This window comes from Phocoena sinus, chromosome 15 (genome assembly GCF_008692025.1).
Source record: "Phocoena sinus isolate mPhoSin1 chromosome 15, mPhoSin1.pri, whole genome shotgun sequence".
Classification (NCBI taxonomy): domain Eukaryota; kingdom Metazoa; phylum Chordata; class Mammalia; order Artiodactyla; family Phocoenidae; genus Phocoena; species Phocoena sinus.
Window position 1 is genome coordinate 68596823 of NC_045777.1, and position 136419 is coordinate 68733241.

At 40.2% G+C, this 136419-nt stretch overlaps 1 protein-coding gene across 6 annotated transcripts; it reads left to right on the forward strand.

The window, feature by feature from the left end:
* Window positions 1-21555: 21555 nt before the first annotated feature.
* On the forward strand, window positions 21556-120038 carry TNRC6A (trinucleotide repeat containing adaptor 6A). Of its 6 annotated transcripts, none has more exons than XR_004345593.1 (24): window positions 21556-21744; window positions 22122-22169; window positions 43633-43720; window positions 51648-51669; window positions 68866-69249; window positions 79237-81810; window positions 83153-83329; window positions 84217-84392; window positions 85522-85554; window positions 87139-87219; window positions 87593-87644; window positions 92492-92634; window positions 93338-93475; window positions 93942-94070; window positions 94520-94597; window positions 94859-95069; window positions 98552-98683; window positions 109652-109810; window positions 110455-110595; window positions 112011-112118; window positions 113345-113566; window positions 115710-115780; window positions 116239-116704; window positions 117221-120038. XR_004345593.1 is itself a non-coding variant. In XM_032603742.1 (24 exons), exons 1-24 carry the CDS (start codon window positions 21740-21742, stop codon window positions 117594-117596), a joined length of 5688 nt encoding a protein of 1895 aa, XP_032459633.1. In that variant the 5' UTR covers window positions 21557-21739; the 3' UTR covers window positions 117597-120038. The 6 variants fall into 6 exon arrangements, 4 of the variants coding, with proteins under 4 accessions (XP_032459633.1, XP_032459635.1, XP_032459636.1 ...); XR_004345594.1 differs by lacking the exon at window positions 117221-120038 and having other exon boundaries at window positions 116239-116366; window positions 116565-116704; XM_032603742.1 differs by having other exon boundaries at window positions 21557-21744; window positions 116565-116704.
* Window positions 120039-136419: the final 16381 nt, after the last annotated feature.

A 136419-nucleotide genomic window follows, 5' to 3' on the forward strand; every position in this document is an offset into this window, starting at 1 on the left:
GAAAATAGACCCAAATCCATGCCACATCACCCTGGGATAAATTAGTGTATATTTCCTACGAGCTAAGAAACTCTCTTGCATAACCTTAATACAATGATTGAAATCCAGAAATTAACATTGATATCATCTAATCCTCAAACCCTTTTCAGGTCCATAATTATCTGAATGATGTCTTTGTAGGGAAGGGATCCAGTTCAGAATCAAGCATTGTTTTTGTTTGCCATATCTCTTTAAACTCCTTCAGCCAGTCTTTCCCTGATTTCATAACCTTAACACTTAAAAAAATTACAAGCCAGTTATTTTGAAGAATGCCCCACAATTTAGTTGGTCTGAGGTTTCCTCATGATCAGGTTCAAGTAGTGAATCTTTGACAGGAACGGCACAAAATGATGCTGTGTTCTTCTCATTGCATCCTACCAGGTGGTGCTAGATTTAGAAGTGTCCGTCTCTTGATGATGTTCACTTTGATCATTCGACTAAGGGGGTGTCTGTCAGGCTTCTCCAATGTAAAGTTACTCGTTTTCCTTTTACATTTTTGAGTATTTTGTGGGAGGTGTTTGAGATTATGTAAATATCCTGTCCCTTGCCAAACTTTTTTGGGGGGGGGGAACAGCTTTATTGACTCACATATTTAAAGTGTATAATTTGATAAGTTTTGACATATGTATACAGCTGTGAAACCATCACCACAATCAAAATAGTAAACATATCCATCACCCCCAAAAGTTTTCTCTTGCCTTTTTTGTAATCTTTCCCTCTCGTCTTTCCCTGAATCTTCCCCATCCCCTGGCAAGCACTGATCTACTTTCTATGACTATAAAATAAGTTGCACTTTCTAGAATTTTATATAAACTGAACCATACGATTTGCACTAATTTTGGTCTGAGTTCATCCATGTTGTATATATCAATAGCTCATTCCTTGTAAGTGCTGAAGAATATTCCACCATATAGATTTATACCAGTTTGTTTATCCATTCTTCTGTTGATGGACAATTGGGTTGTTTCTAGTTTTGAAGTGTTACAAATGAAGCTTCTACGAACATTCATGCACAAGTCTTTGTATGGACAAATGCACTCATATCACTTGGGTAAGAATCTGGAATGTAATCACAAGGTTAAAAGGTAGGTGTGTGCTTATCTTTTTCAAAAAAAACTATCAAAATGGTTTTCCAAAATAATCGAGTAATTTTACATTCCCACCAGCAGTGTATGAGAACTACAGTTGCTTCACATCCTTACCAACAATAGTATAATGAGTCTTTTTAATTTTGGACATTTTTTATAGGTGAGTAGTGGTATCTTATTGTGGTTTTAATTTGCATTTCTCTAATTACTAAAGCTTTCGAGCATGTATGTATCTTATTTACTGAAGGTCTGTTCAAATCTTTGGCCCATTTAAAAAAAAATAGGTTGCTTTCTTATTATTGAGTTTTGTGACTCCTTTTTGTATTCTGGATATAAATTCTTTATGTGATTTGCAAATATTTTTCTCCCAGTCTGTGGCTTTTCATTCTCTGAACAGCATCTTTTAAAGGGTGGAAATGTTTAATTCTGATACCTTATGGACTGTGTTTTTGGTGACTATGAAATCATTGCCTAACCCAAGGTCACAAAGATTTCTCCTATATTTACTTCCAAAAGTAGTTGAGTTTTTTTTTCAAAGTTTTTTAGTTTTTGTTTTCATATTTAGGTATATTATCTATTTTGAGTTAATTTTTGTACATGATGTGAGGTAAGGGTTGAAGTACTATTTTTGCACATAAATATCCAGCAAAATTTATTGAAAAGATTATCTTCACTCCACTGAATTGTCTTTGCACCCTTTGCTGAAAATAGATTGACCATATGTGTATAGGTTTATTTCTGGACTCTCTGTTCTGTTACATTGATCCATTTGTCTGTCTTGATAACTGCTGCTTTCTAGTAAGTCTTGAAGTTGGGTTGTCTACCTCCACCAGTTGTTTGGTCTTTTTCAAGGTTATTTTTGCTATTATATGTCCTCTACAGTTCTAGATGAGATTTAGAATCAACTTGTCAATTTTTACCAAACCACCCCCCCCCAAAAAAAACCTGATGGGATTTTGATTATCATTACATTAAATCTATACATCAAATTGGAAGAACTGACATCCTAATAATACTGAGTCTTCCGATTCATAAACACCATATACCTCTGTTTATTTAGGTACACTTTAATTTCTCTCAGTGATATTTTGTAGTTACCAGGGTATAGGTTTTGCACATGTTCTGTCAGATTTATCCCTAAGCATTTCATATTTTTGATGCCATTGAAAATGGTTGTGATCTTTAATTCCAAATTCCTACTGATCATTGCTATTGTATAGAAATATAAGTGATTTTTGTATGTTGCTTTTGTATCCTACAGCCTTACTAAACCTACTTATTAATTCTAGTAGCATTTTTGTAGATTCCATTGAACACTTCTGCGTAGAAAGTGAATAAAGACAGTTGTACTTCTTCATTTCCGCTTTTTGCGTTGACTGGAACTTCCAGAACAATGTTGAATACAAGACGTTCGAGCAGGCATCTTTGTCTTATTCCTGATATTAGAGGAAAAATATTCAGTATTCCATCATTAAGTACAATGTTAGTTGTAGAATTTTTTATAGATACCCTTTATCATGTTGAGGAAATTCCCTTCTATTCCTAGTTTGCTATGAGGTTTTTTTTGTTTAAATAAGGAATAAATATTGTATTTTGTCCAAAGTTTTCTCTGCATCTATTGAGATGACTATGTGGTTTTTCTTTATAGTTTTATAATATGATGAATTACATTGATTTCATTTCTGGGATAAACACCACTTGGTTGTGGAATACTTATATGTCTTTTTATATATGGTTTGGGTTTGTTTTGCAAAAAAATTTTAAATTCATGCATTTGTGTTCATTAGAGATGTTGGTCTGTAGTTTCTTTCTTGTAATATCTTAGCCTTTGTTACTGGAGTAATTTTTGACTTCCTAGAAGGAACTGGGAAATAGTTCCTCCTCTTTTATTTTATGAAAGAGTTTGGTAGATTTTTACATTATTTATTTCTTAAATATTTGCTAGAATAAATGAAGAACCTTAACCTGGAGTTTTCTTCATGGGACAGTTTTTAAATATAAGTTAAATTTTTAAATAGATAAAGGACCATGCAGGTCATCTCTTTCTTCTTGAGTGAGTTTTTTAGTTTGTCTTTCAAGGAATTTGACCATTTTATGTAAGTTGCTGAATTTTTGGCATAAGCTGGTTCACAATATTCCCTTATTATCATTTTAATGTCTATTGAATTTGTAGTGTTATCACCTCACTCATTTCTGGTATTACTGCTTTGTGTTTTCTATCTTTTTTCATGGCTAAACATTTATGAATTTTATTGATAAAACTAGTTTATCAAAGAACTAGTTTTTTGCTTCATTGATATTTCTCTCTCTCTCTCTCTCTGTCTCTCTCTGTCTCTCTTTTTTTTTTCTCTTTCACTTATTACCATCCTGATCTTTATTATTTCCTTTCTTATTATTTTGGGTTTCATTTGCTTTTCTTTTTCTAATGTCTTAAGGTAGAAACTGAGGTCATTGAGTTGAGACCTTAGTTTCTAATATAGATATTTAGTGTGCTATAAATGTCCCTCTAAGTACTGCATTAGGTACATTCTACCAATTTTGGTATATTTTCATTTTTCATACTTTTATAACTTCCTTTTTGATCTCTCCTTTGACCCTTGGGTTATTTAGAAGTGTGTTATTTTGTTTCAAAATATTTGGGGATTTCTCAGATCTTTTTCTGTTATCAATTTCTAATTTTATTCTGTTGAGTATGATAATATGCCGTGTATGATTGGAATTCTCTTTAATTTATTGAGACTTTTTATGGCTAGGGATATTGTTTATCTTCATAAGCATTCTGCATGCAATTGAAGAAGGATGTGTATTCTGCTGTTATTGTGTGGAGTAATCTGTATATGTGAATTAAGTCAAGTGGTTGATAATATCGTTCATGTGTTCTATGTTCTTACTGATTTTCTGTCTACTTGTTCTATCAATTATTGAGCGAGAGGTGTTGAAATCTTGGCTACAATTGTGGATTTGTCTTTTTCTCCTTTCAGTTATGTCAATTTTTGCTGTTTTGAAGCCCTCCTAGCAGCTGCAATACACTTAGGATTGTCGTGCCCTCCTGATGAAGTGACCCATTATCATTACAAAAGAATCATCTTTTTCCCTGGTAATAGTCATTGCTTTAAAATCTACTTTGTCTGGTATTAATATAACCACTTCAGCTTTCTTTGGATTGGTGTTAGCCTAGTTATTTTTTCCATCCTTTTGCATTTAACTTGTTTGTGTCTTAGTATTTAAAGGGGTTTCTTGTATGCAGCATACAGTTGGATCCTTCATTTTTATCCGTTCTATTTCTGCCTTTAATTGAAGATGCTTAGACAACTTATATCTGATGTGACCTGGTAGATTTAAATTTTACATTTTGGCTATTTGTTTTCTGTTTGTCCTGTTCGTTCTTTCTTTCCATTTTCCTTTTTTTTTTTTTTCCTGTATACTTTTAGTTCTGTAATTTTATGACTTCATTTTACTACTTTGTAGGATGCCAAGAACTTTTAATGGTTGGAGGACAGTCTTTTAACAAATGACACACCTGATGGGAAAACTGGATATCCACCTGCAAAAGAATAAAGTTGAACCCTTACTTTACACCTTTTTACTCCTCTGTTGGCTTATTAGCCATAACTATTTATTGTATTATTTTAGCAGTTGCTGCAGGGTTTACATTTACAGTCTTAACTTATCATAGTCTACCTTTAAGCAATAGTATACACCTTAGTAAACAGACATTACAACAATACATCCATTTCTCCCCTCCCAGATTTTGTGTTACTTTGTCTTACATTTTATTTCAGCATATGTTGTCAACCCCACAATATGTTTTTCTCATTTTTGTTTTAAACAATTATCTTTTAATGATATTTAAATAATAAGAAAAATATTTTTCATAGTTATCTATGATTTACCTATGTAGGTACCATTTGCAGTGCGCTTTATTCATTTATATAATCTGGATTTCTATCTCGCTCATTTTCCTTCTGTCTGAGGACTTCATTTTACCACTTTTTTTTTTTTTTTTTTGTAGTACAGATCTGCTGGTGACAGTTATTTCAGATTTTCTAAGCTTGAAAAGTCTGTCTTTATTTCATCTTTAATTTTAAAAGTATTTTTGAAGGTAATAGGATTCTAGATTGACCAATATTTTTTTCTTTTAATGATTGAAATATGTTGTTCCATGTCTTCTTGCTTGCATTGTTTCTAACAAGAAGCCTGTTGTTATCTGACTCTATTCCTCTAATCCTTCCAATATTTCCTAATCTTGAATTATTTTCATGACATGAAGGCACTATTCAGTTCTCAGCTAAAGAACCCAAACATGACCCTCTGCAGATCTCCAGAGCCCTCCATGTGTGTGGTTCTCTGCTTTCTGGGCCTCTGACCTGTTAATCTAAGCCACCTTGACTGCTCCAGACTCTCAGCTACATTGTCTCAATTCAACCTAACCTCTGCTTAGGTTCCCCCTCCCTGTACCACTGTACCATTGCCTGGAAACTATCCTCAAACAGTAATCTAGGGCAATCATAGGGCTCGCCTCATTTGTTTCCCCTCTCTCAGGGATCATTCTCTTTCACTCCTTGATGTTCAATATCTTAAAAACCGTTGTTTCATAAATTTTGTTTGTATTTTTAGCTTTTTCAGAAGGGAGGGTAAATAGAGTTTTGGTTGCTCCACCTTGGTTGGAAGTGGATGAGGAAGCGCCTATTCCTCACCTAATGTTTAATGAATGAATGAATGATATACATTTGTGTCTATGCAGATGTATAGTTTCCTATTTTATTCAGAGGGTTATAATCCCTTACTATATTTATTTTAGTGTTAAAATTACCCTAAATTTGGTCAGTGGGTATAAAAAAATTTAATATAAAAATGCTCAATACAGCCTTTCTTCATCAAAATTAACGGACTGAGAGTAAAGGAGATTTGCCCTCAAGGCAAAGCAGGTGCCATTATCCTTGTTCAATTCAGAGAAAAAGGGAAACAATAACTGATTACTTTAGCAGTAAATGTTGAGGGACATAGTAAGAGGTAGATGTACCTACTTTATCCTCAACAAAACAATGAAGGTGCCTGGTGGATCTGGTGGGAAAACAAAAGCATTATGAAAGAATGTTGCTTGCATCTGTAAGATAAAGCAAAACCCAGCAGATCCAAGAAAGTAAGCAGATGTCTAAGAGAATCAATTTCTTGCTGGTAGTCAAGATGGTCACAAGCAGGTACCTGGGAGAACAATGATGCTCCTTGACACACCTGGTGGGACTGCTTGGAAGAAAGACAACATTCATTCTTCATCATTCAACAAATATTAATTCAATGTTTGATACTCCTGGGCACCACTCTAGGTACTAGAAATACAACTCTGAACATCACAGACAAGTCCCCACTCTTATGGACCTTACATGGCAGCAGTGACTGGATAAATGAATTATCTCATGAGAACATGTAAGATTCCAGCCCTAAATGCTCAAGGGGTCCTTTCTAGGGGGGCTGAGTTTCCACCTGAATAGGAGGGGAAAACAATCAGTGAAGTCTAGGTTAGTTTTGTTACATGAATCCCATCTATATTAGTATGAGGTCCAGAGAGCCTCAGCGAAGGTTTATTAAAGTAGGAAGCATTTGAGCTGGGCTTTGAAGTAGTTTATGTTAAGTAGACATAATAGGAGAGATGTTCCACCCAGAAGAAATAACATGTTTAAGTCAGAGAGGCTTTGGAAAACATGAGAAAGTAGCAATAACTCAGTGTCACTGGAACACAAAATAGGAATTCTAAGAAATAGGGTAGGTTATGTAGTAAGAGCTCTTGAAGAAGGGTTCTTTTATGCTAAGCAAGGGGTTTCAGTTAATATTCTATAGAGTAAAGAGATCTCTTTAAGAATTTTTAGGTCCTTCAGCTCCAGTACACTACCCCTCTGCTCTGTTGGAACCTGTGCTCAAGATCCTTAATTACAGCCACTGGGCTCTGGGAGAAATTGTGGAAAACTAGACAAGTAAAGTCAAAGTGAGTTTCAGATACATTAGAAGGGTGGTTCAGCCGTGTGGCTGACAGGGTCTTGGTGAATTAGCCAGGTGTCAGGCCTGAGCCTCTGAGGTGGGAGAGCCAAGTTCAGGACATTGGTCCACCAGAGATCTCCCAGTCCCACATAATATCAAACAGCAAAAGCTCTCCCAGAGATCTCCATCTCAATGCTAAGACCCAGCTCCACTCAATGAACAGGAAACTACAGTGCTGGACACCCTATGCCAAACAACGAGCAAGACAGGAACACAACCCCATGCATTAGCAGAGAGGCTGCCTAAAATCATAATAAGTCCACAGACACCCCAAAACACACCACTGGATGTGGTCCTGCCCACCAGAAAGACAAGATCCAGCCTCATCCACCAGAACACAGGCACCAGTCCCCTCCACCAGGAAGCCTACACAATCCACTGAACCAACCTTACCCACTGGGAGCAGACACCATAAACAACAGGAACTACAAACCTGCAGCCTGCAAAAAGCAGACCCCAAACACAGTAAGTTAAGCAAAATGAGAAGACAGAGAAATACACAGCAGATGAAGGAGCAAGGTAAAAACCCACCAGACCAAACAAATGAAGAGGAAATAGGCAGTCTACCTGAAAAAGAATACAGAGTAATGATAGTAAAGTTGACCCAAAATCTTGGAAATAGAGAAAATACAAGAAAACATTTAATGAGGACCTAGAAGAGCTAAAGAGCAAACAGGGCTTCCCTGGTGGCACAGTGGTTAAGAATCTGCCTGCCAATGCAGGGGACATGAGTTCGAGCCCTGGTCCAGGAAGATCCCACATGCCACGGAGCAACTAAGCCCATGCACCACAGCTACTGAGCCTGTGCTCTAGAGCCCACGAGCCACAACTCCTGAGCCCATGTGCTGCAACTATTGAAGCCCATGCTCCTAGAGCCCGTGCTCCACAACAAGGGAAGCCACCTCAATGAGAAGCCCATGCACCACAAGAAAGGGTAGTCCCCGCTCGCCGCAACTAGAGAAAGCCCACATGCAGCAGTGAAGACCCAACACAGCCAAAATAAATGAATAAATAAAATTAATAAAGAGAAAAAAAAATAAAGAGCAAACAAACTGATGAACAACACAATAAATGAAATTAAAAATTCTCTAGAAGGAATCAATAGCAGAATAACTGAGGCAGAAGAATGCATAAGGGACCTGGAAGATAAAATAGTGGAAATAACTACTGCAGAGCAGAATAAAGAAAAAAAGAATGAAAAGAATTGAGGACAGTCTCAGAGAACTCTGGGACAACATTAAACGCACCAACATTCGAATTATAGGGATCCCAGAAGAAGAAGAGAAAAAGGGACTGAGAAAATATTTGAAGCGATTATAGTTGAAAACTTCCCTAATATGGGAAAGGAAATAGTCAGTCAAGTCCAGAAAGTGCAGAGAGTCCCATACAGGATAAACCCAAGGAGAAACACACCAAGACACGTATTAATCAAACTATCAAAAATTAAATACAAAGAAAAAATATTAAAAGCAGCAAGGGAAGAACAACAAATAACATACAAGGGAATCCCCATAAGGTTAACAGCTGCTCTTTCAGCAGAAACTCTGCAAGCCAGAAGGGAGTGACAGGACATATTTAAAGTGATGAAAGGGAAAAACCTACAACCAAGATTACTCTACCCAGCAAGGATCTCATTCAGATTTGATGGAGAAATTAAAACCTTTACAGACAAGCAAAAGCTAATAGAATTCAGCACCACCAAACCAGCTTACAACAAATGCTAAAGGAATTTCTCTTGGCAGGAAACACAAGAGAAGGAAAAGACCTACAATAACAAACCTAAAACAATTAAGAAAATGGTAATAGGAACATACATATAGATAATTACCTTAAATGTAACTGGATTAAGTGCTCCAACCAAAAGACAGAGACTGGCTGAATGGATACAAAAACAAGATCTGTATATATGCTGTCTACAAGAGACCCACTTCAGACCTAGGGACACATACAGACTGAAAGTGAGAGGATGGAAAAAGATATTCCATGCAAATGGAAATCAAAAGAAAGCTGGAGTAGCAAGTCTCATATCAGACAAAATAGACTTTAAAATAAAGACTATTACAAGAGACAAAGAAGGACACTACATAATGATCAAGGGATCAATCCAAGAAGAAGATATAACAATTGTAAATATTTATGCACCCAACATAGGAGCACCTCAATATATAAGGCAAATGCTAACAGCCATAAAAGGGGAAATCGACAGTAACACAATCACAGTAGGGGACTCTTAACACCCCACTTTCACCAATGGACAGATCATCCAAAATGAAAATAAAGAAGGAAACACAAGCTTTAAATGATACATTAAACAAGATGGACTAATTGATACTTATAGGACATTCCATCCAAAAACAACAGAATACACTTTCTTCTCAAGTGCTCATGGAACATTCTCTAGGATAGATCATATCTTGGGTCATAAATCGAGCCTTGGTAAATTTAAGAAAATTGAAATCATATCAAGCATCTTTTCGGACCACAACACTATGAGACTAGTTATCAATTACAGGAAAAAAAATATGTAAAAAATACAAACGCATGGAGGATAAACAATACACTACTAAATAACCAAGAGATCACTGAAGAACTAAAAGAGGAAATCAAAAAGTACCTAGAAACAAATGATAATGAAAACATGACGACCAAAACCTACGGGATGCAGCAAAAGCAGTTCTAAGTTTATAGCAATACAATCCTACCTCAAGAAACAAGAAGCATCTCAAATAAACAACCTAACCTTACACCTACTACAATTAGAAAAAGAAGAACAGAAGACCCCCAAAGTAAGCAGAAGGAAAGAAATCATAAAGATTATATCAGAAATAAATGAAAATGAATTGAAGGAAATGATAGTAAAGATCAGTAAAACTAAAAGCTAGTTATTTGAGAAGATAAAATTGATAAACCATTAGCCAGACTCATCAAATCAATAGAATTAGAAATGAAAAAGGAGAAGTAACAACTGACACTGCAGAAATACAAAGGATCATGAGAGATTACTACAAGCAACTCCATGACAATAAATGGACAACCTGGAAGAAATGGACAAATTCTTAGAAAAGCACAACCTTCCGAGACTGAACTGAGAAGAAATAGAAAATATAAACAGACCAATCACAAGCACTGAAGTTGAAACTGTGATTAAAAATCTTCCAACAAACAAAAGTCCAGGACTAGATGGCTTCACAGGTGAATTCTATCAAACATTTAGAGAAGAGCTAATGCCTATCTTTCTCAAACTCTTCCAAAATATAGCAGAGGGAGGAACACTCCCAAAACTCATTCTACAAGGCCACCATCACCCTGATACCAAAACCAAAGATGTCACAAAAAAGAAAACTACAGACAAATATCACTGATGAACATAGTTACAAAAATCCTCAACAAAATACTAGCAAACAGAATCCAACAGCACATTAAAAGGATCATACACCATGATCAAGTGGGGTTTATTCCGGGAATTCAACGATTCTTCAATATAAGCAAATCAATCAATGTGATACACCACATTAACAAATTGAAGAATAAAAACCATATGATCATCTCAATAGATGCAGAAAAATCTTTTGACAAAATTCAACACCCATTTATGATAAAATCCCTCCAGAAAGTAGGCATAGAGAGAACTTACCTCAGCATAATAAAGGCCATGTATGACAAACCCACAGCCAACATCATTCTCAATGGTGAAAAGCTGAAAGCGTTTCCACTAAGATCAGGAACAAGACAAGGTTGCCCATTCTCACCACTATTATTCAACATAGTTTTGGAAGTTTTAGCCACAGCAAGAAAAGAAAATACAAGGAATCCAAATCGGAAAAGAAGAAGTAAAACTGTCACTGTTTGCAGATGACATGACACTATATATAGAGAATCCTAAAGATGCTACCAGAAAACTGCTAGAGCTAATCAATGAATTTGGTAAAGTAGCAGGATAAAAAATTAATGCACAGAAATCTCTTGCATTCCTATACACCAACAATGAAAAATCTGAAAGAGAAGTTAAGGAAACACTCCCATTTACCATTGCAACAAAAAGATTAAAATACTTAGGAATAAACCTACCTAAGGAGACAAAAGACCTGTATGCAGAAACTATAAGACACTGATGAAAGAAATTAAAGATGATACAAGCAGATGGAGAGATATACCATGTTCTTGGATTGGAAGAATCAACATTGTGAAATGACTGTACTACCCAAAGCCATGTACAGATTCAATGCAATCCCTATCAAACTACCAATGGCATTTTTCACAGAACTAGAACAAAAAATTTCACAATTTGTATGGAAACACAAAAGACCCCAAATAGCCAAGGCAATCTTGAGAAAGAAAAATGGAGCTGGAGGAATCAGGATCCTGGACTTCAGACTATACTACAAAGCTACAGTCATCAAGACAGTATGGTACTGGCAAAGAAACAGAAATATAGATCAATGGAACAGGATAGAAAGCCCAAAGGTAAACCCATGCACATATGGTCGCCTTATCTTTGATAAAGGAGGCAAGAATATACAGTGGAGAAAAGGCAGCCTCTTCAATAAGTGGTGCTGGAAAACTGGACAGCTACATGTAAAAGAATGAAATTAGAACACTCCCTAACACCATACACAAAAATAAACTCAAACTGGATTAAAGATCTAAATGTAAGGCCAGACACTATAAAACTCTTAGAGGAAAACATAGGCAGAACACTCTATGACATAAATCACAGCAAGATCCTTTTTGACCCACCTCCTACAGAAATGGAAATAAAAACAAACAAATGAGACCTAATGAAACTTAAAAGCTTTTGCACAGCAAAGAAAACCATAGACAAGACGAAAAGACAGCCCTCGGAATGGGAGAGAATACTTTCAAACGAAGCAACTGACAAAGGATTCATTTCCAAAATATATAAGCAGCTCATGCAGCTCAATATCAAAAAACAACAAACAACCCAATCCAAAAATGGGCAGAAGACCTAAATAGACACTTCTCCAAAGAAGATATACAGATTGCCAAAAGAAACATGAAAGGATGCTCGATGTAGCTAATCATTAGAAAATTGCAAATCAAAACTACAATTAGGTATTACCTCACACCATTCAGAATGGCCATCATGAAAAAAATCTACAAACAATAAATGCTGGAGAGGGTGTGGAGAAAAGGGAACCCTCTTGCACTGTTGGTGGGAATGTAGATTGATACAGCCACCGTGGAGAACAGTATGGAGGTTCTTTAATAAAACTAAAAATAGAACTACCATACAACCCAGCAATCCCACTACTGGGCATATACCCTGAGAAAACCATAATTCAAAAAGAGCCATGTACCACAATGTTCACTGCAGCTCTATTTACAATAGCCAGGACATGGAAGCAACCTAAGTGTCCATCGACAGATGAATGGATAAAGAAGATGTGGCACATATATACAATGGAATATTACTCAGCCATAAAAAGAAACGAACTTGGGTTATTTGTAATGAGGTGGTTGGACCTAGAGACTGTCATACAGAGTGAAGTAAGTCAGAAAGAGAAACAAATACAGTATGCTAACACATATATATGGAATCTAAAAAAAAAAAAAGGTTCTGCAGAACCTAGAGGCAGGACAGGAATAAAGATGCAGATGTAGAGAATGGACTTGAGGACATGGGGAGGGGGAAGGGTAAGCTGGGACGAAGTGAGAGAGTGGCATGGACTTATATACACTACCAAATGTAAAATAAATAGCTAGTGGGACGCAGCTGCATCGCACGGGGAGATCAGCTCAGTGCTTTGTGTCCACCTAGAGGGGTGGGAGGGGGGCGCAAGAGGGAGGGGATATGGGGATATATATATACACATAGCTGATTCACTTTGTTATAAAGGAGCAACTAACACACCATTGTAAAGAAATTATACTCCATAAATGTGTAAAAAAAAGAAATTTTAGCAGCAGCAGCGGCACCTGATGGGACTTACTTGTTAGGAAACCAGTTTGGCAGCAGTGTGGATATTTGGATAGAGGGAGGTTAGCAAGCATGGAAGAATCATTCCTTCATCCAATAAATTTTATTAAGGGCCTAATATGTACTAGGCAACATGCTAGAAGTGAAAGATATAGTGAGAACAAGGCAGTTATTGTCCTTGCTCTCTTGGGAGCTTACAAAGAATCTGGAGAATCAAAATTAAACAAATAGTGATAGAAGTACTACATTACAGATGTGATCATGCCAGAATGCAGAAGTAGAGGATGCCTTTAGAATATGTAATTGGGAGACCTAATAAAGTCAAGGCGGGTGGTGGTCAAAAAGTCTATCCTGAGGAAGTGACATGTGGTTGAGAGCTGAAGGATGGTAAGGCTGGGTGAAGAACCGGACACGTTTTAGAAAACGAAAAGAAAAGCCCTTGGAGAGTTCTCTGGTGGTCCAGGGGTTAGGACTTGGCACTTTCATGGCTGTGTACCCGGTTCAGCCCCTGGCTGGGGAACTAAGATCCTGCAAGCCATGTGACATGGCCAAGAAAAAAAACAAAAGCCCTTGGATTGAATTGTCTGGAGCAAGGGAGAGAGGGGTGGTGGCGGCTGGAGATAACACTGGGCGACCTTGCAGACCATGTTTAAAGTTTACTGGGGCTTAGAATCGAAAGCCCTGGAAAGCCTTTGAATGTTTTTAAGTTCAGGAGTACGATGATCAAGTTTTCAATCTAAGAAAAATCACTGAGGCTGCTGAACGGTGAATGATTTCATGTGAACATGTATAAAGCTGGTGAGGATGTGGTGCATTAGAGCCCCTCCTGCGATTGGAAATGTAACCTGGTGTAACCACTTCAGAAACACTGTATAGCTTCTCATGTAGTTAAGGATGAACTTATTCTGTGATTCAGTATTTCTATTCCTAGCTATTTATCCAAGAGAGATAGAAACATATGTCTACTGTCCACAGGAAAAGAAAAAAGAAAGAAAAAAAAGACTTGTACAAGAATACAGCTTTATTCATAGCAGCTTTATTCATAATAACCTCAAACTGGAAACAAGTGTCAGTTAACAAGAGGATGGTAAACAAACCGTGGTACATTCATTTAATGGGATAATTCTCAGTAACAGAAAGAATGAACTTGTGACACCATGCAACAATATGAGGACTAGGATATGTTCAGCAAGAGAAGTTAGGCACAAAAGTATATATATATGCATACTATATGACTCCATCTATATGAAGTTCCAGAACAGACAGTTACTAACCCATAGTGATATAATCAGAAAAGTGGTTTCTTGGTGTCAGGTGTGTGTGGGGGGCCAGGGGCGGGGGGGATCAGGTGAGTGATGAAAAGGGGCACAAGGGAATTTACAGGGCTGACCAAGTGTTCTATATAGTGGATTTTGGTTACACTAATTTTGGTATTTATTTTGACAAATAACTACACGGGTGTATTTATGTGTCAAAACTCGTCAATTTTTTTGACTTCAAAGGTGTGCATTTTATTGTATGTACACTATACCACAACAAAAAAGCAAAGGGAAATAAAACTGAATCAGTGGCGTTTTCAGGGTATACCATGGGGACTGGCAGTGGAGAAACACAGGAAGGGAAAAATAAGAGAAGTCTGGAAACAAAGTAACAGTGATATATTGGATGAGAGGGAGGGAAGAGTCAAAATTGACTCAGGTTTCTGGCTGGGCAGCTTAGTGCCAGGTATTACTGCTACCTGGGGGAAACTGTGTCTTTGGGGACAGGTTTGTGTGTGGTGGCGGGAATGGGACAGAGAAGGAATAAGGCTAAATTCTTTTATTTATTTATTTATTTATTTTTGGCTGCATTGGGTTTTCGTTGCTGCGAGCGGGGCTACTCTTCGTTGTGGTGCGCAGGCTTCTCATTGCGGTGGCTTCTCATGTTGCAGAGCACGGGCTGTAAGCACGCGGGTTTCAGTAGTTGCAGCACGCAGGCTTGGTAGTTGTGGCTCACGGGCTGTAGAGCGCAGGGCTCAGTAGTTGTGGCACACAGTGTTAGTTACTCCACGGTATGTGGGATCTTCCCGGACCAGGGCTCAAAACCCCTGCCCCCTGCATTGCAGGTGGATTCTTAACCACTGCGCCAGCAGGGAAGTCTGGAATAAGGCTAAAATTCTGACACAATCTGAGGAGCAGCAATTGTCTCCATTATTCTACCCTTAATCCTGTTAATCGTGCATTGCTAGGTTGTCCACTGGAGTAGCACTCCTCTGCTCTTTCCTCAGTCCACAGCAGTGGTTCTCCATAGGGTAATATTTCACCTCCACTCCTCAGAGAGGTGGGGAAAACTGCTGAAGGGTTTTGGGCTGTCACAAAGAGGTAGGATTCAGTGGAGAGGGGCTGGACAGGGACAGTCTCACAAAATGTAGGACCCCCCCCCCGACATTCTCATGAGTGAAAGCATGTTTGTAATTATCCAAGGACCTAACTCTTTACTTTATTCAGCATTACTATACACTTAAATTTTCAGTAATTCTATGTTCCCCTAAATTGAAAGAGAATTGTTCTCTAGTTGTTCAGAACTTGACTGAGAGTTGTCCTCTCTTCCAGATAAGTTACATCTCCTGCATCACTACAGTTCTTGGTGTATGAGTAGTTATTTCAACACTGCTGCACATTTGTAGGAGTGATTCAACACATAGGTGCCAGGATCTGCCGACTTTACTGAGTCTTCCAGTGTAGACCATTACCAAGTGTTTACATAGTGAAAGACATTTTATTTTATTTACTTTTCTTTGACTTCTTTATTTCAGACATGTCATTTTATGTGATTTTAAAATTATATGTTAGGTAGCTTATACTATCTATGATGATCATTTAGGGATAGAAAGGGTGGTGTTACAAAATATTTCTCATCAAAGGGAGCTGTGGGGTCTAATTGAGTTGAGAAAAAAGATCTACAATGTAGTGGTTAGTGATCTAGGCTCAGAAGCCAAATTGCTTGATTTTTACCACATTTTAGGTGACTCTGGGCAAGTTAATTATCCTCATCTGTAAAATGGGGATAACATCATTGGGCTGTGTTAGGACAATGATAATGATCAGTTAATATTTTTAAAGCACTTAGAACAATGCATAATTGGCATGTATTAAGTACCAAATAGATTTCAGTTAAATAAAATAATTATACTCTTTCCAGGAAATCTCATTTGTGTTCATGTTTTCAATATCCATTTATACATTATTGTGAAAATTTTTCTAAATTTAAAAATATTTTGAGTGAGCTTTGTCTAAATATATATATACAGATTTCATGATGGTATTTGGTAGAGACTTGGGAGAAAAAATAATCCTTTCAAGTACATAATTTTTCAAGTATTAGGCTAGTCATTTACCCTTCTTAGATAAGCAAGAGAGGGTTGAAGAATACTTAAGCTCTGGTAACCTCAGAAACCAAAGGAACAAAAAACCCAAGGAAGAAAGACAAATGGAGAAAAGATCTTATTTACGTTTAATTTTGTATAGCCTCTGTTTCTTACTATGCTCACTAAGAAGAAGCAAGAAGCTTCCTGAGATAGTTACAGATTCTTCCAGAGCTATTCCATAAAAAGCTATGGTAGGAAAGTCATTTAATGTTATATACAAATTCTCAAACTGGAAACTTCAACCATAAGGCATGCAACGTATTATAACATTCACTTAATCTAGAGAATATGCTTGTTGTAGGAAATGGCATTTGCTTACTTAAACCAGCTATGTTAGTGAAACCCATTACTCTGTACAGAACCTTGTTTCTGGTTTTGTTCCTAATTGTTTATACAAGTAAGTAAAAATGGTGGGCACCAGTGGATTTTAAAGCTAAATACAATACGAAGCCTGTTTTCATCCACAATAAGGACCCACAGTTAAAGCCTCCAGCCTGAGACCCTTCCTCTGCTGTTCCCTAGGTGCTGGGTTGGCTGCCCCTTATCTTTCAGCTCTCAGATGAAGCTTTACATTTTCAAAGAAACCTTCTTTGACCACACAATCTATGTAATGTTCCTTTGTGTTCATGCTTAGCACAACATTTCTTTCCTTCTGTGCACTTGTCATAGTTTTATAATTATACACTTTATAGTTGCTTTAAAAAGAAAAAATCTGTCTGCCTCGTTAAGACTTAATGCACAGGAGTCGTTGCTCCTGTATTGCTGAGAACTGGGCCCTAGCACAGTACCTAGCACAATATATTTGTTGCCCAGAGAGACTGGCATTTTAGCAATCTGGGGTACACAGGTGAGATATGGGCTAAAATATGAATTTGAGAGTCATCTACATTTAAATGGTATTTAAATACAAGAGAAAGGATGGAATTACCCCTCCGAAGGAGAAAGTTGAGAGACAGAGAAGGGGAAGAGTCTGGAACAAAGCCTTGGGGTTCTCCAACATTTATTTGGTACAAAGCAAGAGATGATGGCAAAGGATACAAAAACAAGAAATGGCTAGAGAGGTAAAAAGAAGCCCAGGAGAGTGTGCTGCCAAGACATTCCGGAAAAGAAGCTCTCTTAAGAAGGCAGGACTGGTCAGCTGTGACAAATACAGCTAAAAAGTAAATCAGGGGCTTCCCTGGTGGTGCAGTGGTTAAGAATCCACCTGCCAATGCAGGGGGACACGGGTTCCAGCCCTGGTCCGGGAAGATCCCACATGCCACGGAGCAACTAAGCCATGTGCTGCAACTACTGAGCCTGCATGCTGCAACTACTGAAGCCCACATGCCTAGATCCCGTACTCTGCAGCAAGAGAAGCTACCACAATGAGAAGCTGCGCACTGCAACGAAGAGTAGCCCCCGCTCGCCATAACTAGAGAAAGCCTGTGTGCAGCAATGAAGACCCAAGGCAGCCAAAAAAAAAAAAAAAATGAAGTAAATCAAGAGCAGGATAGAAATGTTACTATTGAGGCTTGAGAGCTTCAAGGTCATTTCTGACTTGATAAGAGCTATTTGTGGGGAGGAGTGGGGATGTCAGGTTAGAGTGGGCTGGGAAAGGAGGTGAGCAACTGAAGCAGCTGGTATAGAACACCTTTCCAAGAAGTTTTTCTGGGAAAGAGAGAAAAAAAAAGAAAAGAAAATGAGCTGGAGAGGAATGAGGCATCCATGGAGTTGTTTTTTGTTTTGTTTGCATTTTTTTCTTATTATGGAAGTTACTAGAATATGTTTGTATGATGATGGGAAATATTCAATACAGAGACTAATTATTAATAAAGAGAAGAATAGTAAGAGAAGACCCCTTAGTAGGCTTTTTTTTTTTTTTTTTTTTGCGGTCATGCGGGCCTCTCACTGTTGTGGCCTCTCCCGTTGCGGAGTACAGGCTCCGGACGCGCAGGCTCAGCGGCCATGGCTCACGGGCCCAGCCGCTTCCGCGGCACGTGGGATCTTCCGGGACTGGGGCACGAGCCCGTGTCTCCTGCATCAGCAGGCAGACTCTCAACACTGCGCCACCAGGAAGCCCTTCTTTTTTCTCAACCCTTGGGTGCTATTGGTATTTTGGTTCAGATACTCTCACGCTGGGGGGAGTGGGGCTGTGCTGTGCACTGTAGGATGTTTAGCAGAATCCCTGGCCTCTACCCACTAGGTACCAGTAGCATCCAGTTGTGACATCAGAAACCAGAAATTGCTAAATCTTTGTTGTGAGGGTTAGGGAGCCAAATTGCCCCAAATGAGAATCAATGATTTATCAAACCTAAGAAAGTCTAATTTTTTTTAAAAAAATCAGTTAATCTTAACCAGCTGTGTAAATGTTGATAAATATTACATTGCTTTATGCTTTTGTGGAAAACTATTCATAAACCTGGTATGAAAGCATACTGTTCTATATACACATGTTCATTTTTTTAACTCCTAAAGAAATGCTGTAATATAATTTTTAATGCTTTAAGTAGAAAGAACAATAAAAGAAAACAAACCCAAATATATGCATGGATGAATCGAACTTAGGGATATGGCAAGAAAAGGAAAGTCACTAGCATTTATTTTGTGCCCCCTACATTTTACACTTTGTAAACCAGATTTAAAAAAGATTTTTTTACATGCTCATTGTATAAAAATGAAAAAAAAAGCCAGATACATTAAAAGAAGGAAATTAAAAACTTAACTATATCATCAGTTAACATTTTGGTACATATGCTTTAGGACTTTCTGTGCATCCATTCATTCCCTTATACATTACCTTATTACACATCTCCCTGACAGAGGACAGGAACTGGGCAGTCAAGGAGGTTTTGTTTCTTTTAATGGGAGAGATTTGGGCATGTTTTAAAGGCAATGAAGGATCAAAGCAGTAGAAAGAGGAAAATGGGATGATCCGTAAAGTGAGGTTCCTGAGAAGGAATGGATTGCAAGCACAGAGTTGGAATCATCTTTAGATTAGGGGGGAGAAAGCATTGTGAGGGACTTCCCTTGGTGGCGCAGTGGTTAAGAATCTCCTGCCAATGCAGGGGACACGGGGTTTGAGCACTGGTCTGGAAGATCCCACATGCCGCGGAGCAACTAAGCCCATGCACCACAACTACTGAGCCTGCGTGCCACAACTACTGAAGCTCATGTGACTAGAGCCCGTGCTCTGCAACAAGAGAAGCCACCACAATGAGAAGCCTGCGCACTGGTAACGAACAGTAGCCCCCGCTCTCAGAACTAGAGAAAGCCCGCGCGGCTACGAGGATCCAGTGCAGCCAAAAAGAAAAGAAAAAAAAGAAAAAGCGTTTTGAGAGGATGGAAAGAATACACACATATGCACACGAATATATGTATCTTATTGTATATACAGGTATGTATATTGCTGTAACTACCAGTAGGTATCTTGTATTCTACATGAAGGTATATATTTTTACTTTATGTACACATATGTACCTTACTGTCTTCATATATAAGTATCTTACTGTATCTACATGCTTTCACAGTGTGAGCTACTTAGAACTTGCTTTTTTAGTTATTCTATTGTAACCATTTCCGCTGTGCCATTACCCTTCCTCTCCAGCATTTTTATAGTATCCTAACGCATGCAGTAGTTTCAGTTTTTTTTAAAATAGATCTTTACTGGAGTGTAATTGCTTCACAATATTGTGTTAGTTTCTGTTGCCCAACAAAGCAAATCAGTCATATGCACACACATGTCGCCATATCCTCTCCCGCTTGAGCCTCCCTCCCATCCTCTTTATCCCACCCCTCTAGGTCATGGCAAAGCGAAGAGCCGATCTCCCTGTGCTATGTTGCTGCTTCCCAGCAGCCAACTATTTTACATTCGGTAGTGTAAATGTGTCGATGCTACTCTCACTTCACCCCAGCTTCGCCCTCCCACCCCATGTCCTCAAGTCCATTTTCTATGTCTACCTCTTTAATCCTGAACTAGGTTCATCAGTACCATTTTTTTTTTAAGATTCCATATATATGCATTAGCGTACGGTATTTGTTTTTCTCTTTCTGACTTACTCTGTATGATAGACTCTAGGTCCAACCACCTCACTACAAATAACTCGATTTTGTTTCTTTTTAAGGCTGAGTAATATTCCACTGTATATATGTGCCACATCTTCTTTATCCATTCATCTGTTGATGAACATTTAGGTTGGTTCCATGTCCTGGCTATTGTAAATAGAGCTGCAATGAACAACCACTCTGGAGAACACTATGGAGGGTCCTCAAAAAACTAAAAATAGAACTATCATATGACCCAGCAATCCCACTACTGGGCATATACCCTGAGAAAAACCATAATTCAAAAGAGACATTTACCACAAAGTTCATTGCAGCACTATTTACAGGAGTTCAGTTTTTAAAGCCATGTCGTAATGTTGGACATTTTGGCCGTTCACAATTTTTCACCACCATCAACGCAGGACTTAATATCACGATGGTGACGTTATCTGTAGCTATCTAGGATTATTTTTTGAACAGAAGTTCATGCAAGTGGAATTGCTGAGTCAAATGGTCTGCAAAATTCGAAGGATAAAAATCGCTTTTAAACCTGTCATCCTCAGGTATGCATTCTTATCTGAGGAGGAGACAGAGAAGCAGAGAGGTTAAATAATTGGCCCAAGGTCAAAAATAATTAGAAGTGGCGGATTTCAAAAGCAGCGAGTAATCATCATGCTGCGGCTGGGGTAGAATTTGCGGTTTATGCGATTTTTTTTTTTCTGCTGTGTTTTGGTGGGGAGGGGCCGGGCAGCCGGGAAGGAAACTTGTGTCGCAGCAAAGGAGGAGAGGGACTCAAGTCAGAATCCGAGGCGGCCATGCAAAAAAGGCTGGGCTCGGAGTTCGGCTGGCCCCTGCAGCTGCGCGGGGCGCCTCGGAGGCTATGATCCCCCCACCCCCGCAGGGAGGTCCAGCCGGGGGCCGCGCCGCGCCGGGGTGGTTGCCAAGGGCCTACCCAGTTCTGCGGCTCTAGTTGCTAGGGCCTCCATCTTGAGGCCGGTGGCCGCGGCACCCCCGGAAGGGGTTGCCGAGTGGGGCATTCACTTCCGGTTTGGGGCCTGCAGCGGCGGCGGTGGCGGCGGCGGCGGCGGCAGCGGGTCGGTGTAGAAAATGGCGCTGGTGCAGCGGCTCGGGCTTCTCCCCGCGGCGCTACGGAGGGCTTGAGGCTCGCGAGCCTCACTCGCCGCGCCCCACTTGCTCGTGCACTTTACACACATGAGGTGAGTGGGGCGGGGGCCTCCCTCAGGGCGGGAGGAGCCTCGGGCGCTGCCGCAGGGCCCACGACTGCGGGCTGCAGCGGCGGCGCCGGGCGTCCCCGAGACCTCGGGCCTCGGCGCAGAGGGAAACCGGCTGCGCTGCTGCGGAGGCCGGGACGGGAGGCCCGGAGGGGCGGCGCTGCACGGCTGGGGCCAGGCCGGGGGCTGCGGCTAGCTCGCGCCGCCTGACCGCAGTCGGGTTGCAGCCCCGCAGCTTTGTGAGCCCCCCCGGGCTCCCCTCCCCCTCCCCCTCCCCATCCGGCCCCGGCGCGAGCCTCTGCCGCAGCAGCTCCGTTTTCATGCGCATTTCTCTCTCTCTCCCTTTTTCTTTTCTGTTCCAGAGAATTGGAAGCTAAAGCTACCAAAGACGCAGAAAGAAATCTTAGCAGGTAAGATGGGCGAGCTTACCGCCTCTCGACCTATTAATCTTGTATTTCCACTCTGGCTCGCCTTTGCTGGGTTTAGAAGTTACCCGGTGTCATTTTCTTTCGCACGCAGGGAGCAGACACGGAGAAGAGGCCGGAGGGAATACTGCATGGAGGGATTGCGGGGAGATGCGTAATTACGCGTGTGTTCCTTTCTTTGGGAGGTGGGGGGAACACAGCGAAAAGCAATTCTTGTAAACTTAGTTAAAGCATTTCTCACCCTTTTAGAATTTAATTAGGGACTTGTGCATTAATTATTATTGTAAATGGTTGCAGGCATTGTGTGACTCATGATTGAGGCGGCCCTTATGGCGGCTGTCAAACTGTTTTGGCTTCCCCGTTTATTACTTTGAATACGCAATTGTTGCATTTATAAAAAGATACTATGTGTTCGCATTTTTTTTTTTTCAACACATTGTAGTCAGAGCGGATTCTGTTGCACTGGAAACAGTGTTGCCCTTGAACTTTACCAAGCATAACTGCGTTTTGTTTTCTTTTGAAAATACATTTATATCTACGTTCGTGTGTGCTCTTTTTATCAGCTGTAAAATAATTAAAATCTGTTCCAGTAAGTGGTTCTCATTCCTTTTGGACCTGAGTGCTTTTTGCACTGGTAATTTAAATCTTCACCACAAAAGGGGTTTTTTGGGTTTTTTTTAAACGATGCCTTTATGGAAATGTTGAGCTTTATTGAGCTGTAATTGCTTAAGCATCCAGGGCATTGCACGTATTTAACTCTTTTTCACATTCATTTTCTGTCTTACAGTCTTTTCCTTTCTTATTCGCCGTTTTCTTTGCATCGTATTGTACACTCAGAACTTCTAGATTAACCTGATCAGTGAGCATGCTTTCTTTCACTTGAACAGAATAAAATAAAATTTCTCTATCTCAGGTCTTAATGTAGTTTGTGCTTCGTGATTATAAGTTTTATGTTTGTGTTGAGGTTCTTAATTAACATTCACAGTTCAAATCATCTGAATATTTTTCAGCATATGGAATCATTTCAAACTGCTAGTCTTTTGAGTTTTATAGATATTAATTTGTTAAAGTGATCATTAAAGAATCTGTTCAGTCGGTGAAGGATGGACGTCATCGTCTTACCAAACGAGATTTTCTGTTATTCAAAATAGTTACAGGATCATTTAAAGGAAATTAAACCCGATGTCATTGACTAAATACTGTTGGATATTTAAATAAGTTTTGTCAAAAGCTATTAAAGAAATGTTAAGATAGGAAACCATTAAATAAAACAGGTTGAATTTTAAGGTGTAATGTCAGAAAGGAGCTTGGAGGTATCAGTCTGTTTCTCTTTTTTGCTTTGTCAGGTAACTATATCAGTGTAATTCCTATGGAGGTTTTCTGGGACTATAAATTAAAAATTGTCTCTACCACAGGTATAATTTTTATATGCTATTACAGTTGGATAGAACTTGGAGTCTCTGTATCATCTATATATGAGAGTCTGAATCCCAGCTTTGGCACTTACAGTATGACCTTGACTCTGGCAAATCACTTAGCCTCTCTGTTCCTAATCTATAAAACAAGAGGTTTGGGCCAGCTAGTTGCTAAGGTCTGTTAGGTCCCTAGGGTTTTATAAAAAGGAGTCAAGTGTTGTCCCTGGCCACAGAGAGCATGTGCAGTCTAGGAGGAGGACTGTCATGGGTACATAAATAACTAATACAAGGTAGATGATGTAAGAGTCAAAAGAAGATACCATTCCATTCATATACTTAGAGGCTGTTCAGTTGGTCAGAAGGAATGAAAAGGAAAAAACAACAGGGCACAGTGTACTAAGGACCTTGTGAGAGGGGAACATTTCCTAAAGGTTAAAAGTTTCCTGAGGAGGGAGAGAGATGATTAGGTGGGTAAATGCTTCCTTTCAACTCCATCCTTAGCTCTGTGCTTCCTTTTCACAAATAAGGAGAGTATGTCTTTACCCATTTGTGCTCTCCCCAGGGAGGCATTATCCTATATTCATTCAGTAAACATTTCTTGAGCGTCTTATATGTTCCAAATGGAAGACTAGGCACCAGGGAGGGGAAGAATGGAAGTAGCTGAATTTATTGAGTGTTTTTTCTGTCTGCCTGGCACACTTTTCTGAAGGTCTTATATTGACTCATCTGATCCTGGAACACTGTGAGGTAGGTACTTTTACTGTTCCTGTTTTATAGGTGAAGACTTTGATGCACAAAGAGGTTAAGTAGCTTTCAGGAGGCCACACCACTGGTATACTTTGGACTGTATTGTGTTGCTTCACAAGAGGCATGGTTTTTCACCTTGAAAATTTGAACAAATCTTGGGGAGGCACAACCCACACATACAAGCAACACTTCTAGATCAGAATTTCTCAACCTGGGCACTGTTGACATTTTGACCAGATTATTGATTAGTGTGAATTCTGCCCTGTGCATTGTGGGATGTTCAGGCAGCATCTACCAGAAATACTCAGATGTGACAATCAAAAATGTCTTCAGATACTGCCAGAGGTCCCCTGGAGGGAAAAATCACGCACACTGTTGTAGATCTTCATGTTCACGAAGATAACCAACATTTGGATTTTTAACGTTAAATCTTTAAATGTTAAATATCTTTTAATACCATGGAACTCAAATTCCTATTGTATAGACCCCCTGTTTGGAAACTCTAGTCTCTGAATGAATGACAGAGTTACATTGCCATTCTCCCTTCCCTCTGCTTAAACTGCAAACCCTCAAGACAGCATGCTAGGTAGCCCGTGCCAGTTAAACAAAATTGGGCAACAATAGATAAGTTCAGTTGCCCACACAAGGTAAACTATCTAATTTACTGTTGGCCATTAAATTGTCACTTTTTGTCGGTATCCTGGCATTCAAAGAGAACTGTAATGGCTAGATGTGTGAGATCGCCATTGGAACTAAATTTTTAAGAATGGAATCAGTTTGAAAGGCATGAGAAAAGCACTGTAGGAACAACAGCAGAAATGAAGGCACAAAAATCCAGAAAGTATAGGGAATTTTGAAATAGCAATAAGTAGTTCAGTTGGATTGGCATATAAGGGTGGGGCAGGTGTAGAGTTTCTTGAATATCAGGTTGAGGACTTTTTGCATAAAATCTTACATTGTGGGAAGCTACTACATGCTTTTAGGTAGGGTGGTGATAGGATAGAAAAATGATAACTAGTGATCTGGGAAAGAGGTGTGATGAAGACATGAATTAAAATGGTAGTAGAAAAGAGGGGAGAGTGTGAGATACTAAAGATGTGGAATATGGGGTTTGGCAGCTACTTAGTCCTGTGATTAGTTGTGAGAGGAATAAAATACACGGGGTCTTTATCTTGGCTGAATGGGAGATTGACCCAGCTTCTGAACAGAATAGATGTGAGAACAGAAATAGGGAGAGATAAGATGGTAAGTTACAGTTTATAGTTGTAAAAAATCTCTTGTAACTCACTTATCTAACTTAAAAAAATATATATATATCCAAAGTGATAGAATCATTGAATATTTAGATCTGGACCATGATCCCCAGCCAATATTCTGATCCCTTCATTTACAGATGAGAAAGCTATGGTCAAGGTTATAGTCTCTTAACAAGTGACAGAAGGCTGGGATTCAAACAGGCCTTTTGACTCTCACTATAGGGTTCTTACAGCTAGGCAGCATTTTATTTTATATTGCACAATAGAAAAGAGATAACTTTGATTTCTCCTTCTTTCTGAAAACATGAGAACAATTCCCTCAATATTTTTGTGACTATTTACTAATTGACTGTAATATAGGGTGTGTTGTCTAAAGTAAGAGCTACATGCTTCATGTTATGCTGATTTTTCTTTCTCCCTAAACCAACCATTAATGTCATCAAGAGAAGTCATTAAAGATGCTGTGTACCATATAATGTAGCATCTAAGCTGGAACGTTTTTATCTGAGACACCTTTACTTGGGACATGCTAAATAAGAAAAGACTAGGGATAGCAGGAGTAAACCAGAGCATTAGGTCTTCCTAGATAAGGTGGACCCCTGCTCTTGGAATTCACCGAACTTTATCTGGAAAACAAAAAAAAAATCATTTTCTGATTTTGGTTAAGCTTTTCTGTTGCTTTCCTGTGATGTAGTTTGTAGGCCAGCAATTTCATATTAGTAGGTTTCTTTCTAGCTTTATTTGGCAGCTACGTGGTATATCAATTGGTAGAATAAATGAATCACAAACTGTAAGCTTAATTTTAAAATGTGTAACAACCCTCTGGAAGTTTTAAATATAAACATCATTAAAAAAATCTGAGTACCATTCTGTAACTCTTGTGAGTTTTGGCATCTGAAGTAAGTGTGCAAGTATAAAATACAGTCCTTTACAGTTCTGTTTTATGACAACCTCAGAAGTATTGCCCATAATTGGAAAGACTAAATAGATATGGCTGTATATATTCTTGTCAGACTGACTTATGACGTCTCTCACTCAAAATCGAGAAAATGTCCCCTCATTTAAAAAATTTAAAAAATCATTCTGATCTTCAGCAAAGTAGCAAGAATAGTGCAACGAACACCTGTATCTCCACCTAGGTTTACCAGTTACTAATATTTTGCCAAATTTGTTTTATCATGCCCTCTCACCCCTAAATAAGACAATATGTATCTCCCAAGAACAAGGGCATTCTACATAACAGCAATCAAATTATCACAGTCGGGGAAGTTTAACTTTGTTACAGTACTATTTGGTCCATATTCAGATTTTTCCAGTTGTCCTAATAATGTCTTTTATTTATTTATTTATTTTGGACTTTTTTTGGGGGGGTCGGGTAGCTATTTAATTTTTTTAAATTTATTTTATTTTTGGCTGCGTTGGGTCTTGGTTGTTGCGCGCAGGCTTTCTTTAGTTGTGGCGAGCCGGGGCTACTCTTCGTTGCGGTGCGCGGGCTTCTCATCACGGTGGCTTCTCTTGTTGTGGAGCACGGGCTCTAGGCGCGCGGGCTTTCAGTAGTTGTGGTACACGGACTCAGTAGTTGTGGCGCATGGGCTTAGTTGGCTCTGCAGCATGTGGGATCTTCCCGGACCAGGGCTCGAACCCGTGTGCCCTGCGTTGGCAGGCGGATTCTTAACCACTGTGCCACCAGGAAAACCCCTAATAGTATCTTTTAAAATATAGTTTGTTCTTTTCTCTCAGCTCTTTAATCCAGGGTTGCATTTAGTCATCTGTAATTTCCTTCCATCAGGAGCAGTTCCTTATGCATTTCTTCCCCTTTCATGACATGGGCGTTTTGGAATAGTCCAGACTAGTTGTTTTTGCAGGCTTCAGTTTGGATTTGTCTGGTTGTTTCTGTATGATTAGATTCAGGTTAAACCTTGTTGGCAGGAATATCACATAGGTGATGTGTTTGTTCTTAGTGCATCACATCAGGCTCTCTCCCTGACCCCTTTGAAGGAAGTTAGCTAAAAGTTTAACCAGTACTTTTACCTTTACACTAGCTCAGTGCTTCTTTCATTTTAGGATATGACAAGCAATTAGTTGAAACTGAGGTATAATTTTAAATAGTTGAAGTTACAATAATTACAAGTCTTTTTTAAATTGGCCAACTATAATGATTGCAGCTTTTTTGAAGGGTTATTCTGAAGGTAGCTCTTCCATTGTTAGACATAAAAGTTGCGTGTTTTTGGCTTTCACCAGTAGTAAAACTGAACCCTGGTAAGAAAATGAAACATAGGACTGGGCTTGTGATATGCATTCTTCAAAAGATACCCCAATGAAGTTAGAGTGGCATTGTGCCACCAGAACAGGGTTTCTCATCCTGAATTCCACAGAGGGACCACAGGTGGTATGAGGTAGTTTGAAAAACTGAATGTGTGCTTTTAAAAAAAAAAAGATGATCCTCAGCATTTATCAGATTTCAAAGGCTCATGGCTCTGCAAATATTAAGAAACATTGTGTTATAGGGGGGATGTTAGAGGAGCTGAATAATGTCAGTAAAAGGGAGATTTTAAGATTTAAAAGAGAGAAAGTAACATTCAACTAAGGCATAGTTTCTCTCAAAAAAAAAAAACAAACCCAAAAGACCAACATGAAAATGCAGTTGTCCCTCAGTATCTGAGGGGGATTGGTTCCAGAACCCGCACCCCAGCCCATAGCAAAATCCAAGGATGCTCGAATCCCTTATATAAAGTGGTATAGTATTTGCATATAACCTGTACACATTCGCCTGTGTACTTTAAATCATCTTTAGTTTACTTATAATACCTGATACAATGTAAATACTATGTAATAGTTGTAAATACAATGTAAATGTTATGTGAACAGTTACCCATGTATGGCAAATTCAGGTTATGCTTTTTGGAACTTTCTGGAATTTTTTTTGATCCTTGGTTGATTGAATCTGTGGATTTGGAACCCGGGATATGGAGGGCCAACTGTATAGTTTAAATGTCATATTAAGGTGGTCTTACTTTTAAAATGAATTGCATACTCTGTGTGAGCTGGTTATGAAGCAGAAATCCTAGCATTTCTACTCTTGTAACTAGGGAAAAGCATTTTGAATTTTAGGCAGTAGTATGTTGTGTGACCATGACTCAGCTGACTTCCCATTTCAGATGGAATGTTCAAAACAGATTGAAACTTGGTTAAGGAATTTTATACTTTGAACCTTACAAGATATTTTCTGCAAACAGCAATTGATTGGATTTTGTATAATAACAAACAAGATTAAACCAAGTCACTTGTTTTGCTATTCTTACTAGTGGTTTTGAGTCAGCCAGCATTTATTGAACAGCTTGCTGCAGTGATATTGAATATTTTTATAATTTTGACATCTGTGTTTTGTTGACTTGGGTCCCTTCTTTCTCTTATTCTTTTGGAGGATCCCCCTGAAACACAAGGAAATAGTGCTGTGTGGTGTGAAATATGCACTAATTTAAAATGTATTTTTAAGCATTACTTTGATAATTGACCATACAAAGGCTGTCAGAGAAATATGTTTTACTTAATATTCTTCTTGTGAATCCCTAGGTGATGTGAGGCATATAAGTGAGAATCTTACCATGTAAAAATAGAAAGGTACATAAAATGTGCATTCTCTACACTGCTGCAGGTTAATCATGCTCAAGCCACAGTTCTGAGCCTGTCACTCACTATTTCTTAGAAACCTCTGCTGCCTCCCTAGTGACTCTGGAATTGAAGCCCAAACTCTTGTCTGTGCTAAGCTTATCTGTTTAGCTTTATCCCTTCTACCTTTTGCCCTGTCCTCAGTTCCTCCTTCTCTGAATGTCTCCTTCAATTTCTACCTCAATTTTTTTTTCTAACAGCTTTATTGAGATTAAATTCACATACCATAAAGTTCAGTCTTTTTTTTTTTTTTGCGGTACGTGGGCCTCTCACGGTTGTGGCCTCTCCCGTTGCGGAGCATGGGCTCTGGACGCCCAGGCTCAGCGGCCATGGCTCACGGGCCCAGCCGCTCTGTGGCATGTGGGATCCTCCCGGACCCGGGCACAAACCCGTGTCCCCTGCATTGGCAGGTGGACTCTCAACCACTGCGCCACCAGGGAAGCCCTAAAGTTCACTCTTTTAAAGTACATGATTCAGTGGTTTAGTATATTTACAGAATTGTGCAATCATCACAACTACCTAATTACAGAACATTTTTTTATCCCCCCCCCCCAAAAAAAAACCCCATACCCGTTAGCAATCACTCCCCATTCACTCCATCCCCTGGCAACCACTAATCTATACTCTGTATGGATTTGCCTATTCTGGACATTTCATATAAATAGAATCGTATAATATGTGGCCTTTTGTCTTGCTTGTTTCACTTAGCATGTTTTCACAGTTTATACATGTTGTAGCACGTACTTAATTCTTTTTATGGGCAAATATTCCATTGTATAGCTGTACCACATTTTGTTTATCCATTCATCAGTTGGTGGGCATTAAGGTTGCTTTCACTTTTGGGCTATTATGAATAGTGATACTGTGAACATTGATGTGCAAGTGTTTGTGTGGACGTACATTTTCAGGTCTCCTGGGTATGTACTTTGGGGTGGAATTGCTGGGCATATGGTAATTCTATATTTAACTTTTTGAGAAACTGCCAAACTATTTCCAAAGCAGCTGCATCCATTTCACACTTCCACCAGCGGTGTATGAGTATTCCATTTTCTCCACATCCTCACCCACACTTGTTATTGTTCTTTTTGATTATAGTCATTTTAGTGGATGTGAAGTGATATCTTATTGTGGTTTTGATTTGCATTTCCCTAATGACTGATTATACTGAGCATCCTGTCACATGCTTACTGGCCATTTGTGTGTTTGATGTGGAGAAATGTCTATTCACATCCTCTGCCCATTTTACAGTTGGTTATATTTTTATTGTTGAGTTGTAAGAGTTCTTTATATGTTCTAGATACAAGTCCTTTTTTAGATACATGATTTACAAATATTTTCTCCTGTTCTGTGGGTTGCCTTTTCACTTTCTTGATGTCCTTTGAAGCACAAAAATTTAAAATTCTGGTACGGCCGATTTGCTGTCTTAACCATTTTTGAGTGTACGTTTCAGTGACAGTAAGCACATTCACAGTGTTGTGCAACTGTCACTGCCAGTGACTCTTTTCATCTTGCAAAACTGAGACTCTACCTATTAAACAATGACTCCCCATTCTCTCCTCCCCTCTACCCTTGGGAAGCACCATTCTACTTTCTGTCTATGAATTTGACTGTTATAGGAACCTCTTGAGTGGTTCCTAGAACCACTCGTAATATTTGTCCTTTTGTGACTGGCTTATTTCACTTAGCATAATATTCTCAAGGTTCATACATGTTTTAGAACATTAGCCAATTGATTTTTGTATGTTGATCCTGTATCCTGCATCTGTGCTGAACCCGTTTTGTGTGTGTGTGTGTGTGTGTGTGTGTGTGTGTGTGTGTGTATTCCTTAGGACTTCTATACATAGGACCATATTAACTGTGAATAAAGATAAGTTTTATAATTTCCTTTCCAATCTTGGTGCCTTTTGTTTCTTTTTCTTGCCTAATTTTTCTGACCAGAACCTATAGTAAAATGTTGAATAGGAATGGCAAGAGTGAACATCCTTGTCTTGTTTCTAATCTTAGAGGAAGAGCATTCAGTCTTAACCATTAAATGTAATGTGAACTGTGGGCTTTCTGTAGATGGCCTTTATCAAATTAAGGAAGTTTCCTTCTATTCCTAGTTTGAATGTTTTTATCTTGTCATGAAAGGGTGTTGGATTTTGTCAAATGCTTTTTCTGTGTCTGTTGAGGTTTATGCTTTGTTCTGTTAATGTTGTATTACATTGATTTTCATATGTTAAACCAACTTTGCATTCCTGGGATAAATCCCTCTTGGGCAAGGCATATAGTCCTTATTATATGTTGCTAGATTCGATTTATTAGTCTTCTGTTAAGGATTTTTGAGTCTGTGGTCACAAGGGTTATTGATCTGTAGTTTTCCTTTCTTGTGATATCTTTGTCTTTTGGTACCAGGTATGGTCTGGTTTGGAATCTACAATCTGGGGTCTTGAGCTGTTTGGTTTGGCATCTACCTCATTCTGCATTGTGCATTAATAATTGTTTTTATATATCCAGTTCCATTTTTTCTTTTTAATTTTTTCCCACTTTATTAGGTATGATTAACAAAATTAATTCCATTTTCTTTCCCCCAGCAGTTAGTGCATTGCCCGTGTATTTGTGTGTGTTTTATTGAGATATAATTGACATCTAACTTTGTGCAAGTTTAAGGTGTACAGCTTGCTGCTTTGAGATATTTATATGCATGTTTACCCTTGAACAACATGGGTTTGAACTGTGTGGATTTTTATATGTAGATTCCCCCCCCCCCACTAAATACATATTACAGTACTACATGATCTGTGGTTGGTTGAATCAGTAGATGTGGAACTGTGGGTTTGGAGGGCCAACTGTAAAGTTATATGCAGATTTTTGACTGCATGTGGTCAGTGCCTCTAACCCCTGCCTTGTTCAAGGGTCTACAGTATTACAATATGATTACCACTGAAGCATTAGCTAACATCTCTATCATGTCACATAATTATCATTTCTTTTTCGTGGTGAGAACATTTAAAATCCAGTCTCTGAGCAACTTTGAAGCATACAACATAGTATTGTTGACTGTAATCACTATTCTGTACATTAGATTTCCAGAACTTATTCTCCTTAGTTTCAGGAGTTGCAGGTTTGTACTATTTAACAACATCTCCTCAATTCTCCTATCCCCCAGCCCCTGCAAGTTCAGGTTTTTTAGAGTCCACATATAAGTGATAATCATATAGTATTTGTCCTTCTCTGTCTGACTTATTTTACTCAGCATAATGCCCTTAAGGTTCGTCCGTGTTGTTGCAAATGGCAGAATTTTCTTCTTTCTCCAGGCTGAATAATATTCCTTTGTATGTGTATACAACACCTTCTTCATTCATTGATGGACACTTAGGTTGTTTCTGTATCTTGTGAATAATGCTGCAATAAACTTGGGAGTGCAGATATCTTTTTGATATCCTGTTTTCATTTCTCTTGGATATATACCCAGAAGTGGGATTGCTGGGCCATTAGTAGTTGTATTTTTAGTTTTTTAAGGAACCTCCATACTGTTTTCCATAGTGGCTGCACCAATTTACATTCCCACCAGCAGTGCACAAAGGTTCCCTTTTCTCCATGTCCTCACCAACACTTGCTACACTTGTTACCTCGTGTCTTCTTGATGACAGCCATTCTAAGAGGTGTGTCAATTCCGTTTTCTACTGTATGCTCTCCTTTCTTTGGTCGCAGTCTTCTTTGTGTCCTAACTTTAGTTTAGTGCCGTATTTTGTACCTAGTTTCTTGTAGCTAATGTTTAGTGTACACTTATGTGCATCTCTTAAGCACTTCGTCTGCATTACCTAATTTAATCTTCACAACAACCCTCTGAGGGAGGTACAGTTTAAGACCTCTTATAAACAAGGAGACGGAGGCTTTAGAGAAATTAAACAAGTTGCTTACACAAGGCGGTAGTGGAGTTGAGATTTAAGCCCACATCTCTTTGGAATCAGAGCCAGAGCTCTTAACCTCATGCTGTGCTGCCCAGGAAATGCTTGTTTGAATAGATTGGATTTAAACTGGTCCTTAAAGAAGTAGAATGTGGGTAGAAGAGAGTGAAAAGAGTGCATGTTTGGTGGTGGATGGGGTTAGAGTGTTAGTAACAGCAGGGAAGAAGGAATTGGTATTAAATTGGAGTACTAATATAAGTAGAACTGCTTTTTGTCCCCAGAACAGTAATTAGTTCTATTTGGAACAGTGAGATTAACATCTGAAATAATTAGAAAATGAGCATTGTTTAATTAGAGGTCAAGGGTGAGTTTTATTTGAGTTGGAAAGAATTATGAAGGAACTAGTAATTGTTAAGCCTCAAAAGAGGAGTAGATTTAGGAGCGTAGTTTAGCAAACCGGATTTGGGGTCAGCCTTTACCATTGTCTTACACTGTACAGGTCATTTAGAGCTTCCAATCCTTGGTTTCTTTTAGTGTCAAATGGCAATAACATAAATTCTGTGTTTTGGCATTGTGGTTCAAAATGGATGATCTCTTCAGAGCACCTTGTAAACTGTACAGTGCTCCTGTTGCTACGGTGGGAGGTTTCAGTTCTTTTAAAATTCTAATATCACTATCCCCAACCTGCGCTTTTTATTTGAAAATAATTTCAGTCTGAGAGAAATTTTACTAGACAAAAAATTCCTGAATAGCCTCCATCTGTGTTCCTCAAACGGTGATATTTAACCACCTTTGCTTTCTCATTCTCTTTTTACATGCATAATGGTTTTTTCCTGAACCATTTGAGAGTAACTTAGAGACGTGATGTCCCTTTACCCCTAAAAACGTAAATATTTATTTCCTAACATACTCAGCCATAAAAAAAGAATGAAATAATGCCATTTGCAGCAACATGGGTGGACCTGTGTTGCTGCAAACATAGGTTATCATACTAAGTGAAGTTAAGTCAGAGAAAGACAAACATTATATGATATCGCTTATATATGTAATCTAAAAAAATAATACACATCAAGTCATTTACAAAACAAACAGACTCAGACATAGAAAACAAACCTATGGTTACTGAAGGGGAGGGGAGGGAGGGATAAATTAGGGATTTGGGATTAGCAGATACACACTACTATATATAAAATAACAAGGACCTGCTGTATAGCACAGGGAACTATATTCAATATCTTATAGTAACCTATAATGGAAAAGAATCTGAAAAAGAATGTGTGTGTGTGTTTGTGTATAAACTGAATCACTGCTGGACACCTGAAACATTGTAAATCAACTATATTTCAATTTAAAGACAAAATAAGTATTTCCTAAATTCAAAGACATTTTCTTAGTAACTACAGTGCCATTATCAAAATTGGAAAAGTATTATTCAGTACAGTCTTAATAGCAAATCTGCAGATCTTACTCAAATTTTGCCAATTGTCTCAGTAATAACTTTTAGAGCAAATTAAAAAAAAAAACTTCTTTCTGGTCAGAGATTCAATCTAGGATACAGGCTGCATTTAGTTTTCAAGTTTGTTTAGTCACCAGTATTCTGGAACAGTTTCTCAGTCTGTCTTTGTTTTTGAAGACCTTGATATTTTTTAAAGAGTACAGGTTAGTTATTTGGTAGAATGTCCCTCAATCTATATTTGTCTGATGTTTCCTCTTGATTAGATTTACATTATGTGTTTTTGGCAGGAACAGCACAGGACTGATGTTGTTTTGCTTATTGCCTCATATAAGGAGGTGCATCATGTCCATTTATCTCATTATTGGCGATGGTAACTTAAACTACTTGGGTAACTACCTGGTATATGTCAGGTTTCACCACCGTAAAGTTAGTACTTTCTCTTTGTAATTAATAATTATATTGTTGGGAGTACTTTGAAACTATGTAAATATATTATTTCTCATCAAGATTCTTGCCTGAGTCAAAAGATTGCTAAATGGTGATTTTCTAAGTCCATTATTTTTGCTACATTAGTTGACATTCTACTGTACCATCTGTCCCTTTACCCTGTTAATTCATCCATTTATTCATTTATTCATATTAGTAGGGACTCATGGATTTTTCATTTATTCAGTGGGTTGTAATCCTTTACTAGCATTATTTTATTGCGTAGTTTATGAGGCCAGTAGAAGCCCCCTTCAAGCTCAACCTGCTACTTTTTGAAGAGATCCAGACTATGTATCATCTGTATCTTCACTGATACCTCATCATGTCCTATTTTCTTATTTTCTCTTCATTCTTAAGAGGAAGATACGCTGACTTCACTACCTGCCTGTGCTTTATGGTTCAGAATCAAATGCTATCTAGAAATACACAGTGTTGCCGCCATCCTGTCTTTTGTCCTCTTTTCTCCACATATTTCTATCACAAATAGGTATTTTTATTAGTTTCTGTATGTGTGTGCTTCTAGAATTCCTTTACGCAAATACGAGCACATGGGGGATATATATTCCTATCTCTTCCCCACTTTTAACACAAAAGATAGTATGCTGAACCTTAGTTTTTTCCCCAGTTAACTATATACCTTTCAGATCCTTTCATATCAGAATATGGAGGCCTTCCTTATCTGTTTTACAGCAGTATAGTTATTCCATTTTATGGATGTATCAGTTTTATTTAACTACTTTAGCATTTGCAGGTATAAACTACCTGTGACTGTAAACAAGCTTCTCTTGTGTTACCCCATCTGTTATCACCCTCTCTGATACCTTTATTCCTTAACCCCTTTTTTACTTCCAAATAAGTACTAGTCTTCCTTATTTAAAAAAAAAAAACTTCAGTTTTATCCTGGTTTTTTTTTTCATATCATGGCTAAATTTTTGAAAATCTGATCACGCTTAACCTCTTTTGCAGCAGTTTGGTTTCCATCTTTACTATCTGGTGAAATTATAGCTTTGAAGGTTACCAGTGACTTCCTGTTGTGGTGCTAGACTGGCTTTGGTGATTAATTTAGGCATAGGAGGACAAGGAGGAGGAAAACAGAAGAGGCTGACAAGCAGATAGGAAAAGGAGAAGCAGGAAGGCTGGGAGAAAACAATAAATTGTAAGAGAAAAAGTAGGTGAACAACATTTTTTGGCAGAAGATGTGAAATTATTTTCAAAACTAGCTTGTAACATACAGTTGGTTTCTGTGTGAAGATGAGCTGGCTTATGGTAGGTTGAGACTGATAGGCTAGTTGGGCCCTATGGAAAGTAGCCCCCTATTTTCTATAATCATTTCTAACAGAGCCTCCATTTAAAAATTTTTGCTTTCTATAATCTGGAGTTGTCATTATCTTGTCTCTCTTTTGTCATTCTTATTGATTTATATATATATATTTTTTTTTTGTGTGTGTGTGTGTGGTACGTGGGCCTCTCACTGCTGTGGCCTCTCCCGTTGCGGAGCACAGGCTCCGGATGCGCAGGCCCAGCGGCCATGGCCCACGGGCCCAGCCGCTCCGCGGCACGTGGGATCCTCCCAGACCAGGGCACGAACCCGCGCCCCCTGCATTGGCAGGCGGACTCTCAACCACTGCGTCACAAGGGAAGCCCCATTCTTATTAATACTGTCAACTGTTCCAATTTCTTGTGATTATCTTGGATTTATTCTTTGCTATTCATTTCCGCTTGCCACCATCATGGTTCAGGACATAACACTTTTACTTGGATTACTGCAACAGTCTTCTCACCCTATTGAGCAAATTTATTTCCTACTTTTACCCAGTGCTTTTCCTCCCTTTTCTATCCCAGTCAACACTGGACCCTGAAATTGCCATGCTAACAGTTTTCTGTGCTTTGCTGGTGTCCATGCCCTTTTGTGTGCTCCCTTGCTTGAAAAAGCCCACCTCTCTTTAGAAATCCTGCCTCTTCTTTAAGACCCAGATCAACTTCTTACTGCTCCATGAAGCTTTGCTTAGCTGTAACAGCTCATATGCATGTCTTATTTTCCTGAACTTGCTTATGGCCTCTACCAAATGATTTCTTGTTTCCATATTGCGGGTGTGTTCAGTTGTTGTTCCTACAAAATTGTAGTTTAAAACCATGTATTCTACTTGGGTTCTCCCAGTACACAGCAGACTGCTTGACGTTAGGAATCCCCAGGCACATTCTTATTGATTAAACATTTTGTAGGTTATTATTAAATGATTTTGGATACAGAGAGTCAGATCATCCAGATACCTTGAGGGTCCGCTTCCTTGCTATCCTGTGGATGTGTACTTTTTTTAATGGGATTTTGTTTTTGTTTTTTTAACAAATGATATAATCTGGACCGTGACATTTTTTCAGCTCAGCAGTGTGTCTTAGAGATCTTTTCTGTAAGGCCACATTTGTTGAGGGGGTTCCCCAAGACCACCCTCGGGTTTGATGATTCACTAGGAAGGCTCAGAGGATTCTGCATATAGTCATACTCATGGCTGTGAATCATTACAGTGAAAGTATACAAAGCAAAATCCGTAAAGGGAAAAGGCACATTGGACAAAATCCAGAGGAAACTAGGTAGGTATAAGCTCCCAAGATTTCTGTCCCTGTGATGTCACACAGGATGTGCTTAATTTCTCTAGCATCAAATTATAACATATGTAAACCTGTCTACCAGGAAAGCTGGTTAGAAATTCAGTGCCTAGGGGTTTTTTTAGGGGCTGGTTATGTAGGTACCCTCTGCCTAACGTGTACCAAAATTCCCAACTGCCATAAGAAACGTAGGCTTTCAGCAAAACTATACTGTTTGTACTAAGCTTACCCATATCAGTTAGGGATTGGTGGGAACCTCCCTGAAATCCAAGTTCCTTGACACCAGCCAGTGGCCAACCTTGCAGTCCTTTCTTAGGATCACAGTCTTATACCTGCTGTGTTAATAACTCCTTTCTGCACACCATGGAAATCTATAACTCCCCTCCTTTTTTTTTTTAAACTAATGCGTAGTATTTCATGGCATGAGTACATTATGATTTGTTTAATTTTTCCCTATTGATTGGCTTTTAGGCTATTATTTTGCAGTATCTATTTTTGTACATTTCCCTTTGTAGAGGCTTAGATTGAAATTGATGGGTCATAAACATAGTGACATTTAAAAGTTTAATATTGATAGATATTTCTAAGTTGCTCACCAGAGGTCCTTGCTAGTCCATATCCAACAGCAGTTTACAGGAGTATCCTTTGGAAGTGATTGTTTTTAATGATACTCGTGTTGGGAATGTAGGGAAAACTGACCAAGCATCAGGAAGAGCAGTTCCAGGATGGGCTTTCTAGATCCCAGATCTATCTTGCTGCCATTATGGACACTTGCCTTACCCATCCTCTTCCTGTTCCTAAGACACTTGGTTCACACAGTTATCTGCTTCATCTGTCTCTGATCTCCCACCTTGTTGCCTTTAATCATTTGCTTGGAGGCTTGTGATCATTTTTGTCTTTTATTATGGAAAATTTCAAACATACACAAAAATAGAACAGAATAAAGAACTTTCACGTACCTATTACCCAGTTTCAGCAATTGTCAACATTTTGTCAATCTTGTTTCATTTTTCTGTTTTCCTTTTTTGGGAAGATGGGGTGGGGACTGGAGTAGTAAAAGCAAATCCTAGACATGATGTTTTTAAAAAACATTTTTTTGGTACTAATTTACAAAAATAATGCATGTTCACCATAACATTTTCCATGGGGATATGCTTTTTAAAAAACATAACAATTTCCCCAAACAGTTGGTTCAGTTGTGAGGTTACTCTAGTGTCCTAGTTCAGGAGGGTATTTCCTCATGTCTTTCCTTAAATTTGTATAAAGTTATACAAATATACAAACAGACAACTTTAAAAAAATATAGGCTAACACTGTTCACAGTTCTGCAAATTGCTTTTTTTTCATTTAACAATGTCAGGGACATTCCTTCAAATCAATAAACAGATCAACTTTTTTTTCAATCCAATATGCTATGCTATTATAAAGCCGTTTCTTTATTGATGGACATTCAGCTTTTCAGCCCTTGTGAACCTTGCAGTGAACCTTCATACGCATATGGCCTTGTGTACTAGTGCTTTATTTCTGTAAGACACATTCTGAAGCATGGGGTGGCTGGAGAGATTATGTCTTCCTTCCTTCCTTCCTTCATTCCTGCCTCCCCCCCGCCCCCCCGCCACGCAGTATCTTAGTTCCCCAGCCAAGGATTGAACCAGTGGCCCCTGTCGTGGAAGTGCGGATTCTTACCCACTGGACCGCCAGGGAATTCTCAGATTATGTGTAACTTTAATTTTTAAAACTGTTACCACAATACTTTCCAAAAGGTTATAGTAGTTTTCTACCAGTAATATAAGCAAGAACCTCTTTACTTTCATTTTTGCCAGCACTGGATATTATTATTCTTGAACATTTTTGCCGGTGAAATTAGTATAAAAAAATAGTGTAGCATTATAGTTTTTTGCCTTTATTAGAAAGAAAACTCAGCAATTTATTTAAAAAAATAATATATTGAATTGGCTTTATACTAGGAAATGCAAAGCTTGGTTCAATACTAGAAAATCCATCGATAGAGTTAATCATATCAGTGATCAAAAGACAAAAATTCTGTAACCTTTTCAATAGATACAAAAAAGAAATCTAAGAGAATATAGCATGCATTCATGACTGGATCTCGGAGCAAACCAGAAACAGGACAGCCTTTTACTTTTTAAATAGTAAAATGTAATATTAACACTGGAAAATTTTTAATATTTAAGTTTTTGAATACTTACATAGCTCAGAAACTAAAATACTGTATGAAAAGGTTTATACAGTGAGATCTCCCTTCCTCTCAGGCCCCAAATGCTTAGTTCCTTCTGCTTCCTCCCCCACAATTACTATTAGTTTCTTAGGTGTTCTTTTAGAGTCATTTTAGACACATACAGATGAATATGAATACATAGGCTCTCTCACTTTATACACAAATGGTAGAATACTATGTACTCTGTCATAAACCTTGCATTTTTCATGAGTGTTTTTTTTAAAAAGACAGGCATTTTTGCTCACTTCTGATAGCTTTTTAGCTACTCTCCTACTTCTCTTTCTTCTTAAAACAAACAAACAAAAAAACCCCACAAAACGATTGAACTCCTCAAGTATGGACTTTACAACTATTCACTGGTTGTGGTCTAGTTGTTTCTCCCACATTGTCCTCCCACAAACATTCACAAAATAAAAAATACTGAAATTGCTGTCTTAAATATCACCAATGCCTGGTCCCCTCTTGTTAAAACCAGTGGTTGTTTAGTCTTTGTCTTTGAGTCTTTTGCAGTTCTTGCTCCTGATTATACACCCCATGGTTTTTGGAACTCCAATACTTTGTATTTCCTGTAGTACATTGTTCTTAAGTGTTCTTATAAAAGGTGGAAGGAAATAAGAAAAGGATTGTGGAGGCACACAGTCTGGTGAAAAGATAAAAGTGAGAAGATCTATCACTTAACTTATCTAAAGGAAAAGGATTATTCTCTATGGCTTCTGAAAAGAGAGCTAGTACTTTGGGAGGTATTATGGTGTAGGGGAAAGGAAGGACCATGACTTTGAGAACCAAGATTTGAATCCTTACTCCACTGTATACTAACCGTATGACCTTGGACAAGTCGCTTAACCTGTCTGAGCTTCAGTTTCTTCATCTATAGAAGGGAAACCTGTCCCTATCGTTTTAAAAAAGTGACAAATGGGAAAATATATTTAAACTGCCCAGCATAGTCACTGTAACATTTTAATCACTCAGAGGTTTGTTCTCATTCCTAGATCCAGAACTTGCATATTTGAGATATTTTGCTACTAACTTTCAAGGGACGAATGATTGCTGACTGGAATGTCGTCTTTGTGGAGCATGTACAACTTAGCATGTACAACACGGACAACTTAGACCTATCAGATCTATCGACCCTTATTCCTTTTGATAGATGTGGTGAAAGATAGAATCAAATATCTTATATGACTCTCTACTAGCATTTAAATTCTGAAAGTCGAAGTGTTTAGGTATATTTATATATATTTTTCCAGTTGGCTTTCTGAAGGAGATGTGGGAAAAGTGTGGTTAGTTGGTGGTGATGACAGTATTGAAGAAGAGAACTTTTTTCTCTTATGCTTCTGGTATCAACTGATACTATATTATTTCCTTGAGGAAATACGGTTCATCTTTTAAGTACTAAAGAGACCATTTTTGGTCAGGAAAACATTTGCTAATGTCATCAAAAAGTCTTCAAAATGAAGTTTGAGAAGGGAGAAAAAAATTCCGGTTAAATAGTAAAGGAACATCCCATAGAGTAAAATTATAGTGATGTAGAACAAGGTTAGAAAAGGACTTGTCTGTAATTCACAGGCAAACACAAAGAACAAATGCTAAAGATTCCTGAGTTTCTGCATAATAAGTGACCCTAAATATCTTGACAAAAGTAGAGTGAATACAGTCTTAGAGATGCCGCTGAGAATTGGTGAGAGGGGTTCCTGACTAGGCATTTGAGTTGCTTACTCAAATGTGTTAAGTAAGCATTCTTCATTTAAACCTTACAGAAATGCTAGGAAGTAGGTGCATACGGTAATTTATCCCCAGTTTTAATGAAGAAACTGAGGCTGAAGGAGTTTAAGTATTTGGAGCTAGTAAACAGCTTTGGTTGAGTAACATGACGATGATGGAACTTATTTGCTTTTGTTTGCGAATTTGTTCTTTCTCGCACATGCTATGGCTATCTCAGCCTTGGCTTCCAGGAGTACAGTGAGTGAGCTTGCTCAGTCTCATTACCTCCCTCACACGGAACGCTAGAGAATGAGTCATGATTACAGTTGGCTTGAGTCTGTTTTGCTACTCTGTTAGCCACACGACAGTGCTGCTTTGAACAAAATGGAATGAAATACAGCAACAGTTATCATCCTCTTTTTCCAACTTCTGATTTTAGCAGTGGTATAGTTAACTTTACTGAATTACCATCAATTTACATAATGTCACTCATTTTGTTTTTCATGGTCTCCCTGCGTCTTCTCTCAGTTTCTTCCATCAGCAAAGCCAACTTAAGTTTTGTGTAATCTCAATGGAGTGCACCTATAGCACCCCTTCTAGTTTTGTATGTATTTGTCTGTGTTTCTCATTTTATCTTCCACTGCATCCCCACTGCCATATGCATTCCAGCCTTAATGAATTATTTACAATTTCCCAAGTGTCTAGTTTATGTCCCTTGAACCTTCTCTGCCTGGTATTCATAATGTCCCCCCTGGAAAGCTTCCTCGGGGCAGAGTTAGGTACTTTTTCTTTGTGTATTGATTTTCTTTAAGTATCTCGTGATTTTTGGTTGTCTGTTGATATTATGAATGAAGGTTTAGGTTCTAGACTCTAGGGTAATTAATGTAGGTAACTTGAGTATGTTTCCTCCATCTTTGTGTAGATTTCATTACCCAGTAGTCCCCTACCTTGAAAGGGTTGGGGGGATGCTGATGGGGAGCCCTGTGTATGTGAAGGGTGTTGATTGTTTTTTTGGATTTAAATGCATTTGCTACCTGTGGCCATGTAGCCATATAGGAATGGAAAGTGGATGGAAAGAGCTGAGTAGTTGTGGACTTTCTATTCCTTATGCAGTCTTTGCTCTGTGCCTATTTGCTCAACCAGCTCTAATCTTGGAGCCTCTCTGGAGCTCTACCACAGGATGGCACATACAGCCGTTTAAGACTTCTCTTGTGTTTATTCTTAGGTTGCAGCTTCCTTTGCTCTTGTATATTCATCAGCTCTGAATAGATTTAGTACCCTTTTCCCTATCATTTCAGTGAGGGAGAGTAGAAAGGAGGAGACAAATACACTTGCCCATTCATTTTGAAATCCCGAGCCAGAGGTTCTGTTGACAAATTTGAACATTTCTGATTTTAAGAATTGAAACAAACTTACTTACATTAGTGCATTATGGATTGTTTCCCAAGTATTGATAGAGTAGTTTAGAATGTTTATAGGATATGAAATTAGTATAATGCTAAAATACAAATCATCTATTTATGAATAAGTTGTGTTCTAAAAATAGGTATAAAGCTTTTTAGAGCAAGGAGAGCTGAAGATACCCCAGATACCTGGTCAGGAGAGGATTGTGGGGAAGGTTCCAGGCATTGCCATTAGCTACTAATTGATAATTGGGGCCAGAAGCAAGGTAACTCTGCTCATGAGATGTTGTTTACATGCTAGAATTAGAGGAAGTTGCTTGTTTCCCAGTGTAAAATTTGCTAACTTCAGGTTGTCTTCCTTGATATAACATTAAGATAAAAGCTCTACTACTTGTGGCTTACTAAAGAAAAGTACTGTGCAGTGGCTGTATAGTTAGACTGAGGTTGCAAGTTGTGTTTTATTTCAATGAATGATAAAAGAATAATTTGCCATGCCTTCTAATAAGAGTGAAAATGAATCTGTATGCAACATTACTGTTATTAATTCATTTTGGGAAAGTTAATTGCAACTGTGTGGTTCAGGGATTTAGTGCAAGAAGAAGAACAGTTGATGGAAGAAAAGAAAAAGAAAAAAGACGACAAGAAAAAGAAGGAAGCTGCTCAAAAGAAGGTAGTATATGTATAAACTAATTATTTATATTAAGCAGTTTAAACATAGATTAAAAAGAAAATTACTCTTACCGGATTATTTAAAGCATTTGATTTAATGTTTTAACTTCAGTGGAGATTCATTTTAATATTTAATGTCTTTGAATATGCATTAATAGTAACTTGTTAAGTGTGTACAATTTAATGCATAGTTATTTGATTTTGCCAATAATTTTTCTCGAAGGTAAGTGCTTTGCATAGGTCTTTATTTTTCGATTAGGTGCTCCTAGGTTTTCATAATACATCATTTTATAGTGAGAAGAGCGTGGAATTTGTAGCTGCATAGAGAGGCTTTGAAATCAGGCTCTCCCACATAGCATACAGAACAGTGTGGCCGTCAACTTTTTTTAGCCTCTCTGGGCCTTAGTTTCCTTATGTTTTGTAAAATGAGAGTTGAATAAAATAAGATAATGTAATACATACACATAATAGAAAATAAAGTAATAAAGGAAATAATAAACATAATAGGAAACAAAGTGTCAATTTCCTTTTCTCTTTTTATTTAGTACCTGGGCTGATTTTTTAAAATTTGAAGATTATGTTAAGATATTTAAAAATAAGCCTAAGACATAATTGCTGCAAAAGGTCTTTAACCAATACATTAATCAAAAACTGTAATCAAAGCAACACAAATTGCAGAAAAATAAAAGATGCCTGTAAAGATTTTTCCAAATTAATACTAGAGGCTGATGACAGTTAACTGAGCTAGGCACTCATCTCCTGCTACATCAACGTTTCAGGGACCTTAAAAATGTTCTAAAAGACCCGGTGACGTTACTGTTCCATTTCTGTATTCTAATGAAAAGGTATGATTTTAATTTTTAATATATACCTTTTTTGTGCTAGGAACTGGATATAGACTAGAGCAACATAGTTATCTCCACACTATTTAGTAGGGAAAAACAGGATACAAAACTATGGCAGGTAGGGATCTGTTGAAGCCCAGAGAGAAGTGCTTAACTCAGCCTGAAATGGGGTAGAGGGACAGGGAAGTTTTCTTAGCATAGAAATTAGCCAAGTGAATAAGGAGCAGAATGGAAAATGATTCCAGCAGTATAAACTGAGAATTAAGTGTCTGTAGCCTGTATGTGTTAAAGTATGGGTTTTGATTGCAGGGGGTGGTGGTGGGAAGGAGCCAAGTGTAGAAGTGTCGGGGTGAGACTGGAGGGGTTGGTCATAGCTGTTGGCACTTCTCCCATTTTGGCCATCGGGTGTTGGGGAAAACACCAAAGACATTTTAGTAGAGTGACATAAAAGTTTGTATTTTAAAATTGTATTTAGAACCATGGCCAGTTGTGGAATTGGATTGGAAGGGGTAGAAACTAGAGACTGAGATATTGGTGAAGGGACTATTAAAAGAATCCATAGAATTTGTTGAAAGGATATGAAGGGAGAGTAACCTAGATTGACTTTTAGGTTCCAGAGTGAGTGGCTGAGTACATTTTGGGAGCAGTTAACCAGGTTAGGGGATACACAGAAAGGGGAAAAGAAATATAATTCAGTTCTGAACTTGCAGGGTTTAGGGTGTGATGAAGCGAGTAAACTGGGGAAGAGCAGAGTACAGAGCACTGTGGAGGATTAAGAGTGATGAGGATGAGTTGATTTAATAGGTGACCCTTGTTGGCGGCCATTTGTTAACTCAAGAGTGATGGGAAGAGATGCATTGGTAATTGTCGTAGGGTTTGGAATAGACTCCTAGTAAAGAGTTTTGGCATTGATAATGCCTTAGGCCTCTGTCACAGGCCTGTTGGTATAGGATCGTCTTTGCAATTTGATCAATCTTTGCTTAGGATTTGTTATGAAAAAGTTGTGTCCTCTGTAAGTCTAAGGTTGGGGGAAGGCTTATCAGACTCTTGTTCCGTGTGTGAAGGCCAGTTACTTAATGAAAAGAGCCTCACAGAAACTTGAGATATATTGAGGAAGATGCTTGAGTATACTTTGTGTAGAATCATGAGTTTGGCAAGCATCTGAGTGATGCATTAGGCCATGTTGATCCCTGCTTCTAAGGAGTTCAAGATTTAGCTGGTAAGTCAGGATGTATGTGAAATGACTAGAGAAGAGGCCTTAAGTTATTATATAATGAAGCATGTTTATTTGGAATTTACTCTATATACTGAGGAAATTCGAAGAAAGAGGAGTCCCTCAAATGATTTCTTTAAATAGTGTTTTTTTTTTATTGAGGTATAATTGGCATATACAACATTTTAGTAGTTTCATTTGTACAACATAATGATTCAATATTTGTGTATGTATTGTGAAACGATCACCCCAGTAAATCTGGTTAATCATATCCATACCTAATTTGAGAATTTTTTTCTTGTAATGAGAAATTTAAAATTTTTAAATATTGTATTTTTAAATATGTAATGTGAGTATAATTTTTAAGTTGTAACATAATACAAATAAATGACTCTGATTGCTAAAGTTTACCTTTATATTCTTTATAACCAAATCTAAATCACCAAGGCAGTGTCTTTAACACACGAATGATGATTTTCGTGGCGTTTGGCCCCTCACAAAATCTGAAGTGAGTTCTTCATACTGTTTACCACTCCATCCCTGCCTCACTCACTGTAGGGTTCCAGGCTTTCACCCCAACTATGTCCCACTGGAACCATCATCAGAGATACGGTTCCATAACCATTAGAGAGATGGGGAGGGTTTTTTTTTTCCCCCTTTCTTTTGTCAGATCTTCAGCATTAATAGGGATTCCTATGTATCCTATAGAAAAAGTAGTATCTAGTGATTGAACACAATATAAAGGAATATTTAATATCTCTAATAAATGTTAAGCTTAGTAGACTAATGCCACTGTAAATGAGACTGTTCTGTGAATTCTAGATAACCAGCTTACAACTGAATTTGAATACAACCCATTGGTGAAATGAGGACAGCTGGTATTTCTGTAGGCTGTTACCAAATAGCTCTTTAAAAACAAAATAAAAGGAAAAATATCCCAAGTTGGCACACTTATAGCCCATATGATATATTGTGAGTCACAGGAGTTTTAAGATAAGTTTCCTGGAGCTTGTCTTTTGTCTGTAGTAGGAGCCAGCAGGTGTATCCAGGTAGGTGACAGAGATCTCCATAAGCTAGGGAGACAGGCCCATTTATATAAATGTTGAAACATGAAGTCACTATAGTAAAAACAATCTGTCTGTTTTATGTAATCTATGCACACTTTGAAAAAAACTATATATTTTTGTTTCTGAAAAGACTTCAGATGCTGTTTTAATCCATTCATTTTATATATAAGGAACACAAGCATTAAAATGAGCTAAGTGTCACCATCAGGGTGACAGAACAGGAATAGAATTGAAATCTTCTTATTCCCCTAGGTTTTCCAAAACTCGGTGCTATGGCTTTATCCTTTTGGTACAGAACATTATCTTATACTTTTACTTTATTTTTCACCATCTAAAGGCGAACTTTAAAGCTGGAGGTAATATGGTGGTTTTTATAAGGCATTTAATAAGTCTTTATGCCATGAATACAGAGAACAGATTTAACAGTCCCTAACTGTGGTCTTTTAAAGAAATTTAAATTCAGACCAGAGTTAATTTCTATTTTAAATAAAAAACTAGATATACAACTCCTTATATAAACAATTAGACACCAAACAAAGCTCACTGCACTATTTGTACTATGATAGTTTTTCTAATTTTGTCTGTTAAATATCAATTTAAATATTTAAATTCCTTAAAAAAGTTTTGACACAAAATTACATGGTTTTTATTTTATTTCAGTTCCATACATCTCTAGTTAATAATAGAAATCAATGGATGATTTTTTATTTTTTGAAAAGCCTTCTATTTCACATCTAAGAATTATGGCTATTTGCTTACCTTCTGATTCTAGGCTCAGAAAATAATTTGATATAGCACAGGAATGTAGTTTCTGTACTTAAGAAAAGGGTAACAATAGTAGTAGTAGATTGTTATCATGGATTTATCTCTAGGTTCTGTTTTTAGAAGAAATTTCTAGATGGAATCTTGAGGGAAATGTAGTGAGGAGGAAAAAGGAGGATGAGAAATAGGTTAATTATAGAGGGATCACTTAGTATAAACTTTACTTTAAACATGTAATTGTAGTTCCTAGAAAGCATATAATGGTTGAGGGTTGGAAGGAGGCACCAACACAAATTGGGATCTTTCGGTTGAGAATGTTTAAAAGTCAGTGTTCATGGATATTTTTGTTATTGTGTTAAAAGCTTGAAGGGATTTTTATAAAAGGCTTTGTGGATTTAAATGTACTCATTTCGAGCTTAAATTAGACTTACATTGTAGAAAACTTCCAATTTCATTCCTCCTTCTTGGAAATTTTAGTATTTACTAGTTATGTCTCCCAAAGGCTGTTTTGTTCTGAGACTAGAGACCATATTCATCAGTCTAAGTAGCAAATTTTCTCAGTAACCTAAGTGGTAATATAACCAGGCCTGGAGCATTGTACTCATCAAGGGCAGTTAGGTATTGTCTTTACAGTCCTGGCCCTTATTTAAGCTTACTCTTCTCTTTTCTTTTTTTAAAAATATAATTCAGCAGACCTGGGTTCTAGACAGTGTGCTGCTTGCTGAGAAATCACAGAAAAGATCTCTAACCAGTAATTATCTCATTTAAAATAAGTGAATCAGACTATTAATTCTTTAGTCCTTGTTTTAGTTTCTAATGCCTGGCACTGTTAAGACATTTTAGATGATTAGAAAAAGAGGAAAAAAGTAGGACCTGGGAGCTGGGAGTGAGTTTGAGTCAAGTTTGTGAGAGGAAGGAGCCAAAGCCAAAGCATGGGTGAGTAGGGCACTAGGGAATATCTGTTGAATGCTTTCTGTATGCTAGGCACTGTCCTAAGCGTGCTCTCTTTTTTTTTTCCCCTAAGCTCTTTATATGAGTTCAGTCCTTTTAGCCTCACAACAACTCTGAGGTAGGTGTTTTTGTTCCTGTCTTATAGATGAGGAAACCAAGCTTTAGAGAAGTTAACTAATTCTGACCAAGGTCACACTGTAAATGGTGGGGCCAGGAGTCAAAGCCAGGCAGTCTGGCTTCAGACTCTGAGCTCTTAACCACTGAGGTGTACTTAGGGGTCGAGGAGCTGGGACAAGTGGTGCAGAGCCTGACAGAAACAAAGCACCTGGCATGGACCTGGCATAGGTATGTCTGCCACTTGTCTGATGCCTTCACTGATAAACTGAGGCAATTGTGATAATTGCTTGTGGAATCACAGCTCAGGTTTTTTGTTTTTAAGAAAAAAATATTCAAAATAGAAATACTTTTGCTTCTCAGTTTGCCAGAATCCTTTAATTCTGTTGTACAAGATCCACAATGATACCTCACGTTTGAATAGTATTATTTATCCAGAAAAGATCTTTTTATATTTTACTTGAGCCCTATAATAGCCCTGAAAAGGTAAGCAGAACAGTTTTTTTTTTCTCCTTCTCCATTTGAGGGATTAGGAAACTGAGACCCAGAGGGTTTAAATGACAAGGTCATTTAAAAGTAAGACAAAACAAACAAAAACAGTTGAAGTTAATTTTAATATATTTTATATAACCCAGTATATCCAAAATATTACTATTTCAACATGTAGTCAGTATAAAATATTATCAATGAAATTATTTACCTTTTTAAAAAATACTGAATAATAGAAATCTGGTATGTATTTTGTGCATATCACTTCACACTAGCTCTGTTTCAGTGGTCAGTAAACACATGGGATAGTGGCCACCATTTTGAACAGTGCAGACAAATATTCTTAAAATCACTGACCCCACTTGGAAAATTCTCTTTTTAATAGTTTGAGTAATATACAAGTTCCCTGGACCAACCAACAAAAAACCTATTTGAACGAAATGGAACTCTTTCAGTTCCATTTCCTCCTAATCGGGAGCTCTTGGGTTCTATTACTTATATTCTTTCACTATATTAGTTGGTGTTCTGATAGGTGTCCTTCAGACACTCCTTTGAGTGTCCCCTGGTGCTGCTCTCTGTAGATGACACAATACTGAATGAGGTGGATCATTGTTCTCAAGCAACATGAAGGTTTCTTTCCCAAAGGAGTTGGCATAGTAGATATCCTTTATGCTGTAAGGCCTAGAAGAACAACACTGTATATCTTGGGGTTTAGTAATGTGGTCATGGTTTCTATGTACTGTAGCCTAGTTTCCTTTGGAAGTAAACTGTGGAAGAGACCAGGTGAGTTAAACAAAAAAACCCAAAACAACGCACAAAACAACACACAATCTGTTTTCAACATGCAGAATAATTTCCGTGTTTATTTTTTGGGTTTCAGAAAATTATGTTATCTTAATAGTTTGACATGATGCTTGTAATACTTGGAAGTATTCAGATACTAAGTTCTCTCTAATAAGACTATTTTTCTATTACCAGATTTTAAAAACAATTTCTTCCAGAAATAAATGAAGTGTTCAAGCTAGTTGACTGGTCTTTTGCCATTGTCCTTCCATCAATTTTTTTTTTTTTTTAATTTTCGATCCATATAAAGTAAAAGATGGGCCTCCATTATTTTATGTGTCACTAGTGCTCTAAAACTTGGTAAAGTACTTCAGTACCTAGATCGACTCTCTGGCTCTCCGGGGAAAGATTAATGTTTGGTGTGGCTTCAACATTATGGTAATTACCATATAGTTCTTTACCACATAGTTCTATAATGATATAATTTTAAAAATGGTGTTTTTGGTAACAATTTAATATGACTAAGCAAAATGAATTATCCTGCCCTCTGACAGTTAAGAAAAGCTTTATCTTCATTTAGAAGCAATTCCTGGTTATTCAGTTACTAATTATTCAGTCTTCCCTCACCTCCCTGCCTATCCTTGTATCTTTTTCTTTTAGGATTCCCACACAGTTGGGCATAATCAAAAAGTTGATTTTCACTTGTGGCCTTTGTCTGTAATCAGTTCTTTTTGAGGCCCTTGAAGTTTGAGCCAGCCACCTTGAGGCAGTCCTACTGTCCTCAAACGCCTCTCCCTGTTGTGTCAGAGACTGTGGAAGTAGGGGCAGGCATGGGAAGCAGGACCCATGTCAGTTTAACTTCAGAACACAGTCATTTTAATTGAATTGTCAGATGTGTCAGAAGTGACAAATGTTTCAAAATTTTTCCCACCCAAAAATACTTAAAAGTTCACCAGGGCTTCCCTGGTGGCGCAGTGGTTGAGAGTCCACCTGCCGATGCAGGGGACACGGGTTCGTGCCCCAGTCCGGGAAGATCCCACGTGCCACGGAGTGGCTGGGCCCGTGAGCCATGGCTGCTGAGCCTGTGCGTCCGGAGCCTGTGCTCCACAATGGGAGAGGCCACAGCAGTGAGAGGCCCGTGTACCGCAAAAAAAAAAAAAAAAAAAAAAAAAGTTCACCATACTTAACTGTAGCAGCCTAACTTCCAGGAGTTAAATGTATTACTAATTTGGCCAAAGAAGCTTTATGCAGCTTTTCTTCCAGAAAACTTAATTCATGTTTTATCATGTGATACAAGAAAATTTGAAGCCCTTTAAACATTTGAAAAACTCATTAGATCCATTAAAGGTAAAGGTGACAGTTATATAATTTTAAAACTAAATGAAGAGAAGTTCCATTTATCATTATTATTATTATACTGTCATACAATGGTGTCTTTTCTGCTTTGTGACTAAAGCATTTCCAGAATTTTTTTTTTTTTTTTTACTAATAAACATTGTGTCAGGGACAATGGGGCACATCTGTGGGAAAAGCATGCTTTTTTTGCATATCTTTTCCTAGGCAGTTCATCTAAATGACAAATTCCTTATTTAATAAAAATGTGTATGTCTTATGTAATAGTAATATATGAGCATTTTATCATAACAGTCCATTTCTTTCAGTTTCATATTTACATTGTTTTTTGTTTGTTTGTTTTTATTTTAGGCCACTGAACAAAAAATCAAAGGTACGTTGTTTAAAGCTATTTTTTATTCTTTTTTTCATTAAAGGAAGGTTGTTGATATGCATTTTTATTCACCTCCAGGATGGGAGAGAGAAGAGCATGAAAGGAACAGGGGGTGGGGACAGACTTCTTCAGTGACATCACCGTGGAGTCATCTTTTGGGGGTTATGATTTATTGTAGTATATATTAATTACCACCTTAAAAATATACTGTTTCGAGACCTACCTTACATTTATCTCCTAGAATAAACACCACTTCCTAACATACTTCCTTGATTGGAGTCTTTGAGCACATGTGCCTTTCCTTCAGTCTTCCATCTAAAAGTCTTCTTGTCTGGAGCTACCTCTAGGACTTTATTCCTTGTTCTCTGTATAATATTGTCCCCCACTTCTTCCTGTAGGCAGACTGACATCCATTCTATATTATCACTGAGAATAGTAGATTGCTATCATTATGATTAGGTTGAACAGCCCCCAGTACATGCCAAGCAAAAGACTTCAGGGTGGTAAAGAAACAGGAACCTAATTCCTCTCAGATCCTGAATCAGGAGTTCTTCACCTTCCCAGGAGTTGACTACCTGTAATGAAAGGGGTAGGGCTCTCTGATGCTGAACTTGTTAGGCCTAAAGATTCTGAATTTTTACGTAAGCTATACCAAAAGTATAATCTCTGCATTTGGCTGATACTGCACTCAAAACTGCTTGTTTTTATTAGAGGTTAAGGTAAGGCATTGCTTTTTTTTTTAAAAATAAATTTATTATATGCGTTGGGTTTTCGTTGCTGTGTGCGAGCTTTCTCTAGTTGCGGCGAGCAGGGGCTACTCTTCATTGTGGTGCGTGGGCTAGTCTTCGTTGCGGCGGCTTCTCTTGTTGTGGAGCACGGGCTCTAGGTGCGTGGGCTTTGGTAGTTGTGATGTGCGGGCTCGGTAGTTGTGGCTCGCGGGCTCTAGAGCACAGGCTCAGCAGTTGTGGCGCATGGGCTTAATTGCTCAGCAGCATGTGGGATCTTCCCGGACCAGGGCTTGAACCTGTGTCCCCTGCATTGGCAGGTGGATTCTTAACCACTGCGCCACCAGGGAAGTCCGAGGCATTGCTTAAGGTAACATTTTTAGGTGCAGTTGTATGAGAGTGAACAAGAACAGATAAGGAAGACCTTTTTGAGGTTGTGAGTCTTAAAGATGAGACAGCCGGTCAAAGAAAGAATGAAATGGCAGAGGGATCAGCATGATTGAAGGCACAGAGACAAGACATAATGTGATGTTATGTGCATTGGTGGTATTCCAAGAGCATTAAATACCTAGTGATAAGTGGTCAGGGTTGAAGGGTTTTTTGAAGGAGGTAGGCAGGGGCCAGGTCAGAGAGGGCCTTATATGCTAAATGTACTCAAGGAGCCACTGAAGAGCTTAAGAAGATGGTGACATCATTTGTTTTTTCATTCTTTTAAATCTAGCAATTACTTACATGGAAAGTTTTGGTTGAAAGATGGGCAGGGATTTGAAAGATGGAGCTAACAGAAAAAAGACACTGGGCAGAAGAGGCAGGTGGACAAGAAGAGGGAATATTCAGAGAATGAGTATAGGGGTGTTAAAGGGAAGGGGCCGAATATAGGCATAGAGGTAGGGGGAACCAGAGGACGGACTTCATGATGCTTAAAGAGTGGAGAGCTAGCAAAGGTTCTTGTGTTTAGAGGTCATGGTCATAAGCTATGCTTTAAGAACATTCTTTGTCAGTTGTGTCTAGTGTCACCAAAAAGGAGCAGTACCAGAGAGAGAAGAGAAGGACTAGGGTAATGAGGATTTGAACTGAGGTCTTGACAGTAGAGGTAGGAGATGGATGACAGATGTTTGAGATGTAATTGACAGGATTGGCAACTGGTGAGATCAGAAGGTGATATTGTGGCTTTGAATTTGGATGTCTAAGAAAGTTACAGGGATGTGGAATGATGTAGGGAGTAGCACTGCCAAATTAATTCAGTAGGAACGTGGGGAATTCCCTGGCAGTCCAGTGGTTAGGACTCTGAGCTTCCAGTGCAGGGGCCACAGGTTCCATTACTGGTTGGGGAACTAAGGTCCTGCAAGCCTTGTGGCATGCCCCCCCCCCCCCCACCAAAAATTTTAGTAAGAACATGACCAAATTAATTTTCTTAAAATTCCACTTTTCTCACACCACTCGCCTGGATAGGAATGTTAAGTTGTTCCTTGTTGCTTTGCTTCAAAACCAAACTCCTGGTTGACTTTCAAGTCCCGCTTTAATCTGACCTCCCATGATCTAACCAACTTGTTTCCCATCACTCCTTTATACTTTTCACATCATTCTTATCTTTTTCATGTTCATTCCTGTTTGTTTCTTTTTGATCCCATTTCTTAGCCAAGGATGCCTTTCAGCTTTTCTAACGCTCTCAGAACTCATCTTCTAGTGGATCTCTCTAACTGCCCTTGATCCTTCCCTTTCCATTTTCTTAGGATGTTGTGATGTGTATTAAGCTTGGGGCACTCACTTATATTCTATCTTAGATTTTTGACTGGTCCATGGATATTTGTTTCTTCAGATATGACCTTTGAGTACCTACTGTTTATATCCTTTCCAAATGTAAGTCATTCTTTTTACATCCATACATAAAACATGAACATATTTGAATCTTTTTTTTAGATTTTCCACAATTCTGAGAATTAGGCTGAGTATATGAAAGTCACTTCAAAATGCTTTATGTTGTTTTGCCAACTATTTTACTCACTTCATCCTTCTTTTGATGGCAGCTCCCTTCATACTTGGTCACGCTTATTCTGATTCATGAAAATGTATTTATTTTCGTGGTGTGTACAATATATGGTGTTTATGGCAGTGATTAGATTATAAATTTAGGAGGCTTGTGGTATGGGTTTGGCTCACACCGTTTTTTTTTACTAAACGTCATTTTGGAATAATTTATGACTTACTGAAAAGTTGAAAAGATAGTACAGAGAGTTTCCATATAGACCTCACCCAGTTCCCCATTATTAACATCTTACGTTTCTGTGGTACATTTGTCAAAACTGAGAAACTGACATACGTTGGTATTACTGAACTCCAGACTGTATTTAGATTTCATCAATTCTTCCATTAACTTTTCTGTTCTAGGATCCAATGCAAGGTAATTTGTTTAGTTGTCATTTCTCCCTCATCTCCTATGGTCTCCACACAGTGTTTTTATTGTTATCCTTTACATTTTTAATTGATTGCCAACATTTAAAAATTAGGAGAATTCACCTAATTCATTCAGGATTATAGTTTATACTGTCAGCATCATTTTTGTCTTTCTGTATTATAGGGTCTGTATAAAGCCCAGGTTTAGTCACATGTGGCTCTTAAGTACTTGAAATGTGGCTAATGTGACTGAGGAACTGAATTCTAAGTTTTATTGGACCGTATAGTTCTAGAGCCTTCTTGGTCGTTAAGAGTCAAGATTGTAGTGCTCAGACTGCATAACTGGTGAGGCCTGGCACTCCCTGTAGAATTCTGCCTTAATGAGCTGTTTCTTTTTCTAAGGCTACTGCCATTCCCGATCAAATAATACCTGCTGATGTTGCTCTCATTCAGTGGTGAAACTGTATAAAAGCTGGATTTTTGTAAGGTATCATAAATTAAATTCTTGACCAGCTTTCTTGTATGAAAACAATACGATGTTTATTTCTCGGTGCAGTGGACTCATGCGTCATCTCATAAAAATGTGGACCACTATAATGAGTGACATAATGAAATTTCTGAAAATTTTATTCTTACCTGTGACTTGAACTTGGAAAAACTGTAAGGAGCATAGCTATTTGAATGTTTGAATATTTGAAATTCCTTTCTAAAATATGTATATGATGAGTATCTCTTTGAAACAGCAGGGGAATGAAGCGCTAAAAAAATCACGGTGAGGTATAGGAACGGATGGGTATCCTGTGGACCTATACATTGTAAAGACAGGGAAGGACTGGGAACTCTATCAAGAATAAACGTCATTTTTTAAAAACAGCTTTCCAGCTCTGACACTGGCTTGTTTTGGAAGCATACTGATTGTACGTTCCTTGCAAAAGAATAAGCACTGTTAATTTTTGACAGCTAATATTTATTTTTCCGTCTGTCTATATCATGCCAGTGCTTTCTTCAAGTGGTTTCATAAGCAAGCTAATTACAGAGAATAGCAAACCCTAGAGCTCCTAAAGGAGATGAGGGGAGCCTGGGATGGAAGCAGGAATAGAGAAAATTTGATACAGATTTTTTGTTTTCTGGTGATCACATAGGGAAGCATAGTTAATTGTGGCTATTCTCTTTCCGGATTAATTAAAAACTCATGAGAATTGAATCAACATTTAAAACACATTTTTGTTCCTGCCATAGTTGGAAACCATTATTTGTATTCAATTCTAGCCTTTCTGTTTTTCTGTCAAACACAATTTCATTACTTAAATCCATTGATCTAGGGAGTGATCAAAATATTCAGGAGCTGTTAAATCAGCTGCATGTCACATCATATTGGAGGCGTCAAGATAGCTAACTCTGAGCACCTACTCCGTAGCATGGACTGTGCTTTATATTTATATTGTGCTTGATTATATTTCATTAGTCCAGGTGAGATTCTAAATATTTAATTACTAATAGTGAATGGGCACCAGTGATTCATAACACTGTACTGGAGCAGACCTAAGATCTTAATGTGCTAAGAGTAACTCTTAGCTATTGAATTTTGGGAAATGTGTGGGACCCAGCGAAGGCACCAGGGCAGCAGCCTGGGAACTGTGAGACTTAACACAGTGGATATTTAAAAACTAATACAGGAGTAGGGCTTCATCAGTGTGTACTAGCACAATATAAGCCTGCATTTAATCGTTTCAACAGCCCTATGAGAGTGGATAGTATTATCACCATTTACAGGTAAAAGGTTAAGTAACTTTCCTATTGGTTATGCAGCTGATTAGTGTCTGAGTAAGGGTTGGACTACTAAGCCTACTGGGCTCTACTGCTTCTTTTTCTTTGAAAATATCCCTGTAGTTAGTTACATGGAAGACAGAGCAGGAGAGCTACACTATTGCCCATGGTTTAATAACATGCAATGAATGAACTAAAACAATGCATCTTTTAAAAATATTACAGAAAGATCTTCTAACAGATTTTATAGTATTTCCCTGTTGACTGAGCACAAAGAAATAAATTAAAAATTGTATTACCAGCAACATTTTTTGAATCAGAGAGGTTTCGACAATTTTGTGATGTGTGAAGTGGTTGACTTTTCAGGAACCATTTAACATTCATGAAATATTTATTGTGTGCCCACCCTGTTTCATGCACTGTTGTGGTCACTGCTGTACATGAACAAAACAAACTCCAAGTCCTTGTCCCCAATGTGTTTCCATTCTCATCTTTGTTTTAAATGTTTTTACCTGTGATCTCAGCTTAGCACTCTGTTTTCTCCATGAGATCATAAGTTTCTCAATCACAAAGCCTCCTACAATAATGAAATTCAGGAACTTTGGTGGCCTGACAAAGGATCACTGTACTGCATACAGGAGAAAATTGAGGCGCAAATAGATTGTGACTTGAAGCACATTGCCTGACCTTATTCACATAATGGCACATGTAGAAAATGACGTTTGTGGGGCTATTGTAAACAGAAGAGGCTGCTCTCAGCTGAGGATGACGATCTAGAGAGTCTGGTCACCTGGACTCTGAAGTGCTGCTCCCCTCAGCATCCCTCTAACCGATTCCTGGCACACAGGTTGGAAAAGGTCTGCTGTTAGAACCGGGGTTCAGTTCAGTGTTTTTCTCCACAGTATGCATGGTAGAAACATGACTTTTGTACCACAGGCAGGTATTAGGTAATATTTGGAAGACCAGGTTCTGATTCCAAATGTGCCATGATAGAACTTCGGCTTTATGAGAGATTTTGAAGGCAAATGGGTACTGACCTAAATGGGTACTGACCTCTTTGAAGAAGAGGAGGTTGTTACTGATTAAGAATTTACTAATGGTGAATGTGTTTCTATGAAGATGTCTTTGAGCTGTGTAACAAAAAGATTTCTAACTATGCACTAACGGGAAGGGGGGAAATGGGCTTCTACTTCCATGGGAGTCAATAAAAAGTACTGTTTTTAGGTATATCAGAGTCACCATTTTTCCTTTTCTCCTACTGAGAAAGAAAAATGATTTATATAGATTTATACATGTAAATCTAGATTTATGTACTCAGGAGGTTATGAAGAATGCTAAGGACCTCTTTTTGTTTTAGGTAAGAACCATTTTGTCTCTACCAAATGTAGATGTGTTTTGCTTATAAATACTAATAAATTATTAAAATAAGTAGAAATTAAAGATTTTGGTGAATTCAGATGTCTGATGAGACTGGAGCAGGACAAAGGAGACAGGAAATAGATATGAGAAAAGCAGAGATTACTGCAGTTAACAAAGTAAACTATTGTCAGAAACTAGATTCAGAGACTAATGAGCCTATAGTTGTTGGAGGCATCGTATGGTTGTGTCCTGAGCCCTGAGATACTCTACTTGGGCAACAATTAGGTCTTCAATTTCAAAGAAAACAAATCAGGAGTCATCTGGTTTAAATTTTGGAGTAGAAGTCAGGATGGATTCGCAAGAATAGCTTTATCAGTTATAACCAGGTAAAAGAAAGCTCCAGACTAGGAAAAAACACATGATATATCATCTTTTTCACTTTTATATACTTGTAGTTCTAATTAGAATAGTAGCTGTGCTTCAGAATGCTTACTAAGAGCTCTCTTTCTCAGTGCCAGTAGCCTTAGTGAAAGTTCGCCTGATAAAATGTTACTTAAAGGCAGCATTTTGCCAGAAGTGAAAAGCATTGATTCATCTAATAAGATAATCCTGGAATTTTTGTGTAAACCAGGCATAGTGGTTAAAAGTCCAGTCTTCTGAGTCAGATAAACTTGGATTTGGATACTGCCTTTGTAGTTCTTATCTCTGTGACCTTGAGCAAGTACTGTAACCTCTAAACTTCGGTTTGACTCTGTTAAAAGGAGATAATCCAGGTTACTTAATGTGGGAATGAAATGATATATAATATAGAACATGTCACTGGAGGGTAGTTAATGCTGAGTATGTGATAGATAACTTATAAACGCTGGTTAGAAAATTTTGATTTGTAGCTTTCAAAGACATTAAGCCAGAATTAGTCATTCCTTTATTTTTGGAGAGTTTGATTTTGCTCTTATAAGTAAGATGAAAATGTATACTAGGAGGAACATTAGTTTGGGGGTCAGATTTGGTTTTAAATTTTAGCTTCGCCATTTACTAGATGTTTAGTCATGGGCAGCCTTCTTCTGCCCTTAGTTGCCTTATTGGTAAAATGGAAGTAATAATTCAGATGCATAGAATCATGGTGAGGATAAAGAGATATTAGATAAATTGTGTGGCATCCAACTGATACTTGGTAAATTGTAACTCCCACAACTGTGGTTTTGCAGTATCCTAGCAACCTTTTAGTCCATTGAAACATCACATTAGCAGTTTCCCCAGTCATTTCAGAGTTCCTCCTCACCCAGACGATAACTGGCTTTTTCCTCTCATTAAAGTAGAACCCAACCCAGCATGGGTGAATCACAGTGCAGTGTCTCTGCCACAGTGCAAGGAATATGTCTTGCAACATAAGAATGGGATATATTATCTTTATAAAATCTGTCAGGCCAAAATTGGTATTTTATTGCTTTAAATATAAATCAATTTGTTTATTGATAAAATGGAGTATCATATGTTTAATTGTACTTTTTTGCTCTTATGAATTGCCCATTATTCTCTACCCATTTTCCTCTTGGGCCTAGAGTTTTTGTTATCTATTTACATGAGCTCTCTGTATAAGAAGCTCATTAATATTCCATTTAATGTGTTCGATGAAAAAATTTCTAAGATTATGAACTGTATTATATGTTTGAGGTTGTTCTGAGGATGAGATACCAGGTAGAAATATCTAAATATCAGACCCCATAGGGGGTACATATGCAGAAGACGCAAATATATGTTTAGAAGAAGGAAAGCAAAATTAAATAACATTTATATTCTTAGTTTAAGACTCCGGTCCTAAACTCTAGTGACTCTGTTGAATGCTTTCCTATGTTAGGTTTAGCAGCCTTAAACCAAAACAGTACCTTTCCCCCTTTGGTTAGGGAAAATTGGGGTGGGCAGTGGGAGGGGGGTAGGGAATGGATCCCTTGAACTTGTTCCAAAGGACAAATATTTTCCAGTTTGCCTTTTAAATTGGAATAAATATATACACACAGACACCTTTGAAAAAATAAAATATACTGCATAATTTTATTTGCTCAAACTTAACAATTTTTACTCTTTGATTTCTTGACTCATTTTTATGCTGAGAAAACCTACCGTTTATTCAGATTTTAGAAAAAGTTTTGCCTGTGCTTTCTGAAAGCTTTAAAAAATTTTAGCATTGTATAGTCTAACTGTTTAATTTATCTGAACTTCATTTTTATATATATTTGGGACCATTTTTTCTAATTAAAAAATCAAATTAATCAAAAATTAAATTTAAAAATTCCTTTATTATATAACTTTTGCAAACTTTTTTTTCCCCCCAGTGTGTTTGGGACGTTTTTTGTTGTTGCTGTTAGGTAATTGTTAGGTATTATCTTTTGTTTTGGACTCAAAAATGGAAGTCAGAAGCTCTGTAGATGCTGCTACAGTATCTAGTTTTCAGAATTTACTCAGAAATGAGAATCACGTGATATGTGCTTTTAAAAATACAGATTCTGATTTAGTAAATCTGTGAGGCTTGAAGAACCTGTTTTTGTTTTAAACACATGCCCCATAGCACTTTTAATTAAATAAATTTGGGGATCACTTCTAGAATTGTTAGTTATGAAAGAGAGACGTGAGGGCAATCTGACTTTTTTTTCCTTTTTTAATTTGATTTTTATTTTATATTGGAGTATAGTTGATTTACAGTGTTGTGTTAGTTTCAGGTGTACAGCAAAGTGATTCAGTTATACATATACATGTATCCATTCTTTTTCAGATTCTTTTCCCATATAGGTTATTACAGAATATTGAGTAGAGTTCCCTGTGCTATACAGTAGATGACTTTTTTTTTTTTTTTTTTTTTTTTTTTTGCTGTGTGAGGGCCTCTCACTGTTGTGGCCTCTCCCGTTGTGGAGCACAGGTTCCGGACGCTCAGGCTCAGGGGCCATGGCTCACAAGCCCAGCCGCTCCGCGGCATGTGGGATCTTCCTGGTTCGGGGCACGAACCTGTGTCCCCTGCATCGGCAGGCGGACTCTCAACCACTGCGCCACCAGGGAAGCCCATGACTTTTTTTTTTTAAAGCACGTGCCTCTGCCTGAAAAATCTTTCATCATCCCCCTTTTCTGCATCTCACATATTTGGACAAAATTTGATGGGCAGATGAACCAAGATCTTGGGAATACCATATTGTGAGTATTGTATGGGTATCCTCTAGCTCTTAAAGAAGATCTGTATGTTAGAACAGATGTACCTTGCCTAAGGTGTTTTGCTGAAGAGCAGAATTGGTTAATAGGGTGGTTTCATCCAGAAATTTATTAGTGAAGCTCGGTGGAAGAATTTACTCAGCTAAACCTAGAGGATTGTAGAAGGACAAACCAGCTATGTTCCTCTTTGTGTTGGTAATTTAAGATGGGAAATTTTGGGTAGGAAGGTAAGAGTTCCTTGAAGAAGCAGAGCTAAGACCCAGGAAAAGGTATATTTCTGATTTCTCTAGGATTTTTGAACATGCCATTTGCTGTTCTTGGTGCTGGGACCACCACGTGGAAAAAGGAAGAAGAAGTAAGAAACCTGCACTTAGTGAGCACATGTAGTGTAAGGCAGGGGTCCCCAACCCCCGGGCCTGTTAGGAACCAGGCCGCACAGCAGGAGGTGAGTGGCAGGCCAGAGAGGGGAGCTTCATGTGCGGCTCCCCATCGCTCGCGTTACTGCCTGAACCACACCGCCCCACCCTCGTCTGTGGAAAATTGTCTTCCACAAAACTGGTCCCTGGTGCCAAAAAGGTTGGGGACTTCTGGTGTAAGGAATGCCTAAGGGTTTTATGGGAGTGGGGAGGGGATGTTGTCATAAAATACTTCTAAGATTAGCTGAATAGAGGGGTAGTGGGGGGTGATGAGTTGTTTCCTAGGAAAGGTGGTAGACAAAGATTTTCAAGAAAGGAATGTCATGAAAGAGCATGATGCCTTTCAGAGAATTGGAGGTATTTGATGCAGAAGAGGAGATGTGTGTGGATGTAGCAGGATATGAATCTGGAAAAGTGGTAGATAGGGGCTGTGCTAAGGACTTTGCATTAATTCTGAGAGCACTTTAATAATATAGATAATGTGGGGCAGAGAGATGATAGATTTGGGGAGAATGAAAAGGGCGTGGGATGAGATCAACACTTAAGCCAAGGAGACCAATTAGGTTTTTGCAAGATGAAATTGATAAGGGCCTAAATCACAGCAGTGACATTGGAGATACAAGGATGCATTTGGATTGTATCAAGGAGATAATTAATCTATTGGACCTTTAGACTGACTGGACCTAAAGGGATAGGGAGAATTTGAGAAAGATGTCCCTGCTTTAGTAATTAGATAGATAGTGAGGCCGTTTACTAAAATAAACAACAGCGCTCCTACTTCTCTGGCAGTGGTAACTTATTCTTGCCATAACTTCTCTTCTTCTGTCTGCTATTTAAACCTATTCTTTAGGTCTTGCCATTTCTTATTTTACAACTTCATAACTTCTTTTTCTACCTGTATGCTGAATCCTAAATCCATATTTTTAGTTCAAACTTTTACTAAATTCTAGAACCATATATTCAGTAGCATTCTTTTTTTTTTTTTTTTTTTTTTGCGGTACACAGGCCTCTCACTGTTGTGGCCTCTCCCGCTTGCGGAGCACAGGCTCCGGACGCGCAGGCTCAGTGGCCATGGCTCACGGGCCCAGCCGCTCCGCGGCACGTGGGATCCTCCCAGACCGGGGCACGAACCCGAGTCCCCTGCATTGATAGGCGGACTCTCAACCACTGCGCCACCAGGGAAGCCCTCAGTAGCATTCTTATAGCAGTGGTTTTCATAGTTTACCCAAGGGCACCTGAGAGGCTTCCTGAAGCTTTCATGAGATCCACAAGGTTAAAACTATTTTCATAATAACAGTAGAAAGGCTTTGTCTAGCCACTTATTCTCTCATGAGTATATAGTGGAGTTTTCTAGAGGGTACATAATGTGCAAGTCACAACAAATTGGATGCAGAAGTAGATGTGAGAATCCACCTGCCTTCTGTTAAGCCAGATGTTAAAGGGATTTGCAAAAATGTAAAACAATGCATACTTTTCTTTTTTTGTTTTGGAAATTTTTTTTCAAAAAACATCTATTTTTAATATATAAAGGACTTTCTTAATGAGTCAATAAATATTTTAAAATTTTCTTTGTTTAAATTCCTAGTATGGTAAATATCTATAGATGTAACCCACATAAACAAAAAATTTTTGGTGTTCTCAGTAATTTTTTTAAGTGTAAAGGGGTCTTGAGACCAAAAAGTTTGAGAGACTGTCCTATAGTAATAACAAACCTAACAATTAAAAAAACTAAACTCATTTTCACATACTTCCCGAATTTAATTTTTGTCTTCTATTTCATATCTTGGTAAATGGTACTACTGTCTACTTGGATTCCAGGCCAGAAACCTGGGGTTCATCCTAATTCCTCCTACCTTTTTTTACCCAGATGGTAATAGTAATCACTAACATTCATTGAGTACTAACCATGTGCCAGGTACTGTTTTTAGTTCTTTACATCTATTATCTTGTTAAAACCTCACAAAAACCCAATGGGTGTAGGTATTAATACTTGACTCTGTTTTACAGATGAGGAAACAGGTACAGAGGGGATAAGTACTTTGCCCATGGTCATGTAGCTAGTAAGTTGGAGAGCCAAAATTTGAATCCAGCCAGTCTTTTGAACCTTTACTTCTTTGTTCTGGAACAGTTTATGTAAGATCGATATTATATATGCTTCTTGAGGATTTTCTTTACATACTCCCTGTAAAGTCATCTGAGCCAGGTGCTTTTTAGGGAGGTAAATCTTGCAGGATCTTTCAGTGTCCTCTGCTGTTATTATTCCATAGGATCGTCTACTCCTCTGTGAGCTCATTTTGGTAAATTATATTTTACAGAGCAGAGGCTGGAAAACTACAGCCTGCAGGCCAGATCTGGCCCACTGCCTGTTTTTTTTTATGTGAAGTTTTGTTGGAACACAATCATATCCATTCATTTGCGTGCTGTCTGTGGCTGTTTTTTTGTGCCACAGCAGCAAGTTGAGTAGTTGCAACAGAGACTGTATGGCCTGCAAAACCTAAAATGTTTACTATCTGGCCCTTTACAGGAAAGATTTGCCAAGCCATGTTGTAGAACACTCAGTTTAGCTGGGTTTTCTGTTTTATTGGTATAGATTATAGTATTTTCTTGTCTTTACAGAATCTCTATATTTGAAGTTATGTCCTTTCTTCCCCAGTACTATTTATATTGCTTCTTTTATTTCCCCCATTGTTTGGGATTACGAAAATTTTGTCTGATTTATTTGTAACAGTGTTAATGTTGGTATTCCATCTTATGCTGTGCCCTACAACAATTTAAATAGCATTTAATTTAGAGATAAATATCTCTTAAAAGTATGCTAGTTAAAAAAAAAATGAAGAAGTATGCATGGTAGTGTTGATCAAACTATGTGATCCTGATTGATGATTTCATAAATTTCTCCACTTCTATGCTAATTAATCTGTTTTTTTCTGCTTCTTCTGGGATCAGTGTTAAATAATTCCCTCCTCCAGTTTTTCCAATTATTTAATGAGTTAAGCGTTAAGGAATATCTTAATTTTAGAAAATCATCTCTTATTTTTTTTCCGTTTTCTTTTTTAAAAATTAGGTTAATTGGTAGTTTACTTTTTTCATAGAACCATGCCTTGGATTTATTGGTTCACTTATTTGCATTCCAAAAAACTTTTATTGAATCAACAATGTAAAATATTCCGGAGATTAAAATGTAAAATTATAGCATATTTTGTTTATACTCCTTTTTTATATCTGTGTCATATATTTATTCAAATCTTTATTTGCTATTGGTTCACTTTTAAAGTCATTGATTTCTACTTTTATTTTTACTGATTCCTTCTTACTGCTTCCTTTAGTTTGATTTTTAACTTGAGTTGGTTGCTTCACATTCATTCTCATTTGTTGAAGATAATTAAGTCTATGATACCTTAAAATTTATTATGTGTATTGTTTTCACTATTTTTTTAATATAATTCTACAGTTTTGGTATTTATTTCCTCTTCAACTCAAAATTTATTTAAATAAGGCAGTTGTATTTGCCTGTGTTTCTAGTGTGATGCCATTGTAATCCAGAAATACCATCTGTATTATTCCTACTTTTTGTAATTTATTGATGTTTTCTTTAGTGCTGGATGGTTTGTGTGTGCACTTCATGACTGTTTCTCGGGTACTTGTCAAAAAAGGTGTTACCTCATTTCAAGATATATGGTTTTGCTTTTTCTCAGTTTTTCTTTTCTGTCCCCACTTGGTTTACATGTTTTGATACTAAGATTTGGTATATAAAGGTTCTTAGCTGTTTATTTCTTTTTAGTTTGTTTCTTTTATCAGTATGCAAAATCTTTATAATGCTTTCTCTTTGAATTTTAAAAGTCTGATATTTCATCTAAGTTTTGTTAGCATTTCTTGTTAGTATATCTGTCTCTGTACTTTTTTCCACCAATTTTCCTGTATTTTGTTTCAGGAGTGATTTTTGATAAGTATATTCCTTAAGTTTGTTTTTTCTTTTCTTAACCCTGTTTAAGATCTTTTATTAACTAGTTAATTTAACCCACTCACATTTTTATTGATTACAGATATTTTGAGTTTTATGCTTGACATTTCGTTTTGTATTTCATGTTAACCACAATTTAAAAGTAATTCTCTTTATTGCATATTCTGTGTCTGTTGAATGGATCGTTTTGTCATTTTTCCCCCTTCCAACGGTTTAGATATTTACTGACATAATAAACCTAAATTTTAACTACACATATACAGCAGCGAAAATTATTCAGTATTTATATCTGTTACCCAGCAACTCCACCCTTACCCTGGCACACCTACGTGCACTGTTAGCTTCTCCTTTACTCTTTACTACTACATCCCATGTTTGCATCTGAGATTTTACCTTAGATTATTTAGTATTATAGTCAGTAGTTACGTGTCTTAATGTCTTTACTGGTGTCAGTGAAGTTTTCTGGCCCTAGAAACTAGTATCTCTTTCAGCATTATTTTCCCCATGGCGCTTTATTGATAAGAAATACAGGAGTTCTTTGAATTTTTGAGGTAGGTGTGGGATTGCTGGGTGACCTATGTAAATACTGCTTCTGAGTTCCTAGTCACTTCTGAAGTAGTGTTAGGGTTCTTATACATGTCTTCATGTAGGTTATTCACAGTGTTTGCATGTAGGATATCTTCTAATTCCTTGAATGTATTAAACAACACTTTCCTGTTGCTGTCTCACATAAATAACATCTTGTTTGGGTATTAAATTGTTGTCACAATCTTTTCCCTTTAGTAATAAAGTGGCGGACAAACTTGTATTTTAGCAGTGGGTAACTGCACCACTTTAAGGTTACATTCAATTGCCAAATACCATACTGAGCCCAATACTAGGCATGTAAAAGCTGAGTCAGAGTTTTTATGTGCCTTATAATTTCAGTTACATATACTTGATCTTCTTTTGGTTTCAGAGGTACTTTAGAATATTCTAGTTCCTTATTTTCCTCATGACAGAGGAATATACATTATTGTTACATTCTGGGAGCATGAAATTGTCTAGGAGACAGAATTTTCTACATAAAGTAATTAGACCTAGAATGCACTTGGCCCAAATGCTAATAAGAGGCTTTTCGGTTTGCCTTCAAGAATGGAAGGAATTCCAAGCAATAGATGGAATGTTTGTGATTTTTCAATGTAATTCCTCCTGGAATACAATTTTTTTGTATTACTTTAGAAAAATCAAAATCAGATTTTAAAAAATAAGAGGTCAAGATTATATACGGGAATAAAAAGTATCAGGATTAGTGATATAGACTAAGTCCACCATTTCAGAGAAAGAAGACAATAGTGAGGCTAAACTGTTAAATGAAAGGTGGCTCTAGATCTGAGGGTTTGTAAGAGGAAGTTGGGTGGCTGTTGGAAACAACCCATGTGACCAGCACTTTATCACAGAATCGTATACATTTTAGGCGTTTGATAAATATTTCTTTTATTTGGGCCACAGTAATACCTTTTGTTCACTGAGTGTTTACATTATTCTGGGTACTAGATCAAGACTGTCTATACCATATAGACAAGGAAAAAGACACAGAAATAGCGTAGCTAGTGAGTGGTGGGGTTGGAGCTCTTAACTCTTGAACAGTTTTCTCTGAGTGTCCTCACTGATCACATGGAGACGCATCACTTTATCTGACAGTGGCATCTGTGAAGATGCATCAAAATCTCAGAGAAACATTAAACTGCTACAAAAGTATAAAGTGGTATTATGCCAATCATTAAAAAATAGGCACTCTACAGGCATACCTCAGAGATATTGTGGGTTCAGTTCCAGGCCACCGGAGTAAAGTGAATATATATTTTTATTTTAAAAACTAATAACTTAAAACTGCCACACACAAAATGATAAAGTGAACGTCACAATAAAGCAAGTCACAAATTTTTTTGTTTCCCAGTTCATGTAAAAGTTATGTTTGCACTATCCTGTAGTCTATTGTTTAATAGAATTATGTCTTAAAAAATGTACATACCTTAGTTTAAAAATACTTTATTGCTAAAAAATGCTAACCATTATCTGAGCCTTCTGTGGGTCATAATCTTTTTGCAGCGATAACATCAAAGGTCACCAATCATAGATCACCATAACTAATAATAATGAAAAAGTTTGAAACACGGCGAGAATTTCCAAAATGTGAAACAGAGACACAGAGTGAGCAGGTGGTGTTGGAAAAAACGGCGCCGATAGACTTGCTTGATGCAGGGTTGCCACCGACCTTCCATTTGTAAAAAACAAACAAACAAACAAACAAAAACAACCCACCACCATATCTTCTAAGTGCAATAAAGCGAAGCACAATAAACCAGAGTATGCGTGTATAGCCTTGTGTTTGGTGCTCTGTAAACATTAATAGATTTAACCTTAGGATAGCTCTGCAAACAATAGGTGTTATCCCTCTTTTACAGAGGAGACCACAGGCTTGGGTTTTTACAACTTGTCCAAAGACACAAAGCTTACTAAAGGCAGAGCTGGGATTGAAACCTGGGTCCATCTGGCACCAAAAGTTCATATACCACTCTGCCTCCCTGTAGTTTTAGAGATGGGGTATATTTTCACTGGTTTAGAGCATTTCCCTCAGTTTATTTACTTATTTAATCTCCTTTAGGAGTCCAGAAATTCACTGTAGTCTCTGATTGTTCATACAGTAGACAGATAGCTGTTTTTCAGACTTGTTTAAGACAGGGTATCTAAGTTATTTCTCCAATTTTGGTTAGTCTCATAGATTTCAGTCTGTGATCTTTGTATATACATCCCAATTCTGAATTTGTCTTATTTGATTCAGGCTTTACATTTTAATAACAAAAAACAGTGTTAACTTTGCTGTTTTGTAAGGGAACTAGCAGGATTATTTTCTACCCCTACTCTGTGTTGTCTTTCAAAGATGAAAAATAGGGACCAAGCACATTAAACATGAGGCAGATTAAGAACAGTTACTGGGGAATTGAGGATTCTTTCGGGATTACGGAAACTTGACTTGTCACCTTTGTTATTTTAGTTATTGTGAGTTCCAGAGTTGTATAAACAGTGCTTGTTCTCTAATTGGAGATAATATGGGAAGGAGATGGTGAGCATGAACTGTCATCCAGGACAGGGAATGCTGACTGGTGTCCATTCCCTTATCAGATAGGTAGTTAGCAGAAGTAAAATTTGACGCTTGGCAGTGATCCTTCTCAAGAAAACTGGAGCCCGTGAATGAGGAAGGATATCCCTGCACACGTAAAGCTTCTGTTCCTTTAGGATTGTTTTTCTTAGTGCCATTTTACTTAGATGGCTTGCAATGGAGGTGCACTTTACTGGCTAATCTTTTCCACCCCTTTTCTTTTGTTGGGATTAGTGCCAGAACAGATAAAGCCCAGTGTAAGCCAGCCTCAGCCTGCCAACTCTAATAACGGCACTTCCACAGCAACCAGCACTAATAATAATGCCAAGCGAGCCACAGCCAACAATCAGCAGCCGCCGCCGCAGCCGCCGCCACAGCCCCAGCAGCCGCCGCAGCCGCAGCCACCACAGGCCTTGCCTCGGTATCCGCGCGAAGTTCCACCTCGATTTCGCCACCAGGAACATAAGCAGCTTCTAAAGAGGGGTCAGCATTTTCCTGTCATAGCAGCAAACCTGGGATCTGCTGTTAAAGTGTTAAGCAGCCAGTCAGAGAGCAGTGCTTTAACAAATCAACAGCCACAAAATAACGGAGAGGTGCAGATCAGCAAAACCCAGTCAGGTGAGAGAAGGCATTTCTTACGAGACTCCAACTGTCGTCATTAGCAGTGTAGCAAGTTTATAAACTCATGCCTGTTTGGTGATGTATTTGTATTCATCAGTATCTGTGTTGTAAAAATAAGAATTCTATACAGAAGTTATGAATGGGGAATCTGAAAATGTTTCCTGTAGGTTAACTAGAGCTCTCCCTCCGGATCTTACCCATTTTAATATACAGCTTATAGCTAAAATTGATTATAAGACTATCGCTAAAATTGAGCACCCCCCCACCAAGTCACGTGCTGAGCAGCTGTGCGCGTTATTGCATTTAATCCTCAACAACCCTGAGAGGTGTAAGCTGTTCTTATCTCCACTTTTCAGTAGAAGAAACTGAGGCACCAAGACAAAAATGGCTTGAGATCAGTTACCACGTGCCGTAAAGAGACTACCACCCATGAAAATTCTGTTCAGAGCACATGCATTTCAGTTATTGCCTCAGAATGGCTTTTCTCAGCTCAGTAATGATTGTGAGGCAGAAGATAAATCCAGTATGTGATTACAGTTTTCTCAAAGCCCAGTTTGTTTTGATATGTTCTGACGACTGGTTTGTCCATTCACTTATTGAACTATTTTGGCACTTTTACCACAAGTCATATAGAGAATTGAGGATAATCAAGGTTCCCACACATGAAAACAGTAGCAGACTGGTAATGAACAGAGTCTCTAGAGCCAGGTGGACCTGGTTTTGAAGTCCTAGTTCCACCATATACCAGCATGTGTGACCTTGGCAGGTTACTTAATTGTTACGTGTGTTCGAGTCTCGTTTGAGCAGCCTTTCCTATCTCAGGTAGAATATTCACTTTCTACCTCTATGCTCTCTTATATATACCAGGAGCTACTCTACATTGTAATATGGTATTTCACAGCTAATAAGTAGCAGAGCCTGCACTCACATCGAGATCTGTCTGACTCCAAAGCTATGTTCATAACAACCGTGCTTTGCTTTGGCAGCATATTGGTAGTGATAGGTAAGGAGGAAGAGGGCACAGATGTGATTTTTCGAGCATAGGTAATTAGAGAAGCGCATTATTGGAAAGGATGCAAACTTAAATTATCAGCCCAAGTTAATACTTACTTCTACTCCCCTACACACTTGCTTGCATAAGCTTGGCCAAATCACTTAACTTATCTGACTGTCTTTGCTAATCTGTAAAGTGTAGTACCCAATCTGTAAGGTTGCTTTGAGGATGATATTATGTGACATGTTAAAGCAGCTAGTTGAGTGCCTAATATTTAGGCACTGAATGAATTATCTTCCCTGAAACTTTTACCGAAGGACCTGCACTTTTCAGGAGGAAGAGTCTGGTTTAGATATGTTAGATCTAATGCCAAGCAATTAATAATTTGGTTTGAAGTTCCTCTGGGAAGTCAGGTTGGAAGCAAAGCAGATGTACTGAGTCATCAGCATCATTGTGGTTAAAACCTAGGAGAGGTTATTTATACAACAAATGCTTGAGTACCTACTGCAAGCTAAGTAATAGTGGTATGATAATTAACAAACAGGAAAGTGGGATAGTACATTTAGAAAATATATGTTGAATATGCTTTTTCAATTTGGGAAATGAAAGAGCAAAGCCGTTTTTGAAATGGAAACAATGGGAGTATAAGAATCTTATTTCTCAAAAATTGGTATGGGTCAAGAAACCCAAAAGTGTTATGGGTATACATTCAGATGAAAAGAAAGCCTACGATGTGGGCATAGGAAGAAGTCTTCAAAAAAAGGCTGAGAAGGGAAAATATCCCACCTGTTTCTAAAACAACTTTACAAAGGTGGACTGCGTTAATGTGGAGGTTACGATGGAAATAAGGAGGGTGCAGCAATCTGCCTGAGGTTTAAAATTAAATCCCCACGCAGCTAGAGAACGCAGAGGATGAAGGCAAAGCATTCTGCAGAAGAACCAGACTTGTGCTTTTGTCTTGTTTTAAACATTTATGACTCCCCCTTTAACAGCATAGCCACGTATTTACCTTAAAGTATTTTTGTAGGTGCTACTAGAAATGATAATAGAAACACTAGTCACATAATAGGGCATTGGGTGTCTGTGAATTAGGGAGGACTTCTTAGGTCTCTCCTGGCTCCTGAAGGGCTAATAATAATATAACAACAATAATAATAATAATATAGTGACTAACCCTTATGGGGTGCTTATGACCCACACACTGTATTAACATGTTTAATTTTCATTTTGCAGATTAGAGAATAGCTTAGCAGTCAATCAAGAGCAGCGTACTGGACAGTACAAACGGCACGAACAATAGCCCAGAAACCCCAAAATTGCATGTTGTGAATTACATGTAGTTCAGAAATGTGGGAACATAATCTTAACTGTTTTGTCTCTTTGTACTTGTGTTTGGTTTTTTTGTTTCCTGAACAGAGATAGGTAATGGAATAGATTTGACATTTAAATTAATACATGCAATACATACATAGAAATTTACTTACAAGTTTGCATGGTAAAGATGAGTTCTGGATACACTTCCCTGGTCCTCACAGAATGCATTTCTCGTTTGTTCACTGCAGTCAAGGAAGAGGGATAGTACCTAGATGACATTAGGTATTTTCTGAATTAGAGGTCACACAAACTAAATGCCTTCATAGGCTAGCAGGTAAGTGGAGTAAAGGATGAAAAGAAGTAATGGGAACTGTGGTAAATGTACTAATTTTGTACCCTGCCTGACTACCTTTACATTCTCATTTTAAGTTTTTAGAACCTGTGCTGGTCAAACCGCACGACGCTGCAGGCTGAGCTGCCAGTTGGTGGCTGTGCCTCAGACACTTAGTGATGGTTTCAGTCATCACTGAAGGACCTCTCTTTTGCAGTTGATTTCTTAGAGCCTTAAGGTATCAGGCCTTGCTCCTCCCCCCAAAAAACCCTTGAATTGGGGGGGCCCAAAGGCTGTGTGATAAAGGATTTGGGGGGACTTATGCTTAACAGAGCTGGCAGCAGTATTGTTCTTATGGGGCAGAGTGTTCCAACCCACATATTTATCATCCAACTTACATGACACATGCAGAAAAGTTAAACAAATAGATTCAGATCCATCCGTTATTAGTACATTATATATACATACATATGCACACGTGTGCACAAATGTTCATTGCACTTCACCCTTAATACTTCCACAGGTAATTTCTTAAAGAATAAGGATAGTCTTCTATACAACCATGATACCACAGTCACCATTAAGCAGAAGAGGGATATTTTCAGCAATATCCTGTGATATGTAGTTCATGTTCACATTTTTGCAGATGGTACCAAAAAGTCTTTGTTTATAGTGTGATATCATTTATATAAAATATAAAGCTTGCAAAGCAACATATTTTGCTTATGAGTAAACTCAAATATAGCATTTTGTGTGGTTACCACTCAGTTACCTACTGTAGAAGAAAGGAGATGTAATCGAGAGGGGTACACAGGAGTTTTCTATTATATTAGTAATATATACCTTAAGGTGAGGGGTGTGTGAGTGTTTTTTATATTACACTATAGATTTTCCTACGTTTCAATTTTTTTAAGAAACTTAAAGTTTCCAGAGATGTTTAAAGATTAAAATACTGTCCATCCAGCTGTGCTCGTCACTGTCTTTTCGGTGTAGTACACATCCTCGCTGTCCTGTAACTTCCACTTCTTGCTCTCAACTTGTCCCTTGGTCTGTAAACATATTCAAGTCTTTATAATCTTTAAAATAAATTCCTTTAAACTCCCATTCTCTTGGGGCTATTGTAGAATTTCTCTCTACTTTTAGAGTTCTTACAGAAATACTCTTAGACTTGGAATCTCTGATACATCACTTCATTCCTCTGGAGTCTGGCTCCTGCTCACTTGACTAAAGTAGCTCTTACTAAGGGCACTGATCTTCTGTGTGCCAAATCCAGACTTTTTTTATTTTTAATTGTGGTTACAAAATAGACTTTTCCATTCTTAACATATATCTACATTTTTTATCATTGACCACTTCCTCCTTTTTAAAGCTCTTTCATTCTTTCATTTTTCTTTGACCAGTTTTCAGATGTTACTCCCTCCCAAGTCTTTGTTTCATCTCTCTCCCCAGTTTTAGGTTCCATGTCTTCTGGATTTCTTCAGCTGATGTTGGGCCCTTCAAACTCAACATGTCCAGAATCGAACTCATTATCTTGCCACATACCAGTTTCTCCTTCTGGATCCCATTGCTCAAAAGGTCGGCAACCCCATTCATCCAGTCACCCATCTAGAACTCTTAAAATCGTGCTTAACTCTCCTTCTTCTTCATGTCTACAGGCCACTGGTTTATCATGCCCTGCTGATCTTAACTCCAGAAGATCTCTCAGCTTTCCTCTCTCCTCTGCACTGCTGCCACCATTGACCTGGTTCAGGCACTCACCACCTGGTCTAGAGCAACAACCCTATGAATGTCTTCTATAGTCGTCTCCCCACAGTCCCTACTCCCGAAACCAGTCATGATCCCTACACTGCATTTGGTTGTGGTATTGCATTTGTCGTCTTTAACCTGCCATGCCCGTTCATTTACATGTTATCTATGGCTGCTTTCCAGCTACTATGGTAAGTAGTTGCCACAGAGGCCATCTGGCTGGCAAAACCTAAAATCTTTGCTAATTGGACCTTTACAGAAAACGTTTGCCAGCCCTTGGACTAGAGGCTAGAATAACTAAGGATACTTCTTTTTAAGTTTTTTTGGCTGCATTGGGTCTTCGTTGCTGCACACAGGCTTTCTCTACTTGCGGTGAGCAGGGGCTACTCTTCACTGTGGTGTGCGGGCTTCTCATTGTGGTGGCTTCTCTTTTGTTGTGGAGTGCGGACTCTAGGCACGTGGTCTTCAGTAGTTGTGGCTCGCGGGCTCTAGAGCACAGGCTCAGTAGTTGTGGCGCACAGGTTTACTTGCTCTGCGGCATGTGAGATCTTCCCGGACCAGGGCTCAAACCCATGTACCCTGCATTGGCAGGCGGATTCTTTTTTTTTTTTTTTTTTTTTTTTTTTGCGGTACACAGGCCTCTCACTGTTGCGGCCCCTCCCGTTGCGGAACACAGGCTCCGGATGCACAGGCTCAGCGGCCATGGCTCACGGGCCCAGCCGCTCCACGGCATGTGGGATCTTCCCGGACCGGGGCACGAACCCATGTCCCCTGCATCGGCAGGTGGACTCTCAACCACTGCGCCGCCAGGGAAGCCCAGGCAGGCGGATTCTTAACCACTGCGCCACCAGGGAAGTCCCTAAGGAAACATTTTTAACTTTCTCACTCAAGTACTGTTTGAAATTGTGCATCTAAGGTTCTCTCATATTCCCAATGATAACAGTTCATACTTCCTGGAAATACTATAAAACCTAAATACTGTTAACTTCTGAAGTTCCTTATTTTTGGTGAGATTGGAAGTCTTTAAGGCAGAAAGCACATATTTAGCCATTTTGTTACATGATACATATTTAATTAGGAAATTGTATGAATTTTCCTGGATCTAAATTCTTCCTGAATGAATTATGCAATTCCCTTGAATTATCACCAGTCTTTGCTCTACCCCACATATCTTCTTTCTGAATAGGTGCTACATAATGCACTGCTATGTCCTTTTTTTTTTTTCCCCTTTGGCCATGCCTCATGGCTTGCGGGATCTTAGTTCCCCAACCAGGAATTGAACCAGGGCCTTCAGCAGTGAAAGCGCAGAGTCCTAACCACTGGACCGCCAGGGAATTCCTTTTTTTTTTTTTATATTCTTTTTGAGGTATGGTACTAGAGCTGCCCTCAGTCTTCCTAAGGCAATTTTGTATGAGAGTACTCGTATGCTGATGATATTTTGGACTTCAGATGTTTCTCAGTTAAGTTCAGTCTTCCAAATCTTAGTTTAAAATTTGTATTTTGCATTACACTCAGTAATACTGAACTGTCCCCTTTCCTGGAAAAGTGTAATTATCATCTTCTACTCAATGATGTTTCTATGTGTTTGTCTTCCAGATCATTTGTAATGATGGCTTTTGGCTTCCTTATGTGTAAGGGAAATATATTATTTGACTTCTTCCAATTCTTAAGTAGTCTCTGACTCTGAAATGTTTTAGTCATGATTGCTGAGGAGTCCTGCACTTTTTATAATTTTAGACAGGCTAGTAATCTCCCCACCCCCACCCTGACTCCCTATCCCACTCCCCTACTCTTAGATTTTTATTTTTCTATCTAAGCTGCAGTGTTTTTCATAACAAAAATGGCTTTGTGATCCAGCCTTGGTAAATGCAGCTTTTGAGATAGCCTTTTAATTTCGGTTTTGGGGAAATTGTCAAGTAGGTTCCAGATTAAAAATGGAATTTTAGCTAATAATTACTGATGGCATCTCTTATTTTCCTAAAATGCATGGGAGTACACGGCAAAAGGCAAATTTAGAACATTACCACCTCCAAACTAGGTCATGACCAGATTGTGAGAGAAAGTTTCACTAACATTAAAGGCGATAGAATTGGTTTGCCAAGTGTATTCTGCTGTTTTCTGGGGCTTTTTGCTTTTGATGTATTTGGGCATTAAAAAAAAAAAGAAAGAAAAACTTTAAGTAGTCCAATCTCTGTTTTTTTAATGGTTTCTTTCTTTGCTTTTATGTATAAAAAATTCTCATTCACAAGTAACTTCTTGGTTTCGTCTTAACACTGAATTATTTGGTATTGTTTTTGATAGGTTGTCCATTTAAAAAAATCTTCATAAAGTATTGAATATTCCTTTTACTGATTTAAAATGCTAGCTGTTGGCACATAACCTTAGATAATATACTTGGGGCTGTTTCTGGATTACTTTCTCCGTTCAGTTGAAGTTCGTATGTACTCCGGTAGTACAGTGCTGTTTAACTGTTACATGATAACAAGAGTTTGTTTAATCCTCTTATTTGTTTTACGTGAACTTTTAAATCTCTTTAATCAAATTACAGACTCTTGTTAGTATTCTTTTATAATTGAATTAAACTTAAAAGGAACATTGTTATATATTCCTATTGAGGAACAAGTTTCTATACTTAAGTTGTCTGCTATGGTCTGCAGTAAAGTTTAATCATATATGACTTTTTAAAGTATTTATGTTAGCTTTATTCCAACTTCCTTTATAGTTTTCTATTTTTTGGCTGTGTTGGATCTTCATTACTGCGTGCGGGCTTTCTCTAGTTGCGGCAAGCGGGGCTACTCTTCGTTGTGGTGTGCGGATTTCTCATTGTGGTGACTTCTCTTGTTGAGGATCGCGGGCTCTAGGCGCACGGGCTTCAGTAGTTGCAGCACGCAGGCTCAGTAGTTGTGGCACGCGAGCCCTAGAGCACGCGGGCTTCAGTAGTTGCTCCACGTGAGCTCTAGTTGTGGCGCACGGGCTTCGTTGCTCCGTGGCATGTGGGATCTTCCGGGACCAGGGCTTGAACCTGTGTCCCCTGCATTGGCAGGTGGATTTTTAACCACTGCGCCACCAGGGAAGCCCCCCAACTTCCTTTATAGTTTTTGTGGCCATTACAATTAGGATCTTTTTTCATCCCATTTTGCTATAGTCCATGAGATGATGATGATGATGGCGTGATTGTTTTAGATTTGGAGAAAAGTGGATGGATTTGGGACTTCGTGATGTTTTGGTTTTGCTATGCACAGGAGGGAATCAAGGATAAATGTTAGGTTTTAGGAAACTTACTGAGATGAGGAAAACTAGTAAAGAAGCAGGATTGTTTTTACCTTTGGGAGGAGGCACCTGTAGGGGTATAATCTAGGAGCTGGCATCCTTTTTGAGATATCTAAATGGAGATATAAAGTAAGCAATTTCATATATGATTTCTAATTTTGTTCTTCTTGAGGGAGGCATGGTGGAATGACGTGCTTTAGAGATAGGACTGAAAATCACTGATACACATTAATTAATGAAAATAATGGTCCTCATTTATTAAGTACCTAATCTGGATCAGATATGGTTCAAAGCACTTTTAATTATTAATCATTTAATCCTCACAACTGTATGAGATAGGTACTGTTACTATTCCCACTTTACAGATGAAGAAACTAAGGCACAGAAAGATTGAGGATCTTACCTGTGGTCACATAGCTGGTAAATGGCAGAGCGGCTTTTAAACCCAAGCAGACTGGCTTCAGAGTTTTGCTCTTAATTACTACACCAAACTGCCCTTCATGGAGCACTTATTTGAAACCGGCACTGAGCTACATACTTGGCATATGACAGTAGGTTAACTAAACAACCAGGTAAAGAAGTACGTACGTACTATTTGTATCCCCATTTTGCAGGTTTGGTCATACAGCTACTACATAGAGTCCAGACTTGAACCTGGGTATCTCTAGAGTTCCAGCCATGTTCTGAGCCACCTTGCTTTCTTACCTAATGATGAATCTTGCCTTTCTTTCCTTATTTTCTACAACCTTTGAGCCTCGATTTCCTCATCTGTAAAGTGAAGGTAATGCCTGTGCTCTACGGTTGTTTCAGGGATTCAGTGACAACATTGCACATAAAGCACGTGCTCCAGAGTGCCAAATGGCGTTGCTGACAGTGCAGTGCTGGTCTGTAGATTTGCCTTTACCCAGTGAGACTGAGCGACATGTTAGTATCCTTTATTTCATGAGAAAAATCCTCCTCATGGGCACTGAAAGATGAAAAGCTTTACCTGGCAGCTTAAAACCGCCAAATGATTCTTAATCAGAGAGCAGAAGTCACAGTCACAGAACTTTATATATATCTATATATCTATATCTGTATATCTATATTTGGTGAATTATGTATATATTTCTGGTCTCTGTCTAGTCCTTTTTTTTGCTACTCTTTCTAGCTCATCACCTTTTGCTGCTTAACAATTGTGCTTTGAGAGAAAATGATGCAAGATGAACCTGATTTTCCATATTAGCAATACCCTTATAGTGAGTGACACTTAACTTTCTGGGCTTACAATGCCTGGTGGTTGGTTCATTGCATCTGGGACGTGACTCGAGCATATGTATTACTGAGAAACACTACATATGATTCTGATTACTACTGTAGTAGAGAACTACAATATGAGCAACCCGCTAGGGACAGTCTAAATGCAAACATCTTATGCAGGTTAATATTTCTGAGGATTTCCATCTACCAGATCCTTAAACTGAATGAGAGTAATGAATTTGGGAAAGCATTAGAAGCACTAAAACTGCCTGCCCTACATGCAGTACAATAACTAGATGATAACATCAGTACGTAGCAGTAAGTCTGCGACAGGATTATGTGACCAGTCATTAATGTCTTCAAATGTCAGCAGTTGATTTTTTAATCATAACTTTGATCTTCAGCATATCAACCATTTTTCTGTTGTCTTCTAATAAACATGGCTATTAAGACATTTTTATGAAGGAGAGTAGAACTAAAATTATTTTTACTTGCATGTGGTATTTTTCAGATTGAATATGAACACTGATGAAATAGAAATATAATGGAAAAGGCTTTATAATTCTTATAAACTTGTTGTAATACCCAAAACACTTGTGAAAAAGCTATTCTAAAAAAGTGTGGATAGAAAAGGATTCCTAATATATTTCTAATACATTTTATCAAGTTTGGCCTGTTCACTTGTCTTTAACCGTTTATATCCCAGCCCCTTCTTTCCCATGTTGGGCCTCCAAGCCTGGGTTGCTCCATTATCCTGATACATCATTACTACCTTGTCCTTCCTGACTCCAAATTCTTTACTTGCTGATATGTTAACAGTTCACTCATTCAAATATTTATTGAGGAACTCTTATGTTCCAGCTACTGCTCTAGGCTCTTGGAATAACATCAGTGAAGAAAGCAGCAAAATTCCCTGCCTATGTGGAATTAATTATTGGATATGGAAAATTGGTGGCTGAGATATAACGAATGCCTTTGTAATTATACTGCCAAGTATTATAGCTTGTTGATGTTGAGGGGCCATGTACATTTATAATATATTCATCAGTTTTCCAAACATTTCATACATTTTTGTGCTTCTTTATTCTAGATATAAACCACAATACTTCAGGATCCCATTATGAAAATTCGCAGCGGGGACCTGTGTCTTCTACAAGTGACTCTAGCACAAACTGTAAGAATGCTGTTGTAAACGACTCGCCTGAAAAAGAAGCATGGCCCTCAGTCCCTGGCAGTGATCTAGAGTTGGCTTCAGAATGTGTGGGTGCTGATTCTGCCTCCAGTTCTGAATCAGAGAGAAACATCACTATCATGGCTTCAGGGAGCACAGGTGGTGAAAATGATGGCCTTCGGAATAGCACTGGACTTGGATCCCAAAACAAGTTTGTGGTTGGTAGCAGCAGCAATAATGTGGGCCATGGAAGTAGTACTGGGCCATGGGGTTTTTCCCATGGAGCCATAATAAGCACATGTCAGGTCTCTGTGGATGCTCCTGAAGGCAAATCAGAAAGTAGCAACAGTAGAATGAATGCTTGGGGCACTGTAAGTTCTTCATCAAATGGAGGGTTAAATCCAAGCACTTTGAATTCAGCTAGCAACCATGGTGCCTGGCCAGTGTTAGAGAACAACGGACTTGCCCTAAAAGGGCCTGTAGGGAGTGGTAGTTCTGGCATCAATATTCAGTGCAGTACCTTAGGCCAGATGCCTAACAATCAGAGTATTAACTCTAAAGTGGGTGGTTCTTCTACCCATGGTACCTGGGGAAGCCTTCAGGAAACTTGTGAATCTGAAGTAAGTGGTACACAGAAGGTTTCATTCAGTGGTCAACCTCAAAATATTACCACTGAAATGACTGGACCAAATAACACTACTAACTTTGTGACCTCTAGTTTACCAAACTCCGGTTCAGTACAGAATAATGAACTGCCTAGTAATACAGGGGCCTGGCGTGTGAGCACAATGAACCATCCTCAGATACAGGCTCCGTCGGTTGTAAATGGCACTTCCCTTTCTCACCTTAGCAATGGAGAGTCAAAAAGTGGAGGCTCTTATGGTACTACATGGGGTGCCTATGGTTCTAATTACTCTGGAGACAAATGTTCAAGCCCTAATGGCCAAGCTAATGGTGACACTGTGAATGCAACTCTAATGCAGCCTGGCGTAAATGGGCCTATGGGCACTAACTTTCAAGTTAACACAAATAAAGGAGGAGGTGTGTGGGAGTCTGGGGCAGTGAATTCCCAGAGTGCATCATGGGGAAATGGTGCAAATTCTGGAGGAAGTCGAAGAGGATGGGGAACTCCTGCACAAAACACTGGCACTAATATACCCAGCGTGGAATGGAGCAAACTGCCTAGCAATCAGCATTCCAGTGACAGTGCAAATGGCAATGGTAAGAAGTTTACAAACGGATGGAAATCTACTGAGGAAGAGGATCAGGGTTCTGCCACATCTCAGACAAATGAGCAAAACAGTGTGTGGGCCAAAACGGGAGGTACAGTGGAGAGTGAAGGTAGTACAGAAAGCACTGGACGCCTTGAGGAAAAAGTAACTGGGGAAAATCAGAGTAGAGATAGAAGAAAAATTGATCAGCACACATTACTCCAAAGCATTGTAAACAGAACTGACTTAGATCCACGTGTCCTATCCAACTCTGGTTGGGGACAGACTCCTATTAAGCAGAATACTGCCTGGGATACCGAAACATCACCTAGAGGGGAAAGAAAGACTGACAATGGGACAGAGGCCTGGGGAAGCTCTGCAACACAGACTTTTAACTCAGGGGCATGTACAGATAAGACTAGCCCTAGTAGTAATGATACCTCATCTGTATCGGGGTGGGGAGATCCCAAACCTACTCTGAGGTGGGGAGATTCCAAAGGCTCAAACTGCCAGGGGGGATGGGAAGATGATTCTGCTGCTACAGGAATGGCCAAGAGCAATCAGTGGGGGAATTGCAAAGAAGAGAAGTCTGCATGGAATGATTCGCAAAAGAACAAACAGGGATGGGGTGATGGACAAAAATCAAACCAAGGTTGGTCCGTTTCTGCCAGTGATAACTGGGGAGAAACTTCAAGGAGTAACCATTGGGGTGAGGCTAATAAGAAATCTAGCTCAGGAGGTAGTGACAGTGATAGGTCCGTTTCTGGTTGGAACGAACTTGGTAAAACTAGTTCTTTTACTTGGGGAAATAACATAAATCCAAATAATTCATCAGGATGGGATGAATCTTCTAAACCGAATCCTTCCCAGGGATGGGGAGATCCTCCAAAGTCTAATCAGTCTCTAGGTTGGGGAGATTCGTCAAAGCCAGTCAGTTCTCCAGACTGGAACAAGCAACAAGATGTCGGATCTTGGGGAATCCCATCAGCTACAGGCAAACCTCCTGGTACAGGCTGGCTGGGAGGACCTATACCAGCCCCAACAAAAGAAGAAGAGCCTACAGGCTGGGAGGAACCATCCCCAGAATCCATACGTCGCAAAATGGAGATCGATGATGGAACTTCAGCTTGGGGAGATCCAAGCAAATACAACTACAAAAATGTGAACATGTGGAACAAAAATGTCCCAAATGGCAGCAGCCGTTCAGACCAGCAAGCACAGGTACATCAATTGCTACCATCTGCAAGTGCCATCTCAAACAAGGAGGCAAGCAGTGGCTCTGGTAAGTTTTTATTTTATGGAGCCTGTGTTATAAAGTACTTCACGGTATTGTGAACCTTGTTTCAAGTTACTGTCATTATAAAACTTGTTTAACCAAGTATTTGGATGTGCACACAAAGCTTTTTTTAACTCTAATCCAGGAGAAGTTTATAGGGAAGAAAATTATGGGGAGGGTGTTTACCATCAGGGAACAGAGCTCTCTGCCTTTGGCAGTGTTGGCTGTGAATCCCACATACTCCGTTCTCCGTTAGGAATGCTGTAGAAGGCAGAATTGGAAAAGTGATGTCAAGCTGGAATGCTGTACACTTTTTTTCAGTTCTTCTGAGTCAAGCCATCACGTTTTGGTTTTATTATTTGACTAAAATATCCCCAGAAATAAAACAAGTATCTAATAAGCACAGTGCTCTCTTAAGAAACTAGGTACTATATTTGGCCTTAGAAGGAATTTACTTAAGTAGGCATGAAATCTAAGTCTATTGGATATAGCATGTATGTATGTTTGCTTAAAACATTTAATAATATCTTTCTAGTATATTCCACTTTCGTCTTATAGCAAGGAACTAATTCCTATCCTCTGCAAATTATCTTGACAATGACATTTTTCATTAGTTGTCATTGAGATGTGTTGCCTTTGTTAATGGAGGTTTTATTGAATAATCCATTGGATGTAGAGACAGAAGTGTTTTCATGAACTAACCCTTCAGCACCTAACTTTTTTTCTGAGTATTATTAATTTAGATATAATTCTTAGAAAAAACAGGTATGTATCTAAGGGGAAGGCTGTTTCGGTTCTTTTAAACAACATGCTTATGGCTTGGCTTTGCCTTGCTTCGGACAACCTAATAAATTTTTTAAGAAGCATTGTTCAGCATGTATAAAAGTAGGATGCCTACCTATTATTAGTCTTACAGTAAATTGCTTTTTCCAGAACAGTGATGTTGAAAGGTTGTACGTATAGTAAAAATTTTATACACATACTGTACCCAGCTTGATCACCTGCTTTAATTCACTAGGTTTGACTCAGAATGACTTGACTTTTCCAGGAGTTAAATTCATCTTCAAAGGAGGATGACTTGCCATAATTAAGGTTATTCAAAAGAATCTGCTGTACACCCAGAGGGCAATTCTGAAAGAAGAGGTGAAAAAAAAATTCATACCATATAGTTAAATTATAATAATGGGAAATTATTTGTCTTCTTTACATAAAACAGATGCCATCCTTTCTGCCTATCACAACTTTATTATTTAATACATAAATGTGAAGGTCGTCTTCTTTTGTTCCCTAAGTATTCCTTATTGCCTTTACCGTGTGCTGATGACTTCTTTTCCCACACTTTCTAAAGGCTGGGGTGAGCCCTGGGGTGAGACTTCTACTCCAGCCACAACTGTGGATAATGGTACTTCAGCATGGGGTAAACCCATAGACAGTGGTCCCAGCTGGGGCGAACCCATTGCTGCGGCATCCAGCACATCCACGTGGGGCTCCAGCTCTGTTGGTCCACAAGCATTAAGCAAATCTGGTAAGTTATTGATAATTCCTGGTTGTAGCAGTGGTGATCTCATTGACTATAATTAAGTAATTGGATAATGCTTATGTCATTGATAATGTATCCATATATTATCATACTGGATGATATCACTGTTTGGCTCTTTGAACTTGTTAATGTGGTTTGCTTTTTTACCTTTCTGAATTTTCCTATCTTTTCTTTTTCTTAGAAGTGTATAACTATTAATGATTTGCATGTACTTCACCAAATCTAAATCACATTTTATCAAATTGGATTATTTAGAAATAGTCAAGCAACTTTCATGCTATCCAGCACGAGAGACTGAGTATAATAGTTATGGGGACACATGTCCAAACTGTCTGGCTCAGGTTCCAGATAATTCCCTGAATATTACACAGAAAATGAACAGAGTTCAGGAAGGACCCTCAGTATTCAGATGAACATTGTCATATTCCCATAGGAATTCCAAAGGCCGAGTATAGAGATGAAAGAAATACTTTCTGCTTTTGACTTGCTATGCTTTTGGGCCATTCTCCTTAAAAATATGTATTAAAATTAATTTTTTAAAATTCTGTTCGTCCTCTTGGCCCTGTGCGTCACCATGCAGCTTGCTAAGCAAGTACGAACAAGAATGCCACCGATGTCCCATGTTTAGGAACCCTCTGATTTGTAAAAGCATGGCAGGTGTTTTATTGAAAATTTTAATAAAAATAAATTCTTGTTTAATGTAGCTTTTAGCTCAGCATATAACATACATTTTTGCCATGCAGATCTGGTTAGGGAGATAAAAGAGGGTTTTTTAGGTTCTCCCCCTGCTCTGCCTGCTTAATGAATGCTCAGCCTCCAAAAAGAATTGTTTGATTAAAGTATGTTTCTCTTTATCACAAATCCACAATCAGGGCCAAAATCTATGCAAGATGGCTGGTGTGGTGATGATATGCCATTGCCTGGAAATCGCCCCACTGGCTGGGAAGAGGAAGAGGATGTAGAGATTGGAATGTGGAATAGTAATTCATCTCAAGAGCTTAGTTCATCTTTAAATTGGCCACCATATACAAAGAAAATGTCATCGAAGGTAAACATTTCAAGGGCAAAGCCCTTGAAACTTTAAATTCCAAAGGTAGTTTACCCACAGAAAATTAATGTTCTGCCTACCCGTTTAATGCATCCAGTATAGTCCATGCAGTCCCCAACTTAGGTAGAACCTCTTGTATGGGCAGCCACCTAGAAAAACATAAGACTACAGGAACTTCCTTTCTCCCCACTGCTACAGCTTGGGATTTCTCTCCTCCTCCCCCTCCACCAGTGCTGCCTGGGACAACCCCTCACCCCAGGGTGGTACCTGCAGTGCTGAGGATGAAGAGAAGGGCAAATCTCCATGTCGACTCTTTCCATCCCACTGCCAGTTCGTCTCCCATTCCACCTCCTCACCTGGAGTCCCCGACCTCTGCATTACCCAGAGTTAACCATCCTCCTTACTCATCCCCCATCTTTGTCCCTTCTCCACCCTGAAAGGTCCTGTGACAAAAATCCCTAGGAATGAGTAGAGTTTTGTTTTGCTTTTAAATGTGGACAAATCTTATCCCAAACCTGGCTCTTCATCAGAATTGTATGACATTTGTTTAAAAAGTATAATTTCCTATACCCTAGGCTACTGTTGTTTTGGAAATTGGACCAAGTTTCTTGTCCTAAACAAGCTCTCTGAATGTTTCTGATGCAGAGCCAGGTTTGAGAACACTGGTGTCAGATTTTCTTGGGGACCATTTTGAAAATATGTGCCTAGTCCCCCAGGTGATTCTAATATATCCTCTCCGTCCTATTTGAGAACAGTTTGTTTTTGAGGGACCTTAGAAGTCAGATACCTAGTAGCTCACTGCCAGGGTCCCTCCCTTTTGATCCTGGGATTCTAAGTCTAGGACCTGCCATTTTCATTAAAAAAATTTTTCATTTGGCTGAATTTGCCTATTGCCTCACCATATAGCTTATGAAGTGCTTTCCCATATTTTACATAAATCATTTGATCCTCATAACCTTCTGAGATAGAATACTAATGAGGAATTTGAGACTGGAAAAAGTGGTGACTTGCCCAAAGTTGCATAACTAGTAAGTGACAGAGCAAGGACTTAAGTTTAGGTCTTCCAATTCCAAACCCTGTGTTCTTCCCACTGGACCATGCTGTTTTGTGACTTTGTCTTTCCTTACAGGGTCTGAGTGGCAAAAAAAGGAGAAGGGAAAGGGTGTGTAGCCTTTTTACTCTTTCTCCTTTGTTTCTACTAGTAAAAATCTTTTAGAAAGCAACTGCAAATATTTATTTAGCCTCTGCTGTGTGCCAGGTACTGTGCTTGGTGCTGGGGGTTCAGAAACACTAGGATAAGAGCATACCTTCAAGGAGCTCAGGGTCTGGTATGGGGCATTAAGAGTTGCTCTAAGGAGTGTTAGCTTGAATTTGGAAGATGCCTCGGGGTGGGGTGTGTTAGGGAAAGTGTTAGCCTGATGTTACTAAAATAACAGAATTTTAGAGAAGAGGTGACAATCTAATCTGTAGTTAGATTAGGGGCAGATACCAAAGTGTTTTCAGTAACATGCCAGAGAATTTGAGCTTTATTTTGTATAAAATATGGAGCCAATCAAATTGAATAGAAGGCAACATCAGTTTGGTTTTTAAAATTAATTTCTTTAAAGAAAGCTAACCAGTGATAGTATGAAAGATAAATTGGAACAGAGGAGAGACCAGAGTTAGTGATCTTAGTTCGGAAGCTTCTGCATTCATTCTGGTTAGAAAGGACAGCCTGAATTGGGAAGCAAGAATAAATGTTTAGTAGAAGGCATTGTTGTGAGAGACATTTGGAATAAAAGAGACAGGTATTGGCAACCAGTTAGGCATGGGGTGGGGGTGAAAAAGGAAAAGGAATCAAAGCCCACTTCAGAAACCTTGGAAAGGGTTAGATGCTTGCTTCAGAGACCTGCAGTTAGGGGGAAATTACGAAGCTGTGTTCTGTTCCACAGTCAGAAGGAATAGGTAGTAGCAATGGGAAAGGGAAATGAAGGCAACAAACTGAGAATTGTTCTGTGATCCTCATGTTAATGGGAGGCCTTGGTCTCTATGGCTTCCAGCCTCCCTGTCTACCAAACTGCTAATCACGGACCGTTTTTTCTCTGAAGTCATGTCTCCAAGTAGTTTCCGTACCTCCCATACCCTAAGCAGCCACAGAAAGCCAACACCAAGTAGGAGGAATCCCAGCTTTAGTTGCTGCTGGGGATATTGTGTTCTTGGCAGCATAAATTGGAATTTTAAAATACTCTTTCATACGGAAACATATGGTGTTTTTTCAGTACAGTGCCCATAGCATAATTAAATTATGGGTTTAATTGGTTTCTTTGGACTAACCTGAAACCTGGTGACTCTTCTTACTTTGGTTTTGTGTGAGAATTCTACAAATCCAAATTATAATTAATCTTTTAGGACACAGTTCATTTATAAATTGGAAACTGTCTGATGAACAGTTCTCTATTATCCAGAGGACTTTTTAACTTTTTGTGGGTCATCAAGGCCCTTTGCTTCTGTCTTTTCCTTCTGACTGCTTGCCTTTAGAGATTTCTCTGTGCATTACAGCTATACCAGAGGACTGGAGCAAAGGAAGTTGAAAATCAAATAAGTTTATTTTTAATTATGAACAACTCTGTGAGAAGAGTTGGTTGGAGGAGAAATTTATTGGCTAAAAATGAGAGTTGGGAATTGTCTTGAAGTTTTATTAATCCATCACTATACCCAGATAAATAGAGATGGCCATGGCATCTTTCTACTCTTTTATTTTACAAAGGGAATGATGAAAGGTGGAAACAAACAAGAAGAAGCATGGATAAATCCATTTGTTAAACAGTTTTCAAATATCAGTTTTTCGGTAAGTATGTTTTCTTGGCAACCTCCTTCCCTTTTAATGGTGATCCATAAACTTACCCTAATACCCTAATTTCATTTTTTTGTTTTCTTAACAAATAATTATTTTGAGTCCTTATGAATATGCTGAGGTTAGAATAAAATTTTCCATGACGTCTTCTTTATTTTTACAGTTTTAGCTAAAAACATTGATCACGTATCTTTTTTTTTTACATCTTATTTTTAAAAATATTTTTTATCATATTAGGCAGTGAAAAATGAAGTTTTATGATCCACTTAAATTTCACAAATAAGGAAATAAAGTAAAATTCTTTACTTTTAATTTATTTTCATTGATAAATTAAGGTCTACTAACATGCTACTTTTTCCTTCTTCAGAGAGACTCACCAGAAGAAAATGTACAGAGCAATAAGATGGACCTTTCTGGAGGTAAGAAAAAGTTAAATCAGTTTGAGTTTTATGTTCATCATTGATGGAGAAACTTATCTGACATGATCCTACTGAAAGAGCACTGACCTTGACCAGGAGAGGGAGACCTGGGTTTCTGTTTCAGTGTTCCTATTCTGTCTAGCATACATTAGAATGTGGGGGTTTTATGAGTTAGTATGCCTTTTAAAGTGTAAATCACTGTGCAGATCTAAGGTCGTGATACTGTTAGCCTTTGATTACCTCAAATTTAGTCCTGTCAAGAATAAGTTATCCAGGTTGAGTGATACAGTCTTCTCAATTTAGGGAGCAATGTGTACAAAGACCCAGCTACATGATAGAGATATCTTAAACCATACTGGGGAAATGGCAAGTCGTTCCATGTAATGGAAGAAGAAATATAAATTGGTTGTGGTGGTGGGAGTGTGGTGACGGTAAAAGCTTTACTTAGGTGAGGTTGCCAGAAAACTAGGTAGGTGCTAAATCATGAGGAGCTTGGGTGTCTGAGCTTTATTCTGAAAGTATGGGATTAAAGAACTTTAAGCCAGGAGAATGAAATGATTTGGTCTTATGTTTTACAAAAATAATCATGGCTGTAGATCGAAAATATCTTGGGACAGAAAACATTGGCAGCAGAGGAAGACTAAAAGATACTAAACATAGCAAAACCAGTTAGAGATTTGTTGCTATAGCCAGTGAGAATTTTCAGAGCTCTAAACTAAGACAGTTGGTGGGAAGAATCTTAATTCAGTGTAGATATAGGAATTAGAATCAATAAAAGTTGATAACTGGCTTGAATCGATTTGCTCTGGAGGATGAGGGTGAGGGTGTGGTAAAAGATAATTCCCAGCTTTCTTGCCTGGGCAGTTTAATATGTGGTACTGTTGTTGTTGTATTAGTCTGAGTCCAGGCAGAAGAGAGAAACTGCATAGTAGTTTGAACAGGGAAAGTTTAATACAAATGTAAAGAATCACTATTAGACTAATGAGGGATTGGCTAGGAAGAGATAATAACGAGACTCCTGAAGAATATGTGAATATATGAATAGCAGATATTAGGAGTAACCTGAAGACTAAATTATAAACTCAACAGCTTCAACAGCTGTTCAGCAGCTTAAAAAGTGAAAAAAGGGAAGAGAAAAGAAGATGGCCTATACAGATAAGCAACCGATAACATGCAAAACTACTGCCATCCTTACTTCTGTAATTGGTCACAAGCTCTCGTTGGTATCTTTGGCTTACTTCTTTTACTACCCATTCCATACTTCCCCACTGTCAGCCAGCACCTCAGCTGCTCTGGGTTCTTTTGCTGGTGGAGCGACCCAAACCTTCATTCCTGCAGGGTCTGAGCCCTCAGTCATCTTTGCTTTTTCGGTTGTTATAGTTTTTTCATTAACCTTTACTACTGGGCATGGAATTACTAAGAAGCACCCCCAGACGCACACACCCACCCCCTGCCCACCTGCCCGGATTCCAGAGTCTTTGCTGCCTTCGTTTTGTAGCAAGAAGCCAGGTCCCCCTTGGTAATCAGAGTCAGTCACTCCAGCCAGCAGGTGAGCCCCCCGCCCCCTTGCCAGCTGGTTCAGTGGCATCGGTTCTTAACTGTATCCTGTAGGACAGAAGCCCATCCTTTTAGAATGTTGTCTTTCAGCTTGCTTTGTAACTGGGTCTTCAGGAACCACTTGTACCTATCAATTTGGCTAGCTACTTTTGGGTGATGATATATGTGGTAAGACCAGTTAGTTAAGCCCGTTACTCTACTTCCTTTACTATGAAATGAGTTCCTTGGTCAGACACAGTGCTGTGAGGAGTGATGGATAAGGCCTTCTGTGAGACCATGGATGGCAGGGGGGGAAGTCCGTATCCAGAATATGCATCTATTCCTCTGATGACAAGGCTCTGCCTCCTCCATGGCTCACTGAATGGCAGAGAAGTTGCTGTGCTGCTGTGCTGTTGGAACTTGCTGGAAATCTACCCTTCTAGGGTGCTGGGAAAAGCTGTTCATGGAGAGATGTCTCACCTTAGACACTCTGCTACAAAGCTGCCTGGAGGTATGTGGGAATGCTGGGAGAAGCTGGCCTCCGAGTGAGGCTGATCACCCTGTACTGCAAGTGTAGGGCACAGGAGAAGCTGGAAGCACTGCCAAAGTCGCCAAGGGCACGTAGGCAAAACTTCCGCCTGCAGTGTCTCTCCAGCGCCCTCTATTGACAAAGCCTCAGTGCCAACTGGTGAAGGAAAAAAATGTAGAGCCCAGATATTTTCACAGAGCAGTCAAAAAGTGTGAATTTGGAGCTGAGAGACAATAAATCAATAACTGGCCATTATTTGAGATAGGAAATATAGATAGGAAATATAGTAGGGGAAACAGGTTTGATAGACAAGGTTACTAAGTTTAAAGTTGCTATGAAAACCATGTGGTGATGTCCAGTAAGCAATAGAAAATCTGGATGTGCAGCTTAGAAGAGATAGGGCTGGAGATAATAAGTGTAACTAGACACTGATGGTAGTACAGCCTCAAAAATAGGTTGACTAGGGAATTCCCTAGTCGTCCAGTGGTTAGGACTCCAAGCTTTCACGGCCAGGGAACTAAGATCCTACAGGCTGCTCCAGCACGGCCAGGAAGGAAAAAAAAGGTTAAAAAGTTTAACAAAAAAAGAAGGTTGGCTAGAGGCTTATAGAGTAATGGACCAAAGACAAACTCCAGGGGGAATAATGACATTTAAGGGAGATCTGAGGAGAGATGGAACAAGTTAGAGTAGAATAGAGTAATTTTTCAGTAGTCAGATGAGAATAGAGATTTGAGAAGAGGAAAGTGATTGTCATGGAACAGATTTGATCCTGGAGGTTAGGACGAGTCATTGGTAACTTTAGCCAAGGGCCTTCTTAAAGGATCGGTCAAGGGGTGGCTGCCACATTTGGCACTCAGATGGTTTTTAAAGTGATGCGGGGACTTCCCTGGTGGCGCAGTGGTTAAGAATCTGCCTGCCAGTTCACGGGACACGAGTTCAAGCCCTGGTCCGGGAAGATCCCACATGCCGTGGAGCGACTAAGCTTGTGTGCCACAATTACTGAGCCTGCGCTCTAGAGCCCATGAGCCACAGCTTCTGAGCCTGTGTGCCACAACTGCTGAAGCCCGTGTGCCTAGAGCCCGTGCTCCGCAACAAGGGAAGCCACCGCAATGAGAAGCCCACGCACTGCAACGAAGAGCAGCCCCTGCTCTCCGCAACTAGAGAAGAGCCTGCGCGCAGCAACAAAGACCCAACGCAGCCAAAAATGAAGGAATGAATAAAGTGATGCGGAATGGTTTGGAGAAAGGATGTATCATGCCACTTTTTGAAAAGAGTTTATTTAGGTAGGCAAAAATAATGTGGATTGTTAGGAAAGAACAGCTTGGAGAGAGACTTGGAAAAAGAGTTGGTTGGGTTTGGTTACAAGGTTAGACGTGGAGAGTGAGGAAAAGAGTTCAAGATGGCTAGCTTGGGTGCGTCAGTGAATGGTGACACCATTAACGGTGGAAAGAGAACAGAGGAGAGGTTGTTGCACAAGTTCGTTGCCAAAAAAAAAAAGTTCGTTGCCATTTAAGGGAGAGCTCTTAATTACAAGTGCTGAAGGGTGGGTTATTCACATATCTGGACCAGTACTTCTGGAAAGCAGCAGCATTTGAAAATTGTACCTATTTTAAGAATCCTTTTGTTAAAATTTTTCTTTTCCACTTGCCTAGGATGAGGGTAGTAGGGGTGAGTGTTGTGGTGGCTGCAGCAGCAGGCATCTCAAAGAAGGACAGCAGTTGCAAAGAAATTATGGGTGAGATCTGAGGACTGAGAAAATGTGGAGCCTGAGGAACAGGGAAATGGGAGGAAAAGGTATTCTCGCAAGGTAAAAACCAGGGTTTCAAGGCTGTGTGACTAGGAGAATGAAGATGCCACTTTTGAGCCCCATGAAGATCTAGAGGCGATATCATGTGCTTGGTTTCACCTGTTAAAAGTGACAAAGGGGCACTCAAGTGGCTATGCTCAGCAGGCAGTTAAAGATGTGCGACTGAGAACAGGAGTGAATTCAGAGTAGGCATTAGTATTTGAGGGTCACCTTGGTAGTGAATAAGCCTGGGGGAGGCCAGTTTGAGAGAGAGAGTTGAAAGAGTGAGACCTTAAACATACTGAGTACATCCCAGCATTGAAGAAGCACAAAGAAGTGGGCTCAGCTATGGAAAGAGGAGGAGAAAGAGAACCCAGAACGGGTATAATATGATAAGGGCGTGGAGTTAGAGATTTGTTTAAGTAGGATTGTAGCCTGGGAGCTGGCTATTTTGAGTGAAGATTTTTTGCCAGACGGGCTTTCCATGAGAGGAGGTCGTATTTATTGCAGCTTAGTCAGAATGAGGAGAGCGGAGCAAGCCCTGAGAAAAGAGGAAGACCTTTCCCTGTCTGCTAAATGGGGGTGATGGTAGTAGAATTATTAGCATTAAATGAGAATGCACGTTCAGAACGGTGCCTGGCACTTTGTAAGCATATGCTAGATGGTGGTTTGTCTTAGTGCTATTTCTGTTGTTTGTCGTTGGAAACTATGTTGTTATTTTAAAGTTAAGCAGATTATAGATGACCAATAGATGTCTTAACCATCTATTTCCTAGTCTATTTTCAAGTTAATTTGGTTCAATAAAATAACAGTATTCGCTAAACCCAACTTGTGAGGAATGCAAGATTTATTAAGTGCATTCTTCACATGGTCCTGGTCAAGGCAGAATTCATTTTGGTTTGGAAGTGAGTACTTTTCTTTCTGCTGTACATTTATCTGAAACCATCTAGGTTAGTTATCTTCCTACTTGATAACGTAGTCTCCTGCATTTATCAGGAATGTTACAAGACAAACGAATGGAGATAGATAAACATAGCCTAAATATTGGTGATTACAATCGAACGGTCGGGAAAGGCCCTGGTTCTCGGCCTCAGATTTCCAAAGAGTCTTCCATGGAGCGCAGTCCTTATTTTGATAAGGTAAGTTGTTTGTTTGTTTTTTGTTTGTTTTACCCTGTGGCTAAGAAAGCAATACACTTAATAGCATAATTTTCTCATTAACAGCTTAGAACATTTAATATAATATAAAGTGTTATAACCCAGTGCCAAATATTACTGGACTTGTAGTTCATTGTCCTTTTATGTCTCGATTTATCATAGGGGTTGCATTTATATTTTCCTCTTAATCCCATAAAGTATGTTTGGTTCTTTTTATGTACTCTAGAATTAACACTAATCCGCTCTCTTCTGTTTTCTACCTGTTTCCTGTTGATGCTGGAATGTCATATGACTTCTCTTCTGTTCCTGCAATGATTTCTCCCTTCCACTTGTTTGCTTGGCTGGTGTTGCACATCTTTCTGTCTGTCCAATCAGGATGGCATTGTAGCAGATGAATCCCAAAACATGCAGTTTATGTCCAGTCAAAGCATGAAGCTTCCCCCTTCAAATAGTGCACTACCTAACCAGGCCCTTGGCTCCATAGCAGGGCTGGGTATGCAAAACTTGAATTCTGTTAGACAGGTAAGTCCACATGTGTATTTTAGGCTCTCTGTTGATTTGTATAAGTAATAAGATCTCTCTTACATGTAGTTGCTGTGTTTAAATCAATGTTTCAGTGTGGTAATGAGGTGTTTGTCCCTAAAGAATCCCAGTGTTATTTGGTGGTGGTTGTTTGTTTTTGTAGAATGGCAATCCCAGTATGTTTGGTGTTGGAAACACAGCAGCACAACCCCGGGGCATGCAGCAGCCTCCAGCACAACCTCTCAGTTCATCTCAGCCTAATCTCCGTGCTCAAGTGCCTCCTCCATTACTCTCCCCTCAGGTGAATAAATTTCCACTATATTCTCTACTCTTTACCTGGAAAAGAACCTTGAATAAATTTATATTTGAATGAGATGACTAGTTGATCATCATAGTATTTATTGGCAACTTTGAGATGAAACTAATTCTGAATTAGTTATTATTACAGAGGGATGTGGTAGGGTGAAGAAAATGAGTCAAAGATAATTTAAATCTAAAATTTATCATTCTCTTTCATAAAATACCTTGAGGGGAGGAGGACAATAGCAAAGTAAATTTGACTGGCTTAAGATTCATCTCTGTCACTTTATACTTAACATGTGAAAACATATGTGAACAGTAAATTAGTGAAGTCAAGAAAGACAGAACACAATCCCCTCCCAGTAATAGTCCACAAATTTTAATTGCTCTACTGATCATTTAAAATACAGAGTACATTTTGTTAGCTTGGGTTACTTTTGTTATTAACCTACCATTGTGATCCTAAGGTTCCAGTTTCATTGCTGAAGTATGCACCAAACAACGGTGGCCTGAATCCGCTCTTTGGCCCTCAGCAGGTAGCCATGCTGAACCAGCTATCCCAACTAAACCAGCTTTCTCAGATCTCCCAGTTACAGGTAAGTAGAATAATAGCCTTATTCAGTATACATTTATTGAGTGTCTACTGTGTGCTAAACGCTAGAATGTGCACAGGAAGTGTTGCAGTAAACAAAACGGGCATAGTCATGGCCTTCAGGGAGCTAACAGTGCATGTGTGAAGACAGATGGTGAACTCGAAGGGCAGGGTGCTCTGTGAGCAAGGCCAGCCAGGTCTGAGCTGGTGGTCGGGGTATGATGAGGAGGAAAAATTTCCCTGATGAAGTGGAAGTTTAGATGGAGCAAAAGACTGAATTCAATAGAATGGCTGGAGGCCAGAGAGTCCAAACGAGATATTAGATGAGGCAGGGCATGTGGGCATTGACTAGATGAAACCATGCCTTTGTAGGTCCCTCTGCCACCGTCACTCTAGGGCACGCTAGTCTGTGATGACGTGATACTGATGACCTTTTTGCAATCTTCCCTCCAGCGATTGTTAGCGCAGCAGCAAAGGGCGCAGAGTCAGAGAAGCGTGCCTTCTGGGAACCGGCAGCAGCAAGACCAGCAGGTAGATCTGATCCTTCCCCTTGCTTTGCTTGTACTCAACTTATATCAACTCCATTGTAAGAAGACAGCCGAAATGCCTTCATTAAACTATAATGGAAAAGGTTGGTCATTGAGTCTTCTGTCTGCCCAGAAGTCTTATTAACTGGTGCCTAGTGATTCTTCACCTTCCTACTGAGAAGGAAGTGAGTTCAGAAGTGAAGGGGCGTGAAGGTGTCTGTAGAGACTTTCCTCCGGTTTTTCACAGGCGTCTTGTCGTTTTAAGGGTCGACCTCTGAGTGTGCAGCAGCAGATGATGCAGCCGTCGCGTCAACTTGACCCAAACCTGCTGGTGAAGCAACAGACTCCGCCATCTCAGCAGCAGTCACTCCATCAGCCAGCCATGAAGTCTTTCCTTGAAAATGTCATGCCCCACACTACACCTGAGCTGCAGAAAGGGCCATCACCAATAAATGCTTTCAGCAACTTCCCCATAGGTGAGTTTCTCCTTGGCCAAAGCTTTCGGCTGGTGCTTCATGATCACAAGTTAACATCCTGCTGTCTTACCTGTCCAGATGTTCTCTTGTGAGTGCCACGCTGATCTTTAGCTGTTCCCTCTCAGAGGGTGGCCACGCCTCTTCTAGCGCTAGCCTCTTCATGCTTCAGCAGCGCCTCTCCATTCAAGAAAATCACACTTGTAAAAATCCCATGCTCTTTTGAAATGACTTAGTGTAAAGATATTATTTCTTTTTAACACTCAGATATCTTAATTGTAGGATATGAATTAGAGGGGAGGACTGAAATTATTAGAGCACGCCAGGGACATTTTGAGCAGTGCTGCTTTGAGGAAACAACTGGGAACAGTCACATCTGAAATTTTAATTACTAATTAAATATTTATAAATGATTACTGGCATAAATGTAGAAAATAGGGGTGAGAGAAGGGATTGCCTTTATTCCTTTTGCCGTAGCACCCCCCTTCTCTTTTTTTATGACGTCTCCAGGCTTTTTATTCCCTCTGGGAATTTCAGGCTTATATGTCTTCTCCTTCCTTAGGCCCCTTTTCTTCTTGTGCCTTTGAATATATTTTGACCTTTGATTGCTCACACCCTATTCATTTAACTTTTTCTTTCTCTCTTGTAAACCAGCTTTGTTGGTTAGCAGGCCCAGTTTTGTTGAAGACAAGTCAGTTAACTAGCACGTTCTGGGCTGTGGGCAGGAGTTGGGCCTGCTGTTGCCCCTGGTGCCGTTTCACTTTGGCTGAACCTGATACATGATTTGGCTCTCCCTGGTATTGCCATGGACTCTCAGCTAGGACACAGGTGGACCTTTGAGTTTTAGGAGTTGTTAGCAATCTCTTTACATTCCCTTGTCAGTTACCACTGTAGGTGAATACCAGAGAAGCCGGGTCATCCCAGAGACAACAGTATAGTGGTAAAAGAATACCCAAGTGTACACTAAGAGGTTTTGGTCTCACTAGTGAAAGGAAGTGACCCTCACTGATTACATACTGGACATATAAATTGGGCCAATGAGGAGATAAGTTTCTAAATAAGGGATTTCCTAGCCTCGCTACCCTTACAGCAAGAGACTTCTTCTTGATTAAGAAAGTCTGCTTAGCGGCTTCCCTGGTGGTGCAGTGGTTAAGAATCCACCTGCCAATGCAGGGGACATGGGGACATGGGTTCGAGCCCTGGTCCGGGAAGATCCCACATGCCACGGAGCAACTAAGCCTCTGCGCCACAACTACTGAGCCTGCACTCTAGAGCCCGCGAGCCACAACTACTGAGCCCATGTGCCACAACTACTGAAGCCTGCGCACCTAGAGCCCGTGCTCCACAACAAGAGAAGCCACCGCAATGAGAAGCCTGCGCACCGCAACGAAGAGTAGCCCCCGCTCGCCTCAACTAGAGAAAGCCCGCACACAGCATCGAAGACCCAGCACAGCCATAAATAAATAAATACGTACATATATACATACATTTATTTAAAAAAAAAAAAAGGAAGTCTGCTTAACCCAGTCAAGCACCAGTATGGTTGTCTGAATCAGGCATTGGCAAACTACAGCCCATTGGTCAAATTTGGCCAGCTGCCTGACTTTATAAATAAAGTTTTATTGGAACACAGCCATGCTCTTTTGTTAATGTATTTCCTGTGGCTGCTTTTGTGCTGTAACAAAAGAGTTGCATAGAGACACTGAGACCATGTGACCCATAGAGCCTAAGATATTTACTGTCTAAACCTTCACAGAAAAAACTTGCCAAGTATTGGGTCTAATTAATGAGTCCAGAGAGCAGCAAATTTAATTACTCTCTCCAAATAGGGGTGGTATTAGAGAATTTATATTATTAAAGTTTTAAGCTTGACCTGGTATCACAGGGACTCATCAGACCCAAGTATCTAAAAACCATTTGTTTTGAAAACTTTAGATTAAGAACCACCTCGATGTGTGTTAAATAAAGATTCTGGCTCGCACTGCAAAGTGTTTTTCTTTTTTCTTGGTCGTGCCACATGGCATGCAGGATCTTAGTGTGAGTTTCAGCACTGGGAAGATTGAAGCAAGAAAGTAATAGAACCTGACTGACTTTTTAAGAACTCACCCTGACTTACTTTTCGTTGTGTGCCCATTTATATACTTTTTTAAATTATTACTTTTTAAACTGTATTTTTTAAATTTACTTATTTATTTTTGGCTACGTTGGGTCTTCATTGCTGCTCCCGGGCTCTCTCTAGTTGTGGTGTGCAGGCTCTCTCTAGTTGTGGTGTGCAGGCTTCTCGTTGCGGTGGCTTCTCTTGTTATGGAGCACGGGCTCTAGGCGCGCATGCTTCAGTAGTTGTGGCACAAGGGCTCAGTAATTGTGGCTCATGGGCTGTAGAGCGCAGGCTCAGTAGTTGTGGCACGTGGGATCTTCCTGGACCAGGGATTGAACCTGTGTCCCCTGCATTGGCAGGTGGATTCTTAACCATTGCACCACCAGGGAAGTCCCTATATTTGTAATTTCTTACCCTGTGCATACTTAAGCTTAAGAAAACATCTATCATCAATTCTTTTTGTGGGGGTGGGGGTGGGCGGGGACACAATGCACGGCCTTTGGGATCTTAGTTCCCTGACCAGGTATCGATTCCGTGCCCAGTGGAAGCAGGGAGTTCCGAAAAGTTTCCATTTTTAACAAGCATCTCAGATTATGCTGTTGATGATGGTCCCCAGGATCACACTTTAAGAAACACTGGCTTAATGGTCAGTTTTCTGACTATAGTATCTCAGATAGAAATTTCCATCTTTGTTCCAAGAGAATATCTGAGTCTGATGTGTGTCATCAGCAAAGTTTAAGTAAGTTGCACCTTGGGATATGGGAGTCTCGCCCTAAGGTACAATTGTTAGAGCAGGACATTTTTACTTTTAAATGATAATATCCTTTGGCGGGTCAGGCAGTTGAAAATTGTTTATAAGCAAAAGTTAGCAACTGAAAGTGATCATGTGTAATTCTTCTCTTGGGAAGTACCTAAAGAGGTATATTTTAATAGATAAACTTTAATATTTGGCTGTCGTAGAATTTTCTGTAATTTTGCCAAGGAATTTAAAAATAATATTATATGGAGTAGTTTCCCACAGTTAATGCAATTATAGTACTAAGTTTTATGGTACTAACAGTTTTGAAAATGTTATATTAATGAGTGTTAGACAAGCTATTTAGGATTTCTGTGTGTTGCTTTCTTTGATAATCTAGCCATGGCTCGCTCTTCTGACGTTGTATCTGCGTGGCATCGGCCAGGAGTCCAGAGTGTCTGTCCTGCCTGCCTTGCCTTTGTATAATCTCTTGGCTGTGCCACATTTGCAGGATGATATTTATTAAGGAACATTAGCATTGAAAACATTAGATTAGCTACATATGTTTTTCTAGAAAATGAAAGTGGTACCAGAAGGAAAATATGCTATATTTTATAAAGTGGTTTTTTTTAATTATTATCTTATTTTTAGGCTTGAACTCAAACTTGAATGTAAATATGGATATGAACAGTATTAAAGAGCCACAGTCAAGACTAAGGAAGTGGACTACAGTGGACAGCATTTCTGTGAACACATCTTTGGATCAAAACTCCAGCAAACATGGTATAAAATACATTCTTATATTTTGACTTTTAAAAAGATAACTGTAGAATATTAAATTTAGGCTTTATTTTATTTTATATATATATTTTCATAGCTAAATTCTCTTAAGGACCTTTTCTCATTATTAAAAAGTGCTTTATTAGTTATTAAGTCTTAGTTAAAACTAAAAAAAAAATGACCTTTATTGTGCTATTGTGAAAAACAGATCAGATTCCACATTTATTTTTTAATTATTCCCTCTTTAGATGATCATTTAGTTTTTTGCTATTTTATTGTTTTAGTGTTCTACTTAACATTTACTCAATTTAATCTGATATAAGGGATTAAAAACTTCCACCATAATTTGACTTCTAACAGTGCCTTTCCATTCATCTAGTAATTGTTAATGGAGTATTTTCTGCCTTCCAAGAACTGTGCTAGGCCACCTGGAATACATAGATACATATGTACATACATGCGCACAATTGACTATGTAAACAAGTAAAAATAACTTGCCCTGAAGAAGCTCATTGTTTGGTAGCAAAAATAAACATGTAAACAGCTTTACTACACTGTGATAGGTGCTATAAAAGTTAATACATACAATAGGATAAATAGTATAAGAAAGTGAAATCTAATGGAGAAGTGAGTCAGGAATAACAAACCATGGGTCTGAACTGAGTCTTCACGTTTACCAGAGGAGTGGAGAGAGAACACCATGGAGAGGATAGCATGTGAAATGTTCAAAGGCAGGACCTCCTGGGGAGTTCTGCTAGATGGGCATGTCTGGGGGTGAAGGTGCAAGTGAGAGAAAGGAGGAAGGTGTAGCTGCAATAGTAGGTATTGAGCAATCATGGAAAACTTTTGTGCCAAAAAAATCACTTTAAACATGAAAATGGTGGATATCTAAAGGCACCTAAGGCTTAAAGAAGTCTAAGTGAGACAGAGGGCAACGGACATGAGAAGACGGAATGCATTGAAGAGAGTGTTAGAATTAAGGACAAAAGGGCTTCGTAACTAAGTTAATTCATTCTGCAAATATATGATTATCTGTGATGTGCCTCCTGTGCTGCTTGCCTTCCTCAGTCCAACCCTGTACCTTACCCTGGGCTCAAGAGTCATTTCCAAGAAGCCTCCTCCAGGCTTTGTGTTCGAATAGCACCTCTTATGTGTATCTGTCTTGTGTAAGTATCCATTTAGGCCTTTTTCCGTAACAGGACATAAATTCCTGGAGGAGAGAGTCCATGCTTTGCTTACCTGTAGCCCCACTGAGCACATTGCAGCACTCGGGGGACATTTGCTAGGTGAAAGGATGAGTGGACAGTAATGCAGTTAATGGTAGAGTAAATGTAGGAATTGAAGCAGGCCTGCTGGGACAGATAATGGATGGATTTTAGACTTGTTGAGTGTGGTATTTTAGGGATAGCTCAACGTGGAAAAGCCCAGTAAGAAATTAGAATTAGAGGCCTGGTACTCAGAAGAAAAATCTGGGTGAGAGTAAGATTTTGTGTTCATCAGAATGTTGATGTCGTCGACATGGATGAGGTTGCCCAGAGAGACGGTGCATAGAAGGGAATAAGGACACACAATCCTAGAGCCAGTGGTAGTACAAGAAACCTGGAGAAGAATGGGTAGAGAGGTAGGACGTGGAGACCCAGAAAAATGTCTCTGCCATATGGTTTTCTGTCTACTCTGATTAAAATGAATTTTTCCATGTCTGTTTTGCATGTCTGACCCTCAGTTTCTTTGTAAAAATGTTTCCTTCCTCTCACTGCTGTTTTAGGTGTAACGTATATCATATATTCTCAAGTGCTCGGCATACTTACCTAGGGCATACTGGTATGTATATAGTATGCGTTATATAAATGGCGTGTCATCATGCAGCATAGGTTTTTTTGTGTGTTTTTTTTTTGCGGTACGCGGGCCTCTCACTGTTGTGGCCTCTCCGGTTGCGGAGCACAGGCTCCGGACGCGCAGGCCCAGCGGCCATGGCTCACGGGCCCAGCCGCTCCACGGCTTGTGGGATCCTCCCGGACCAGGGCACGAACCCATGTCCCCCGCGTCGGCAGGCAGACTCTCAACCACTGCGCCACCAGGGAAGCCCGCAGCATAGGTTTTGAAGGCAGATAGACCTGGGATTTGATCCCAGTTCTTAACCTCTAAGCCACAGTGTTTGCATCTGTAAAGTGGAAATGATGCATCATAGAACTGTTGAGGATTGAATGAGATAATAAATATTAAGCTCCTGCCTCATTGCCGGCATGTGACATGCAGGTAGTGGGTGGTGGTGTCTTCTTATAAGCAACCTACTATCATAAGTTTGTTTTTCAATCAATTCAATTAGTGATTTTATATTTTAATTTTGTATTTTATCTTCTCTCTTTATTTAAACTTAGTATCTGTTTTTTATTTTTTCATCATGCATTTTATTGTTTGATTTTGCATAAACCTGGAATGTGAGCAGTTTTTGTTTTTTAGTAATTAGCTTAAACAATAAATAGTTTTATTCCTGTATACATAGCAATCTAATGAACATATTCTAGTAACGTTCTCTTCTTCAGAATAAGGAGGTTGATGCTCTTTCTCCTTCAGTGTAGGTTCCTGTTATTCTTTTTTTTTTTTTTCCTGTTATTCTTTTTTTAATTAAAATATAGTTGATGTACAATGTTATATAAGTTACAGGTGTACAATGTAGTGATTCACAATTTTTAAAGGTTATACTCCATTTGTAGTTATTGCAAAATATTGGCTAAGTTCCTTGTGTTGTACAGTATATCCTTGTAGCTTATTTTATACCTAATAGTTTGTGCCTCTTAATCCCCTGTCCTTATCTTGCCCCTCTCCCCACTGGTAACTACTAGTTCTCTATATCTGAATCTGTTTCCTTTTTGTTATATTCACTAGTTTGTTGTATTTTTTTAGAATCCACGTATAGGTGATATACAGTATTTGTCCTTCTCTGTCTGACTTATTTTACTCAGCATAATACCCTTAAGGTTCATCCGTGTTGTTGTAAATGGCAGAATTTTCTTCTTTCTCCAGGCTGAATATTATTCCTTTGTATGTGTATACAACACCTTCTTCATTCATTGATGGACACTCAGGTTGTTTCCATATCTTGGTTATTGTGAATAATGATGCAATAAACATGCAGATGTCTTTTTGATATCCCATTTTCATTTCTCTTGGATATATACCCAGAAGTGGGATTGCTGGGTCATTAGTAGTTGTATTTTTAATTTTTTGAGAAACCTACATACTGTTTTCCACAGCGGCTGTGCCAATTTACATTCCCACCAACAGTGCACAGTGTTCCCGTTTCTCCACATCCTCATCAATATTTATTGTTTGTGGTCTTTTTGATGATAGCCATTCTGACAGTGAGAGCTGATATCTCATTGTGGTTTTGATTTGCATTTCCCTGATGATTAGCGATGTTGAGCATCTTTTCATGTGCCTTTTGGCCATCTGCATGTCCTCTTTGCAAAACTGTTCAGGTCTTCTGCTCATTTTTAAATTGGGTGTTGTTTTTTTTTTATATGTTGAGTTGTATGAGCTGTTACATATTCTGGATATTAACCCCTTATCAGTCATATCATTTGCAAGTATTTTTTCACATTCATTAGGTTGTCTTTTCATTGTCAATGGTTTCCTTTGCTGGGCAAAAGCTTTTAAGTTTAATTCGGTCCCATTTGTTTATTTTTGTTTATTTTTTAAAAATAAATTTATTTTATTTATTTTTGGCTGCATCCGGCCTTTGTTGCTGCACACGGGCTTTTCTCTAGTTGCAGCAAGCAGGGTCTACTCTTCGTTGCGGTGCGCAGGTTTCTCATTGCAGTGGCTTCTCTTGTTGCGGAGCACAGGCTCTAGGTGCGTGGGCTTCAGTAGTTGTGGCTCGTGGGCTCTAGAGCGCAGGCTCAGTTGTGGCGCACAGGCTTAGTTGCTCTGCGGCATGTGGGATCTCCTGGACCAGGGCTCGAACCCGTCTCCCCTGCATTGGCAGGAGGATTCTTAACCACTGCGCCACCAGGGAAGCCCCATTTTTTAATTGTTGCTTTTATTTCCTTTGCTTTAGGAGACGGATCCAAAACAATACTGTTACGATTTATCTCAAAGAGTGTTTGACTATGTTTTCCTCTAGGAGTTTTATGGTTTCTGCTCTTACATTTAGGTCTTTAGTCAATTTTTAATTTATTTTTGTATATGGTGTTAGAGAATGTTCTAGTTTCATTTTTTTACATGCAGCTGTCCAGTCTTCCCAGCACCACTTATTGAAGAAACTGTCTTTTTCTCCATTGTATGTTCTTGCCTCCTTTGTCATAGATTAATTGACCATAAGTGTGAGTTTATTCTACTATTCTTTATTTACTTAACTTGACATCTTGAAATTGTCATTTTTTTCTTTTTTAAAATTATTTTTGTATTGTTAATACAAATTACAAAATTTTTATATGCTTCCCCACCCCCAAAATGTTCTCATTTTCTTTACTTTAGCAGGCCCTGTAACTAATCTGAAGCAGCCCAAGACTAGTAGTCTTCCCTTCATGGATATTATTTTGAGATCTCCAGGCTTTTACTTTATCCCCTTAAAAATCAAGAGTGTTTGATAGAATTTCTTCTCTGTGGTTGCTTTTATTCTTTCTTCATTGTTGTATTTTTTCCTTCCTTGTAAAAATGACTTCAGAAATATACCTTGACCTGGTGTGGTTTTGGTCTTCATCTCTAGAAAGAAAGACCAGGTTGGTTTTATATCTGTATATAAGAACCCTCTAAATTTCAAGTCTTAAAAGGTTGGGGTTTTGTTTTTTGGGGTTGTTTTTTTTTTTTAAGCTTTTCAGTCTGTTTAAAGAAAGTGCTTTTTCTTACCATAATAATTCTCTAATTGTTTATACTATCGTTTTCTCCCAGAAGTGCTCCTCTTGGCTCTGTGGTTCTTTTCCTTCTCTTACTATCTCTCTTTCTCCTGGTAGAGACTTAGAATCTTCTTCTCAGGCACACTCTTTTTATTTGTTTGCTTTGTTTTCAGTTTTCCTTATATTAAAAAAATAGAGAAATGTTCATCATCTTATTTCCATTATTATATTGGTGCAGTTTGTTCTTTTGTCCTTATAAAAATAAAATTGGCATCTAACTTTGTATTCTAGAAGAGATCCCAAAACTGGTCTGAGTGTTATGCTTTGTTACACACTATTTTGAAAATATTTTTTTTGAACCAACATCTGGTTAAACACTCAGGAAATTTCATGTACAGATTCAGATTTCTGGCATCTCTGGAGAAATGTGAAGGTCTGCCAGCACCAAGCTCCAGAGCAGTCACCACCCAGAGTTGAGTGGCTACTGCCCATGGCTCATTCTTCCCATTCGCCTCACACCTGTACCTTCCCCCCCCAATTGGTGGAGAAATATTTTTCTGTACTCCCTAACCAGAGAAATATTTCCCTGTAGTCATGTTTCTGTCTGAGGAGGGGAGGGACCATGGGATTTTTTTTCTGTAGGCAAGTTGCTTCACTTGTATATAAAACCTGATTGGCCTTATTGGCATTTGTATTTCCATGTTGTAGAAAACGGGGGTTGTTTTTCCATAGTACCAGAGTAGTGTAGAGATCATTTTTTAAGCGGGAATGATCCGATAGCAGTAGTCAGGCTGGGCTGAGATGGGCTGAGCCTGGAAACAGGAGAGGCCTGTGGGGACGCCTGGCTGGCTCTGATCTTTTGCATCACAATCTTACGTGGGTTCTGTTTTTATCCCCATCTAGTGAAGCTTAGAGGGCTAGTAAGATAGTTGTGGAGCAGAGAAGAAAGGGCAAATTCAAGAGAATCTTCCGTGTCAGAGATCCCCAAGTACACTGGTTTCCTAGAAGAACTCACAGAACTCAGAAAAACGGTAATACTCACCGTTATGGTTTATTACAGCAAAAGAATACAGATTAAAATCCATAAAGGAAAAAGGCACATAGAAAAGAGTCCAGGAGAAACCAGGAGAAGCCTTTTGTTGTCCTCTCTCAGTGCAGTTTCTCGGACTTAATTTTCCCAGCAACAATGTGTGACAACATGTACAAAGTATTGCCAGCCAGAGAAGCTCAGCCAAGCCTTAGTGTCCTCAGTTTTTTGTCAGGGGTCAGTTGTGTAGACATGGAGCACACCTGCTTGTCAATCTCCAATCCCCTGCAGACCCTTCAGAGTTCAGACCAAAACAGCATGACCCAGGCCCCATGCAAACAAAAACAGATGTTCACCATAAATCACATTGTTATCATAAACTCTCTGGCATGGCCATGGCCCAATGTATGCAGAGGAACTCTTAATCTGGCATGCTATTCTGTGAGTTACAGGAACCCAGGAGCCATCAAGGACTAGTCCCTGAAGCTCTTTGCCATGTGCAGTCTAGCCCTGTGCTAACCCTTTACTGCACACCTTCCAGAGTCAAAAAACGAGATTCATTAAGGGAAGTAGAGTAGAGTGGAGGCAAGGCTGCTTAACAGGGGAATTGTGGGTCAAGTGAGGTTTGGACTGGGGTATTTGTGATACTTTATGGTCCTAAGATTCTGTGACTTACCAGAGTTTAGAAAATCCCTTTCCCCTCCTCATTGCCAGAGAAAAGTACAATGTTCAGGAGCTGGAATACATTTATTTTAGTCTTAGAGTTAGTTGAGGGCAATTGGGAATGGTTTCCAGGAGGCCTGTGATCCCTTAAGCTGAGATATGAAGGATAAACAGGCATTAGCCAGGCAGAGGTGGAAGGAGGGAAATCCATAAAGCGTTAGTAGAGGCTAGAGTTTTAAGAGCCTTACAAACTACTGAAGAGTTTGAATTTTACTTCTCTGTAATGGAGAACTGTTGAAGAGTTTTAAGCTGGAAAGTGACATGATCAGATTGGCATTTTTGAAGAGGCAGTGTGAAGAACTGGGGAGTAGAAGTGGACAGAGAGATTAGTTAGGAAACTTCTGCCTAATCCAGAGCGTGGTCAAACAAGAGATGACAGTAGTCTGATCTCATGTGTCATTATTCAAAAGCTATATGATCATTTAACAATATATACAAATAGCAAATCATTATGTTGTACACTTGAAACTAGTATGTTGTATGTCAATTATATCTCAATCAAAATATTTTAAAAAGAAATGAAGATTAAATGTGTAAGTTATAAAGATACCCACTAAACAAAAACTATAAACCTTCCACAGTTTCAGAAAAGATAAATCAACATTTTCAGAGTTTTTAAAGAATCTATAAAGAAATTAAAAGAAATTCATACTGGATCATAAAGCAAAATCTGGCTCTATGCTGTATACAGGGGGACCCAGAACAAAGTAATTCAGAAATCTTTGCAACCACAGGAGGAGAAAAAAGAGCTAGGTAGGCAGCAGGATTGACAGGACTTAGTGATTTTAAAATAATAGGGAAGAGCCAGGAGAGACTCTTGTTTTCTGACTTAAGTAACACCAAATCATTGTTCCTCTGATTAGTATTAAAAGGATATTTTGTTACATTCATTCCTTCCCTTTTCATTGGATTTTATCTTGAAACTTGGACTAAACTTGGCTTAAAGGTCAGTTTGCTGGTTTGTACACATTGGACTGATGATTATCAGAAATTAAATGTGAAATTGTCATGTAACTGAAGGAACACTGAAACATGAAATCAAGCAGCCCTGAATTCTAAGCTAATTTGCCACACAGTGGTATATCACATTTGGAATTTTCCTTCAGAGAGGGAGTGGGAGCTGAGACAATGGCAAAATGTCAAAATAAATATGGACCCTAGAATTGACACCTACCTCTGCTACTAATTAGCTCTGCTGTTTATTAGCTGCTGGCAAGTAGCTTAACCTTTCTGAACTTTGGTCCCTCATCTGCTAAATGGGAGTAATAATAGTACTGCTTATGATGTTTTGAGGATTGATAAGGCAATAACTCTGAAGCGCCTAAGCACTAGAACGGGGTTAGACACGTAAGTGGCCGGTGGGTCTCAGCTTTCATCATTATTGTTATTGCCATCATTGTCATCTCATGAGTGCCCTACCTCTAAGACAGCACCATTTCTCCAGTGTAAATCCAGCTCTATTCGCTTAAACTAAACCTACCACATAAATTTTACATTTCATTTTTCTGATGCTCTCCCATGCAGTGTCTAATAGAATGTAATTGGATCATGGCTGCCGCTTAAGTTATGTCTATTGTCCTTTTAAATAAAATGAAGTTTGAATAAGTAGATATTGTTTCTTTTTTATATAAAAAGGGAGGCGGATGCTTTCATCATTGCTGGTTCTTGTGTAAGAATTAATCACTTCAAATTTGGCAGTTATGCTTACTTACTGTATTACTTGCAACTACTACTTTATATATCCCACTTTATTTCCAAGTGGTTTTAATTAGGTTAAGATACATAGTTCACTACGATAAAAGTAATAACTAGATGAGGAAGCCAGAGAAGAGAGGGAAATGGAATTGGTGGAATAACTGAATCGAGCCACGGATACGTTAGTGCCCACCAGTGAGTGGCATGAGGTCCTGTATTTTACCAGAAGCTCATAGCTGGAGCAGCCTTGAGTCCATGAACCAGGACTTTCCTTACATCTGTTTCAAACTCTACATGAATGGACAAGACGCTTGGTTTTCCTTCTGTTGTCAAATCCAAGTTCATCTGATGCGCAGTGAGGCCAAACAAACTGAAATGTCAGAGTTTGGAATAGAGAAAGGAGTATTGCAAGGCCAAACAAGGAGAATGGACAGCTTGTGCTCAAAAAGTGCAAACTCCCCAATGCTTTTCATGGGGGGAAGAATTTTTATAGGCGAAATGGGGTTGGGGGGGCTACAGGAGGTGTAACCTTCCTCTGGTTGATTGGTGGGAAAATAACACGGTGGTGTTCCAGGAGTCTCAGTCGTTAGCCCTCTGGTCCCATCCAGTCTGTGGTCCAGTGTTTGTGATCAGCCTGAAGTTACCATCCTCCACCTGGGTTGGGGGACTCAGTTCCTGTAGAAGAAATCAGATTTCTATCAGGTTGTGATGTATATCTTTTGATTTTGAGGAGGAACCAGGATCCGGCCGGTGGCTACACTATTGTTTCTTGACTGCCTTTCCTTTGTTTCTGCGTTCCCTCACTCCCCAGATTAGTAACTGTTTGAATCTGCCCTTTGGGGCTCAGGGAAGGTCTAGGAGGCTGAAACCTTTTTTCTCCAAACAAGAAATGGGGGACATGGAATGGCTTTTGTACACGGGAGGGCCACACAGGGACCTGCTCAGTTTCACTTTCTTCACCCTTGCTCCTCCCCATTCCAGAAATTGTACCTCCTTCAATCAAGTTATTGAAGCTAGAAGTTTAAGAGGCATTCTCTTTTTCAAAAAGCTTGAGATAATTTACATATAATACAATTTCTCCTTTTAAAGTATAAAATTTTGTGGCTTTCAGTAACATTCTCAGTTGGGTATCCATCGAACAACCAACTTTTTTTTTTAACTTTTTTTTTGCTTTTGGCTGCGTTGGGTCTTCGTTGCTGCACGTGGGCTTTCTCTAGTTGCGGTGAGCAGGGGCTACTCTTCATTGCGGTGCGTGGACTTCTCATTGCAGTGGCTTCTCGTTGCGGAGCACAGGCTCTAGGCGCGGGCTTCAGTAGTTGCGGCACGCAGGCTCAGTAGTTGTGGCTCGCATGCTCTAGAGCGCAGGCTCAGTAGTTGTGGTGCACAGGCTTAGTTGCTCCGCGGCATGTTGGATCTTCCCAGACCAGGGCTCGAATCTGTCCCCTGCATTGGCAGGTGGATTCTTAACCACTGCGCCACCAGGGAAGCCCCACACAATCAACTTTTGAACATTTTCCTTACCCTAGAAGAACCCCTTAGGTGTCATTTCTCCCACCTCCATTTTCCCATCTCTCTAGCCATAAGTAAAAACTAATATTTTTGTTTTCTATAGATTTGTCTGTATTGGACATTTCATATAAATGGAAGCATATAATATCTGGTCTTTTATGACTCGTATTTTTGACTTAGCGTAATGTTTTCGAGGTTCGTCCGTGTTGTAGCATGCACATGTATTTCACTCCTTTTTATAGTTGGATTGGATAATATATACCACATTATGTTTGTGCATTCATCTGTTGATGGATATTTGGGCCTAAGAGATATTCTTGATTTCTTCCTTTCTCCAATCTGCACATTGAGTCCATCTGTGAATAGTACCCATTCTGCTTCCAAAATACATAGTTTATGCATCTGTTGTGTCTCCTAATGGTCTCCCTGCTTCTATGCTAGCCTTCCTTCCATTTTCCACACTGCAGCAGATGTGACCTCAAAACAAATGGGATTGTATTACTTCCCTTCCTAAAACCCCTCGGCATAAAGAACTCCTTGCCAAGTCCTACTAAACCCTGTCTGAGGGTGTTGTAAATTCTGATGCTTTCGGGGAACAGGCAGGGCATAGGCCAGTCTGGAGTGGTAGGGCCTGGGACAGCTAGAGTGTGCACACCCCACTTCAGGATCTTTGAATTCCAAGCATTTAAAACAAAATGTACTTGGTCATCCCTGCCCTTCAAGATCAGGGCCCCACTCCTTCATGTTGTTCTCTCTCCCGTTTACTGTTTTTCAGGCAGAATGATCTTTCAGTTCCTCAAATGTGCCGAACAGTTTTTCTCCTCAAGTCTTTGTGCAGGCCGCACCCACTGGCTAGAACCTTTTTCCCCAGACTCTCCATGCTGTCCCTGCCCGCTCCTTGACACACATTCTCTCCTTCTGCCCTCTGTCCATTTACTTGGCTTTTTGTGAAAATATACTGTCGTCGTGGGCAAGGACCTCATTCATATCAGAGGCTAGAAGTGATTGAAATCTGGAAGAAAGCACAGGGCTTTCTTTTCTTCTCACATCTTCACATAATCTACAGAACAGTTTGGAACCCACAGATCTAATACAAAGTTTTCTTACTATATTTGACAAACTACAAGAAATACATGTGAGACTATATTTTGCTCACATTTCCCTTCCATTTTCTCTCTTTAGGTGCTATTTCAAGTGGTTTCAGGCTGGAAGAGTCTCCATTTGTTCCCTATGACTTTATGAACAGCAGTACTTCACCAGCCAGTCCTCCGGGTTCAGTAGGAGATGGCTGGCCACGTGCCAAATCGCCTAACGGCTCTAGCAGTGTTAATTGGCCACCAGGTAAAATGCCAACATCTTCTTTTATGAGAGTTTGTGTCCATTAAGGTTTCGATACCTCTAGATATACTAATGATTTGGCCCTGTATCTGTGATTGGACTGAACTACGCGAAGGATGAGGAAGAACACAGAAATGCGAAAGGGAAGTTGAGCCCAGGTCTCGGGCTGATGAGTGACCTGGCCCATTGCCAGCGCCTTTATGCTCCAGTCTGTGAAGGTGGGGTTAGTCCCACAAAGGGATTAGGCCAGCGCGAAGAATGATATAAACCTTCATTCATTGTTCTTCTCTAGCTGTGTCTGGGGACAGAGGTGACAGCATTTGCATTTACTGCGGAATCACCAGAAATGCACCTATGACCTGTTTCGTCCTCTCCAACTTGCTGTGGCTTTGTGATTTGTAATAAAGCACTTTAAAGTGTTACTTTTAAGGATATATAAACCCAGAAAAAAGTTGCAAGTTATTCATAAAAAAACAGTATATTAATTGTGATATTGAGTCAGCCTGTTAGGATATTGGAAAATAATTTGAGAGTATTGGGAGGTATTTGATAATTGCATAGACTTTAGGAATAAAACTTTTGGGTAGTTACTGACGGATTTTCAGCTGATGATTAAGCCTGAACTGATTTTAAATTTTTATTTCCAGAATTTCGCCCTGGTGAACCATGGAAAGGTTATCCAAACATTGACCCTGAAACTGACCCTTATGTCACTCCTGGCAGTGTCATAAACAATCTTTCAATTAATACTGTGCGGGAAGTCGACCACCTCAGGGACAGGAACAGTGGTATGTAGGCGGGTACGACTCAGGATTTCTGAATGATGCAGGACAGTGGCTCAAAGTAGATGTGAAAGTTTGAGCAGCGAGAGTCACTCCAGCACAGTACAGCACCTGACCTCCAAGGGGCTCGTGACAGTGATAACAGAATTCTCGATTTCCCGTAGGTGACTTTTAGCCACTTTTAAAATGATGAGGATTTATTATCACTTGATGTGGTAAACGCAAAGGACCAGCAGGCACTTGCTTTCCAGTAACTGTGTTAACAACTGAAGGTTGTTACCCATTTTATAACAGGTTTCCGTATTGTGGTTATTAAGAAATGGGTGTTTCTTATGGAAGATGTTATGTTATTATTTGTTTATACACTCTGGATGTTAAAGAACTTTCATCTGGAGAAGGAATTGGCTTTCTTTGTCTCCCAGAGAGTGAAAATAAGAAAAATTTAAGGGTCGCTGCAGTCCAGATGCACTTTTAGTAGGTTATCCAATGAAATCCTCCTCCCACCTACCCCGTGGTTGTCTTTCACCCCAGGCATATGTAAGTACTCCATGCATGCAGTAGAAGAAAGGTGAATGAAATGAGTGACGGTCTCTTCTCTTTCTGTAACGTACAGCCTCACAGCTGTCCCCTTAAACAGTTTGTAATAAAGAAAATGTAAAACAGCACTTTCTGTTAAATACAGAATGTTAACAGGTGTTTGCCAGATCACAGTGGTACGATAAGAATCCTCATCATTCTAAAATGACTGAGTTTAGCAGCCGACTATGTATAGAAATAGTTAAAGCCACTGCCTTCACAGGAGAGCGTGGGGACAGAGCCAGCAATAAAACCTCACAGCCTGGTGGTTAATGAAAGAATCTGGCAGCAGGAGCTGTTGCAGTGATCCACATAATGGTCGGGTCTGGAGCTAAAGTAGGGTAGTGGTCAAGGGGATTTTTTTAAAAATAGGAAGAAAGGCTAGGTTTTCGAGACTGAATGTGGGGCACGATGGGAGAGGACAAAGGCCTGGCTCACTGGTAGTGCCAGTGCCAGGGCACCTTGGTGAGCTGCCCAATAAGAAGTCATTAGAGCTCAGAGACAGACTGGGAGCCCTGGTGGAGCCCACTGCTGAGAAGCAGGGCTGCTGTTGTCTCTTGCTGGATCCCATTGTTGGGGTGCGTTCTCACAGACAGTTATTAGAAGACCGGAATGGGAGAGATACCTCTTGAGCCACGGTGGAAACAGTGAGCAAGCTGTCCACATGCTGTTTTGAAGGCAGGAAGGAAGCTACAGTCATGGGCGCCGTTCCCATGGCCCTGAACATGGCTGTTTGCTTTCTCTGGCATACTGTTAAGGTGCAGGTCCACAGAGTGCTTTTGCTTCTTCTCTAATGCCATGTCCCCTGCTCTGGGGATGACTAGTTGTGCTCTTTTCCTGTGTAGGGTCATCCTCATCCTTGAACACCACGCTGCCTTCAACTAGTGCCTGGTCATCCATTCGTGCCTCCAACTACAACGTTCCCCTCAGCAGTACAGCACAAAGCACTTCAGGTGGGCCTTGTCCTGGGTTTGCCAAGGCTCTGGCAGAGGAAGGGGCAGAACCTGGGGCCAGGGCCGTTGTGTTTACCTCTCCTTTTGATTCAGAGTCTTCTTTTCAGGGAGCTGGGAGAGTATATTTCTGAGCCTGGGAAGATATTTTTAACACCACTTGCTCCCTTTTAAAATTTACTGTATCCAGTAGTCATTTACTAAAATTATCAGGTTTCACTGACTAGCCACTCTCATCTGAGAGCTGTCTCAGATTAAATGTAATTTAGTTCGAAGCAGTAGTCCTCAACAATCTGTAGTGAAGGACCTTTTATTCTTTTAATGCCCAATCCTTTGCAGACTGGTAACTTTTGTAAAATACAGTAAACCTGAACTTCGAGTTGCTGGAGTACACACTTGGGAGTTACAGCAGCATCAGATTGCTGTTAAGAGTTTACAAACGCTCACTCTGAATTTCTGTATTTGTACTGTCACAGACCAGTAATAAACTGTGTTGTGACCAGTCTTCCCATCACACTTTGAGACGTGCTGACTTAAAGACATGCTCCTTATGAGCAGGTAGAAAAAATAATTGATGGTGACAGAAGTTATAAAATTTTCTATCCCCTTCTGCTCTCTCATTTTTTTTGGTACTATTTCGGTTTAGTTTTCTGTGTTCCTGGCTGTGCACTGGACCCATAGGCAAGTTGCTTAACCTCTCTGAACCTCAGTAAAATGTGTGTGAGGATTAGAGGTAGCGTACACCAAGCGCCCAGCAGCTCAGCGCTCAGCGTAGAGTAGCCCCCAGCGAATGTCTGCTGTGAAGACTCCCTGAGTTAGGGCTGCTTTTGTAGTCCTTTTTTCATGAATGAATAGCACAGTGCTAAAATCGAATGGCCTAATTGTTGGTCCTGAGCAGCTCATTATGGTTGTTAAGGTATGGAGTTCCCACTTGCTACTTTAGAGCAGCTCAAAGCAGTGTTCAGTGTAGTTGTATACGCTGGACTAAGGGTCTCACAGGTCTTAAAACTATTAATGAGACGGGCAGTCTGTTTTGAGGCAAGGGAGCAGTTTCCTTTTGGCTTTTTGTTTCTTCTGCAGTTTAGTTTGATTTGGGTTTTTTTTTAAGTTTTTTTATTTGTTTGATTTGCTTTTAGTGGGGGAATGAGTGTTGTCATTATTTAAATTTTCTCTTTTCTGAAAGCATTTATCTCCCCTCTTTCCCACTTTTGTTTTTTTCCTTTGAGTAGCCAGAAATAGTGATTCCAAATTGACATGGTCTCCTGGTTCAGTTACAAACACCTCTCTGGCTCATGAGCTGTGGAAGGTCCCTTTGCCACCTAAAAACATCACTGCTCCGTCCCGCCCACCTCCGGGACTGACTGGTCAGAAGCCACCCTTGTCTACGTGGGATAATTCTCCCCTTCGTGTAGGTGGAGGATGGGGAAATTCTGACGCCAGGTATACCCCAGGTAAGACGACATGCATAAGGTGGTTTCATGTGGCTTATTTGCTGAACGCTAGTCAGTACCAACAGCCTAGTTTGACAGAGACCTAAACAGCAGCCCGTTGCGTTATCCTCTGTAAAGTAAGATTAGAACTTAACGTAAGATTCCTGGTTCATTGCTGTCTTCTGCAATTGCCATGCTTTGGAGAGTCTTAAATTTTATTTTAAATTTTGCCCAGTTTACTTACATGTCCCCAAAGACACACACCTGTCGGTGATAAAGTTAATGGAATGGGGATCTCCTTTCTTTCAGAAGTTCCTCAAGGGCTCATCTTATTAGGTACAGTAACTTCCTGCTCATGGCAGGCTTGTCATAATACCATGTCACATGGAGCAGAAGTGTCATCTGACAAGCCTTGGGAGGTGGGAGCAGCCCATCTGGGCCTTGAAGAATGGGGTCTGTTTGGGTGAAAGCTTGGCCTGTACTTCGGATGATCATGAGATTTATTGATTAAACAGGGACGTTTGAGAGTGAAAAGGGGTGCTGTTAATTAACTGTACAGGCCTAAGCCAGACTGTCCCAGGAAAACTGGGACAGATGGTTCCCTTACCTCTCTACTCCTTCCGTAAATGACTAGCACCGGATTTGTACTGGCATCACGTCCCCACCCGCCTCGCCCCAACATACACAACACACACAGCCACAAATACAACTCAGAGCTCGTCTACCAGTTCATCCATTCTACCCCGCCCCTCAAATGCACCAAACTTTCTCATCTCCAGGCTGAAAATTGTAGTAAACCCTCATTAATAATTTCTTATCTTTGGACAGGTGAGTGGCTGAAATAAAACTTGCAGTGTTTCCTTTGGGGGAAAGTTTTAATTATGTGAAAAAAAGCACACGAGTCTGTTCTAAGCTACTGAATGCAAGTTAGTGTAATTGGTGTTGTGTGTAAGTGGTTCTTTCAGGCCACAGATGTGTTTTGGATGCCAGCTAAGTGCCTGGTGGCACCCTCACCCTCAGGCGGTTGGTGGAGTTGAATGGGCTCAGGAAGCCTGTAAGAGTCAGCCAGGCCAGCAGAGGGCGCAGCATGTGCCAGGCGCAGAGACCTGGGAAAGCACAAGGGTTTCCTGCTGGAGTTGCTGGAGCTTGGCAAGGGGTGGTGTTCAGGGCGAGCTGAGTGGGCACGAGCTGTGTCACGCAGCCATCTTCCTAAGCCACCTGGAGTGTTTCTGAGGCACTGTTTTTTTTGTTTTTAAGTTCTTTTTTTTTTTAACACACACACACTGCATTTTATTTTTACAAGAGATAAGTAAACTGACAGCAAGCATTGTAAATGGATGACCACAACAAAAGCTACAATGACTGCAATTACCACACACGCACACTATGTCATAATGTTGACGTTCAGTCCAGGAATCCTCCACTGCAAGAGCTCCTTTACTTTGCAGTGAAAATTGATTTGTATATTTTTTGCCTCTGAGTCCTTGTGGGATTTTTTTTTTAATATTCAAACAGAAAGTCACAAAAATTATAATCATCCTCATCAGGTCTGAGGCACTTTTAAGTAGTTGTAGACAGAAGTGACTTGATCACGTCTTAAAGCTCTGCTGCTGGGAGGGAGAGACGATGCTGTAGGGCCAGGCAGGAGAGCCAGGTGTGGAGCCCCTGTGGTAGCCCAGACTGAAACGAGGAGTGTCTGGACGACTGCAAGCTCTTAAATCCCCTCGAACTTCACACCCTGTGGGACGTGCATGCAGTCATCAGTTGATAACCTGAGATCATTGTGAGCTGAGGCGATTCCCCAAAGGCTACCATTTGCGACAGTTCTAGCTTTATAAATGGGAAGACCCCAAAGGCATCTGGCCTTTGGTTCACTAGCCCACCATGTGATGAGCTGGCAGCCCTCTGAGCCCCCTCCACCCAGAGGCAGAGCCACGTGCCCCAGAAATTAACACCTGGTCCGAGCTGGAGTGAGCTGGCATCTTGGGCCCACAGAGAAAATACCTCATGTAGACGCACAGGTAAGTAAGAAGGAAGAGAAGGACGCCACGAGCCCAGATGATCCTCCTGAATGTCTGCGGTTTGACTGGAGTATGTTTGTCCTGAACAGTCATTCAGGCCACAGTCTTGGAAAACTGACTTGTCCTTTTTCTTCCTTGTTTAGGTTCCAGCTGGGGTGAGAGCAGCTCAGGGAGAATAACAAATTGGCTTGTTCTGAAAAACCTTACACCTCAGGTAAGAACATCAGGTATCCTGGCTTATGTGGATACACCAGGTAGCATGGAAGCAAAGGTTTGCATTCTGGTTTAAGTCTGAGATGGGGACCACCCAGGCCTTCCAAAGTGGTGCTGAGTAGATGTCAAGGCCGGGCAGAGAAAACAGAGAATGGTCTTTAGATGCCTCCGGCAGGCTGGTGGTCTGACCCAGTGGTTTTCACACTGTAAAATGCACGGGAGCTGACCGAAAATAGAGTCCTAGGCCTCACCCCACAGACTCTCATTTAGTATACATCTGGGCTAGGGTCAGGGATCTGCATTTCTATAAGGGCATTCAGATGGATTTGATGCAGGTGGTCCTTGTACTGCACTTTGAGAAAACTTGTCTGCCCTCTTAGATTAGAACATTTTCTTAGTCCCTGGACTGCCCCCTCCTCTGGAGGCTGGGTGTTAAGAGCCCACCCCCCTCCTCCCCAGGGAGCAGTGCCTTGATGCATCCTGTCCTCAGGGCAGGGAAGAGAGAAGACATGAAGCCACAGCAGGGGCAGTGACTAACTAAGGAATTGGGGATCTGGGGAATGTCCAGGAGTCTAGAGGCCACAGAGGTATGGCTCTGGGACCAGTGGAGGTGGGGAGGGGGGCACTGTACCCTGCCACAGCAGTGAGTCCCAGCGAAGAGCGGCACCAGGAGTGAAGAACCTTGGGCAAGAGAGAAAGGACCAGAGTCCCAGCCTGGGACAACCCTCCCGGACAGTCTTGGTGGCGGTGCGTCTGACTGGCAGTCCCCGCGCTCTGTTTCCTAGATTGACGGCTCAACTCTGCGCACTCTGTGCATGCAGCATGGCCCACTGATCACATTCCACCTGAACCTCCCGCATGGAAATGCTTTGGTCCGCTACAGTTCAAAAGAAGAGGTAGTGAAGGCACAAAAGTCTCTGCACATGTAAGTTGGCCATTCTGCGCATGGCGCCTGGAAAATGCCCTTGGGATTGCAAGTTTGGAATTCTCTCGTTAGGGCTCCCTTGTGTGTATGAAAGTGCAGCTGGTGACTCTGTGTGCCATCTCTGGGCCAGCACTTGGGGTCCCGCAGTGAGCGCTTCATAAAAGCTGCAGCCTCACTGTGTCTTGGGCTCCAGGGGCAGTACTCAGGAAGGGATGCATCACACCAGATCCAAATGGCCCTAGAAAATCCCTTAAATTGCTTGTTAGGAGACAAGAAGACATGATCTTGGTGCCACAACAGCACTGGGTGGCACAGCTGGGCCCGGAGAGCCCTGGGCGCTGTGCCCCCGCCGTGTGCAGCCTCCGGTGCACACGCTGGCTCTAAGGGAGGGCACGCTGGGTCCTTGTGTGCCCCGCCCTCTCCCTCTCGCCCTCCACTGCTTTTGTAGCAGAGACAGTGTCACCGTGACTTTGACCCAGACCCCTCAGCTAGCCCGCTTGTGTCTCTCTCCTCCAGGTGTGTACTGGGGAACACTACTATTCTTGCTGAGCTTGCCAGTGAAGAGGAGATCAGTCGTTTCTTTGCACAAAGTCAGTCTCTGACCCCTTCTCCCAGCTGGCAGTCTCTCGGGTCCAGCCAGAGCCGGCTGGGCTCCCTCGACTGTTCCCACTCATTCTCCAGCCGGACCGATCTCAATCACTGGAATGGTGCTGGGCTGTCGGGAACTAACTGTGGAGACCTTCATGGCACTTCCCTCTGGGGGACCCCACATTATTCCACAAGCTTGTGGGGTCCTCCAAGCAGCAGCGACCCCCGGGGAATTAGCAGCCCGTCCCCCATTAACGCTTTTCTTTCTGTTGACCACCTGGGTGGGGGTGGAGAGTCCATGTAACAGTGTAGACTCGACTCAGAACTGCGACCTCAAGACGCGAAAGAAAGGAGCACTAAGTTGGGCTCGCCGCCTGCAGCCAGGGCCACCTGTGGGAACAGCTATTCTCTGCACATTTTCCACTTTGTTTTCCCTGAAACATATCAGTTTGAATACTTGAATCATGCAGGCCAATATTATAATGTGAAAAGGTATCTATCTATTTACACTCCCAAATAGCGCCATACATGCTACACCGTATAGAATGAGCTCACTTGTGTATATTCATCATGTTTAGCCTTTGGGTTCTTTTTTTTAATTTTCCCCTTTCTACCCCTCCCCCCCATTCATTCTTTTTCTCTTCTTTCTTTCTTTTTGCAAAACCATTTTTTTGGGCTGATAATGTATGAGCTTTTAACTTTGCACTGAATGATGTTCTCTCCGTCTAATCGGCAATATGGGGGGGGCAGCTGTTCCAGTGTAAATGTTTACTCAAGGATGTTCTTAAAAGGTGTGCGCTCTCTACTATGCCTTGATGTTTGCCTACCTTATTGTGGTATCGTGGAGTTTAAAAGATCAAGTTATGATACTGACTTAGGACTATAAATGAAAGTATTGCACCAGTTTTTTCATGTTATAAAACTAAAGAATTTCGCTCTGCAGTTTGAAAAACTGTGGCCACAGCTGTGACTTGCAGCCCACCTGCCACCCAGGACGGGCCCTGCACTTTGAATAGGCTTTCCATTTTGTTTTGAAGGTTCCCACGTTGAACCTTCTTGTTTACAGATTTTTTTGTTTGTTTTTTGAGAAAAAAATGTTTACTCTTCCATCATTTAAAAAAAAAATTAAAAGACAAAAAAAAAAATGGAGGATGATTTAAAAGATGCTTTCTATCTCTGGGAAAAAGGAGCAGCATTTGGCCATGTTCTTTTGTTTTTCTATTCCTGTCCTAAATCAAAGAGCATGGTTCTCAGGAAAACCAGTTCCCCAGTTTAAAAAAAAAAAAAAAAAAAAAAAAAAAACAACAAAAAAAAAACCTCCTTGTAGTTTCTTATAGGAAAAAAAGAAAAACCCCAACTTTTAGCACTGATACTACATATTGCTCTGTTAAAGAATCTTCTCTGCCAAAAAGAAAAAAAAACAAAAAAACGCTTAAAGCTGGAGTTTGAGATTCTGCTTTCAGATGCTGTCTTTTTATTAGTGAGTGATGATGGTTTGCTAATAATCAGTAGGTAATAATTTTTTTGTAATCCCATCAAGTGGCTCTATATGTTTCTGCTCTCTTGTGACTGTGTTAATGTTTAACTGTTGTACCTTAAAGCCGAAATCAGTAACTATGCATACTGTAACCAAGGTATTGGGCTTACAGAATTGTTCGTTGTATAAAGAAAATTTTAAATGTTGTTGCAAACTAACGAGTTACACCATTTTTAAAATTTCTTTCTCTCCTTTCCCCTCTTTTGCCCACAAATGGTATTATAATGCTTGCTTAGTCAAAGAAGAGAGACTAAACAAGGGTAAAAATTTTAACAGTGCAGAATTTGCCATCATTTCATTGCCTTGATTCTAACTGTTTGTGTCCTAAGATGCAAAAGAAGTCAGTGGCTTTTAACTGTTTACAAATAGAATGTGATTGTAAAATGTACAGTTTGGTTGTGTTTGAATTATGAAATTTCTTCAGATATAATAAACCATGACTTTTTGGCTGCTCAACATTAATTGTCTCTTTTTTGTGAATTTATTTGTACGCTCTTTTTTATAATGAAAGTTTCAAAGTTGCTATGTATGAGGGTTCTCATAGAGCAACTGGTAAAAATCTAAGCAAATATTTGAATATTTTATCCGAACTCGTACACAATTTCACCCTGAAATAATGTGAGAACAGTGGGAAACTGTCGCTTGCTCCTTCCGGCCCTCTGAGCATCTTTGGGATCTTGTCGCTCACAACTCTTCTGTGACTCATCTTCCCCACCATTTGTGCCCATCTCAAGCCTCAGCAAGAGACCATTTGGAACATGAAGCTTAATGACTTGACAGTGTTCTAGTGTTAAACTCTCATACCTCTGTTACACAACGAGAAATGCCACAGCCTGGACTGGCCTTTTTCTTCCCCCTTCACGGCCCTCCTCCCTCCTCACTGCAGGAGCTCCGGGGCAGAACCTGTGTACGTATTTCAGTGTATGACTTCAGATCATGCTCCAACTTGCCAGGTGTAAGCTAATGTTGGTGGACACCTTAATATAAGCAAATGTTGTTCAATGCATTCAATGTATATTGACTTCCATACTGGTTTTTCCAAAAACCAAAGGTAGCTTTGAAAAACCACGTCTGGAAATGTTTGGAACGTTAAGCTGATGGACCTTTTGGGGCTTTGAGTAGTATATAATTGACTTCATAACTGCGTTAATTGTATTGTTAAAGTGGGAGTTTTTTGCGCTTGTTATGTGAAAATAAAGTGTTTGATTTAAAAAATTAAAAAGTGGTTTGGTGTTTGCCTAGTCCTTAAAGACAACAGCTCTGGTCCCTAAGTGACTGTGTTACTCCTAAATCTTTCTTAATCTCTCCCAACTGCCCGTCCCTTGGTCCTTAGTCCAGGCCATTAGTTTGACCGTGACATTCCCCTGGCTCTGTGACCTCAAGTCACTAACAGCCTGTTAAGAGTTGATCTAAACATTGTAACACGTCCAGTCATGCACCTCCAAATATAGCTCGCAAGGGCCACACAGCTTCCGTGCCCCTGGATGTGTCTTAGCCCTAGACATCCTGAGCTGCTGTGCCTTGCAGCTGTGGCTCCACTCTCCTTCCCCTGTAGGCCTGCCCAACCCTGCCTTCCCCTCAAAGACAGTAATCACTGGGTTCAGCTTACCCGGGTCAAATTTAGGTGCGTCCTCCCGTTGGTGCTTGCTTCAAAACCATGGTCCCCTTTCCGATCATTGCTGTCGATGAATGAGCTGCAGCCAATGTATAATCTCTCGCTAGTCTTTGTAATCCACGTGGTCACACACACAGTAGTTGCTGAGTAGATATTGAAGGGATAACAGCTGTTGCCGGTTGACATTTGAGGACCAAAAATTGTGGTAGTGCCGTGCTGTCGAACTGTGAGTGTGGATGAACCAGGGAAGGTGGAGGTGAAGTTCTTGACAGGTAGGGTCTAAGTAGTGTTAAGGTAACGACTGAGCCAAAGGAGGAGATCGCTCAGTCAAGACGGGAGCGACAGGGAGGTTGCACGGAGCAAGCTGGCTTAGTGTTTGGCTGAGAGAGAATTTGCATGCATTGGGACTGGACTGATTTTCTCTCTTCAAAACTTAGGAGATCTTTTCCAGTCGATCCTTTGATTTCACATGCGAGCGGCGGGGTCCCCAGAAGAGAGCCAGAAACCACCCAGGTGAAACTTGAGAGCCCCTTACAGAGACCAGGGCTTTGGCCCTGCCTCTGAGTAGGTGTTTGCAGGGTCCTGGGGGGAGGGGATAACAGTAACAGTACGTTAAAGGCTTCTCTGCATACCTAGTGTTTGTACGTGTTTTCTCATTTTCAGAGCACCCCAGCCTGGCCCTAGAACAGGAAACACAAAGTCCTAGTACAGTGTGGCTCAAATTGTCCCCCAACACACTCCCAAAGTTAAGGAGAGGATAGAAGATGTGGATCTCTCTGGGATCTGGGGGCAGAGTTTTGAACTCTTCACTTCAGGTTAAAGCTGCATATGAATGTTGCATTTGGCTCCGTGATACCCATTTTCACCTAGAAATAATGTTTCAGATAGCCAGTTAAATTGCTGTTCTTCAAAAAGTCTCTGCTGCTTCAGAAAGATGGGCCATGATAAGGCCCACGAACCCTACTTGAATTGAAGACGCAGGGCTGGAGAGCTCCAGCTCCGGATGACGAGTGGCAGAGATGGCTCTGGTAAAGGGGCATCAGAGTGACTTCCCAGTCCTGATGTTAACACGACGCACAGTGAGGCCAAACAAATTGAAACGTCAGTTTGGAGCAGAGAAAGGTTTATTGCAAGGCCATGCAAGGAGACAAGGTGGCTCATGCCTTAAAAAGCCTCAAGCTCCAGGGGTTTCAGCAGAGCATTTTTAAAAGCCAGGTGAGGGAGCGGGGGTCCAAGGGTACCGATCAGCTCGTGTACAATTCTCTGATTGGCTGATGGTGAGGGAACAGGGCGGTGTCACAGAGGTTAACTTTATCAGTTCTTAGGCCCCAGGAGGCCTGGGGCTATGTGCTCATGGTCATCAAGTAGTTAACATCTTCCATTTGGTGGGGGGCAGTTTCACGTCTGCAGAACAACCCAGGAAATTTGCATCAAATACCATTATCTAGGTACTTCATGGAGGAGCTAAAGCAGAGTATCTGGGGGAAGGTCCCCATAGGGTCCTGCTAGGTTACACTGAGTCTCTGGGCCCTGTCTCAGCCCTCAGGGACCAGTGTGCCCCTGTCCTGGCCAGCCATTGACTCACTAGGTGGGGAAGCACCCCAACCTGCTGGTACAGCAGGGCTGGGCTTTGAATAGTGAGGGAAGCTGTATCCACAGTCCAGCAACTTCCAGAAGAGGACAGACTTGGATCCCAGGATCTAAACAGTCTGCAAGCCTGAATCCAATTCATGGACCCCATTACCATGTTACCGTTGTAGCCAAAATCTGGCCTCTGTACCCGGTACCGAATTGAGTCTCAGAGACAGAGTTTTGGGTGAAGTAGAAAAGAATAGCTTTATTGCTTTGCCAGGCAAAAGGGGCCACAGCGGGCTAGTGCCCTCAAAACTGTGTGTCCTGACCTGGAGGGGTCAGTGAGGAGATTTATAGTAATGGTTCCAAGAGGGTGTGGTCAGCTTGTGGACATTCTTCTGATTGGTTGATGGTGAGGCAATTGGGAGTCAGCATCATCAACCTTCTGATCCATCCAGTCTGGGGTCTGTGCTTGTGAGCAGCACACAGTTAACTTCTCCCACCTGTTGGGTGTTTCAGTATCTGCAACACAGCTCAAAAACATTGTTACGTGTATCCTTTGAGGGGGAACCAGGACCCTGCCCCAAGGCTGCACAATTGTTTCTAGGCTGCTCCTCCCTTGTCTCTGCATCCCCTCCCTTCCCTGATTAGCAACTCTTTGAACCTGCCCTTTGGAACTCAGGGAAGGGCCTGGAGGCTGAATGAAGCCTTTTTCCTGCAAACAAGAAATGGGGGACCCAGAAAGGCTTTTGTGCCCAGGAGTCCCACAGGGTCCTGCTCAGTTTCACCATATCACTGAACCACCTGGGTTTTCGCTGATTTCATAGTTTTAGAAATCAACTCCCTGGTGGTGCAGTGGTTAAGAATCCGCCTGCCAATGCAGGGGACACGGGTTCGATCCCTGATCCAGGAAGATCCCACATGCCACCGAACAACAAACCCCGTGCGCCACAACTACTGGGCCTGTGCTCTAGAGCCCACGAGCCACAACTACTGAGCTCGTGTGCTGCATCGACTGAAGCCCGCGCACCTAGAGCCCGTGCTCCACAGTAAGAGAAGCCACTGTAATGAGAAGCCCGCACACTGCGACAAAGACCCAACACAAAAATAAATAAATAAATTTATTTTTAAAAAAATAATAAAAAATAAAGACCATCTTAGTTACATAAGTAGCTGTTCAGGTGATGGGCAGAAGTGGGATTTCCTGAGTGCCTAAGGCCCAGGGAACATGGCAGAGGGAAAGCTCTTCCCATGGGCCCACCCATGCCCTTGAGAGTAGGTACCATTTGGACTTCCCTGGTGGTCCAGTGATTAAGACTCCATCCGTGCTTCCACTGCAGGGGGCATGGGTTCCATCCCTCGCTGGAGAATTAAGATCCAGCATGCCGTGTGGCCAAAAAAAAAAAAAGAGAGGGGGAGAGTATGTAAAATAACTTTTATCGGTTAAGGGCATGGCTTTTGGAATTAGACCACTCTGGGTTGAAATTCTCATCAGACCACCTACTAGCTCAGTCCCTGACCCCCAACATCCAAAATCCATCTGCTTTTCCTCCAAAAGAGAGCCTTAATCTGACCATCTCTCCATCCTCAGCCCCACGACCTCAGCCCGGACATCTCCTGCTGGAGCCACTTCTCTCGTCTCCCAGCTTCTGCTCCTGCCCCACAGTCCACCCTCCTCACAACAGCTAGGGCGAGCTTTGCTTTTTACCCTTTTAAAAACCAACATAAATTTTGGACTTCTCTTGGTGGTGCAGTGCTTAAGAATCCATTTGCCAATGCAGGGGACACAGGTTCGATCCCTGGTCCGGGAAGATCCCACATGCTGTGGAGCAACTAAGCCGTGCACCACAACTACTGAGCCTGCGCTCTAGAGCCCACCAGCCACAACTACTGAGCCTGCGTGCTACAACTGCTGAAGCCTGTGCGCCTAGAGCCCGTGGTCTGCAACAAGAGAAGCTACTGCAATGAGAAGCCCACACACCACAACGAAGAGTAGCCCCCTCTCACCACAACTAGAGAAAGCCCATGTGCAGCAATGAAGACCCAACGCAGCCAAAAATAAAATATAAATAAATAAATTTATAAAAAACCAAATTGTGGTATATCCATACAAGAGAACTGTCATGGAAAAGAATGTATATATAATGTATATATATGTATGACTGAATCACTTAGCTGTACAGCAGAAATTAACACAACATTGTAAATCAACTATACTTCAATTAAAATGTTTTAATTAAAAAAATTAAAAAATCAATCGATCAATCAATACAATGGAACTATAACTATAGATAAACCCAACAACATGGATGAATCTCAAAATAATGATGCTAAGTGAAAAACTCCAAACAAAAAAGAGTGCATGCTACATAATGCCATTTATATAAAATTCTAGAACATGCAAGTTAATCTATAGAGACAAAAAACAGATCATTGACTGTCTGGGGATGGGGTGGGTGCTAGGAAACTTCAGGGGATGTTGGATATTTTCTTGTGTCAATGGTTTCATAGGTGCATGCATATGTCAAAACTTATTGGTTGTCTTTGACATAAACCGTAGCAATATTTTTTTGGATCTGTCTCCTAAGGCAAAGGAAATAAAAGCAAAAACAAACAAATGGGACCTAATTAAACTTAAAAGCTTTTGCATTGCAAAGGAAAGCATCGACAAAATGAAAAGACAACCATATTTGCAAATGATATGACTGACAAAGGGTAAATATCCAAAATATATAAGCAGCTCATACAACTTAACATCAGAAAAACAAACAACCTAATTTAAAAATGGGCATAAGTCCTGAATAGACATTTTTCCAAAGAAGCCATACAGATGGCCAACAGGCACATGAAAAATGATCAACATCGCCAATCATGAGAGAAATGCAAATCAAAATCACAGTGAGATATCACCTCACATCTCTCAGAATGGCTATCATCAAAAAGTTATTTGTGGGGGCTTCCCTGGTGGCGCAGTGGTTGAGAATCTGCCTGCCAATGCAGGGGACACGGGTTCGAGCCCTGGTCTGGGAAGATCCCACATGCCACGGAGCGACTGGGCCCGTGAGCCACAACTACTGAGCCTGTGTGTCTGGAGCCTGTGCTCCGCAACAAGAGAGGCCACGACAGTGAGAGGCCCGTGCACGGCGATGAAGAGTGGCCCCCGCTCGCTGCAACTAGAGAAAGCCCTCGCACAGAAACGAAGACCCTACACAGCCAAAAAAAATAAATAAATAAATGAATTAAAAAAAAAAAAAAAAAAAAAAAAAAGTTATTTGTGGGTTTCCCTGGTGGCGCAGTGGTTGAGAGTCCACCTGCAGATGCAGGGGACACGGGTTCGTGCCCAGTCCGGGAGGATCCCACATGCCGTGGAGCGGCTGGGCCCGTGAGCCATGGCCACTGAGCCTGCGCGTCCAGAGCCTGTGCTCTGCAATGGGAGAGGCCACAACAGTGAGAGGCCCGTGTACCGCAAAAAAAAGAAAAGTTATTTGTAAATAACAAATGTTGGCGAGGTTGTGGAGAAAAGGGAACCCTTGTACACTGTTGGAGGGAGCGTAACTTAGTGCAGCCACTGTGGAAGACAGTATGGAGGTTTCTCAAAAAACTAAGAACAGAGCTACCACATGACCTAGCAATTCCACTCCTGGGTATATACCCAAAGAAAACAGAAACACTAATTTGAAAAGATACGTGCACCTCAATGTTCATAGCAGCATTACTTATTTCGACGAAAATTCAATTAACAATCAAGTTAAGGAGAAAAAAATTTTATTTGAGCCAAATTGAGGATTATAACCCAGGAAACAGACTCTTAGAAAGCTCTAAGAGCTAACTTGCCTGTTAGAAGCCAAACGCAGTCGTACACATTTTCGAGACTAAGGACCATACATCAAAATGACATACTGATCATTTTACATAAAGTTCACCAAGGATACATAGTCCAAGTAAGCATGTACAAGGCGAGAAGCGGGTCATCATGACCCCCTGCAGAGTTGGGACAGAACACTATTGTTTTAAGAATTTACATTGCTAGTGTCAGAAGAAAGAAAAAAATTGATTTTTATGGTTGAGCAGGCACTCCCATCTTTGAGGAGCTCTGGTTAATGTGTAACACAGATGCACACTGCATCTTAGGGAGGGAGGGAGGGAAGAGGCCCAAGCAAACACAGAGAATGCTTTGTTTAATTTTTCTTGTCTTGCTTAAAATATAAATTTTATTTCGTCCCTTACGCTAGCCAAGATATGGAAGCAACCTAAGTGTCCGCCAACAGATGAATGGATAAAGAAGATGTGGGATATATATATTGATACAGTAGAATACTACTCAGCCATAAGGAAGAATAAAATGCTGCCATTTGTAAAAAATGGGTGGATGAACTTGAGGGGTATTGTGCTTAGTGAAATAAGTCAGACAGGGAAAGACAGATACCACATGGTATCACTTACCTGTGGAGTATAAAAAAATAAAACTAGTGAATATAACAAAAAAGAAACAGACTCACAGATACAGAGGACAAACTAGTGGTTACCAGTGGGGAGAAAGAAGGGGCAAGGTAGAGGTAAGAGATTAAGAGGTGCAAACTGCTATGTATAAAATATATAAGCTACAAGGATATATTGTACGTCTCAGGGAATATAGTCAATATTTTATAATAATTGTAAATGGAGTGTAACCTTTAAAATTGTGAATCACTGTGTTGTACACCTGAAACATATAATATTTACATCAACTATACTTAAGTTTAAAAATATCCATTGGACTTAAAAAAAAAAAAGTATTTATTTATTTATTTTGGCTGCGCCAGGTCTCTTAGTTGCGGCATGCGAGATCTGGTTCCCGACCAGGGATCGACCCCAAGCCCCATCTAGCCATTCTTTTCGGACTCCTTTTGTCAGTCTTGTACTGGCGTGTCAGTCCTCTTGCATACAGCCCTTTGCTTGCATGACCACTGCAGCGGTTCTTGTGGGGAGTAGCCTTGAAGGCACCCAGTCAGGCCTGGTGAGAGCATAATCCTCATTTGCTCTGGGTTTACTAACCCTTGGTGGGTTTGGGGTTGCAAGGTCTTTTAGCCCTGGACCCACTTGCCTGTAAATGAAGAAGACAGCCACCAGGGGGCATACCGTGATTTCCCTTTTTCTAGAAGAAGGTATGAGAAGTAAGGTTTTCTGAGATTAGCAGGCTTTCCCACTAGAAACTTCTTAAATCTTAAAAAAAACAACAAAACAAAACCAAATCAAAAACAGCCAAACAAATACTCTGAAAACCTTTTGTAAAGGTCCGTCTTCCATGGACCAGCAATCCCACGCCTAGGATCTGACCTAGAGAGATTCCAGTCTAGGAAAGGACGTTGACAACAATTGTCCCAGCAACCTTGCTTGTAATAGGAAACTGCGGACAGTGGAAGCGCCCTTCATTAAGGATATCAGATCTGTCCTAAAACTTTAAAGTGCTTGGACTCGCCTGGAGATTTTGTTCGAAGGCAGAGTCAGAGGGCTTCCCTGGTGGCGCAGTGGTTGAGAGTCCGCCTGCCGATGCAGGGGACACGGGTTCGTGCTCCGGTCCGGGAGGATCCCACATGCCGTGGAGCGACTGGGCCCGTGAGCCATGGCCACTGAGCCTGCGCGTCCCGAGCCTGTGCTCCGCAACGGGAGAGGCCACGACAGTGAGAGGCCCGCGTACCGCAAAAAAAAAAAAAAAAAAAAAAAAAAAAAAAAAAGGCAGAGTCAGAGTCCCGAGGTCTGAGGGTGATGCTGATGCTGGTCGGAGGACCACATATTCAGGTATTGGCTCACCCGCTGGACCAGAGACCCCAAAGAGCAGTGGCTTCACTAACAGGACCATGTTGCTGTGGCTTCTCTGTCACTGAGCAGTCTGGCTGCCAGGAGTCAGGGCTGGTACTCCAGGTTCCCTCCATGCTTGCAGTGTTTCTCTCATCTGCATGGCCTGAGATATCTCCTTCCCTTGGCCACATCCCAGCCAGCAAGAAGAGATACAGTGGCATGGAGAGTACATGCCCCTTCTCTTTAAGGGCAGGACCCCCATGTCGATGCCTCAATTATGCTCACCTCCCACGAGGCAGAACTTAATCACTCCGAGCTGGGGGACTGTGACTTGTAGTCTTTATTTGGAATGTCATGTCCCCATAGACAATGTGAGTGTTCTGTTATTAGTGAAAAAGTGGAAACTCGATATTGGGTGACATCAGCAGTATTTGCTCCAAGAAAGGACTGGTTAAATAAACTATAGTTTATCCAGAAGCTGGAATATTCAGCCACTAAGACAATGAGATAGATATGGATAAGCCACTATGGGAAGGCATCTCTGACATAGTTAAGTGAAAAAAAGTACAGTTACAGAAAACCCTATTAGGATTATCTCATTTTTATTGGGGCGAAAATAAAGTTGATGGGTCACACATGCATTCTATGTCTACATCGCTTAGTTTTAGAAAGAGTCTGGAATGGTTCACAGGAGAATATGGCTCCTCAGGGGATTATGTGATAGAAAGGAGTTACAGAAAGGTGACATAGGACTGTCTGCATTCTTGGGCACATCTACCCTCTCACGGAAGGGATTTGGGGCATTCAATTTCTGTGAGGGAAAGGATATAGCCACATGTCTGTGGGAGAGCCCGTCATAAACAATGCCCCAGCCAAGCACTTTTCACTCAATCCTCATAATGAACCAATGAGCAAAGGGGGTGGATGTGCATTGGTTTTGTCTGTTCAGCACACCTTTCCCCTTCTTCTAGAAATACCAACCTTGATTTTCTTTGGCAACAGCTCAAGGACGGCAGGGGAAAATATCTTGTGTTCCGTGGCTCAGGTGATTGGTTCAAGAATAGGCATGTGATCCAGTGTGGACCAATAAGAGTCAGGCCAAGGACCATTAGGACTGTTGTCAAATCTGTTGGGGAATCTTCATTTCCTACTGGACTTGAACCTGAGTGGATGTTAGCTGGAGCCTCTCAAGACCATGGTGGAGAAGAAGGCTGCTTGAGAGCAAAGACAAGACCAGAAATCACAGCCGCTGAAATCAGGGCCCGATGACATGATGTGAGACACTGGATCCTACCAGACATGAAGCTTGGGATATTCCAGTTGTATGAACCAACATTTTTGCATAAGCTAGTTTGAGTTGGGTTTCTGTAGCTCACACTCAAGAGGGTGTTTAAAGATACCACTTCCCATGGCCTTCAGGAAAAAAAATTTTTTTTTAACCTTTGTTTAGAAGAGCAGACAGTTAGACCCAGGAAAGCCTTTCTCCTGGAAAATCTACTAAACTTATGCCAAAATAAATAAATAAATAAACAAGTAAGTAAAAGGTAGAATTTCACACCCAAGGTCCCAGGAACCGAGGAGAGGAGAATAATCCCAACAGGGTGTGTCATAGGAATTTATCCTACAGACAGTGGGAAGCCTTGTGAGTCAGGGTTCCGGCATGAAAGAGATATCAGAGTCTAAAGAATTTAACCAAAGATATCGTATTAAAGGGACTGTTTATTGAGATTTAGGCGGGGTTAGGGGTACCAACAAGGGTTGGTATAGTGGTATAGTCACTGTGGGGAACAGTTATTCCTAGACTGGAAAGAAGGAGGGAATAATGTTACACAGCTTCTGCGGAGCAGTGGCCATGGAAGAACGAAGCCACTGCCAGGACCGCAGGGATGCAGCAAGGGATCAGGGGTAGTGTGGCCCAGGGGAAGGGACAAATTACCCCGGCCACTCTTCTCTACCCTCTGATCTCCTGCTGGTGCCTCCCATTGGTCAAATCTAACTGGAGGCCAGAAAGCAAAGGAGGCCAGGAGATACAGCTCGTTGAAGTCAGCCTTCTGGGACACAGAGCACAGCGGGAAGCATAGAAAAGGAATCCTGGCTGGACGATGTGGTTTAACAGTGGAGATTAACCATCTCCTTCTGGAAGTTTGTAGAGGAAGAACTGGAAAGAGATCCTCACTGCTTCCCTTTTATGTTGCATTGGTCTGTGTTTCTCCATAAGAACCCATTTACAGAAGACTTATACTTTTTATTTTGTTTTATTCTACTTTTAAGACACACTTTTTTTTCAATCTGAGTTCTCTTTGTTTTTTTTAATTAAAGTATAGTTGATTTAAAATGCTGTGTTAGTTTCAAGTATACAGCAAAGTGATTCAGTTATATATATATACACATACTTTTTCGTATTCTTTTCCATTATGGTTTATCACAGGATATTGAATATGGTTTCCTGTGCTATACACTAGGACCTTGTTGTTTATCTATTTTATATATAGTAGTGTATATCTGTTAATCCCAAACTCCTAATTTATCCCTCCCCCACTTTCCCTTTGGGTAACCGTAAGGTTTTTTTTATATCTGTGAGTCTGTTTCTGTTTTATATATAGATTCATCTGTACCATATTTTAGATTCCACATATAAGTGATATGATATTTAAGACTCATACTTTTTAAAAACAACTTTGTTGAAGTATAAATGGCTTAAGATAAAGGACACATATTTAAATGTACAATGGGAAGAGTTTTGACAAAGGTGTAACTGATAAAACAATTACAACAATCCAGCTAATAAACAGACCCATCACCTCCAAAATTTGCTTGTTCCCCTTTGTAGTATCCCTCTGTCCTGCCATCCCCACCCCCAGGCAAATGTTAATCTATTGTCACAACAGATTCATTTACATTTTCTAGAACCTTGTGTAAACCGAATCATTCAGTATGTACTCTTTTTTTGTCTGGCTTCTTCCCCTCAGCATACTATTTTGGGATTTTAAGTATGAAAGCATGTAACAGAGAAGTCTCTAGAGATTGCTTTGGTCACAATCCTGTCCTGTTTGTTGCCTTTCTCAATGGATCTGATAAAGATATAGAAGGATTATATTTACATTAAAAGCCTCAAAATAACCATACTGATGTTCATGGCTTGTTAGCCAGACTGGAGGGCCTTTTTTTTTTTGGCTGCACCAAGCAGCTTGTGGGATCTTTGTTCCCCAAGCAGGGATAGAACTTGCAGTGGAAGGGCAGAGTTCAAACCACTGGACCACCAGGGAAGTCCCCTGAAGGGTTTCTGAGAATGGCTTATCTTTCTTACCAGAGAGTTGCTTTGGATTACATTTCTTTCCACTCACATTTCCCCAACCAGAGGGTTGTACTATCTTCTGAGAGGGAAAGTTGGGGATGAAAATCTTTCCTGTTAGTGCCCTAAACTCTGGGGACACTAACTCACTGAGTGGTGCTGTAGGTCAGGGGGCAGCAAAAGTTTTCTGTAAAGAGCCAGATGGTAAATATTTTAGGCTTTACAGCCCATATGGTCTCTGTCACAAATACTCAACTCTACCATTGTAGCACAAAAGCCGTCAGAAACAATATGCAAATAAATGGGCATGACTGTGTTCCCATAAAACTTTATTTACAAAAGCAAGCAGGGGGCCATATTTGGTGGGTGGAACTGAGCAGGACCCTGTGGGGCTCCCGGGTACAAATCCTTTCTGTGTGTTCCGTTTCTTGTTTGTAGGAATAGGCTTCATTTAGCCTCCATGACCTTCCCTGAGTTCCAAAGGGCAGAGAGCAAGGGCAAAACTTGCTAATCAGGGAAGGGAAATAATGCAGAAACAAAGGAGGGAGCAGTCAAGAAACAATAGTGCAGCCATGGGGCAGGGTCCTGGTTCCTCTGCAAGGAACATACATAACAATATCTTCGAGTTCTTCTGCAGAACTAAGGCCCCCACCCTGGTGGAGGATGGCAATTTTAGGCTGAGAGCAAGATCTCTGGAGCACCTCCCTGTTACCTCACCACCAACCAATCAGAAGAAAGTCACACACCCTGCAGCCCTCACCCCAAATTTTGCCTATAAAAACTTTACCCCAAAACCACTGGGGAGGACTTATCTGGCAGTCCAGAAGTTAAGACTCTGTGCTTCCATTGCAAGGGGCATGGGTTCGATCCCTGGTTGAGGAATTAAGATCTCACATGCTGCACTGCCAGGCCAAAAAAAAAAAATTGGGCAGTTCAGGTTTCTTGAGCTCGAGCCACCCATTTTCCTTGCTTGGCCCTGCAATAAACCTTTCTCTGCTCTAAACTCTTGTTAGCGGAAACACTGAAACAGCCCGCCATGGCCAGGCAAAGACAGTAACAATTTACATGAGTTATTTTACGACAGGAGATCCTGGTAAGGAACACAGAAGTGACAAGCCACCACCAACAGGAAGAATACGGGAAAGGTCAAAAGGAGAGAGGAGATGCCAGTCCATATGTCCTACCAACCTCCCAGAATCCTTCTTGCTGGAATCCATCTTGGTTGATGAGCGGTTGCATGCACATGGCACCAGGGAGGACCCTGAGTCAGAATGACTGGCCAGAGACCACCTGGAAACTAACCCCATCACCATAAAACCCGAGACTGTGAGCCACGTGGCAGAACAGTTCTCCTGGGTTCCCTTACCCTCCTGCCCTCCACCCAGGCACCCCTTCCCAATAAAGTCTGTGCTTATTCAGCACTATTCATTTCCGAGTGTTAGAAAAGAGTCCACTCTCAGGCCCTGGAAGGGGTCCCCCTTCCTGCAACACTGTCTGTTTCATTTCTCCATCCACGGGAGGCTCCACGTTGGCGGCTTCTCTGCTTCACCAGGAATCCAGGCTGCTGGCAGCAGTTCTGGCTTCCACATGTGCCTCCAGCGTCACTCCGGTTCATCCCCACCCTGACCAGCAGGAAGGCAGGAAAGAATGGCTCTCTCTTAAGCAAGGGAGACAGAAATCACCTAGATCACACCCCCTCTCGTTCCACCCCCTCTCACATGTCATGCAGGGAGGGAGAAGGGCAGATTTTGCTGGCCAGTCACTACTTCAAATAATTCTTTTATTTACTCCCTACAACAACCCGAACTATTTGACAAATGAGGGAGACTGAGGCGCAGCACAGGAAAGCAGAGAGGCGGCTGTAAGCCACCAAGTTAGAACGAGGATTTAAACAAACACTGGAGGCAGAGCCCAGGGACTCAAGTACAAGCCATATGGCTGGCCCCAGGCTGGAACTCACATGATGGCAATGACCATGGGCTGTCACTACAACCACCTCTTGTAACCCAGACTCGTGCAGTGTCTGGTGGGGCAGTGGGGGCAGTGTTGGTCAGGCTGGCTTTCCTGGGATCCTGTTCCACTCCAATAATCTCCAAGTGTGTCCATGTCACACACCAAACTTCAACCTCGCTGTCACAGATGACCTGCTGTTAAAGTGTTTAGTGATTAAGGAGAATCCTTGTTGATTCATTAACGATCCACACTATACACTGACCGGCAAGGTCTCCTGAGTTACAAACAACTTTCTCCCACAGACCCTATGGCCACGAATAGGCTTCCCATGTAGGGTCCACTTGATCAGAACACACCTTTTAATGAATTATACGGATTTGGGTTTAGACAGACCATTCCCAAGAGTTTTCCCAGATCCACAGGCTCCTATCAAGTTTGTCACAGCGCAGGGATTCTCAAACTTTTTGTCTCAGGATCCCATTATAAGGAAGAACACCTTCATTTCATTGATGTGGGTTATAGGTAGAGATATTTACCAAATTAGGTGTTTAAATGAAGAAACAATTTAAAATATTAATTAATTTTAGAAGAACAATAACAAACCCTTTGCATGTTAAGTAAATAACATCTTTATGAAAAACAACCATATTTTCCCAAAAGATTTAGTGAGAAGAGTGGCATTGTTCTACACATTTGAAAATCTCTTTAATGACTGGTTGAATAGAAGACAGCTGGATGCCGACACCTGCTTCTGCATTCAGTCTGTCGTGACGCCTCAGGTCTTGTAGTTTTCCAGAAACTCAGCTGGGCATTCATGAAATAATGAGAGGAAAAAAGAAATAAATAGCATCTTAGTACTATGGAGATTGTTATATGGATTAAATCATTGAGTCTTCCTGGTAAAACGGCTTGGGACTATTCTTATGACATCCCCTTTTTCAGATGAGAAAACCTGGGTTCAGAGCACTTAAGTCATTTACACAAGGACACACAGCTGGCAGCAGAGGAACCAGAAGGAGGCTGGGGTCTGCCTGCCCCCGTCTCTGGGCTCCTAAGCTGCTCACTGTTCTGCAGCCGCTGCGGATGGAAGGCCACCCAAGTCACAGATTTGTGGGAAACGTGACTCTGGGAGCAGAGAACAAACATAACCTGAAACGGAGGGAGAATGCTCGGTGTTTCCTGGTTGAAGCCATCATAAAGAGAAAGAATAAGGCTTGAGATTTCCAGTGGCAACTAAACGTAAGGCAGGCAGCACACAGGTAACTGGGGCTTATGTTCAGGCAGAGGGAAGGAGCCAGCATTGACCAAGCACCTTCTACTAGAGGTGTTTCTCTGTAGCATCTCGTTTGTTTCATCCTCGTTTCATCTCCTGCCAAGCAGGCATGTGAACGTCAGTTTGCACCCAGGTCTCACAGCTACTAAGTTAAAAAAATGTATCCCGTTTTATCCCCAACTGGGCTCACTGCACCACCCTTGCCTGCTGGTCAGGAAAACTCACCTATTTCAGTGTTTTTAGGGTTTGCTCTTTTCAGTTGTTGCTATAAATAGCAACACCAGACTATATAGTGTGTGGGTGGATGAAAGTGTGTTTCTAAAAGGCTGTAGAAAATACAGGAAGGAATCATGACCTCCTGCGGAGTTCAGCCTGGATTCCAGTCTAGCAGAGGGTGTGCCCTGGGGATACTGGGTAAGATTCTGGGACCAATATCAGCGTGTGGGTCCCTCTCCCCAGCACCCCCTCCCCAGGCCACCAAGCAATGCTCTGATACCAGCACGGTGTCCAATTCAACTCAATTCTGACTCTACCTAGCTGGAGGTAGCATCAGATACCAAAGGTTAAGGGCTGAGTCCTACAAGACTGCCCCCCTCCACCTCCTACCCCATTTCAGACGCCAATTGCAAATCCAGGTCTTCATGTGCTTCTGACTCACCGGCTCTAGATCAGTGGTTTCGAAGACCCCCTCCTCAGGTTTGGTTGTTTTACATATAAATTTATTTGTTTTTATTTTTGGCTGTGTTGGGTCTCCGTTGCTGTGTGCGGGGCTTTCTCTGGTTGCGGCGAGCGGGGGCTACTCTTCGTTGTGGTGCGCAGGCTTCTCATTGCAGTGGCTTCTCTTGTTGTGGAGCACGGGCTCTAGGCACGCGAGCTTCAGTAGTTGCAGCACGCAGACTCAGTAGTTGTGGCTCATGGACTCTAGAGCGCAGGCTCAGTAGTTGTGGCTCGCGGGCTTTAGAGCGCAGGCTCAGTAGATGTGGCGCACGGGCTTAGTTGCTCCGTGGCATGTGGGACCTTCCTGGGCCAGGGATTGAACCTGTGTCTCATGCATTGGCAGGCAGATTCTTAACCACTGCACCACCAGGGAAGCCCCTCTCAGGTTTGATTAATTGGCTAGAGTGGCTCACAGAACTCAGAGGAACATGTTACTTATTAGATAACCAGTTTGTTATAAAAAATATAACTCAGGATCAGACAGATGGAAGAGATGCCCAGGGCAAGGCATGGGGAAGGGGCCAAGAGCTTCCATGTCCTCTCCCAAAGCACCACTCTCCCCAAAGCTCCATGTGCTCATCAACCCAGAAGCTCTCAGAACCCTGTCCTTTGGGATTTTTTATGGAGGCTTTATTACAGAGTCACAATTGATTAAGTCATGGGCCATTGGTGACTGATTCAACCTCTAGCCCCTCTCCCTCCCCCAGTGGCCAGAGGGTGGGACTGAAAGTTCCAACCCTCTAAACACCTGGTTAGTTGTTCTGGTAACCAGGCCCCAACCATAGGTGAGGTCCCAATGTAGCCTCATTAACAAAACAAAAGACACCTTACTCACTCTGGTCAATTAGAAAATTCCAAAAGTTTTAGGAGCTCTGTGCCAGAAATGGGATTGAAGACCAATGTATATTTCTTCTTATAAATCACACATGCATCACTTGATACACACAGTGGTCCCTTGGAATCCACAGGTGGTTTGTTCCAGGACCCCCATGGATACCCAAATTTGAAGATGCTCATGTCCCTTATTTAAAATGGTGTAGTATTTGTATAAACCTACATGTATCGCATCCTCCTGTATACTTTAAATCATCGTTAAATTGTTTATACTGCCTAATACAATGTAAATGCTATATAACTAGTTGCTGGCACGTGGCAAATTCAAGTTTTGCTCTTTGGAACTTTCCAGATTTTTTTTCCCTGAATATTTTTGATCTGTGGGTGGTTGAATTCCAGGATGCAGAACTGCAGATACAGAGGGTTGACTGTACAGCATTTCAACGGTTTTTGTTCATTCCAAATTACTTGCCAAACCTTATAAACAGGAGCATTCATATAAAAACTCAGACTTTGGGATTTCTCTTGAAAACTCAGGCACTTCGACAACATGGGA

What these genes read in the sequence shown, in the direction of transcription:
- TNRC6A (XM_032603742.1), top strand. An exon ending in GCAGAAAGAAATCTTAGCAG is followed by an intron (nt 22,170 to 43,632) that starts GTAAGATGGGCG and finishes TGTGTGGTTCAG; the next exon opens with GGATTTAGTGCAAGAAGAAG. An exon ending in AAAAAAGGAGAAGGGAAAGG is followed by an intron (nt 85,555 to 87,138) that starts GTGTGTAGCCTT and finishes TATTTTACAAAG; the next exon opens with GGAATGATGAAAGGTGGAAA.